Source organism: Equus caballus, chromosome 15, assembly GCF_041296265.1.
Source record: "Equus caballus isolate H_3958 breed thoroughbred chromosome 15, TB-T2T, whole genome shotgun sequence".
Lineage (NCBI taxonomy): Eukaryota > Metazoa > Chordata > Mammalia > Perissodactyla > Equidae > Equus > Equus caballus.
Window position 1 is genome coordinate 65,341,037 of NC_091698.1, and position 144,179 is coordinate 65,485,215.

At 36.5% G+C, this 144,179-nt stretch overlaps 1 long non-coding RNA gene across 1 annotated transcript; it reads left to right on the forward strand.

The window, feature by feature from the left end:
- The first annotated feature begins 52,767 nt into the window (after positions 1–52,767).
- Positions 52,768–96,449, forward strand: LOC111768216 (uncharacterized). The gene is made up of 9 exons (XR_002800396.2): positions 52,768–52,851; positions 60,041–60,166; positions 60,670–60,804; positions 62,901–63,226; positions 66,038–66,296; positions 67,562–67,724; positions 69,529–69,660; positions 92,783–92,864; positions 96,423–96,449. It is a non-coding gene; the product is annotated as an uncharacterized lncRNA (long non-coding RNA).
- The last annotated feature ends 47,730 nt before the right edge of the window (positions 96,450–144,179 follow it).

The following is a 144,179-nucleotide window of genomic DNA, read 5'->3' on the forward strand; positions in this document are numbered from 1 at the left end:
CAAAGGAGGATTCTCATCTTCTATTCTCTTGGAGACTTTAATATAGATTCATTTTTGCATTCTCATCTCCTCCCCATTCCTAAAATATGATAATACCACAACAGTAACAGAAGCAATAGTGAAAGCTTATCCTCTTAGTTCAGCTTTGGCTTAAGCCACAACAGATGGTAAACTTTTTTAAAGCAGGCAGTACTTGAGAAGCAGTAAGTGGAACTGTGCTGCCACAATTGCTTTATACTTGTGAGAGCTAATGCACAGTGGATAGATAAATTCACAGAGTAAAAATGTTGGAATGGGCCTTCATACTCTCAGCAGTACGTGTGTGTATTGGTAAAAAAATGAGGGCATTTTAAGAAATGGTTCAAGGACACCCCAGTGCATTTAGAAGAAATAAAAAATCATCAAACCTCTTTTGCCCATGAAAAAAACCACTTTTTTCCCCTGAGGCAAAAGGAATGACTGTGGTAAAAAGGAAAAAAATACAGACAGATCTTCCTAAATTACCTTGTCTTACAAACTCACCACAAAGAGCTACTTTTCTGGCATTTTGTCATGAGAAATGTGGCTTTAGAGAGCGATAGCTGTGGCCAGCTTTCCAATCACTGATTTTTGCTTTTTCTTTATTCTGTTTTATGTTTCTCTAACTCCAGCCGTAATTAGTTCAATGTAAGAAGCCTTGTCTCATAACCTGAAAATCTCTGGAAATCTGCTGATTATGCAGTTTCCAATTTGAGCTGAGCCAAGAACCTTTCTGAGTTTCACCTGGAACTGTTTCGCCCTTCGCCACCCAAATCATTTATTTATTTGACTTGATCCTTCTGATTTATTAAAAATGTTTCCTTTGGCCTTAGGGCTTCCTGGCAGGGGTACAAAATGTTGATGCAATAATTAAATTAAATCTGGCACAAGGAAAGGGCAAGTATCAGATAAAAGAGAAAATCCTCTCTCAGAAAACGTCAGCAAAAGAGAAAATTTATATCTTGTATTTAGGTTCAACAGTAGGAAGCCATGTCCAAATTATTTCCCAAGCATCACTAGTACTTGTTTGGCTTAAGCCCTGGTAATGTGGAAATGTGTTTCATTAAAATCTGATAAAACAAAACCACAAATAGCAACACAGAAATGAAGCTTAGGTTATTTGCATCCAGGTGAGAGTGTCAGAGCATCACCCATGATGTTGAGAACAGGAATAAAGTAAAAGGTAACCTCAGACAGTGTTTTCATGAATCTCTCTCTCTCTTTCTCTCTCCCCCTCTGTCTCCACTCCCCCCTCCATTTAGTCTGCCTAGTTGCTTTTTCCTGAACATAATGCTCAAGAATGGGGAGAGCATCCAATGGGTTATACTCTGGTTTATCCATTAAGGGTTTACTTCTACAGTGTATTCTCTCTGCCTTTTCATCTCCTTATATTTCTCTCCTCTCTCCATTTACCAACTTCTCTTTTGCCCTTTTTATCTCAGTCCCTCACCTCACTGTACCCTAAGTGGCTGAAGGATGGGATAAAGCTTCCATTTCTTTTTCACTCCCTCCTTCAACTCTTGACTAATGCGTTATTAAGGTAAAACAATGGTTAAAACAGAATTGCAGGTGGATGCAGCTAATAACACATTCATTCAATAAATATTTATTAGGAACCTATTATGGACCAGACCCTTTTCAGGCACTGGTCACAGGGAGGTAAACATGACAGATATATTCCCTCTCCTTGTGAAATTTTCATTCTAGAAAGCAAGAGACTTCTTCAGTGATCCTTGGTTCCTACCAGATTCTTTTGACGCACAAAAAGAATGGGTCAAAGATTAAAATGAGGTCAAGAAAATAAGCAAAGCTCTGCTAGGAAGAGGGCTGGCCAGCTTTGAGCTGTTTTCTGCTGAAGCGTTGCAGGGAGGTAGCTATCGGTCACGGTTCCCCCCTGTCCCGCCCTCTGCTCCTCGCTTCTGAAGATTATGTCACCCTTCAGAAACCTTTTCCTTTAAATCTGTTCTTTCTTTTTCTTCTTACAGAGAGAAATTCAAAGCATTATCTACTTTCAACCAAAGGAAAAAATCCTTTCCTCCATGGGGTTTCCTCATTGACTTGTTGAGTGCTGAGAATTTGTCCTCGGGTTGGTAATTCCCCTTTTAGTGATTGAGGGAAATCTCTGACGACAATACCACACTCCTGGGGGTAACACCTTAAATCAACACAGAATGCTGTCATCCTGTGCCAGTTGTGATCAGCTCGAGTGATTTTGAAGAGGAGAAAACAGAAGCTTCAAAACAACTTGCCTCTTCACGTGCTTAGTGATTTTGAAGTAATCACAGTGCCGATCTCACACCCCGATGATCATGCTGGGTCTGCCCTTCTGCTGGCTGTGGAGTCGGGCAAGGAGCCAAGCCATCAGCCGTGCAGCTGAGATAGTCATGCAGTGTGGGCACAGCAATGTTCTGATCTAACCAAGCAGCAGCAGACACACAGAATCTCTTTGGAAGGCTGATGTCAGCAGTCAGGGCTCATACACTGCTCAGCGGGATATCAGAGTAATATTAGCATCCGGGGCTTGCCTTTGTCTGTGCTTGGTGACAAAATTTTCTTGAGGGCAGGCAGACAAGCCACTGTGGAGAGAAGCGGTGTTCCAACTTCAAGCAAAAAGAACATCACATACCTGTACCAATGCTTGCTTGGTGTGTTTATTATTTCTAAAGCCCGCATACATGAAAACAAAGAAAGAAGAGATTAGAGTGTTCACTGAGCTGTGACATAGTGGTACGTGGCAGGAAGGAGGAAATCAACATGGGAGAATTGAAAATGCCTCACCCTAAATGTGGCTGGAAGATTCAGTGAATAGTACTTCTTGATAATGTAGGCCAAGGAGGCTCAATCCTTTACTAATTCCACTCCAGGGCTCTTCCATGGTTCATTACAAATTGTAAATATGTTCATGTTCTCATATACTTTATGATGGTTATTGTTGGCTGGACATGATTTTATCATTTTATTTGTATTGCTGCACAATACATTTCTTAATAATTTTGTCATATGATTAGATTTTTTCCAATTTTTCACCATTCAGACTGCATTACAATGAATCATTTCAGAAATTTTTTTCTTTTTTGTTGAATTGCTTTGTTAAAATTGTGCATAAGAGTAGAAATGCTCAATCAACAAGATATGAAAATCATCACAGTTATTGATATGCTTTATCATGCTATTAAAAAAGTTTATATCAATTTATTATGTTACAAACAGTGAATGAGTGGACACTCACAATGATCTTGCCAACAGTGAGTACTAAATATATGAAACTTGTAACACTGTATCTCATATCTTCCTTCATAATGTATTTTTAAGCTGCTGGTGTGAATGAACTTTTCTACTGTGCAATTCCCCTTTGATGAGGTCACCCTGCTTTAATTGCTGCCATTGTTTTCTCAATAAAGTCTAATATTGCCCATCTTTTGAAGATGTAATGCACTTGGACATGATCACTTAAGAAGATATTACATTATGTTTAACCTTGAGTCAATTTGAAATAGGACTATTGTAAACATTTACAGTTAATTGATTGACAGTTATGTGCCTATGGGTTCTGAAATTTAAAAAGAAGATTCTACACAATGCATTTCTTCAAAGACCTTGAGACTGACCTAAAACAAAGAAAGAAGAGAGGAAGTCCAAAATGAAACCTAGGAATCATGAGTCAGGCTTTATAAGAAACTAATTTCTTAGTAACTATGAGTTGTCGGGCACAACGCATATTACAACTATATTTATTAATATCTCAGTCATAATAGGCACCTGGGAAACATTATTTTGACGTAAATTGAACTGTAGCCGGGATAATTAAGTAAAACTAAACCCACAGTGCTAAATGAGCGACTAGGGATTCAAAACCCTCAGTCAATTTTGTCCATTAGTTAAAAACTGAGAATTATAATATTCATTATATATATAAAGAATGAAAATGAATATATCTTTATGACGAGACATCTTTATAAGGCTGATGTATATATTGTGCATAATATATGTAGACAGACAGGAAGTGTCCCATTCTCTTTTACGACACGTATCAAGATGAAACGATTAGTTTTAAACCCTATCTTTTTTCTTAGCCATTCAGTAAAATAATCCTTGTCTCTGTGATGTCACCCAAATTTATAAAATGATTTGGACTCCTCAGAAATTCAAAACTTTTTTGAGTTTTATACATTAATGGAAATAAAATGTTGATATTTTTAAATCAAACCCATTCCCAACCATCCTGGAGACGTAACATGCTTCTACAGTTCAGCCAGTTCCTAAATGTGTTTCAGAAATCTATGTTATAACTGAACAAACTGAAATATCATTTTGGAATTAGGAATCCTGTGGTCTTGTCTCAAACTCTGTGCTAATTTTCTAGGCAAGTAGATGACTTTATCTTTAAGTCGTAGCTTCTTCATCCATCAAATGGGGGAAGGGTGCTTTCTTTTTAACTTATCAAAGCTTTTAATGATTTGGAAGATAGCATTACATAAGACAAGAGAGGGATACTTTAAAGTATAGAATGTTTGTCAAATTTATGTTAAAGCTGTCCCATCAAGAAATTTATGTTGCCAGTTTCCTGCATACTGATTAATGGGAGAGGAATTTTAGTCAATTTCCACTTATTGATTCCTCATTTTTTAAATCATTCTGTTTATACATGCCCACTACCCTGAAAGCTACTGGAGGAACTGTAAATGAGTGAGATTCTATGTTGGAAAAACCCAGGAGTCCTCCTCTTGTACGTCTCCTTTACTACTCACACAGAATACATTTCACTTCTGACACTTCTTGTCACCAAATGTTTGGGGGTTTTCCTCACACCAAGCAATTCTGTGTGACACCAGGTGAGTGTCCTACAATATAACTCTCTTCTGACACTGTCTACCTGGAGATAGCATCAGATCCCACAAGTTAAAGGCTCAGTCCCAAAAGACTAGCCCCTACTTCAGAAGCCAATCGGAAGTATAAGGTCCCAGTTACCCATGACTTCTGTCCGACTTGGCTACAAATGAACTGTTCCCGTGACCTCCTTCTCCTTGGATTTGATTGTTTGCTACAGTGGCTCACAGAACTCAGGGAAACACTTACTTACACTTACCAGTTTATTAAAGGATATGATAAAGGATACAAATGAACAGCCATATAAAGAGGGACATAGGGCGAGGTCCAGGAGGGTCCCGAGCGCAGGTGCTTCTGTCCCTGTGGAACTGGGGTGCGTCACTCTCATGGTACATGGATATGTTCACCAACCTGGAAGCTCTCCAAACCCCATACTATTGGGATTTTTAGGGAGGCTTCCTCATGTAGGCGTGATTGATCATTAACTTCATTTTCAACCCTATTCCCTTCTCAAAAGAACGAGTGGCAGGGCTGAAAATTCCAAGCTTCTAATCATAGCTTAGTCTTTCCAGTGACCAACCCTCAGCCAGGGGCCATTCAGGATCCCACTCAGAGTCACCTCATTAGAACAAAAGACGCTCCTAGAACTCAGGAAATTACAAGGGTTTCAGGAGCCCTGTGTCAGAAATGGGGGTCAAAGACCAAATATTAGAACAAAAGATGCTCCTAGTGTTCTTATCACTTAGGAATTTACAAGGGTTTAGCTCTGTGCCAGGAACTGGGGGCAGAGACTAATATATGAATATATATATATATATATATATATATATATATATATATATACACACACACATATATATTTCTATTATCTCACAGATTCTGTCTACCAAGATCTTCCACTCTAGTCCAGGAGATGACACCTACACACAAGAAAAAGTAAATAAAAATATAAGGCTGAATATAATAAAACGTTAAAACTAAATACTGAAAACAATTGCTTAAAGTAATCCTAAGCATTAAAAAAGAGGAATAAAAACAACAAATCTAAATTTTTTGTTTTACTTTTCACCACTCAACATATGCAAATTAAAAACATGTTTCTCTAGTAAGAATTTTCAAGGCTTTTTAGAATCATGAAGAAATAAAGCTATGGAAAATAAAGCAGTACATTAGCCACTAAAATTTAGAAGAGTGAATAAAACTTTGTTGTTCATTTTTTTCCTAATTAAACTTTATAGATTTCTTAGACGTTAATCAGTACACAAAACGTCTGGAATTTTTACTTCCTGAGCAACAGCAAACTGATTTTTGAGTTATCCAGTAGATCTTAGTACAGAAAAATTAAACTGGAAATTTTTTCTTAATTATAAAGTTTTCATGGGGAGAAAAAAAAAAAAAACTTGAGTAAAATTACAATGGCACAAAACTGGAAATCAACCTGGAATTTTTCTTCTTTAATTTGTTTCTCGCTTTTATGGAACTAGGAGATAGTTGATCTTTCAGACAATGATTATTTCATCAGCATCAGGAAACTATTGAACATACTATTGTTAGCACTCATTGATTTGAGAGATTTCTTCATCATCCATTAATTCTTGGACTGAATGAGGTGTGTAACAGGGAGGAGATAAAGAAGAAAGTTAATGGAGCTACCAAATTTTGAACACTTTTTTTGATAAGCATTTCTGTGAGTAAATATTTCATAGTGTGGAGTCTTCTACCCCATCCTTAGCTATGTCCTTCATCTTTCCTCCAATCTTTGGGGATATTAACCCATCTTTCCTGGGCTACTTGTGGAAATATGAATGAACATCTCTTCTTTAGCATCTTTCTCTCTCTCTGTTGAAAAACATAGTGAGTAAAGAGTAGTAGAATACATGACTGTCTGTTCTAATTCTAACCAGCCCATAGATGTTTAATATTGATGTAGTGTACAAGGGGAAGGATTTTCTTGGACATTCCCAAAACAATCTGTCTATCTTAATGAAAGCCATTATCAACAGCTGCAGTGTACAAGACAGAAAGGTGGAAAATTATAGTCATTCAAGATAACTGACACTCTCTTACAATCAAGAGGTTGAAAAGATCTGTCTATTCCACCCTCAGTGTATCTCTAGTATCCAACTCTTCCTTTGTGCTCCCGCCCCATGATTGTTTTAGTTTAATGTCTCATTATTTCTTGATTGATTTCTATAAAAGCCTCCTAATAAGGAGTCTTATTTATCATCATACTCCCACACTTTATACCATCTTTTCTTTGTTATTTTTCTAAAGCAAACATCTGATTATGTCTTACCCCTGCTCACAAATCATTTGTTTCCAGCAACATGTCATATTAGAAACCTATCTGGTTAATAAAAAAAAAATGAATGAAGTTCTTAAAAATCTTTTAAATGTATAGATGAGAGAAAAGAAAGCAATAAAAAATCCTCCAAAACTGGATCAATGAGAAAGCATGACTCTGGGTACATAAGAGAGCACAGAAGAAGGCCTGGAGTCATTTTCTAATCCCCTGTGATCTAGATCTTCAAAGTTTCAGATTAAGGGGCTGCGCAGGCAACAGGGACCCAGTCTAGGGCCTGAGCAAAGTGAGACATCAGATCAGAGAATCCCACATAAACACATAACTTCCCCTCACTTACTATAGGAACGGTGGCAGTGAAAGCGAAGAAGTACAAGACAAACCCAAACCAAAACCAAACACAATTAAAAACAAACAAAACTTTACCCAATAGGAATATGATAAGAAATGTTTATGTTGACCTTGGCTATGTTTGAAAGAAAATAAAATGTTTTCTCTATGAACTTATAATCACAAACCAGCTCTAACAGGGATAGGGGCTATTACTCACATAACTTGTATAGTGTAACACATCCCTCCAACTTAATTTATAGTGATCTCAGGTTAGTAACACCATGGTACACAGAAGAATCAGTGCCACTCCTCTTTAGAAGAGCACACATTAAAAACTCAGTTCTCAAAGAAACTTCACAGATAAGATTTTAGAAAAAACAATTACAAAAAGAAAAAGATGGGCATTATATAATGATAAAATGGATATTCCACCAAGAAGACACAACACATTAATTTATATGTACCTAAAACATGAGTACCAAAGTATATAAAGTAACCATTAACAGACCTAAAGGGAGAAATTGACAGCAACACAATAATAGTAGGGGACCTCAACACCCCACTTATGTCAATGGATAGATCATCTAGACAGAAAGTCAACAAAAACATGTATAGAACATTCCATCCCAAAACAGCAGAATACACATTCTTCTCAAGTGCACAGGGAACATTTCTCAAAGATAGACCATATGTTAAGAGACAAGTGAAGACTCAATATTTAAGAAGACTGAAATCATATCAAGCATCTTTTCTGACCACAATGCTATGAAACTAGAAATCAACTACAAGAAAAAAGCTGGGAAAGTCACAAATATGTGGAGACTAAACAGCATGCTACTGAAAAACCATTGGATCAATGAAGAAATCAAAGAAGAAATAAAAAAAAATACCTGGAGACAAATGAAAATGAAAACACAACACATCAACTCTTATGGGATGCAGCAAAAGTGGCACTAAGAGGGAAATTTATAGCAATACAGGCCTACCTCAACAAACAAGAAAAATAGCAAATAAGTAATCTTAAACCACACCTAGAAGAACTAGAAAAAGAAGAATAAACAAAGCCCAAAGTCAGTAGAAGGAGAGGAATAATAAAAATCAGAGGAGAAATAAAAGAAATAGAGACTAAAAAAACAATAGAAAGGATCAATGAAACTAAAAGTTGGTTCTTTGAGAAGATATACAAAATTGACAAACCCTTAGCCAGACTCAGTGAGAAAAAAGAGGGACACTCAAATAAATTAAACTAGAAATGAAAGAGGAGAAATTACAATGAATACCACAGAAATACAAAGGATTACAAGAGAATTCTATGAAAAGTGACATGCCAACAAATTGGATAAACTAGAAGAAATGGATAACTCCTTACAACCTCATACAACCTCCCAAAACTGAATCAAGAATAACTAGAGAATCTGAATAGACCAATCATAAGTAAAGAGATTGAAACAGTAATCAAAAACCCCCCAAAAACAGAAAGCCAGGACCAGATGGATTCTCTGGAGAATTCTACTAAATATTCAAAGAATATTTAATACCTGTCTTTCTCAAAGTATTCCAAAAAATGAAAGAAAATGGAATGCTTCCTAACTCATTCTATGAGGCCAACATTACCCTGATACCAAAATCAGACAAGGACAGAAAAATGAAAGGAAAATTATAGGCCAATATCACTGATGAACATAGATGCAAAAATCCTCAACAAAAAATTAGCAAATAGAATATAACAATACATTAAAAGGATCATACACCATGATCAAGTGGGCTTTATTTCAGGGATGCAGGGATGGTCCAACATTAGTAAGTCAATCAATGTGACACACCACATTAACAAAATGAGGAATAAAAATCACATGATCACTTCAGTTGATACAGAGAAAACATTTGACAAGATCCAACATCCATTTATGATAAAAACTCTCAATAAAATGGGTATAAAAGGAAAGTACCTCAACATAATAAGGGCCATATATGACAAACCCACAGCCAACATCATACTCAATGGTGAAAAGCTGAAAGCCATTCCTCTGAGAATAGGAACAAGACAAGGCTGCCCACTCTCACCACTCTTATTCAACATAGTACTGAAAGTTTTGGACAGATAAATTAGGCAAGAAAAAGAAATAAAAGGGATCCAAATTAGAAAGGAAGAAGCAAAACTCTCACTGTTTGCATATGATGTGATTCTATATAGAACACCCTAAAAAATCCACCAGAAAACTATTAGAAATAATCAATAACTACAGCAAAGTTACAGAGTACAAAATTAATTTACAAAAAACAGCTGCATTTCTATACACTAATAACAAACTAGCAGAAAGAGAAGTCAAGAATACAATCTCACTTAGAATCACAACAAAAAGAATAAAATACCTAGGAATAAATTTAGCCAAGGAGGTGAAAGATCTATGCACTGAAAACTACAAGACAATAGTAAAAGAAATCAAAGAAGATATAAAGAAATGGAAAGATATTCCATGCTCATGGATTAGAAGAATAAATATAGTTAAAATGTCCATGCTACTTAAAGCAATCTACAGATTCAATGCAATCCCAATCAGAATTCCAATGACATTCTTCATGGAAATAGAACAAGGAATCTTAAAATTTATATGGAACAATAAAAGACCCTGGATATCCAAAACACCCTGAGAAAAAAGAACAAAGCTGGAGGTATCACAATCCCTGTCTTCAAAATATGCTACAAACCTACAGTAATCAAAACAACATGGTATTGGCAGAAAAACAGACACACAGATCAACGGAACAGAATTGAAAGCCCAGAAATAAAACCACACATCTACGGGCAGCCAATCTTTGACAAAAGAGCCAAGAACGTATACTAGAGAAAGGAACGTCTCTTCAATATATGGTGATGAGAAAACTGGACAGACACATGCAAAAGAATGAACGTAGACCATTATCTTACACAATGCAGAAAAATTCACTCAAAATGGATTAAAGGCATAAATATAAGACTTGAACCCATAAAATTCCTAGAAGAAAATATAGGTGTACACTCTGTGACATCAATCTTTTCAAATACCATATCTACTCTGGCAAGGGAAACAAAAGAAAAAATAAACAAATGGGACTATATCAGACTAAAGAGCTTCTGCATGGCAAAGGAAACCATTAACAAAACAAAAAGACAACCCACTAACTGGGAGAAAAATATTTGCAAATGATATATTCAACAAGAATGGCTATAGTTAACAAGACAAGAAATAACAAATGCTGGACAGGACGTGAAGAAAAAGAAACCCTCAAACACTGCTGGTGAGAATGCACGCTGGTGCAGCCACTATGGAAAACAGTATGGAGACTTCTCAAAAAATTAAAAATAAAAATATCATAAGACCCAGCTATCCCACTTCTGGGCATTTAGTCAAAGAACACGAAATCAACAATTCAAAGAGATTTATGCATCTCTATGTTCATTGCAGCATTATTCACAATAGCGCAGATGTGGAAGCAGCCCAAGTGCCCATCGACTGATGAATGGATAAAGAAGATGAGGTATATATACACAATACAATACTACTCAGCCTTAAAAAACACAAAATTGTGACATTTTCAACAACACAGATGGACCTTGAGGGTATTATCCTAAGCAAAATAACCCAGACAGAGAAAGACAAACGCCGTATGATTTCACTCATATATGGAAGATAAACAAACACATGGACAGAGAACAGACTAGTGGTTCCCAGAGCAGAAAGAGGTGGGAGGAGGGTGAAAGGGGTAAAGGAGCATGTATGTATCAGTACAGAAACTGATATATAATGATGTATACCTGAAATTTACACAAAGTTATAAGCCAATATGACCTCAGTAAAATAATTGAATACAAAAAACAAAAACAAACAAACATAAAAAGGAGGAAACAGTCTACGATTAATGTAAATTAGAGGAAAAGCAAACAGTTAAACTCAGACTTACAAAGACTTCAAACTCTCAAATTAAAAATGTACAAAACATTCATCTTTAATCTATTTTGAGTTGATTTTTGTGTATGGTGTGAGATCTTGGCATAGTTTTTCTTTTGCATGTGGCTGCCCAGTTTCCCAACACTACTGAAGAGACTATCCTGTCCCCATTATATATTCTTGGCTCCTTTGTTGTAAAATAATTGAGCATACATGCATAGGTTTATTTCTGGTCTCTCTATTCTGTTCCACTGATCTATGTGTCTGCTTTTATGACAATATCACACTGTTTTGCTTACTATAGCTCTATAATATACTTTGAAAGTAGGAAGTGTGATGCCTCCAGCTTTGTTTTTTCTCAAGATTGCTTTGGTCATTTGGGGTCTTTTATGGTTCAATACAAACTTTAGGATGGTATGCTCTATTTCTGTGAAAAATGCCATTGGCATTTTGATAGGGATCACATTGAAACTGTAGATCACTTTTGGTAGTATGGCCATTTTAACAATATTAATTCTTTCACTCCATGAGAGCAAAGCAGCTTTCCATTTATTTGTGTCTTCTTCAGTTTATTTCATTGGTGTCATAGTTTTCAGTGTTCAGGTCTTTCATGTCTTTGGTTAAATTTGTTCCTAGGCATTTTACTCTTTTTAATGCTGTTGTAAATGGGATTGTTCTCTCAATTTCTCTTTCTGATAGTTTTTTATTAGTGAATAGAAACACAACTGATTTTTGTATATTGATTTTATATCCTACAACTTTGCTGAATTTGTTTATTAGTTCTAACAGTTTTTTTGGTAGAGTCTTTAGGGTTTTCTATATATAACATCCTGTCACCTGCAAATAGAAACAGTTTTATTTCTTTCTTTCTGATTCAGATGCCTTTTCTTTTTCTTGCCTAATTGCTCTGGCTAGGACTTCCGTGACTATGATGAATAAAAGTGGGAGAATGGGCATCCTTGGCTTGTTCCTGATCTTAGGGGAAAAGCTTTCAGTATTTCATGGTTGAGTATGATGTTAAATAAGTTTAAATAGGCACATAGGTTGCTTATATATAGATATGTAATAATACATACGTGTTTTAGGAAATTGGGTAAGGGTTTGAGGTTAATGTGTAAGGACTTACAGATTTTCACATATAAAATAATGGGAAATAGGCTCCAGACAAACTTTCTACCCAGAACATCTCATTTTCAGGAATGGATTTCTGACCTTAAATTGAGAGGTACTGTGGTATATATGACATATTTTGTAATATAATTTTTACAGTATTTTCTGTCTTCTCACAACTTTGAATTCTCTTTAGCTAGACTCACAAGCCTATTATGTTCTGCTGGATGCTCACCACTCCAGCCACATCACTGGCTACTCAGGCCAGGACACCAACAGTCCTGCCAGGCTCTTTCATGCCTCCATGCATTTGTGCATGACAATCTTTCTGTCTGCAATACTTTCCTCCTTAAAACTCAGCTCAAACATAATTTCTTCATGGAGGCCGCTCTGGCTTCCCCAACTTCTATACTCTCATAATATTTTTTGAGTCATACATCATAGAACACAATAGGATATTCAAATTGGCTGTTTACTTCTCTATTTCCTACACTATAGTGCAGATGTATAGTCTAGAGGCTTCCTGACTGAAAGTATTGTCTTTCATGAGGTGATGACACCTAGTAGGTTTTAAAAAAATGTTTGCTAATAAGTGAATAAATTAATCCATAAAAGTAAAAGAATATAGCCAGCCCTGGTGGTCTGGTGGTTAAGATCCTGTGCTCTCACTGCCACAGTCCAGGTTCCTTTTCTGATCAGGGAACCACACCACCGTCTATTGCTGCATGTTGCTTGATGCTGAAAGATATGTTACCAGCACTTCAAATATCAGGAGGGTCACCCCCGGTGGATGGGTTTCAGTGGAGCTTCCAGACTAAGACAGACTAGGAAGAAGGACCTGGCCACCCACTTCTGAAAAAGTTGGCCATGAAAACCGTATGAATAGCAGCAGAGCATTGTCTGATACAGAGCAGGAAGGTGAGAGAATGGCACAAAAAGACCATGCAGGGACCCACTCTGCTGTACACAGGGTCCCTAGGAGTTGGAATTGACTCAAGAACACCAACAACAAAAATAGATCATTATGGGTTAGGGTTTTAAGGAAAGGATTAAGAGGAAATGGATCTTGAAGTTATAAACGTAAAGAGAAGATATAAATAAAGGCTTAGAAACAGGAAAAAAAAATATGGATTTGGAGAACAGAAAGTGGAAATTTCACAAGGGGAATATGGAAGAAAAAATTGTGAAGTAAAAGAGATTGAGAATTGAAAAATCCAATTTTGCTCTTTACATTCTGAGATGCAAAATTGCATAAATCTTTAATATTCAACTCCTAATCTTAATTGTATGCTCTGATGTCTTTACATAGAAAAAGGTTTTGGGGAGATGCATGAGATTCTTCTTGATGCTCTGTATGCATATCAGTTATTGACGAGTTTTTTAGAATTATATGCCTCCCTCCCCTGCTCTGCTCCTGCCTAAGGATAGCCAACTCTTAATCTGCTAATTTAAGATGAACTCTTATCCTGTTATAGTTGATTCATTAAACAAACAATAAGTAAATCTTTGCCTTATTGTACTTGTGGGTTATTTTCCTGAAGAAGACTCATATTGACTTAGAAAATCATGTGAAATAGAGCTGTCTAAATGAACTTTCTGTGATGATGGAAACAATCTAAGACAGAGCCACTATCTACATGTAGCTACTGAGCATTTGAAATGTGACTAGTACTACTGAGAAACTGAATTTTTTATCCTTTTGAAATTTAATTAATTTGTATATGAATAGCCCTTTGTAACTAGTATTTACTGTGTTGGGCGATACTCTTCTGGAATATTCGTGTGAAACCTAAAGTTGAGGCCATTATCCCTACCTCACCAAGTGATCCACCTCCCTTTCTGATACTTTCTCCAGGACAGCTGGTTGAGCAAATAGATGCAAAAGCTGTAGTGCTTAACTTCTAATTTGCTAGAGAATCTCCAATGGCAGTCTTTAATAGGAATTAAGAGCAAGCTAGGCCGTGAAGATATACTCATTCCTGACTGTTACACATGAATGGCCAACAAAATTTCTATATAATCAGTCTATCAAGAGAAGTTATAATTAGAATCTTATTTATTTGCTTCTTGTGGAACGCTAGGTCCCTTTTACCATATTAACACAATCAGTGCTAAGAGGCAATGGGAAATTGGCTTTGGCATGCACATCATTCTTTTTGTACCCATGAGATTTTCAACATAAGTCAAAGTAGCACTCTGGATTAATGTTAAGTATGTTTCTTGTGATCAGACTGTCCTAAATAATACATGAGCCTACACGTACATACACATTTCATGTCAGCTGCTACAGAGAGAGCATTCCTAACTACCCCTGGTAATTCCTCCCAGCCCTCTGGAGGTCCACTTAGACAGGTTGTTAAGTCTGCTCGGAAGAACTCTAACCTGATTTAAAGAGGGAGTATCTCCAAGCAGTGGACGCATGGTTTCATCTTTTGGAAATGGGGTTATAACGCAAATAGCTAGGGTGCGGTCTGGAAATTTGAATTTTAGTAAGTGCGCTGATGATTCTGATGCAGGTGTCCCTCTACCACGTTTGAGAAAAGTGGAACTGGACTGTAGCCCTCATTAGAGGACCAGAACACAGACTACAGGCACGCAGCATGGTAATGTATGTGACTGAACCAGTAAGGCTGTAAGAGATAGACCATTTCAAACAGTTTTTCCAAAGAACATATGACTAAAGAGGTGCCCTGTGCATATTTAAGAGTAGGGGAAGGGGGCAGAATAATATACATTCTAGAAGAAGGTGTTCAGAAGCAGAAAATTTGGGGGAAACTGAAATGGTCCACAGAATTACAGCAGCCTTGGCAAATGAATAGCTGTAGAGCCACAAGCCCCTTTCTCTCAGCAAGATGCCCTGATCACCTAGTGATTAACAAATGGTAACCTCCAGATTCTGTTTCTTTTTCCTTCTTAATAAGGTGGAGGGGAAAGCAAGCACTGACCTGAATCAAAATCCCTTGTCGTCCTGTGGTTGGAAGTATGTGCCTTGTTTTAAAAGCTCTGTGCTCTGAGATGAGGTAAGCAGCTCAGAATAAAGTGATTTCCAGCTGTCTGTGTTCTTTTTCATCACGGTAAAGCCTTGTTAGCTGTGGATTTCTTGGTGGTACATTTTGAGGAACATCACCAGGAACCTGTCCAAGTAAAACCATTTGAAAGTAGCTTGCCTTCCAGTAGTGCAGCCAGTAATAGCAGCGACTACTTCACACCTTCAAGAGTAAAATAAAGAGCCATTCCACCATGGTCTACCCTCAGAGAAAGGCTTGCTGTGACTCTGTGCATGTTGTTGTGCTGAAATGGTCCATGGTTGCTTCCTAAATGGGAGAATAATTCTACTTCCAAGAATACTAAAAGCGTGCTTTGATTTGGTTTGAAAAGGCCAGAGTCTGACAGATATTATAAAAATATCACATATTAAACTCCTAGAAGTGCACATGATGTTTCAGGAAAGGGAATCCTGTTTCTCCACTGGAGTCCCTAAGGTCAACTTCTTCTCCCTTCTCCCTTGCCTCTCCTCCCTCACCTTCTTTGGAAAACAATCATCAAAAGGAATGGAAGAGTGCTCATATTTATACTCTATGTCAGACACTGTCTTAAAAAAACTATTGTGAAGTAGTTCATAATATGCCCACTTTATAGAGCAGCAAACCGAGGTGTAGGCAGTTAATTCACTTGCTTGCAATAAAGCAACTAGTGCATGGCAAAACTCATTGAGACCCAGGCATTTGAGACTTCAAATTATGCATTCTGTTATGCATTTATCTACATTATCTTATTTCAAAGTTGAATTTATATCTATCTCTTTTTTTGAAATTTCATTGGTAGAAAATAAATTTTCTTCTTTCTTGTGCCTACCTAGCTCTTGCAATAGCCCTTTCTCTGGTCTTCATCCTGGGAACGTCCTTTCACTACAGTTGAACCTGCCAATGGCTGCCTCCTTTTCCATCTTAGAGCACGAAACTGCCACTTCACATCCAGAGGTGCCGTGCCATCTATCGTTCCCCCCAGCCCTGTGGGAGAGCGCCCATTTCCACACAGCCTCATCAATAAAGGGTGTTGAAATTTTGCCAATAGAATAGGTGAGAAATAGGGAAACTACACATTTGTAATGAACTCATTGGATTCTTTATGGACAATAATTTCTTTAATACTTACCCTGTATAAGGCCCTGTTTTATGAGATATGATATACTTTCATTTTTATTGAGGTGGTTATTGAATTAAAGAGGGAGCTAGCAATTGGCCCTGAAAAAAAGAATCGTAGTAAAATCTGGACTATGAAATGGTATTTCTGAAATCTAATTTTTTGACACAGATACTCAAACAATAGAAATCCGGAAGATAAGCACTAGAATAACAGAAATTCACTTTCACTGTAACAGACTAATGCCAAATTCAAGCTGAATGAACATACCCTAAGCAAGAGTCACATACTTCCATCCACAGTAGTTTGCTTTTTCTTCTTGTTTTATTACATGAACCGCTAATTTCGATTTTGAGGGAACAGCACAACAGCACAGCTAACAACTTTTCTTCTGCAGTTTTGACAAGGCATCTTCAAGTAGCTATTGCAGGAGACTCAATAATAAGTATACTGTGTGTTGGCGTTATTACACTCAGAAAGAGTTGTCTGCAGCTGCTGTGAAATCTTCAGATTGATTTTTATGCAGGATAATCCTTTAGAGAGTAAGATAAAAATGCCCCAAGTAGTGAGGTGAAGCAGTTGTTTATGAGGAAGTACTGCCAACCTGCCTTTGCAGCCACGCATGCTAAAGACAAATCTTTCGCTGATCTGTTCTTGTCCTCATGATGGGTTGTGACCTGCTCAGTCTAGTTGGAAATTCTCCTGCGCACCTTTTAAAATAATTTTTAAACTATATTCAACAAACCAAAAGTTCTTTTCTCATTGTACTGGGTAAGCAGCAAAAGAGAGAATTCAATCATAGTGGCATATGATATCAAGTATACATTTTTTCCTTCAGAAATTTTTAGAAATTGTTAGTAAAAGATAACTGTGATCTCTACTTTTCCTGGTGGAGCATCTATACAACTCAATGAGCAGCTTATAAACTTAAACTAACAGTAGTCAAGCCTGCTCTGTGACCTCTTAAGGTTCTCTCCTAGACTGTTTTTATCCTTAGTTTAATCTTATTCTTACTGGAAAATCTCATTTACTTTCATGGTTTTAAGGAGCATATGTATGCCAAAGACTTAAATAAGTATATCCAACCTAAACCTGTCAGACCTCTGTGTATCCAACTGCCTATTAAGTGTCTTGGTTCAAACATCCTTTTGACACCTCATCACAGTATGTACAAAACTGGATACACCATCTCTCTCAACCTGTCCCCTTTCTCCATATTCGCAAGCAAAATTCTGCTCCCCTTTCTGTGATCTCCATACCAGTGAGTGCTAACACCATCCACGGACTTTCTCAAGTCAGTCCTACCTACTCTCTCTTTCCCGCATTTCTCTTATACAATCAAATCACCAAGTTCTGTTGATGTTTTTCCAAAACAAATTCGAGAAGCAATCCACTTCTCTCTATCGCAGTGCAGCTATGCTCACCCAGAACATTCTCATCTCCCCACGGGATTACAAAAGCAATCTCATCACAGGCCTTACTTGCCCCCCTCAAATCTAGTCCCCAAACTGCAATGAGTGATCTTTAAAAAGTGCAAATATATTTATAACAAGCTGCTCACTCCCAGATTAAAGTCTTTCACTGCCCTGCCATTACTCCTAGATAAAGACAAAACTTTTACCCTGTGTTATAAGCTGCTTCAGATTCCAATATCTGCTCATCTTTCATCTGTCACCATTTGCCTCTTAGTCTCTCCACTCTTGACAGGCTTGACGTCCAAGATACCACTCCTATTTTTTAACCTCTAGCCTGTCCCAATTAACTGAAGCATTCCTATTTTTTCTTCATGTTTTAATTCTGGGATGTCACATCTTTTGGGTGTGAGTTGAGGGTGAGAAGCAGATGTACTGGGAATGTTAGCCATCAGCTTGTGTATGTGTCTTATACTTCCAGGACCTGCTTGCTCCAGATCTCATGTATACCTTCACAAAAAGGGAAACTCTTACAGGGCACACCTGACTCTATAGACGATGGTCAATCCAATAACATCTAGACCACAATTGGCAACTCAGATTAGAAGACCATTTGGTATGGAATGCTCAGATGATCAGTCTTGACCAGGATCAAGTGGTGTGACAGGACTATTAATCAAAAGTAGAAATGTTATTTGCTTAGCTCGAAAACTCTAAAAGTCTGCATCATGATTCTCCCTTCTGAGTTTTCCATACATTTCATTTAGCATCTAGAGCTTCCACAGACTCTTTGAGTCTTATGGGTCAAGAGGCAGAGCTTCTGGTTCTAGAGCCTAGACAATTTTGTGAGCCGTTTCTTTCTCTAGACTGTATTTTAAGATGGTGATCTTAAGTTATTTGGTAAATTGTTCAGAATGCACCTCCCAAATGAGGTACATATTGCCTCTGATGTTTGAAGTTCTAGGAAGCAAATAAAACTAGTGCAATTATCGGGAATAACAGGGATATTATAGCTTAGATAGTGTGGTCAGGGGAGGTCTCTCTAAGGAGTTCATCTTTAAGCTGAGATTAGAGAATGAAAAGGGATTAGCCAAGTGAACAGGCAGGAAAAGTGCATCTATGAAGAGAGAACAGATGTGAGAAAGAGGGTGGTGTGACTGGAGCGTGGAGAACAAACAGCATATGGCATCCAGTAAGTGTGGAGATGAAGTCAGAGGTCTGATTATTTAGGGCATTACAGCCATAAATACGGATCTGAATTTTATTCTAAGATCCTGGAAGCAATTGGAGTCACTTCCAAGGTCAGAAATAGTGGAGGAAGGCAAAGAAATATAGTGACACTAGAGTCTCAGACTGGAAAGCTTGGACCGATTAGGAAACATTGCTTCTATGTTGCCTTGAGAAGTTATAAGTAATTTCTTTACCAAGTAGATGGAAGTTCCATTGTACATCAATGAAAGGAAATTTAAGAAGCCTAAGGGGTAGGGGTAGACTAAAATAGTTCTAGATTCCACATAATTAAGAAAGCTAAGTGCTGATTTCTCTATTTTATAGTCAATACGTTTTCTGAGAAGCTTAAATTTTTCATTTGGGAAGGTGCTGTCCAAATTATCTGGCTAAACTTTTCACAATATAGGTGCAAAAACTAAGGCCCAGGGTGGGTGTGAATTTCACACAGAGAGTGGCAGAGACCTAGCCCTTCTCATGGGGGTGGGGGGTGGTGCTGGGGGTTGGAGGGGAGGCAGAAGCAGGAAAGGAAAGGAGAAGGAAACATGAAACACTTCAAGTGTGTCTAAGTGTGTCAAGTATATCTAAATTGTAAGAAATTAAGCTTTAAAAGGAAAGTGACTGGGTTATCTTGAGAGAGTCTGTTTTTGTTGTGGTGGTGGTTGTTGCCTTTCCTGGAGAGGGCAAGAAAATTAAATATTTTCTTTTTCTGGAGACAGAGAAAATTAAACTTCTCTACATCTGGGTTGTGTTTTAAATTATATATTGACCACTTAATTATAAACAAAATGCCATGAGAGGACAGGGAAATGAGGAGCTAATTTCATCTGGGAATGAAAGAAAATAATGAACCCAGGCCTTGATGGAAGAGAAAGCTTTCCACAAGGTAGAGATGGAAGGAACGCAGGGCAAAGCACTCTAAGCTGAGGAAAAGGATAAGAAAGGCAAAGACCTGAGGGATTTAAATGTGTTCACATAAAGCAGAACAAGGCTCTCCACCAGAGGCTAAAGGCTTAAGGAAAGATACATCATTTTTTCCGGATCCTACTTATTTCCCTACAGATCATATTTCATTACTTGATTCAACTCAGGGTTATAAGAAAGAGCCTTTTCCATGGGCTGCCTCTTCATTCTTCTCTATGAATTTGAGGCTCTGGGAAATGCATCAGAAGCCCCTTTGTGAGCATCTTGGGCAATTATTTCCAATTTTTTTGTGGCCTCAGATTCTGGGTCTTCCATCCAAACCCATCTGACTTATCTCACCTGAACTTTACATTTATGTGTAAACTTTGATGTGTTTTATACTAAAGGTGATATGTCTTTATTTGATAAGCAACTGTGCTTTGGTAAGAGGAAACAGTGAGCAATGAAGAGGAAGACGGCAGAGCCCAGAAACATCACATCCAATTCGGGATATTGGTGAACAGAAGTCCAGAGTAACAATTATGTGTCAGATACAGAGAGGAGCAGTCCATAGCAGAGTAGCAACACTGAGGGCCGTAGGAGCCAGGACCCCAGGAGTAAAAGTAATTGATAGATTATCTGATGTATGGAGGGTTTGGCAAAAACTATCTATTGCTGTTTGACAGATATACTAGGCTGTTAAGAAAAAATGTTAAGCACATGGAGAATTACGCAACAAATAACAAATATGTTAATTTTTAAGGATTTTTTCATTGTGTATTAAGGTGTAATGCATGTAGAGTAAAACTCGATCATTTTAGTATACAGATCTGCGTGTGTTGAAAATGCATACAGTCCTGTAACCATCACCACAAGATCTAGAATAGTTCCATCATCCCCTAAAATTCCCTTTTTGTCCTCATAGTTAACCCCTCTCCCACTCCCAGCTCCTGGCAACCACTGACTTTGTCTCCACAGTTTTGCCTTTTCCTCAATGTCATATAAATGGAATTACACAGTATTAGCTGCTCAATTCTGGCTATTTTCACTTAGCTTAATGCATTGTGATTCATCAATGTCGTTACACATACAAATAATTTATTCCTTTTTTCCCCTTTTGTTTTTTTTTTATTGCTGAGTAATATTCTCTTTTATGGATTTACCACAGTGTGATTATCTATTATCTATTATCTATTCACCAGATGAGGGATATTTGTTTTCCCCATTTTTGGAGATTACAGATGAAGTTTAATATACCATTAACTTTTAAAAAAGCAAAAACAAAGTATGAGAAACAAAGACATAATCATGATAAGTTACTTGGTGAACAACATATACATAGTTTTGGTAATGCAAATCCTATCACTTAACCAAATATTATTTCTTTAAAGATAATAGGTTAGGGAAAAAGAAGGTATTCAAGAGAGTTAAATCAACTTCCATCAGAAGTTAATGGACGGTGTTTAAAGTTGATAAATAAAGCAATAAGAATAAAAGCATTGATGTTTGTAAGAGTGGAGAACAATGACAGAAAAATCATAGAAGTGATTTGAAAATTGCTTCCTCTGGAGAATTGAGAATGTTGGATAAGGAAACCATAGAGGTTCTTTTAAATTTTTGCTTTTGTTTCCCTAAGAGCCAATTAGTTCCATTTAATTTTTTCCTATGTGCATCTATTAATGTGACAGAAGTAAAATAACAAGTGATCCTTTGGTTTTTCTCAGATACGTCAGGTAACTCCTCATATGACCATGTTCTCAAACTTGCTTTCTGCTCCTTGAATCTACCTGTGTTTCTTTACTTCCCTCCCCTCTTCTTTAGAAACTCTCTTCCTCTTTGTAAAAGAGCCATTGCCCTGTCTGTTCCTCAAAATTACCATCTTATCTTTACCATTATGATGATGATTTTGCTCACCCCTTCAGGAGTTTTCTTATATGTGTGTGACAAAATGAAAGATATTGATAAAACCTAATGACTCACTTGATCACATCCACTTAAGAAGGGACACAGTAAAGATCTTCACTTGACAGCAACTTGCTCAGACACAAATTTATAGTCTCAAATAAAACACACAGATGCTGTAATCCAGCTACCACCAAAAAGTATAGTAACTCCCAGATCAAACTAAATGAAATAGAGAATTACTTATGGGATCAAAGTTTCCCTCTTCTGGAATACAAGAAACTCAAAATAATACTTGCTCCATATCAGCAAAAAACATTAAACAGCCCATTGAGAGGAAGTTTAAGTAATGGCAAGTAAATTGGGACTATGGGAAATATGGAACATTGAAAACAAACAAACTCAGATATGGTACAAAAAACAGCAAGAAATCAGACCCCTTAGGAAGACCAGAAGCTTCAGAAAGAGAGAGAAAGTAATTTACACGACCCTGCTTATTTCCTCAGGGAATAATATATGGCTACATTTAAGAATGCTTTCACTAGATTTCTGTATTTGTGATTTAATAAATTCAGTACACCCTGGGATTTTCCAGGAGAAAAGAAGTCGATACCATGTAGGTTAAGCGAAATTATGTAGAGGGGAGAGTATGTGTCAAACCTATACCTTTTCTTATTTCCCAAGGTTGTTGACATAAAGGAGTCATATGACACAATAGTACTAGGATCAAACCATCTTTGTCTACTTGTAAAGTGTTAGAGCATTTACCACCTTATGGAAGTTCCATAGGTTGCCTATCAAGTGGAATTTTAAGAATTCCCTTACGAAGGATTAGTAAAGTCAAGTCCAAGGTATGAGTTTCTGGTTGAAATACAATTCACATCCATGCCTTCTGGTTAAACAAGCTGCTGTTAAATATTAAATGATAGCTCAAATTCCATCTACTTTTGAGCTAACATATTTTCCTTAATGGCTACCTTGTTAGAATTCACATATTTGGAAAGCTCCACCAGTCTTTATTTTTAGAGAAAATACATACTTGGAAACATTAAATGCTTATGCTTATTTTAGGTTTTTAGCAGAAAGCTGCTAATGCTAAATAACATAAATGATGGACATACAATTTAAGAAGCACAGTCTTAGAACAATCCGTATTTTTAATTACATTGCAATTTAAAAAATATCTCACATGCTTTATCTCATTAATTATCTGTGATATGTAAGACCGGCCCTTCTTAGAGTGGGAGAATTAACAGAAGATTTTTAAAATTTGATTTGTTACTTGGAAAAATTAGATCACTGACTCTTCAGTTCAAGGAGTCAAGAGACTCATGATCAAGCCTTGACTCTGCCACATGGGTATCTCACTTAGCTTATTTTGATTTTCAGATTCTTCATTTGTAAAATTGTTTCAATAATTCCTTAGGCTTCATAGGATTTTTATGAAAACCAATGGGTCCCTCAAGCAAGGTCACGACAGTATATTATTTATTTTTGTTTCCCTAGTCCCTGGATTGCTCCATAAAACAATTTGTAATTAATGTATTTCCAAAGAGGTTGGTAAACTAAAACATAACAGCTGAATATTAATCACATAATATTTTTCTTTTTTCTGCCATCATTGCTTGCTGTAAAGCTTTATCACACTTATTTCCTATCTTTCCTATAATTTTCAATATTGTCTATTTATAGTAGACAATATAGTCTAAAATATCTTTTTCTTTAGAATACTAGGATTGAAAATGGCACTTTTATTAAACAACTTGATAAGTAAAGAGTGATGAGAGTGAAAAAAAATCTGTAGAGACCATGTAATCCGGAGATGGGAAACACATGGAATTCATACCTTTCCATTCTCATTCAGGGCCCACAGCAGTGCTGATTATTGCCCTTTGTTTTATCCTGAGCAGGTTTGCAATTGGAGGGACATCATATATACTATACTATTTCTGATCTAATTCAATGTCCTCATTTTGTTATGAAAGGTTAGGTAATGGGATCGACATGGGGTCAAAAATTGACTAAGAATATTACTTTTATCTATATATTTTAAAATAAGTATTTGCTATCAGCTTGTAAGTAAAATTCTGTTTCAATGTGATTTTGCCCCTATTTTTTTTATATTTTCAGAATATTCCTTTAAGAAACCAGGTGGTTAAATGATCTTAAGTGAATTACAAGCAACAGTGGGTAAATTCAAGTGGAAGAAACAGATTCAGATGAAATATTTCTCACTGGAATTAAGTGGCAGACAGGTGTAAGTTGTTAATTAACACTTAGCATTTAAATAACAACTGAGAACAAACTGAGAAAACAGAACCAGAAACCAGGAACATATCTTGAGGTGATCTAGAAAGAGGAAAGCAAGATAAACCAGCAAAAAGAACCCATTAATAGTACAAATTTAATAATAAAAGGGTAATTCTTATTCAATATAAAAATGCAGACTGGTAGCATCTCTCTATATAAGTGGTTTCCATCATTTATCCTCAGCTTACGTTGCTATATTTAACTTTATGTATCTCTACCTATGGTAGATGGAAACCAAGTTAAAGGCATATGGACTGGTAAGAACTAACAATTCCTCAGGCAACTGATTCTGTAAACTTAGCATTTTCTTGAAACAATCCTACTAGAATATTCTTGTGAACTGCCTCTTCCTTCTAAACAATACATGTGAGTTTACGTTTAGATTCAATTTGATTTTTAGAAAAACCATTGCAGATGTAAATAATGCGTCTAATTTCTAACAGAAACAGGAACTAAGGCACCATTCTAGGCCAAAGAATGATGCTGAACTTTTTAGGGATGAATTTAACCAACACACGCAGCAAAATATTCAAGTACAGTTCTTTAAAGCAAATGATAGTCCACAAGATTAGACAATATGTTAATCAATCACTACAGTTACATTCAGTATAATTTATTGTATAATTCCTATCTCGTTTTACAGAAATAGATAAGCTGTTTATTAGCGTAAAAAAGTCAGAAAATGTTCTCAGGGGAGCTTTTAAGAAGCATATTTTAGGAGATTTGGAGTAAGACTTCAGAGTCAGGTATGGCTACGAATCCAACAAAAAGCTGTAGGTTATGTTCGCATATTCATTTTGTTTCCTCTTGGTAGTTTAGAGAAACGTCAAGCTGTTGCTCTTTGTTATGTTCAAATTTAGGATCCATTTCTTAAAAATGACACGGGAGCTGTACATTCCCTTATGTAATGTTCCTGTAGATAATAAGGTCATTACGAGCAGAAAAGCACATGAAACGTGCAAAGAGTTGTAAGTGAGGAACAAGTCATCCTAAAGAAAAATTGTTGCCATTGAAAGCCCCTGTAAATTATTTCCGTCCCTTTATCTCTGTTAGGGTTCTAGTTCTCAGCCCTTGGGGAGAGTAAGCAGGAATTCTAGGAACTGGTAACTCTTCTAGTCTCTATTCTAGGAACTAATTCTAGGAAACTATGCCAGCACCGGATGCAAACAGGTCTGAGTCTCATCCACAATCTGGTAAGTTGTTCATTAAGGAATCTTGTTCAAAGAGTGACTACTTCCTCTGAGTCTGGCCTGTCTAGCTTGAAGCTCGACTATGGTGACTCAAAGTGAGGGAAAATCATTCCCAACAGAAAATTGCCACTGAGTGTGTGGGCAGAGAGAATTAGAGGAGCAAAGGCACAAATTGAAGAATGCAGATCAGACTCGGAGTGCAGAAGTCGATTAAGCCTCATTAAGTCTCAGCTTACCAGACATGTAGGTGGCTGTGTTACATTTAAGTTGACTGGGGAATAAAATAAATAAAATTTACCAAGTTTGGAGCCAAAAGTTTCTAGGCTCAGTTCTGACACTTCTGATTTATTTGTGAATTCCACGAATACACCATTTTTTCTGTCTCAAACAACACTGACTTGGGAGTTCAGATAGCTCTATGTCAATGAGATATTTCAAAATGGCTTTAAACTTGTGCCTAGAAAACCATCTTTGTCAGCTCTGTGACCTGGCACCAAAATGGCTTCAGTGAAGCAAGTTGTTGCTCCAGCTCCTTCCCACAGCCCCACTGCGAAAGGAAATTCAAATCAAGCCTGAACACACTGCTTTTTTCTTTTTTCCCTTTTCAACCCCAATTAAATTATTTTCATGCTATGGAGCAGTACATAGGACAAGTTATTTACATGGATCTTAAAAGGCTAGAGGGTAGATTGTCATTGTCACATTTTAGGTCTCAGCAGTGAAAGGACTTTTTTTTATTTTTCCTAAATAAAAAGCTTGAAAGAAAGTTAAATGTAAAAGTCTGGCAAGGCAGCAGGGCTTTCAAAAGCAGGCTTGTGAACATTAATGTTTCCATAGCAACATTTTCTTGTCTGCAGAGTTTCTTATTTCTTCCTAATTTATCTACTATAAGATATTACTATTTATTTTGACCTGTAGACCCGAAGTGCTGCTTATTACATGCGCAGTGAAATTATAATTTGAAATACTCTGATTTATTAGTATTATTTCTTATGGCCTATCTTAGAGTTTTGCTATTTGCCTGTGTTATATATACAGCAATAGGGTATGGATCTTATTATATAAAATCTGCATATTAAATAGCTTTTGGTAAACATGGTTTTGATAGACAAGATGAGATAATAAAATAAAATGAGTTCTAAATATACTCCCACATTTCTTCAGCTATTTTAAACTACTCAACTTTAGCTTGGAGCATTTGGTTGAAAAATAACAGTTTCTTGCCTTGGACGTATGCCTTTCATTTTGCAGAGATTTTTGAGGTGAGAACCAAAAGATTTCACTGCATCAGGAACTTATGAAAACATTTTTGCCAGCTTTGATGCGATATCTTTTGCTGATGACTCTTGGCATCAGTCTCTCCCCATCCACGGATAAACATTGAGCACCTGGGAGCAAAGTGCCTCCTAGGTGCTACGGAGAACTCAGAGAAATATCGGCAGAGGTTTGACCTCAGTTAGTGAATGATCTAGTTGGAGAGAGAAGATAGCTGCGGATAAATATGACTAACAATAACAGAGAAGTAGAAAATCATGACGGTAAACAAGCATAGCTAATGTCTGTTGATTGTTTATGTATATCACGTATTGTTCTAAGAACTTTCTGTTCACTTTGCTTATGATTATCATAATTAGTATTCCCATTTTAGAGAAGGGAAATAAACTTTCCAACTCACATCAAGTGACAAAGAAAGGATTTGAATCTATCTCACTGTAAAACTTCTACTCCTAACCCCAATTCTCTCCAGATAAGTGTCATAGATGTTCAAAAGTGAGTGCTATCATTCTGAACCAAAGAAAGAAGACTTGCCAGAGAAGGAGGGTCTGGGGCAAAGATGTGGAGGGTGGCCTGGAGGTCCCTACCTGGAAAGGACAAGAAGAATTTTGAGAGCTGAGAAGAAAGAAGGAATTTTGAATAAAGACATGGAAGCAGAATGCAAAAAATCCCATGTAGAAAAGCAAATGTAGATTGGGATCAGATAGGGAAGAGGCAAGGTTTCTAACCCAAGGAGGATGGAATACATTCTGTGGACCCTGAGACATGGGTAACATTTGCAGTAGGTTGAAGGAGTGTAGGAAAGAGTTCTAAGAAGGCAACAGAACACAGAGAGAATCAGAGTCAAGGTACTAGAGGCAAGAGGACGTGAGGAGCAAGACAAGAGCAGATGCAGCAAGGCACAGACATGAAAAACCATAAAAGGGAAGAATTGGTAGTCACATCCAAAGAGAGCATGTAAAAATAAATAAATAAAGCAAAACCTCACCATAATGCTTTTTCAATGTTTCATTTAATGATCTCAAACTGTAATTAACTTAAAACTAGGAGAATCTTGTTAATTAGCTTGAGTGAAGGGCAGAGGTATATAGGAGGTTATTCTTAAAAATCGTGTAAATCAGAAAGTGATGAACAATGACATGCATTAATTACTATCATATAGATGAAATAAAACTAATCTTTACCTCACCAGGTCCTCAGAACACCTGTTTTAGCAACTAGATAAAACAAGTTTTGTAAATAACATGTTAATTGCAAATAGCTACTTCTCTAATGCATTTAAGGACTTCAAAATGTCTTATTTTCAAATGACTCCTCAGTTTTATTTAAACAACTCACCTTTACTGTGAAGAAATGCTAATGAATTCAAGGAAAACTTTAGCCAAGCTCTATCTCACATCATATTATGCCATTCAATAATTGGCAAGCTTTATATTTTTCAAATGTATGATAGAGACAAGGTCTGAATTATTCCAACTGCAATGTCTGGTGAAACTATTGTTTTAAGAGAATTCAGGAGCTCATTCAACTTCTCAAAGTGGCTTTGCATTGTGGAGAGACTTACCTGGGGATCATTCAGACTCATTTCCTGTTGAAGACAGTACTTTGTATGAATGAAAGGGGTTATTCTTAATGAGATGGAGCTGGATCCACCTTTTCACAAGGTGAAAGGGCTAGTATAGATACAGGCATATTCTTGGCATCTTCACAGGAATTTGAAAGAGTAGATTTACTTTTGCATCAGACCAACAGGCTGATCGAAATTCTTGGTCATGTTGTGTCAGTAAATTCTAGCAGTGGAAGGATAGCCTGAAAAAAGTTTGGCAAATTAATGTGCACAGAGAGGTAATGTGTGAATGACCTTGAACTTCTTCTTTTGGAGGGGGAGTTGGCGGCAGGAAGTTCTTCCCAACGAAGAAAAATAAGCAAACAGCTATTATTATTTAAAGAAGAAAGCTGCGAAGCTAAGGAATAATGTCACTTTTTAGAGAACTGGCCAGTGTAATTTGCTGTTAATTGAAAAGAAGAAATTGCATAGAAAAAAAGAAATTACATAGCTGTCCTTAAAAATAAAAACTCTTGTGTGACGTTTTGGCATTCTTTCTGAAGCCCCTCTGCCTTGTCGAGAAGGCTGCTGAGATATATGATTAGTGCATTATAGGACTCAGCAGAGAGGCATACAAAGCTAAAAGGTGAGCTTGTCAAGTCTGGAAGTCAGGATGAAAATGTGGTTTAATTCTCGGCCACACTAGTTAAACTGAGTGCCTTGGAGGGAAAGGGAGATGGCTCTGACAGGTGGGAAAAGTTGCTTCAACTTAGGGAGTTATATGCCTCAAAGGAAAGCTGGATGCCTTATACAACAGCAAACCCTGGAAACTCAGGCAGGATTCTTGTTATGTCAGCTGACGTGCCGATACTTATTCTACATTCTATACCAGTAAGGAATGTGTTGTAAGCAACAGAAAACTCTACCTACTTATAATAGCTTCAATAAATAAGGACTCCAGCATGTCCTCCTATAACAAATTAAGAGATGAGCATTCCAGGGCTGTTGTAGCTGTCCCTTAAATCTCTCTGCTTTGGCATTCTTAGTTTGTGGATTTCATCTTCATGATCACAAGATGGCTGCTGAATCTCTAGGCATTGCATCTTTGCTCCTGGTAAGAAGAAGGAGAAGGACAAAGGGGTAAAGTGAAGGCTGAGCCTCTCAGCTGTGAAAATCTTTACGGGAAACTCGGTCCAGAAGATTTCCCTTTCATCTAATTAGCCAGAACTGGGTCTCATGGGCATTTCTAGCTACATGAGAGACCAGGAAAGTGAGATTTAAAAAAAAAATATTTAACTTTATAGCTGTTTTAAGGATGTATTGGCACACTGCAAAATCAGGGCCCTGCTTGTAAGGAAGGAGGAGAGAATAGATACTGGCTGTCCAGAACGTGTGCATTGCTATTGCATCATTCCAGATTTTTATAGTTTGGCAGAGTTATTACTCATAAGACTGCTTATCTTCAGAGTCTGGTAATTAGTCTGACTTCAAACAAAAGAAAGATGGGAGAAGCTTTTTTGCTAACATGCATAATAAAAAGAAACACAAGACATGACAGAAACCTAAAAAGAAAGGCAGATGAGAATTTTCTAATAAGAGATCTTCGGAAAAGATTTTATGTAGAGGTAGTTTTTGAGTGGCTATAAGGCTTCATAGAGCCAAGATGTAGGCAGAAACGCGAGTGAAACATGAAAAATGATTCAATTCACAGGTAACAAAAATACTGAGCCACTCCAAAATTTTTAGCCAAAAGCAAGAGGTGAGAGTCACCAACCTCAAAACAAGGGCCACCCAGAAGATTAAAGAAGAGGGACAAGAAGAAGAGCTATAGAAATGGAGTGAAATGCTCAGGAAGAAGAGGTATTTTTTTCTAGAACTCTGCCTCATGGAAGAATAATAAAAAGAATAGGGAAAAATCATTAAATATTAAAACATAGAATATCGGTACATGCCAAAATAGACCTTAAGTCTAAAGTGAAAGTATCTTCATATTTCTTTAGGGATTTGTGGCATTACTTTCCCCTGAAACGACGTCGGGATGTGAGTACTGCTTTTACTTGTAACAAACGCAAGCAATCATAAGCTCCTATGAAAGTCGCCTCAGACTTTCAAGAGGAAATGTGTAGTGTCAGACAGGAGATTTTGAATTTTGTTTTTATCTTGATTTGAAAGTTCTACAAGCATGCTTCTGCTCTCTAGTGTGGATTTGAATCTTAGAGCCCTAATTAATGTTTCCTGGATACTTTGCCACACCTGGAAGACTTCGCCTAAGATTATTTAGAGACGAACTGAGGACATAAATGAAGACCAGTGACTCCTGAAAATGCGTTTTACTGTTTCTTTCTCTCTACCTTTCAGGATATAAACATTAAAAAAAACAGATAGGAAGGAGAAAGGTAAGAGAAAAGGATCTTTCCCAAAGCATTTGGCTTCTTGAGTTTGATGATTGGTGAAAAATGAATTCTCTACCACTTACTCCCATCAGTAACCTTTAAATCAAAAATTTTACTGAGTTCTAGGTAGATGAGTTGGTAAGGTTACTCCTCTCAGAATTCAGAGGTGAAAATGACCCTGTAGGGGAGGAAACCATTTCCTCTTCCCAAATGTGGGTTCGTCTGGCCAGAGAACGAATTAAATTCACATGAGACAGAATAGCAAGAGAAAATTAAACAAAGCTTTATGAGGAACCATGGCCCGGGGCCTTTCTTCCCGAAGGAAGAAAGGGTACTGAAGAAGTGGGGTGCACAGAGTGGTTATATCCCCCCAAACAGGGTGTTTCACATATGATTGAAATGTCCCTTTTACAATAGTCACAAGGCTGCTCTGTCAGCACAGCGATTGATGGAAACGGCAGATAGGTCTGCTGTCTCAGTGAACGCCACGGGGTGGCAGGTGTGTTGCCTTGGCCTGGGGGGTCACAGATGAGCGCTGCAATCGGTTCCCAGCCTAAAGAAAGATGCTTAATCTTTAAGGAGATGCCAACGTTGGGAGGGGGAGGGAAGTCAGTTACAGGAGGTTACCAGAGAAGCACAATAAAATGCAGATTTAAGTCCTTGCCTTTGGTATTGATTAAGAGTTTCCAGAGAGAAGGTCATCTCCTTTCTTCTTCCTGGTACAGAGAGGGAGGCACCTTTTACAGATAGAGATTTACATTACAAATGTAAATGTGTCCTAACAAAGGGCAAGTTCCATTCCTCAGAGCCTCCTTCCCTGTCCCCAGTTTATCAAAAGCAATCAGCCTCAAATAATCCTGATGCCAAAGAGACATATCTTGGGGTGGCCAATTCCAGGTCCCTACAACCCATAAAATTGCCCCATTGAAGATAACTATAATGGAAAATACAATCCCAGGAGTCTAGACTATAGGACTCAGCTGGCAAACTATATCTATTGTAAGGGCTTTATTTCTCCATCTCTCTACGGGGACTTTTCACCCATCTTTTCTCTTCTGGGATCCTTGTCATGATAGATCGTTCTTAATTAATATTAGCAATAGCTTTTTCTTTTTCTGCATCACAGTCTTTATATATGCCTAACAGTTTAACACCTTTTCTATCATCCTATTATATAGGTACAGAGAAAAACATTATATATACACATACGCATACTATATATGCATATTATATATATATACTGATTAATAAAATAATGTTACAATATAAATTTTATAAGCAAAATTCCCTACCTATCAAGATATCTCCATAGCACTTCTGATCTGAGTGAGAGACAGTCATTTCAAAGTAATGACGGTAAAAATAAAGTGGTGTAGACTTCAGGTACTTGAGGATAATCCCCTTAATTTTTATTCTCCACATTTTCTCATCTCTTAAGCTTGTTTTTTTAAAATCTTACTTAAAGCAGTTTTATTTTTCTAATCTCATTTTTCAAAGAGGTTTGGAGGGTGACTGTTTATTAATTACTAGAATAGTCTTCTGTGGTTTAGTATAATGGGAGAGGTTGAAGGAAAAAAGAGCTGGAATCCTGTAGGATTTTTTTTTTGAGGACTTCAATAATAGACTCAACTCTTACTGGACTCAAAGAAATCATAACCAGTAGCATCCACTTCTCTTCTTTTCTCTGGAATGGTGCAGGAAGAGAGACACAGCCCAACTTTAATAATAGACTCAACTCTTGCTGGACTCAAAGAAATCACAACCAATTGCATTTGCTTCTCTTCTTTTCTCTGGAATGGTGCAGGAAGAGAGACACAGCCCACTTAGTCAAGCCAGTAGCAACACAGACTGAGAGAAGAAGGTGGATAAGTCAGGAAGGATGTTAAAGGGATAAAGAATTCATGGCCAAACCCTCCACCACATCTTTGAGCACCACATTAAACAGAGGTTACATTTGGTTTTGTTCCAAGATGACTGTCCTGTCATTAAACAAAGAGAGAGAGAAAAAAGAAAAGAAAAAGAAAGAAATAGGAAGTATCCACCAGCCTTATGGCTACCCAGACTACAGACCAAATTCAGGGACATATTTGTCTTTCAACACACTGTGTTGCCACCAAACATAAGCTAGCACTAAATTGGCAGGCCTGAGGAGATTCACTTGTGATTGCATTGGCTGGCTGCTTGGAAAAAATAACTGATGATGTCCAGGCCTCTAAAACAGTAAAATCTACTTACGCGTAGTCACATTCTCTTTTTAGACCCTTGAAGGACTTCCATCACCATGAGGGGTGGGGTGGGGGAATCAAACAGCATTATCAGCTCATTTGAATTTAAGAAACTAGGTAATGTCTTTTTCTTTTCTTTTCCTTTTTATTCTTTTTATCTAGTAGACAAGCACTCTCAAAAGTAAGAGAAATGGAGTCTGCAAAAGGCTCCAACAGCACAATCTCTACTAAATTACAGATGATTGGCCTCTCAGAAACCAGTGTGATTGAAATTGTACATGTAAGCCAACCCACAGGATAACACAATATCTTTTTACTATCCTGTAAAACTGTATATCAATTTCCCCTAAAATTAGTGACATTCACTAAAGTGTGAAGGGCCATATTTTGACATTAATAAAGAGTTACAAAGCTTTAATAACAAATCAAAGTAATAAAATTAATTCTTAGCTATAATGGTTGTAAAAAAAACTGATATAATTTATGATTAGATTGAAAGTGCTGCATATTGAGCCCATAGCAGGCAGAAAGAAGCACCAACTGAAACAATTCCTCCTCTAAGGGAATTTTTTTTTAATTGTCCAGGAAATTCAGAGAGGTTATGTTGACTAGATATTGACTGGAATTTTCTTTGTGACTGAAAAATATCTGTATTTTTGCCTCTCCTTTTTTATAGTTGTTTTCTGTCTCTTCATTCTTTACGGAATAATTATTGACTCCTTGACTGGTCAATTTAGCTAGTAGCTAATAAAATTTTCATAACTAATTTGATTGTGTTGCTTTATTAGGATAGTTGCAGTTTAGGTTTAAGATGGCTGATGGAGTACGTGTTGGTCTTTCTTCCTCTTGAGAACCAAAACAATAGTAAATTTATAAAGTGTCATCCCAAAACAATGAAGGCAATAACAGTGATGATTGAACAATGAATTTCAGTAGATGAAAGATTTTAACAAATGTCTCAAATATGGAAATTGAATGGAAACTTGTTGAATAATGAAACAGCAATAGAATCTATAGCCTAGATTATGCATGGAGAGAGTGAGCAGACTAGAGGGCCAATCTCCTCTCTTGTCCCAGATCTCAGAGAGCCCTGGACTCAGAGACAGCATGTATTGCAGAAATCCAGACTGAAAAGAGAGGCATCAATTGAAGGTTAGTATGGAGAAGATTTGCCCCGCCCCTCTTTTCAGCTTTAACACATTGTAACTCTTTTTCTACTCAGAAAGGGAAGCAGTCAGGGATGTATTTACTCCTAGGGGGAAAATGGACAGTTCTTCTCAAAAGAAAGTGAAGGAAATATCCAGGGATTTCTATTCCATCTATGTGGATGTCTGTGCTCAATAACAAAGCCTTTCTATTTCGGCACTGGGAATGAAGTAGCGGAAGGACCATATAAAGGCTGGCTCTCCATCTGCTCACACGAAGTACACAGAACTCCAAGTCAGCCTTCCTATTTACCCACTCTTAGATAAGAACAGATAACCAAAGAACATAAAATGTTTGAGGCTAGCCTGCAGAATGAAAGAAAAGATAGAGTGAAAAAGCTGAAAAACTAAACTCAAAGAGAACAAATATATCAGATAACAAAAAGAAATTTAAAAAACAGCAAAACAAAATTCCCTTGAATTGGTATTGCCAGAGACATTTGAGAACATAAGACATTTAACAGAAAAGAATGGTTTGTATAAAAAATTATAATCTAAAAATAACAAAGAACTCAAAACTATGGTTACTGAAATTCAATTCGTAAAAAGTAATCAAAGATAGTGACACATATCCTAACACTTTGGAATTATCCCTGAAAAGCATAGACGTAGGAAATACGAGAATAAAGGTAAGATATATATTCAACTCAGGATATCAAACATCTCTTAAATCAGAGTTCCACAAAGAGAAATCATAGAAACAGCAAAGAGGAAATTATCAAATAAATAAAACAAGAACATCTCCCAGAATTAAAGAGAGATGTAAGTATTTAAGAGAAAAGATCCATTGAATGCTAAGAAGGTTGAGATAAGAAAGGAAATCTCTCTGAATTTCCCAAGCAATAATGAGGACATTGTATAAATATCTAGGGGAGAGAACTGATCCTATGAGCTGTCACAGAAGGAAAAAAGCAAAATATTAGGTTGTCAACCAAGGGAAAAAATCAAACTGGCATCAAATTTTTCATCACCAAAATAAATGCTAGAGACAGAGCACGCATGGCCTTTAAACATTCTGAAGGGAAATTAATTTTGATTGAGAATTTTATATTTAGTAATCATCTTATCAATAGGATTTGAGGGAAAATAAAATAATTTCTAGTTGTGTAAGTATTTTTTCTTCTTACTTCTAATAAATCTTTCTGAGTCTGTTTCTTGAGGATGAACTTCAGCAAAATGAGGATGAAAAATGAAAAAGTAGGAAGATATGGGATATAAGAACCGGCGAGAATAATCTAGGATCTGAGTAATAGGAAATATCAACTGTACAAAACAGCAAAGGAAATCAATGGTTACTAAGAAGTATATCTTCAAAAGGAAGACTAAGGCCAGCCCAGTGGTGTAGCAGTCAGGTTTGTGCCCTCCACTTTGGTGACGCAGGATTCATGGGTTCGGATCCCCAGCGCAAACCTATGTACTGCTCATCGTGTCATGCTGAGGCAGTGTCCCACATACAAAATAGAGGGAGATTGACACAGTTGTTAGTTCAGGGCTAATCTTCCTCATCAAAAAACAAAAAAAGAGAAGATGACTAGACAATAGGCTGAAAGATATTATAAATGGCTTATATTTTTTCACATGCAAAGAGAAAGGCTGTAAGTTATTTCAAGAAATACCAAAGAAAATGTATAAGAAAAAAAATTGTTCCAATATAAAGCGAATTAAAGTGTGATGTGATTTTAAGCAAATGATGGAGTATAATGAAGGAGATTCTATCTGTTATTTTTGTTTGAGTAGGAACCAGCTTCTTACATTGAGCCCATAGAGAAAGAGCGGTAATCCCAGACCTCTACCTACCTTTGCAATAAACAACATTCACAAACTCGTAATAACATTCATACTGCTTTTGGTCTTTTAACTTTAGCCATCAATGTTTAGATAACCCTCAGATGATTTCATTGATGTTGTAGAATACAATGTAAATATTACCACCAGATGTCTAAATAAAGATTAATTTTCTAGTACCAGAGGTGGAGGTTAGAATATGAATTTTTACACAGACTCAGACCCACTGAGTATGATAAAATAAAAACAAGCTTTAATGCCATCTCTCGTTCCTTGAAAGCTATGGCGGGGAAGAGAAAAGGAAGATTCCTGGACAGAAAGAAGCGTTAAAGTCTAGTTTCTTACCAGTCCAGGCAGGGTAATGCACAAGCTGAAGGCAGAGATGGAGTGGGCTTTTTCAGATAGCCATAATTTATCAAAAAGCTGAGTCCTTTTCACAACCCCAGAGGAATTCCATCAGCAATGCTAGTCGTTGCAACAAGCATAGGCCAAGCACTTGACAGTTGCCTCAAGCTCTGCCGAAGAAAGGGTCTTTCTTAGTTGGGTGGAATAAGCAGGCTAAAGTAATTGAGACGGGCCAGGTGCTTATATGCTAATCAGCCTTAAGGTGATCAAAGATGGGTTAGGTTTACATCTGGGTCTCCTGCAGCCTAAAACTGAGTGGCATTTCTAAAGAATGCTGCTAAAAGCCATTCTCATCCTTACATTCCAGGCACTGGTATCTGCATTCAGACTGTGCTATGTCAAGTAATAAATCTGAGTTTCTAAGGCTCCTGGGCCATAGGAGATAGCTTAGTGACCAGAGAAAGAAAGACTTACTAAAACTCCCCTTTTTTCCCCCTTTTTGGGCCCTAAATATTGTAAAAGAGAATTATCCCAAGGAGCCCTACCAACATATCCTAACAATGTAAAGATAAAGATATAAATAACAGAAGTTAGGATGCTTAGGTGGGGTGAACAGTTGAGGCAGAGAGACTGTAGCAATCTGGGAAAATGGCAGTCAAGAAAAACTAGAAAACATCAATGGACCATGAAGCAGAGGTTTGTATATTATTTTGAGTTACACAAATAATTAACAGAGAAACTAAAAATACTGATGTAACTATCAAACCTAGGAAGGGGGTGTACCGGTGGAGGGGGTTTGAGTGCCCTAAAACATCTATCATAGCAGCAACTCAACAGATAATGTCAAAATTAATGAGTCTATTATATGTCTTATAAGCATGTTAGAGACGGGAGGACATTCTTCAGAAGAAATAGTAGTTGGCTTCAGGAGGGACATTGGAGATGGGAGTGGTAGGAGAGGTCTGTTGCTTTTCATTTTAAGCTCATTGTCCTATTTTATTTTTCATCATGAAGATGCATTACTTTAACAAAAACAAGGCATGTATTTTGAAAAGGAGAAAACTAATTGGGCTAGTTGTTTGATTACATTGACTAAAACAACAGTAATTATTTATCTATTTAATTTATTTCCTGAAATTGGCACATAATCTGCCTCATTTTCTTCTTCCTCTCCTATCTTATTCCCAAGCCTTCCCCTGTTCACCTCCCTTGCTCTACTCACAACATACTCAGGAATTCTTTGTGTTACTTCACTAGGCATATAATAATAACCACTGAATTGCCTATTGAATCAATCTTGTATTTAATATACTCTTTTGATGTGCTCCGTACTGCACAAGGTGACTGACAGATTAGCTCAGTTGTTACTGCTATTTTTGGATAAGAAAACTGATATTCCATGTCAAATTTATTTCAAGGGAGAGTCTGAATATTAAGTTATTGCTATCAGCAGTAAGATCATAGTAAAAGAGAAGATTTTTTTTGAGGGAAAGATGGATACTTATTCTTAGAAAACGGGTGATTCAACAAAAGCAATTACTTTCTTATGAAGGCCCAACACCTCAAAAGACAAAGAAGGGATATTTTCAGAAAAGAAAGAATAACCTTGAGATTTGTCAGTAAACTTCTCATGTTTCCAGTTTGCCTCCAGCAAACTATCATTTCATCCTACTTTTGCCTTTTGTTTTTTTAGTATATAGTGGATGTGTCAAACAATTTTTAATAATGCCCCAATTTTCATTGGGGGCAGGTTTCTATAACATCTTCTCATTTATTTAATATTGTTCCCTATTATGTTGCCACTTCTGATCTTTGGTGAATTAGACTTTCTTTATTACACATTAGATCCTGGATCTTCTAGTTCTTTTGTTAGTCTTCCAAGTCATCATGCTTCTGTCAAGAGCCCCAGTATTGAAGTTACTAAGGTGCTGGCTAGCATCCTTAGGGAGAGATTTACCAAATGATGGCTCTTTCACTAAACTCGGCTTCTGCACTTCCCCACATCCAGTTGACCCTATCAACCTCTCTTGCCTTGGCCAATTTCCCTGTTTCCCTACCTGAGGGTGCCACTGACTACACAGACACTATACATTCTCGTGCTCACAAAGCCTGGCTACCATCTCTGATCTTACCACAGCTTCTAACACCTTTGGATGTCTTATAGTAACAAGTACCAGATTTTAGCAAAGGCTCCAATACACTGTCTACAGTGGGAGCCAAAGCAGCATTCTCGTCCAATCAATCAAGCCCAAGGATGCTCTGGCTTTCTCAGCAGCTGCCTGAAGAAGTCAAGTAAAACAACCTGAAAGTTCAGGAAATATAATGCCCTATGAGTAAAATTTGACCAAAGAAAGAGTATTTAGGAGGCAGCTGACAGATAAATTGAGGGACTGAATAACCAGGTTCATTTCCTTGCAAAGCTGTTGCCAGCTTGGTAACACATTCCCTTGTGTTTGCTCTCCTTTCTTTCCTGCTTCATTCCCCTTTCCCTTTCTCTTGGGGGATGCTCTCAATTCCCCAGGATTGTGCTCCCCCAAGAAAATGTTCACATGAAAATTTTATTTCAAGCTCTGTTTTCTGGAAATCTGGGCAAGGCGTTTGGCACCTCTATCTGGAAAATGGACCCTCAGGATAGGAATTTGTAGTTGGATTGCCCACATGACTGAAGGTAACAGGGCCCCCATTGCTGGTGGAAAGTGAGGTGGTGATAACCTATGATATATACAATTATTAAAGCTTTCACCTACGATTAATTGGATTGAGGTGCTGCTGGAGACAGAGAATTGAGAGGAAGTGTTTAATGCACTTGATCAATGTGGGAGCAATGATAATTATATGACTGTGGTTGGGACGGCTGATTTGAACAGCATTTGAGGCCAAACTAAAGTGTACTTTGAAAGCCAGAGGTCTCGAATGCAGCTCTAAAAAAGATTCTTATTCCTTGATGCAAAGGGTATTGTAAACTAAAAAGGAGGCTTAGAGTTTGATCATAATAGTGGCAGAGCTGCAAAATGAAATTGAATGCACAGCCTCTGATTTGGAAAGGATGGAACCCTGACATATGAGATGGGATCATCAGTTAATAAACCTGAGAATCTTGAAACTTCAAATTCCACTGAACCCTTCTGGCTTGTAGAAACACCCAGCTTCCTCTTGCTAAAGGAGAACGGTTTCCCCATATCTGAATCCCATACAGTGTCCTTGCCTGAACAAAGATGATGCTTGTTTTCTTTAAGACTTACCCCCGTTATCCTTCCTAGCCTCCAGACTAGTAAGAAGCATTGTTCTGGGAATAAAGAGCATACCCACCAAAGGAATTGCGTACACTGCTGTACATATATGTACTGCCAGGAACTGAGGAAATAAGTACAGGAGTGTGTTTTGAAGTGTTGATCCAGGAAGATGGAATAGAAGGCTGGAGAGGGGAGAACTCATTGACACTGGGGCACTCACTCACACTAATGGTTCAACGTTCTGGCAAATACACCTGAAGCTGGTCATAATAGTTTGCTCTGATGGCTCTTTGATGATTGGATATAACAATGATCTATGGTAAGTGAGGTGGAGATTTCAGAATACTTGGCACAGCATTGAGGGACTGGTTAAAAGTCACAAGGAGTTGGCAATGTTAGAATGGATTTACATAGTAAATGTCACTGAGAAACTACCACCTGCCTAGGTTCCCAGGAACGACGCAAAAGATTTGCCTTCACTTTGGCAACAAAGAATGCATTTTGAGAAGAACTTCGGTGGCTATCTCTGCAGAAAGACACTGCTATGGAACTTGGATTCCAGATATCAACGGGGAAATAGCATTTTGAAATGGCATGGGCTAGGTAGCAGCATGTAACTCTCAGAGACAAGGTAAATGCAATTGCTGAAATGTACAGCAGAAAGCTAGTTGGTAAGTAATGATAATCCAGAGAGATCCAGAGAAATGACTATCAGCTAACTAAGATGTGCTTAATTTGAATTAATTTGTATAATAATAAAACTAAAGAAATTTGGCTAGCAGAGCAACTGATGTCAACTGTCAAGATGGAAAATCATAGCTCTTCACCCTGGCTCCAGGTCCCTCAGTTCGTTGGGACAGCTCATTGATTGAAGAGGAGGCCAAATGCTCTTGAGGAGGACCCTCAAAGACACTGTAAGTGTATACAGTAAATCCTACAGTCATTCTCCAAACAGACTTGCAGACAATTTCTAGAGTAACTGTGCTTTCTGAGAGCTTTCCAGGCTTTCTAAGATGTGGTCTGACATGATACTGACATCAGGGAACTAAAAAAATGCCTTTATGATCCTCTGAGTAGAGTACAAATAATGATTTGGAGTTTTTGAATTTTGGCCAGATGTTTATATAGTTGGCCCAATGGGTGTTTGGTCCATTATGAGACAATTTTCCTGAGCCTCAAATATTTAATTGTGAACACAGCAACTGGAAAATACTCTACCTTGATTCTCTGACCTGTAGGATAAGTCACGTTATGGTTGGAAGGGAAAATAAAAGTTTCTGAAACTTCCCCTCCACCCCAGCTGACATGGAACTTTAGAAAAAATACAATACCTAGAGAGGAATTGTAGAGATTAGCATCGATATCAAACACTTGAAAGAGGCAGGAGTGATGGTTCTAATCACAGCCCTATTTAATTCACTTGCTTGATGTCTACCAAAACCTGGTTGGGTATGGTGGATACCAATAAACGATCATAAATTTATCCAGGTGGTAGATCCAATTGCAGTTGCTAGGAGATGTGGTATCTTTAGTAGGACAACTCACTTACAACCTGTGGCATTTGGTATGAGGAATTTATCTTTAAGCGGTAAGGGCAGCAATATTCTTTCACTGTCTTTCCTCAGGATTAAGTTGAACCTCCTATTTCCTTATAACATAAATGTAGACATTTTCATTATCTTGATATGCAACAGAACATCATACAGTTCTACTAAGATGAAATCGTGCTAATTAGACTAGAGGAGAAGAAACTGGCAACTATCCTAGAAGCCCTGGTAAGACATGTGTTCCAGAAGGTAGGAAATGCATCCTACAATAATTTGGGAGATTTCAGGGAAGTTTTTATGGGTCCAGTGGTTTGGGCCATGATGGGACATTCCCTTTAAGGCAGATGCCAACTTGTTGCATCCCACATCTCCCACAACTGAGAAAGAGGTGATACAGACCTTTAGGGCACTGAAGCAAGATCTCTGTAGCAGAAACCTACTATCCATTGGAATAACGGCTCTCTGCATATTAATGGGCCTTAATAGATACTGAACACCAAGTCATGGGACACTAAAAATCTATGCAGTTGAACTACTCATGATAAACTGGGAGTTATTAGATCCATGAACTCAAAATCAGGGAAGCACAGCAGCTATCCGTTCTAGGATGAAGATGGATTCGGAACTGGCAGAGGCAAGTCCTGAAGGTACATGTAAATTGCATGAACAAGTAAGTTACCTGTCACCTATTTCCATTGCAGTGATATTTCTGCCTCAACTCACACCCATGGCCTCATGGGATGATTGCCTGTGGGTTTCTTGCATACAACTGAGGGAAAAGTGTAACTGTCAGGCTTTGTTCATTTGAGTTGACTGTCTTATTACATCCCACTCAGAAGTGGCCCTGAAGGGCAAGGGAATGGAAATAATTCTTCTAGTAGGCAGATCTGCAATCGACACACTTTATTGTCTACTTAGTGTGGAGGGAAAAGGGATGTAGGGAAATACATTGACTCCAGGGGAGTGGAATGAATGGCTTAACAGGTTGGTTAAGGGCCTTGAACAAAGAAGGGGAAGAAGAAAGTCTGAAGCAGTGTGAAGTGGATGTGCCTATGGGTTGAGGCTAAAAGCGTGTGGATCTTTGTATTTGTGCTTTTGTCTACAAGAAAGCATCCACTGCAGATAAGGTTCTCAACAATCAGTTGTAAGCACGAACTTTCTGTGATTGTCAGCCAGCCTATCCTCAGCCACAATGGTGCTTGTGTTGTAGATACATAAACAGAGAGCTATGATTATAGGTTACACATAGGCTCAACCATAGGGATTTCATCTCACCAAGGCTGATACAGCTATCACCACTACTAAATGTTCAACTTTTCATTTTCTGGGTCCAAACCTGAAGTCCTTAAAATGTCACCATCCTCAGTGATACAAGAAAACCTCCTGGTCATAAGTTCATTCCAGTGGACTTTGGAGGGTGTAGAAATTCTTCCTAACTCAAACCAATACGGTCACCCAAGGACTTACAGAATATCTGAGCTATCAACATGATGTTTCTCACAATATTGTCTCAGACAAAAGAACCTATTTTAATGCAAAGAAGTTTGGAAACAGAGTGACAAATATGAGGTTCACTGGCCTTACATCACCAAGAAACAGCCATAGGGGAATGGCATTTTGAAGGTTCAGTTGGTTTGTCAGCTCAAGGACAACACCTTGTGGGTTGGGCAGCTGTCCTTCAGCGTGCAGTATATTCACTGAACCAATGGCTGATACACGGTACTGTGTTCCCAACGGCTAGAAGTCTAGGAACCAAAGGAAGTATGATTGGACCTTCACACCATCAGTCTCAGTGGGCCTCTGGCAGAATTCGTGTTTTCTCTCTCTACAAAATTAGTCTCTGCCAAGTTAGGGATCCTGGTTCCCAACACTTCTGCCAGCAGAAACAGAAAAGTTTTCTGCTTAATTGGAAGCTATTATTGCTGTCTGGCCACCACCAGTGGACCAGCAGGAAAAGAAAGGAACTACTGTTTTCACTGAGTTAATAAATAATTGTCATACTAAGCTGGGGTTGATTACACAATTAAGGCAAAGAGGAGTAGATCCGCAAACCAGGGATTTACTGGGGTATCTCTTGGTTTTCAGTGCCCAGGGATAACTGTGAATGGACAATTGCAGCAACTACAGCCCTCCCACCCCCTCCACCCCACTCCACACCATATGGTAAGGTAAGTAAGGGCTTATACACCTTGGGGATAAAGTGCTGGGACACTCCACCAAGCAAGTAACCATGACTAGTCAAAGTCTCTAAGAAAAATCTGAGGTTGGCAGTAGAAGAGGGAGATGATAAGTATCCATTACTGTGCCAGAAACAGCTGTAACATCAAGAGATGTGGTTTGTTTTGCTTATCCTCCTTAAGTCTTTTTAGGACATTGCAAGTGTTCCCTCTTTGAAGAACCAGATTTGTACCACCCCTCTCACGATAGAATTGAAGGCATCATATGCTTATACAAGAGAGGGTGTAAGCAGATCTGAGTAGTGCAAGAAACAAATTCTGCCACATTCAACCTATGCGCCTCTCCCACTATCATCAATTTTACTTAGCCCCTAAACCTTAGTCATTTGTCTTGCTTCTCAGATAGAGTGGTCCTACTCAAAATGCTCTTATAGCTTTCATGCCCTGGCCGGCCTCATCTTCAAGTACTACTGGTTGACTCAGTTTCTCCCTGAGGCAAGTTAGCTATAGTGGGAGCCCTTTAACATCACCAGTGCCTAATTCCAGCCTGACTGGACCCACTGGGATTCTCATTTCCCCGTGGTTACCCAGAAGGGCCTGGTAGAATTCCCGGAAGTGCAGAGAAATGAAATCTTTGTGGGCCGATCCTTAACTAACGAGGAACAGCATACAGGAAGGAGCTGTCAGTTTAAAATGCTCCCCCTTTCACTCTTCGGACAGATTCTCCCAACAAGGGGTGGCTCTATATGGCCTCTCCTTGTCACTAACATGAGTTTTCTTATAAAACTGTGGCCAGCTCTTCAATGCAACATGTATTATTTTCTTATCCTCTTTCCTTGTGTCAAGTCCTTTGTTCCCCTAACTCTTGTCCTGGGATTCTACCTCCCAACAAAGCATTAGTGTATGAGGCTTCTCCAGGTGCCATTTTCCAGAAAACCAGAGGTAAGGCAACTTCTTACATAGGGAAGACATCAAGGTCACCACAGTGAAAATATTTGTAATAGGAGAAACAAACAAATAAAAAAACTCCTTCCACCCAAGTGATTTGGAATGTGTGAGGAGATTAATGGAGTGGAGGTCAGGTAATATTTTAGGAGAAGGAAAAAGACGTTAAGTAATCATTTTCCCTTTCTGCCCTTCTCTGAGAGGTGACATAAAAGTAAGGCTTGGAAAGCTGCATTTGGGAGCTATTAGGACTTGCTGAGTTCTTGGCTAGACAGCTGAAAACGAACAGAGAATAGGAAGCAGAGACTTGCAAAATATTCATTTTGTGATCTCATCTTTAAGGTAGAGATATAAAAAGGAACTTGAGGTTTTATATTTTCCAGTCTAAATGATAGAAATTTAAACAAATATTCAGGGCTGAAGCTTTGTATGTGTCTGTAGACTTCCCTGATTTTTCTTCCTAAACCAGCTATTGTCTAAGTCTTATCAACCTCAGCAAATGGTAACTCTATTTTTCCTGATGCTGAAGCTGAGACCTTGGAATTGTCCTTGACATTTTTCTTTGTCTCAGAGCTTGCACTCAAGCTATCAATAAATCCTGTAAACTTCATCTTGATTTTATATTTAGAATCCAGCCAATTTAAAATGGAAGAGAGATATCACATGGTTCAAAACTTTATGATGGTTTCATATATCTCTTGGCATAAAATTCAAAATTCTTTTGTTTTGTTTTATTCATTAATGTATCCTCTATAAATAAAACAATTCCTGGTTCATATTATGAACTTAACGTACATTTTGTGAATTAATTGATACATGTTGAGCCTGTCTTTTAATCTCCAGAGGAAAAAAAGGAAAATTATGTGAAAGTTTAAATGTGAGTTCACGGATATTTGGACTAATGTTTCTGCTGCTGGAAGATTTAGGAATGTTCCAATTTTGGAAATATTAAATAGCTGACAATGACATGACCTTGGTGGAGAATAGTCTAAGATGAAAGAGATAACTTGGTTTCAAAACTAAAATCTAATTTTTAAGCTGGTGTTAACCGTGATCAGATTGACCCACTAGCTGAACATTTTCAACACATCTAATTACCAAAATCTTCTTAGTGACCAAATTGTCTCTCTGTTTAATGCCAGAAAATGATGAGATTTTGTGGCTAACATGATGATAAAAATCATCTATTTTAGCATCATTAAGAGAAATTGTGAAAGAACACCTCTGTCTCCAAGTGATTAGACAAATTCAGTTCCCTAAAAGGAAGACGTGACCAAAAAAAGACAAAAAAGAAGAAAGTAATGGGACACCTATAAAAGTAGACTATGTTGACATTTAAATAAAAATAGTAAAAATTACCTAAGGTCTGTGGAATATGTTTCCTCTATATTTAAAAATCACCTTTGTTGTGATATGTAGCTCTTCCGTCATTTAAGCTTTAAGAATGGTTATATAACATGCGTGATGTTGTATATTCTTAGATGTTTAAAAATTATGCCATCTTAAAATATTCCACTCATCAGTCCAAAAAAATGAGGTTTTAGGAATCTTTGAAGTTAGGATTCTGTGCCAGCTGGTTTGGCAGGATCACGAGTGGCAAACTCTGATCTGGGTGTTAGCAGACTGGGTCCTCACCCTGGTTCTGCAGTCACCCAGCTGTGGGACAGTGACATATCACTTTTGTTGCAAAAACCTTAAATGAGGGATGTGGATTATGTGATCTGCAAGGTGTCTCCCAGCTCTGATACGCTTTGTTGGTAATAGGAAATTTCTAACGGCTTAAACTTCAACCCCACCCAGATAGTCCACTGCCATTTCAAACTGTCCTCTCTCCAAGCATGTATGATTCTCCCATCTTAAAACTGCCTCTGACTTCTAAACTACTCCATTTTTGTTGTCACTTGCCAGAGTCAAAAACTTGCAGTCATATTTGACTCCTCTTTTACTATCACTCAACTTACTACAAAGTCTGACTGCTTCTTTCTTTGAAATATCTTTCAGATGAATCGTTTTATGTGTGTGTTTTTTACAATTCTTCTCCCTAAAGCCCCCAGTACATAGTTGTATATTCTAGGTGTAGGTCCTTCTGGTTGTGCCATGTGGGACGCTGCCTCATCGTGGCCTGATGAGAGGTGCCATGTCCGCGCCCAGAATCTGAACTGGCGAAACCCGGGCTACCAAAGCGGAGAGGATGAGCCTAACCACTCGGCCACAGGGCCAGCCCCTTTATGTTCTTACATCTATAATTTTACCTCTGCCTTCTTCACCTCCTGGCTGTATTACTCTGGCAGTTGCCTGGCTGGTTTCAACTCTTTAATGCTCTATTTGCTCAGCTCATCCCACATGCCACATCCAAACTAATCTTCCCATGCCAATGCCTTCATTTCACCCACAGCTCTAGAATCTACCCTGCTTACTCTCTATTACCTGCTTTTTCTCAGCACATATCTACTGTCCAGGTGGCTGTGTCTTCTCAGTGTATTTTTCTCTCGCTTGCCTTTGCACCTTCCCCATACCCCACCCTCACTAATGTAAGTTGTGTTTATTACATTACCGATGTTTTTTCTTTTTATTATTCTTAAAAACAGCTTTTGTTCTGATTATAACAGCTATCTATTAGTACAAGATTTGAAGACACATAAAGTATAAAATGTAAACAAGAAAATAAAGGTCAATCCTAGGCTAATGTTCAAAGATAACTATGATAGGCAAGATCTTTTTCTTTGTATGTTGGTATATGAGTATATATAATAACAGCAATAAAATAACCCTTATAATCATTCATTATGAACCAGAAATCATGCTTAGCAGTTTGCATGGATTATCTCACTTAATACAACTCTACGAAGTGGATACATTTATTATCCTTATTTCCAGATAAACTAAATACTGGGGTTAAGTGATGCCCAAATTTATACATTAAACCTTGATCTACTGTTTCTGGAGTCTGAGTATTTAACCACTATGCAATTCTGCCTACAAATTCTTATATAAGCTAAGCATATTTGTTTATCAAATTGTTCAATGCCTAACTTCATATTCCTAAACTGAGATACACAGTTACCGTTATGTTTCAGAGAAAGAAAAATATACCTTTCTCCTATGGAAACGAAAAAGGCTTGGTCATATGCTCAATCCATTTCTGTAATTCTATGGCTAAAAATGCGATCACAAACTTATGGGCTTCAAAAAGTGGACTGTTTTGCACTCATATTTAGAATCACTTTCCCAAACTGTGATCGACGTTTTGGGGGGATTTTTGCTGTAAATTTATACGTCAATTTTTTAGAAAAGAATTTGGCAACCTGAAGCAAACGACAAATCGTTATAAAATCAAGTCATGTGAAACCACGTACTATGTGAATTCTAAAGAGCTGAAGGATAGATCTGCTGTGATGAAACAGGAGTGAATAGTAAGTTATCATATGATGTTTCTATATACATCTTAATTAGTCATGCACTCCAGTAAGCCATAATAGCTGATAAAAAGAGAACTTTAATTTTAAATTTAGCATAACTCCTGCATAGAATAGTATCAGATATCAACTTTTTTTCAATGTATACGGTTTCCATAAGGTGTAGCTCTTTCAGAGGGGAGCCACATCATTTTGTTTACTATAGCTGCATGTATTAGTCAGGGTTACCCAGAGAAATTGAACAAATAGGATATGTGTGTGTGTGTGTATATATATATATATATATATATATATATATGTTTAGAGAGAGAAAGAGATTTAGTTTAAGGAATTGGCTCACATGATTGTGGGGACTGGTGAGTCAGAATTCTGCAGGGCAGGCCAGGAAGCTGGAGACCCAGCGTGGTAAGAGTTGATATCGCAGGTCAAGTTCAAAGTGACTCTGGAGGCAGGATTCTCTCCTCCCTAAAGGACCTCAGTCTATTTTCTCTAAAGCCTTCAGCTGATCAGATGAGGCCTACCCACGTTATGGAGAGTATTCTGCTTCATTCAAAGTTTACCGAGGTAAATATTAATCACATCTAAAAAATACCTTCACAGCAACATCTAGACTAGTGTTTGACCAAAAACCAGGTACTGTGGGTATTGTGGTTTAACCAAGTTGATATATAAAATTAACCATCACATTAGATTATTGAAATTTATCAAATAAGTTTAAAAGATCTGTTTATTAATACACTTACCTGCAATAATTTATGACAAAAGGACAAGCATAAACAAATCAAGTTGTGTTTCGGCATACTGTGCACTGCTTCGAAATTTTCTAATTCAAACAGATAACCTGAAAATTTTTCATACCAAGCACAACCCTGAGGAGTCAAATAGGATTTGGGTCATCATAATGGCAAACAACCTTGCTATCCATGGAAGGGAGTTCCTAGATGAACCTGAGGAAAGCTAATGCTTTAATAATCTTAAATATAATTGAAAGTTGCTATTATTGTTTTTAGCAACGTCAGTTTTACTAACATAAGTTCGTGGCTATTCTCCAAGAGGAAATTTTTCTGCAAGTGGAAAATTCATGTTTATAGAGCAAACTTGCTATGCTAGCTCACTTGATTGATAAATGCCTTTTTCTTTTTTTTTAGGAAGAAGATTAGCCCTGAGCTAACTGCTGCCAATCCTCTTTTCGCTAAGAAAGACTGGCCCTGAGCTAACATCCATGCCCGTCTTCCTCTACTGTGTATGTGTGACGCCTACCATAGCATGGCTTACCAAGCAGTGACATGTCCCCATCCGGGATCCAAACTGGCAAATCCCAGGCCGCCAAAGCAGAACGTGCGCTCTTAAATGCTGCGCCACCAGGCCGGCTTGTAAATACCATTTGTTAATGACCTCCCAGCCTGTGTGCAGAGAAGAGAAGGAAATATAAAATCAAGACTCGTTTTTCATGACAAACTAGCGTGCGTGGGAGTCACTGAGGCACTCAGTACAAGTGCTGTGAGTAGACACGATCCCAGAGATTTTGGTATCGGTCTAGGGTGTAACCCGGGAATTTCCATTCTGAAAAGAGGTTTCAAGATGATATTGAAGCATGTAGTATTCAGATCACACTTTGAATAATACTGATACAGGTAAAGAGATTATGCCCCATTCCTAATTCAATCCTAAGATTTTTAAAAATATGCTTTTTTTTTTTTTCTACCAGCTACGTCCAATTTTTCTAAAATAAATTGATATTATTTAGACAGAAGGACTGTGGTTGTTCCTTTACTTTATTGACATTTTCTAACAAAAGAAAATCACCCAAGACTGAAGCCATGGTCAATAAATTGTCCTTGTTACAGGACTCTACTTCACACTTGGACCTGTTGAAACTGTCTGAGCGTGACTCTGAGGCACACATTTTTTTTTTTAATATGGGCATTGCTAAAATCAGTGCATATCTTACCTTAGATGATGTTTTACCATTACTGTTGCCAAATGGCATTACCTGTCATGGTCTATGCATTTGTGAACTTACATGTAACTCTTCAAGTTGTCATTATTTCAATGGACTTTATTTCATTTTTGCTACTATCTACGTTGAGATTAGCTGCTTTTAAAATATCTTCCAAAATTTTTGTCATGTGATCTGGCATTGAAGCAAAATTTTACTATGTTCACAGAAATACACAAAGCACAACAATGTTGTATAAATTTAATATTAAGCAAAACAAATTCCTTGTCATTAGAGGAAGGACAACAATTTCACATTTTCTGGCAAAGCCACAATCAGGTGCTTTGTAGCAGTACTTTTCCAACTTTATCACGCATAAGAATCACCTGGGAACCTCATTAACATGCAGATTCTGACTCAGTAAATCTGGGTTGGGGCCTGAGATTACAAATTCTCGCAAGCTTCTGAATTTTGTCCATACTGCTAGTCCACAAACCACTGTTGAATGGTCAGGTTACTCAAAGAAGATAGATATAAGTACGTGAAGCTGTGTTACATTTTGTTAAGAGGCATGTAAAAGAATTATCTGTCGCATATCACTCCATGTTTTGGTAACCCCTTAGCCGTTTATTGGACAAATGTGATAAATTTGTGGTAAACACAACATACTTTTCTGTTCTAGATAAATATAAAAGTGATTCATATATTAAAAAGTCTCAAATATAATTTTCAAGTAAGCATAAAAATTCTGTTAAGAAATTGTTTAATTAGGAATAGATATGACCCAAAGAATTGGATCTCAAAGAGATATTTGTCCACTCTTGGTTATAGCAGCATTATTTATGGTAGCAAAAATGATGAAGCAACCCAAGTATCTACTGATGGATGAATAGATAGTAAAATGTGGTGTATACATACAATCGAATATTACTCAGCCTCCAAAAGGAAGGAAACCCTATCATAAGCTACAATGTAGATAAACCTTAGGACATCATGCTAAATGAAATAAGCCAGTCACAAAAAGACAAATATTGCATAATTCCACTTATGTGGGGTTTTAGAATCATCAAAATCATAGAAACAGAAAGTAGAATGGTGGTTGCCAGGGGCTGGGGGAAAGGGCGAGCAGGGGAGTTATTGTTCAATGGGTATAGAGTTTCAGTTTTACAGGAAGGAAAGATTCACAACAATGTGAATGTTCTTAACACTACTGAACTGTACACTTAAAAATAATTAAGGAGGTAGATTTTATGTTATGGGTATTTTACCCCAAAAACAAGTTGAAAAAAAAAAGTATTAGAGATTTAATTATCTGATTTCTCATTTATGAGACGGCCTATGCCTGACTGACTGATAAGTTTCTGGAATGTGCATCTCAGGGATGCTTGAGAAATGTGAGGTCCGGTTACCATTTCTTATCTAGATCATGTTTTTCCCATATCCATATTGTAGCTGTTCTTAACCACTTTGCGGTCGGCTAAAATCCTGCCTAGAGTACCTATGATAGTCATTCTTTTAACTCTTGATATGACATATCTGTCAGCTATTTCATAGGGAAGTGGTCCTATCCTATGGGAACATGTAAGTTATCTCAATTTAGCCCTTGGTCCTAAACAGTTTACCCAATTCCAGTTTGTGCCTCTGTGTGTGTGTGTGTGTGTAATAAGATAGCTTTGCTGCTAAAGGATTTTATAAATATGAGTCCTACTGCTCTGAGATTCACTGTAAAGTCATATTGTAGGTGGAGAAAATATTACTTTCAGAGATAACTGCACAATTTCTCTTAGTGCTAAAATAGTCTTTCTTTAGAGACCTATCTTATTAGGTGTGTTAATTTGTGGAAACGCAGTTCTTTTTTTCAAGAATTGGAAAGCTTTCGCAGACCCTGTCCCTACAGCACCATGTCCCTTCCACCAAAAACACGGGAAACCATCTTAAATGCAGCAAAGCCAAGCTCAGGATACATAGCAGCTGCAACGGAGCAGCTCAATCATCGAGCACCACTTTACATCTCCGACAGCTTTGTGATTCAACCCATCCCTGCTTTGGTTTGCTTTCTGCTTCTTCCTTCTGCTCCTAACTCCCCACAACTGTTGTTTAAGGATCATGTGTATCTCTTTGCTCCTGAATCTCCTTGAAAAGAGATCTAATTGATGTTTGTTTCTATTTATCAAAGAGTGCCCCTGTTGAGCAAAACAGTCCCTTCACGTGACATCCTAGCATGCTGGCTAGGCTATAAATCCTGCTTGTAACCAGTCCCCCATTGCTAGTCCAACTAATTGTGGCAAGGGTGGTGGCATCACTTGGGTCAAAGCACAATAATCTATGCATGAGAAATGCACACAAAAGGGGCTATGGATGTGATAGGTCCTCTGAAGCTCCTCAGAGGGTCGTTGTAAGAGGCAGACATCTGTCCTGGTCTATTGAATATTTATTGCTGAGACCCAACGTGGCCTGGGTTAACTGAATTTTAAGTGGATTGCAGTGAGCTACCAACACTGGAGACTCTCACTCTTTGTAACCAATTCACTCAAAACATTTGTCCCTTAGGACTGTATTCAACTAAATTGACACAAAAAATTTTCCTTCTGCCTCAAAAGAGTTTGCATGAAAAGTGTCTCCATCCCTGCAAATGCGTTAAGATTCATTCTGTCAATAAGAATTTCCAAGGAATTCAAACTGGAATTCCATTCAATTATTCATAAATAATATGTTGGTGTTTGGTAGAATATTTGGGGTGATAAAGCACTGAGACAATCAAAACATCGTCAAGGAAATGATCAGAATTTCAGAGTTCGTGCTAACAGACTACACCACCAGAAAGTTTTAAATAGGCAAACAGCAAATAGTAAAATCCTTACGGCTCATGACTGAGCAAATACTTCCAGTAAACCAAAGTGTCAAATGTTGTTGACTTAAAATAGAGCAGGGACAATTTTGGCAGTCACTTGTAACAGTAAAGAGAGGGTGGGGAAAGAAGATAGGTAGGAAATTCTATTTAAAGAAATGCTCATGCCCTCTACCCAGGACAGGGAATTGTCTCCTAGAGCAGAATAAATGTAAAAGGCTGATGCCCGCACAGAGGTCTGGCAGGGCCAGCAGAGCCATTGTTACATCACTATCAGACCTCAGTCACTCAAAAAGAAAGTCCCTAGAGCAGGAGGGCAGGTCAAGGTTGGTGTCACATCTGGGAGAATTCCTGCTCTTCAGTTCTGTAAGTTTACATTCACTGCAGGCAAAAAACCTACTTAATTGAAGGTACAAAGTCTCGAACAGAAAAGTCACTGTACAATAGCTAAAGAAAAGGCTTCAGCTATGAGAACAATCAAAACTTTAGTGTACCTTCTCAATGCGTGTTCCTGAAACGAACATATATGTGGTCATATTTGAAGAGGAAGCCAGCTAAAAAGATGTACAATTTTCTTACATTCCCCACCTCCCCTCCCATGGATACAAAATCACCATTGTTTGCCTCTCACACCTACTCACTCCAAGTTATTTACACACCTGCCACCAGGCCTTGCTCTTGACAGAAGAAATAAACAGAATAAAAGTTTTAGGGAGACTGTGAATTTTATGATAACTTTTGAATTAGGTGGCAGACATCTTAAGATCCACGACAACTGGAAGCTAACAGGCTCATAGCAAATGATTTCAATAGCATTCTTTTTAAGGGTACTAAAAAGGCAATGTGGTAACCAGACATATACCCATAATATAATCAAATACACCATTGAACATATCATTCTCAGGTTAAAAGTGTGAACATTCAGAGTCACCTGAGAACTTCATTCCAACCCATATAATTATTCTAATGACCCCAGGGTTTGACCCAATACATGATTCATTTTTATACAAGTGAACAGTACAGATTTCCTTGTAGATGTAAAGAAACAGAAGGTCAGAAAATATAACTACAAGATTTCTCCTGGTATTTTACTTTTTTTTAAATTCCCACTTTGGAATGAGTGGGATAAATTTCTTTTCAATCTCCAAGTTGTTTATGGTTTTAATCTGGGGTGGCAGGCTGTTGTTTTAAGAACAGTAACCATTTAATTCAATCTGATTGTTTATATATAAATGTACTGCAAATTCAGATCTAATAGCTGGTTAGACTCTGTCAGCTCTATATGAGAATATTCGCAATAATTCACCCCACTTCCACATTAGTCAACTAAAACATCTTCAGACCTGTCAGCATTATGTTCGGAATACTTAGGCAGCTCAATGACAAATATAGTCACATTATTTGTAGACAAATATCATCTTCATGGTTGACTCAATTGACCCCAAAATTGGCTGCACAGAATTTATTATTTAGAAAAAAGTGTCAAATAATCTAATTCTGGCTTTTCTAAAAGGGTGGGTATGGAAGACTGCTTAACAGCCTGACTTTCTGAAAGAATTCTTCCAAGTCCCTTGATGGGACATGTTATTATCAAGTAAGTCAGTGTAGATGAATAAGATGTACCCCAATATTGTAAATTGTATTTCATTCTTTTGCATTTTAGCATTTCTTAATTTATAGATTCAAGTCAACAGCCACTTTCACTACTATCTAAATATGTAAGGCATTTTCATGATGAAAGGGCAGGTGTTGTACTCAGTAATGGAGGAGTTGAGGAAGACTGGCCAACATTCAGAAGTTTCTGAAAGAAAAGCTTTCCTCCTTTTTTTAAAACATCATTTCAGTGAGATTGTCCTGCAGTGATCAAGACCTACGGGAAACGTGTGTGCACACACATACACACACACACACACAAACCAAGAAAAGTTTTCACCTAAGCTTGAGTCCTCTGTTTTTACTAAACAGCAAGATAGTATTTGATGTATTTAACCTTGCTTTTGACTTCATACCTTAGAAAAAAATGGTGGTGTCCAAATGATATCATTGGAAAGAATTGACTCCAAATATTTGCCCACTTCTGTTTAATGAAATATAAATATTTCATTGGACACAAGTTCAGTGAAATATTTATATGACTGAACCCAGTGCAGTCAGATAAATGAATCCAGTTAAGGGTAACTGAACCCAGTTAAGGCCTCTATATAAACTTTTCTCTTTCTAGAGAGAGAGAGAAAGAAAGCTCTATAAAAATATATAGATATAGTATATAGAGAGTTATATATTTCCAACACATGAAGGTTTTCCTATAAGATATCAAAATGCTGGGGCTGGCCTGGGGGTGTAGTAGTTAAGTTTGCATGCTCCACTTTGGCGGCCCAGGGTTTATGGGTTCAGATCCTGTCTGTGCACCTACACACCACTCATCAAGCCATGCTGTGGTAGCATCCCACATATAAAATAGTGGAAGATTGGCACAGATGTTAGCTCAGGGACAATCAGGGCCCATCTTTCTCACCAAAGAAAAAAAAGTTATCAAAATCTTTTTTCCAGGTAGAACCCTTCAGTATCCATTGATTTGATAAGGACTATAAAGGGTAAGAAAGCAAAAATGGAATAATTCTGAATTTAGGAGACTGGGAGGCTGGAAGCAAGGTTATCTTGTCTTCAAAGAACCAAGAAATTCACAACCATGAAAAAAACATAGTTGTCGGAGGAGGTCGTCAAGAGGTCGTGACCACCAGTTGACCCTCAAGTTGGACTCAGGTGATCAGAGCCTCTTCACCCGCTTCCCAGTCCTTAAAATGGAAGTTCCACCCATCCTTCCCTTAGCCAGAACGGCTTCAAGAATGTAGCCTTGAGAGAGTAATGTGTTGTTGAGAGCATCTGGACTGAATACATGACTGAACCCAGTCAAGGCCTCCATATAAACTGTTAAGACTCTGGGGGGTAAGTATGGAAAGCTACTTGTCTTGAGGCCACCCAAGACAAGCCTCCCGAGTAAGGTCCCTTGCTTATTAACACTGCCACCTACCAATCTGGAGTAATCTCCCTCTTTCTTTGATTTCTCCCTGCCCTCTATGTATGGGGCCAGTTTCCAAAACAACATTAGTGGATGCTGGTAATCAAATTGTCCAACTTAATTATAGTTATATACTAGGCAAATTTCTAAAATATCCTCTACAAGAACTACTGCATTAAAACTCAGTGCCTAGGCCCTGACAGGTGCATAAAAAAGCCTTTGTCCTTATTGACAGCTATTAAAAAAATAATAACTATTTCCATGAAAGAAAATGAGCTATCAGGCCAGGCCAAGTGATTGAAGTGCGGATTCTGTCACTTTGCACAAATATGGAAATGCTACTTAACTTTTCTGATCCCCACCTTTCTGTTTTGTAAAACAAGGTTAATAATAAATACCTTACCTCGTTGTTGTGAGGCACAAACAAGATGGCACATAGCTCAAAACATCGTGCCTAGCATCTTGCAAGTGTTCAATATTTTTTTTCTAACGGAAAGGAGTTGAATCGAATTGTGAAGCGTATGAGGATACAGATGTGGCTTTGGAAGGTCCTTCCAAGATGAAAATTTTCTTGTTTTAAAAAATAAGGTTATCTTCTCTCCTGCTATTTCTATTATTATAGTTGAACAAGTAGATATGTTGTGGTCTCAAGAAAACCATAAATATAACCAAGAGTAACTCTATAGATCAATGGTTAATTCCTCACATTATAACTGGCTAACATCTTTTAAAGTCAGAAGGATACATTTTGAAGATGCCAAGCCAAGAAATTGAGGGAAGAAGCAGGAGAAAATGGGCACAAAAGACAACTTTGGCCCTTCAGTTGAGACTCACATAGCATATGACATGTTTATAGAAGTCCAACACTTATTACTCCAGACCTTTGAGCATATAGAATTAACGTCCTGTTTTTCTTAAACACAAGGTTATAGGTTTTGATTTTTACCTTGTCTAGAAAAACTAGTGATGACTGCTATACATTTTCTGTTGTTTCATAATATTTAATGTACTTAGATATAGATATGAATATGGATATAGACATAGACATAGATATATAATTTGACTTTCATTAGACCTCCTGAAGTAAGTATTGTTGCAAGTATTAGTATTATAGCATTATATATGTGAGAAAACTAAGACATTCATTGATTTATTCTGATTTATACTGAGGGTCTGATTGGTTCATATTTATCATTTAAATATCACAATTTCAGTTCATAACCCAAATACCCTTATAATTATTGACTCACTTAAAAAAATGATTATTTTTTCTTTCTCCTGTTGCACAAGAGAGTAATATTCCGTATTATGAGACCATTAGTATCATTTAGAGAAAAATATATTAAAAATTAGATGCTCAGCATATACTAAATATGAATTTTCTCTTAGCAAGGCAGGACTAGTATAAGTATTCCCTTAACGCAGTATAAAATATTTTTCACATATACTCTCGGTTGTAATACTGCCATAGGGACAGTGAGTAAGGAAAACACACACCTATCTGTAAAGACACACACACACAAACAAGCACAGAAGAATGCTTTGTGAGTCCATGGAAGACAACCTCTGAGAAATTCCAGAAATACCTGTGGGTGTGCAGACTTTGAAGAGGGCTGTGGTTCTGCATTAAGAGGCTGGCACGAGAATCTAATGACAAAGGTTTGAATCCTAAGGAAATAAATGTGAATATGAAAATAAAAACCAAGTCGAAGCACAAAGGTGTTTATGATAGCATTATTTATAATTTTAAACCCCTTGAAAGCAACCCAAATGTCTAAAGATCGAGTAATAGTAACATAGGCTGTGGAATATTACATAGCTATCCAAATGATGTTTATGAACAGTTTGTGATAACACAGAAACATAGTTTTGATTTAAAGTAAAATAAAACACAGGAAACAAAAGCAGAGATAGAAGATAACAGATATGTTTTTGAAAAAAGTCTGTACCTATCTGCAAAAAAATATTGTAGAGAAAAGAAGCAAAATGTTAGCATAAATTTGATGTGGGTGATGGAACAGAGTCATAATGTTTCTTCTTCCTTCATTCATGTATTTCTCAAATTTTTTAAAATAGGAAAAATAGAATTTATTCTCTTTTAAGCTACCATTCTACTTTTTACATATAAAAAGTATGCATTTTATATCAACTAGGAAAACAGAAATACACTAGATATTTCAAAGGCAGGAATTTACATAGGGAATTGGGTACAGGTTTTGGGAATTGGAGGCTGGAATCGACTGCGTCTCCTGGGTGAAGTTCCATAGCTGAATTGATCCTGACAGGAACAGAAGTCAATAAAAATCAAGTTTCTTCTCCCACCCACCTTGCCTGCTAATCCCTCCTTGTTGCCCCCTATTGGCAGAATTTAGGAAGCCACCGGCAACTGAGAAATGTAGTTGACGCAGTCCCAGCCAGAGCCTCATAAAGCAGAGTATAAAAGGGTGGATTTGGAACAAGAACACAATAGCTTAATAACAACCAGAGCTTATTCTAAGTAAATAATAAGAATAATGAGTAAAATGCATTGTTCAAGACTAAAAATCCTAGAGTAACAGTATTGAGATACAGAAACCTTTATTAACGACTTCTGTTAATTTGATTACCAAAGCCAAAACGCTTCTTAATGGGATGAATTGAGTACAAACAACTGATGTTAAACTTTTAACATGTATCATTTGTTTTTATTAAAGTGATTCAGCCATCACCATTCTACTCCAATAGATATTTTATTAAGGAAACTAATTTAAATGTACATGATAAATGAACTGTGTTGAAAATTCTATTTTTCTTCAATTCTAACCTCCTGATCTTAATTAACTTCTCTACGACTGTTTCCATAGAAACCAGCAATGCAATCAATAAGATACTAAGGTAGTAATGTACACACAGAAGCATTCTACAAGTACAGTAACAACATTTATTTTAAATCATGGGACAAATTAGTATTTGCAATTAGATTAGAGGTAATATACTTCAAAATTCAAAATGGAAAATGCAGTCTAATGGTACACAAAGATGATAAACTTCCCCTGAGCTCTTCTGTTTTCTCTATTCCAATGTAAAATAAGCATAATGCCCAGAAAATTGAAGATCATATTTTTGCGTGGCAATTCTTTTGGTTTCTCTGATTTTTTTTATCATGCCATATCCTACCCCCTCACCCTACACATATTTTCGCACAAACAAATGGAAAACAAAACATATAGCAATGTAAAAGCTAAGCTTCTTTGCATGAAGGACCTGTCCCATTCTGGCTCCTTTTTTCACTGTAGATTCACAGGCTGGTGCCTATCACAAAATTATGCATTTGTGGCCCAGACCATGGCAAACTTCTCCTAGAGTTGCCCTTAACTGATTAAACAAACAACAGTTTGGTTTAACTCTACCAGTTAGAGCACAAATCAAATGCCGCGTACAATAGTTAATAGAATCATGACTGTGTTCCAGTTTGAGCAGCCTGGTAGCATTCCACTCCAGCCATTCTGGGCCTGGGTGCTCTGACATGAGTGTGCCTCCATCACACATGAGTGTGTCTGAGGTTTGTTGCTATTAGCTTATTACCAGTAATATTTGACAAAACAAACAAAAGCAAATAATATTTATAAATGTTTTACTTAAAAAAATAAGAGTAGAGTGGGTTCAAGTGTATTTCTATACATTTTAACTCTTTATACCTTGTATTTTGATGTGGTTTTATGAATGCAGAGGCATAGATTAAGAGTTTTTGGTTGAGAAATTTTGATTATGATAACTTTATTCTTCTAGTGCATTTTGGAGAGAAAAATTGTCGGAGCAAATATGATAATCCACGCTTACTTCTTCCCGCTCATCTTTCTTGTCTTGCTCCACTATGCCAAAAAAAGAGAAGCTTATACTTTAATTAGTCTTTACCAGTTCACCAATAAAATGCTAAAACACTTTGACATCAAATTTGTACCATTGGTTTCTCATTTTTCAAATGGGTGTAATGATATTTAATTGATTTACTGCACAGATGGTTATTTCAAGATATTTTCATATTGTGAATTTAGGTATATAAATAGATGGATAGATAATTATAAAATAAATAATTGTCAACCAATTGGGACTTCTGATATATTCTGCTGTATTTTAAGAATAGATTATGGTGTTTACGTTATTTTTTACAATATGACTTCTTTCCTGTCTCCAAATACTGGTCCAGTATGTTAAGGGAATTTAAGAGTTACACAGATCCAGCACATTATCTAAGTTAATATATTGTGTTGTTATTTTTTGTTCTTTTTGATAGTTATAGAGGACAACTATATGCTGTCATTTCAACATGCATACTAATGAACTTCAAAATATGCAGATTTCACAATTAATCAACCCCAGTTATCTTCAGTGCCATGCCATTTCTCTTTAGCTGTCTTAAGCTTACCACTTTGAACCTCTTCTTTATCAAAAACTGCATAATGAAGAATTTTAAGGTTGAAATTCCCTTCTCAGACTACAAATCTTTGTTGTACATTGCAACACTGCTCACCAGTTCTTTGTTTCCCTTCTCTGTAGGGGGTTAATTTAACCCTGTCCTGTTAAATTCAGGAGTGAACATGTGACAGGTATGAGCTGACGAAATCTAAGTGAAATGACGTATGCCACTTCTGGACAGAAGCTTTGAGAACAAGCAGGTATCTTGTAAGTTCACTTTTCTCTTTACTGCAATCAAAATTAGAGTTGCAGGTTTTGGTTCTTTTGTCAGCTTAGGTCCCAGAGTACCAACAGTGACAATGGGATGGGTCATCCATCTAACACGTAATGAACATAAAGTGTGAACATGATATAAATCCTGTTGCTTTAAAATAAGTGGTGAGCAAACTAAGGCCCAATTTGCTTTTGTAAGTAAAGTTTTATTGGAACATAGCCGTGCACATTTGTTTATGTGTTGACTAGGGTGCCATTCGTGCTACAATAGAAGAGTTGAGTAGTTGCAATAGACACTCTGGCCCATGAAGCCTAAAATATTTACCATCTGGTCCTTTACAGAAAAAGGTTCTGACCTTGCTTTAAGTCATTCAGATTCCAGAGATGTTTGTTGTTGCACCTTAATCGAGACCATCGTTTCATCTGGTATACTCCTATCTTTGTATTTGGTCGTAGCATAGGTAGTGGACATAAATCCCCATATTATTTGTTTTCAGGATTACATGATGGAGGAGATGACCTTGCAGTAGAGACTGATCTCGCTCTAGAGGAGCAGCCAAATGAACAAGGCACTGAGTCCACGGGGCAGAGGCAGCTCAGTCACAACTCGGATAAAATCAACACGAGTTTTGGTGAGACAGCCTGTCTTATTCACCTCAGGCTGCCATAACAAAATACCATAGACTGGGTGGCTGAAACCACAGACATTTATTTCTCACTGTTCTAGAGGCAGGAAATCCAAGATAGGGTGGCAGCATGGTTAAGTTCTGGTGGAAGCTCTCTTCCTGGCTTGCAGATGACTGGCTCTTCACTGTGTCCTCACAAGACTGAGAGAGAGAGAGAGAGAGGTGTCTAATGTCTTTCTCTTCTTATAAAGACACTAATCTAATCATAAAGGCCTTGCCATCATAACCTCTTCTAAACCTAATTACCTCCCAAAGGCCCTACCTCCCAATATTATTACATTGGGCTTTAGGGCTTCAAAATATGAATTTTGGGGGGACACAAACATTCAGTCCATAACACAGCCCAATGCTAGGCCATCCAGATGGTGGCCAAGATTAAAGAGACAGAATGATGGGTAGTTTACATGTGTGAGATCAATATAGGAGCCCTTTGCCAGGCCAATAACTGGGGCCAAGTTCTGGTCCTCAGGATGAAGACAGGCATATACAAGGCAAAATAGCAGGCTCCCACAATATGTGGGCAGCATTCTGAGCACGTTTCAGCATTTCAGAGGCAATCTGTTTGGAAAGAAGAGACAGGACCTAAAACAGATAACAAATTCTAAAGATTGAACAGATGGGTGTGGCAGTGGGAGATAAGTATTTGCAGACAAATGTGGAGAGAAAAAAAAGAAAAGGAATGGAAGGCAAACAGAGCACTACAGCTATTTCTATGGATATTGGCTCCTGATTGGCAAAGAGAAAAAACACAAGGGGCCCAAGCTGTCTCTAGTGGGTCTGAGTGGGCAATTTAATTCTCAGCCACTCTGGATGGGGAAGGAGAAGGGATACTGAGGCTGGTGGTCTGACTACTTTCATTCAGATTGTTGCATAAAAGTGGACGGGACTGAGAAGGGCAGAGCAACAGATTCAGCTATAATAATTTAGGGGAAAGTGAACTATCTTCCTAGGTCTTATACTCAACTGCATCTTTACTTTTATCATCGTCTTTAGTAATTTCATCTTTCCGTGTTCTCAAAGGCTGTCCATTCCCTTCCTGGTTTAGTTTATTCCTTAAGCTACCTAAATTCTATGGTGAGTCATTTTATGTACCATTTGTTAGGTCTGAGCTCAAACTCCATTTGGTTTTCTGCCGACAAATCCTTTTCCAACAATAAACTGGTTCAGATCCCTAAGTTCTCCTTTTCTGGTTTCTTAGCCTTGCTTGAGAAACTCACTAAACAGTGATGATCAGTTCCACTACAAATGTGTTCTCCCTAAACTTGGCAAGATCTAAAAAGCAACACAGCAATTCTTTTAGTCTTCTCTAATTGATTCCCAATTACAATTCCTGCATTATAATTCCAACAGCTGTTTCAAACTGTCTTCAAGTCCCAATTACAACCCATTCATTCATTCAATAAATAATATTTTTAGCATTTACTATATGCCAGGCTCTCTGCTAGCTGTTAGGGAAACAGCAGTGGATGAGGCAGGCATGTCCCCTGGCTTCAGGGAGTTAGTAATGAGACAGACAAAAAGCCAAGCAACTAAGACATGCTGTGATTAGGGCAATAAGAGAGAGAGTACAGGCTTGTAGCAGACATTTATCACAATTCGTCCCATCTCATAAGTTTTGCTTTCTCAAGTTAAAAGTTAGAAAAGTGCTTTCCTTGCCTTCCAGTAGTCCAGAGTTTGTGCCTATGACCAGGATCCACCAATCAGATGTACCAACATATCAGTTGGGAAGAGACTGATAGGAAGAAAAAGCTGAATGAATTTAATCTGGCAAGGCTGGGAGAGAGGTGACCAGAATTCAATTACTTGTCACAGAAGACTGCATGGCAGCAGCTCTTGGTGTCCAGGGCTGATGGTGTTTGCTGTGACCCGCAGTAACAGGGATAAAGTCTCTTCAGGAGAAATTCAGGCATTTCTTTTCCTGTTGGCATAGCATCCAAGCCTGATTCTCAAGCCTTCTGCTCTGATATATTGTCTGCTAATTAATAATCTTTAATAAAATCCTCTTCTGCTTAAACCATCTAACGTGTTATTTTGCTTTGCAGCTAAGAACTCCAGCAGATATAAGACTGTTTGGAAATATATAGGAGTGACACATAACTTGGATGAGAGTGGGCTGTGCAATATTGCCTGGAGAAATCAACATTCACGCTGAGACCCAAAGGATACACAAGATTGATTCAAATGAAGCAAGGTGGAAACAAGTTTCCAGGAAGAGGATATAGTTGAGAAGTGAGGGAACATAGCTTACTGATAGAATTCAGTATGAACAAGGAATACAATGAGAGTTATGACATAGGGCATGGAGGCGGTGATGAAAATGAAGCTACAGAAGGAAGCAAGGACCGGATCAGTCTGCCAGAGAAGCTAAGTAAGGAGTTTGAATTGTGCTCTAAGAGCAATGAGGAACCTATGAAATACTTCAGGTGGCAAAAATAATTAGATACATACTTTAGGAAGATCACTTTGTCTTCAGTAGGGAAATCATGTTGGAGTGGGACAAGAACTGAGACAGAGAGATTGCAGTGATTTGAGTCAGAATTGCTGGTGGCCTGAGCAGGATGAGAGAAGGAGGAAAAGGAAGAAATAGACTTATTTGAGAAGGTGCTTTGCAACTTAATTTATAGTGATAACTAAGGTCATCTAAAGTGGGCTTTCTTACCTTTCCTCCTTTCCACTTCAAGATTTGTTAATTTGTTTTCAAATATTTATTGTTTTTGTTTCATTTTGGTTTGTTTTTAATGCGCTAAAGACTATTCCAGGTGTCAAGAGAATAATCAGCGAATGAGTAAATGAGGCATCTGTTCTTATGGAGAATAGAGGAAGTAAAGGATAATCAAAGAAATACTGAGAAAGATGATTTCAGTGAGTAGTCTGTGTTCTTATGGAGAATAGAGGAAGTAAAGGATAATCAAAGAAATACTGAGAAAGATGATTTCAGTGAGTAGTCTGTATCCTATTAATCAAAACAGGGAGATGTGCTTAAAAAGTGACCTGAGTAGAGGCTCCATCACATGGAAAGGTCAGAGAAAGCCTCTTTAAGAACGTCACATTTGAGCTGAGATCTGAGAAAGTTCTGGCAATGAGCATTCCAGGTAGGGGGAAAAATGCAAGTGGGAGAATAAACTTGTATGTTTAAAGAACTGGAAGAAACTTGGCGCGGCTGGAGCAGGGGGAGAGTGGAGTAGAGAAGAAAGACAGTGGATGGAGAGACAAACACAGGACAATTTGTGGGAGGTCTTGAGAGGCCGTTAAGGAGTTTGGATTTTATTCTAAGTACAATATTGCTGTATTTTCATCCTTCCTCTCCTTAGTTTCTGCTTCAGAGCAAAAAACCTATTACCCAAACTCTACCAGAATTTTTTACAAATCATCGTATCATACCTCCAGGCTTTCCCTACTAAATGCCAAACATATTCAAGTCATCTATTCAGTGAATATTTACTGAAAGTCTACCTACTGTGTGTTAGACACTGTGTGCTCTTATTACACAAAAGCCATCCTTGCCTCTTACTAGGCAAGTCCCTTGATGTAAAATGCCATCTCATACCTTCTTTTCCTTTCCATACTACAGGTTCTAATAATCTTCACTAATCACCTTCCAACTACTCAATCCTGTGGTCTTTGCACCATTACCTCACCCTTTTGCACAACCTCCTCCATGAAAGTTTAATCAGTTAAAACCTGCTCCCCAAATCCCAGGGCCTCTCCTTTGTCTCATCCCACTGAGTCTTCTGCATCATTCACCTCTTAGATTATCTTGTGCTAAAATTCTGCTCTCTTAGCTTCTAAGTCTGTGAATACTCTCCATTTGTCTCCTCTCTGACTTTATGTTATCAGTCTCATTTGCTGCCTTCTTTTCTACATTATGCCCCAGAAATGTCCACATTTTAGAATTTTCTGTCCTTGAGATGTTTCTCTTATTAGTTCTGTACATTTTTTTTCTTGAAAATCTCAATCTGCTACATAGTCTTGGGCCACCACTGCAGAAAAGGATTCACTGTCTATTTTCTTTGGAATATCCCATCAGATTACTGAATTCAATCTTTTAAGTAAAACATATCTTTCTTACCCCAAAACCCTGTAATCCTCCTTTTTTTCCTGATCTCATTTTATTCTTACTGCAACTCCTTTTCTGTTTTTTTGTGAATACTTCAAAAGAATTTTTTATTGCGTTCATAATAGTTTACATCATTGTGAAATTTCACTTGTACATTATTTCTTGTCTGTCACACACAAGTGCTCCCCTTCACCCCCTGTGCCGACTTCCCACCCCCCTTTCCCTGGTGCAACTCCCTTTTTTCGAACTTCACTGTCCCTTGTTTAAACTACTGCCATTGTTCTCTATCTCATCTCCCTCTTCTCCAGTTTTTTTCTGAATTCTGTTGGCAAATTAAATTTTCTAAAAGACGGATGCTATTCAGTCATTTCTCCTGCTAAATACACAATGTCCTAATGTGGTATGTAAAGTTCTCCATGATTTCATTACACCTTACTGTTCTAATTTTATCTCTACTGCTGTTCTTTAGAATTCCTCTGCTTCCATCAATCTCAGTTTCTCATTATTCTTAAAGGAAACTTATACTTTCCTAGCTCCAGTACTGTCCAATACTGAAATACCTTTTCTTATTTTCCTCTCTTATTTTTTTCTATTGAAAATCTTTCCAATTTTTCAAGGCCTGCTTCAAATATCTCTGACCTTTTGAAAACGGAAAACTACTCTAAAAAACAGATAATACCCCATTCCTCTACAACCAAAATGAGGAACTCAATCACCTGACAAATACTTTTGAGTTTCAGCTATTGCCAGACACTATTCAAGGTGCTGGAGATGACTAAGCTCTAAGTCACCTTAGATGACTAAGGCAAAGTTCCTGCTCTCAGGATACACTTAGGGGTGTGTGGAGGGGGGAGATAGACAATAAATTAATACTCAAAGGGATATAGAATGTAATAACAGTGTAAGTGCTAGAGAGAAAAGTAAAGCAGAGTAAATGTATAGAAAGTGACAGAAGCTGCCTTTTTAGATAAAGAGGTCCAGAAAAATTTCCCTGAGGAATTGATATTTGAGAGGGGAGAGTTGAGTAAAGTGAATGAGCAAGCCATTTGTGATGGTTAATTTTATATGACAACTTGATTGGGCTCAGGGATGCCCAGATAGCTGATAAAACATTATTTCTAGATATGTCCATGAGGATGTCTCCAGAAGAGAACAACATTTGAATCAGCAGACCTCGTAAAGAAGATCACCCTCACCAATGTGGATGGGCATCATCCAATCCTTTGAAGCCCTGAATAGAACAAAAAGGTGGAGAAGGGCAAATTCACTCTCTTTGCTTGAGCTGAGGCATTCATCTTCTGGATCGAGTTATCTGGAGAAGGAATCTTCCATGGAGAGAGTACAAGAACTGCAAATGCTGAGTATGCATGGTGGACAGGAGGTAAAGCATGGAGACAAGCGAGGCTTGAGTGCAGTGAGCAAGGGAGAGATAACACAGGAGAGGCAGCAAGCAGCCAAGCCACTGAGGACCTTGTAGGCCATAGTAAGGAAGTGTGCTAGAGGCCATTGGGAGGTTTTGAGCAGAATGACATGATCTAACTTAGATTCTAAAGGGGTCCTTCTGGCTGCTGTGTATGCTAGATTGTGGGAGCACGAGAGTGGAAACAGTAAGACAAAGTAAGAGGTTATTATAGCATTCCAGGCAAGAGATAATGGGGGACTAACCAGCATGGTGGAATCAATGTCCTCCTTTACACAAAGCACCTATTATAATACTTAAAACACTCAACATTGCATTTTGAGTATTTGTCTGCAAAGATGTCACCCCATCCTTTGTAGGCACTATGCTTGTCTACTTTTGTATTTTCTAGAGTGCCTAGCCCTGGAATTTACCCAGAGATGGATAGGGTGAGCTGCATTTATCATCCTCTCTCTGTATATTATCCTCTTAGAGACCTTTATTTGGAGTCTACTCAGTTTTTTTTTCTTTTATAGGATACATAACACTAGTTCCTTCAGACTTTTCCCCTGGGTCTTACCTTTCTATCTTTTAGCTATCTTTATGTCCCTTCTCTGAAATGTAGTATAGTTGGCTTCCTTTTAAATTATTAAGTAAAAATCTCCAGTAATGATGTAAATAGTCTTAGATACACCCATATGAAATCCTTGTATAAACAAATTCTCTGGGTTTTCAGTTTTTTTTCTTTTATAGGATACATAACACTAGTTCCTTCAGACTTTTCCCCTGGGTCTTACCTTTCTATCTTTTAGCTATCTTTATGTCCCTTCTCTGAAATGTAGTATAGTTGGCTTCCTTTTAAATTATTAAGTAAAAATCTCCAGTAATGATGTAAATAGTCTTAGATACACCCATATGAAATCCTTGTATAAACAAATTCTCTGGGTTTTCTTATTGTTTTGGGGAGGATTTTCCTGAAATGAATATTCTACTAAATATTAAATTCATAGACTCTAGGAGTTGAAGGCAAATGGTTTAAAACTCCAATGTTAAAGAATTATCTAATGAAAAGAAGTGCTTAAAATCTAATGTAGACAAGTTTCTTTTCAAAATATAGAGGAGATGAGGAGATCTCTTTTTTCTGGTGTTGTGGGTTTAGAAGTAAAGAGAAGCAGCCTTGAGATTAGTGGGCCATGAAAACCCTAACTTCACACCAACTTGCTTTCTTTATTTCTCTATTTACCCAGCAAAAAATACACTAGAGTTAAGAATAAGCTTAAAAAATTCATCTTGAGGAAATCTAAGGCAGTATGGTTATGCATCATTTACCTTCTTCTCTACTTGAGACCCACCTTAGAAGTTTCTGGACCAGATGAGAGGGCTTTTGAGGATGTAGCAAATCTAGCCAAGGTAAGAAATGCAAGAACTTCTGACAGGGAGCCAATGTTGCACCTGATAGCACATTATAAGCTGTGGGTCAGCTGAGATAATTCATAATAATTTCTCTAAGTTTCAGGTTCGTTTTTTTTAGAGAGGAGGAGACAATAATATACCTATAATATAGGATTGTGGGGAGGAATAAAAGAGAAAGATACAAAGTGCTTAGAGGAATATCTGGAAAATACAGGGTGCAACAAATATTAACCCTTGCCTGTGAACAGTTTTTAGTTTTTATTTTATAGGACTCATACTGCTTACAACATTGTGTAAATTTCAGGTGTACACCACTATATTCGGTTTCTGGATAGACTGCATCATGTTCACCACCAACAGTCCAGTTTTTCTCACTGTACTTAAGTTCTGCACAGGTTTTCTTAGCTGTCATGCTGATTATTCTTCATTACCCAGCTTAGACCCATTCTTAGCCGAGAAAGCTGACCCCAGAGACAGCATCATCTGGACTCCTTTGAGAACTGGCTTTCCAATGAGTTCAGCCAGTGGGAGATGCCAGCAGGAGCCGGGCACACAGGAGAATAGAGGAGGCAGGGTATTCCTCTCCTTTCCTGCTTTAATACGGAGCTTCTGGCAGTGACTGGGTCCCTCTTTATTTACTACTTTGCTCATAGTCCTTCCTCCATGTCTTTAGCTCTTACTGAGCTCTTACTATTTTCTCCCTATGTTGCCAATGACTGGGTCATGTAACACTCCTGGTTGGTCCCCTGAACCTGTCGACAGCTCTGAAAGTAGTCCCTTTGATAAGCTCTATTCCCTTGAACTATCAGAGTGAAATTTTGTTTCCTGCTGTGGACCTGGACACTTTTCAAATCCTTCCTTTCAGCAAAAGCTGATTCCCTTAAATCTAGGAAATATCTGAGACTCATGGGGCAGAATTTACATTAATTCAGCAACAGGGAAGTTAACACACATTTCCTGCACTCAATGAGTCCGCCATCTACTGAGGGTAGGAGTGCTGGGGGAGGGCAAAGGAAATATTTACAAAGGTAAATATTTAAGCTCCAAGAGCATAAGAATGTCTAAAAATTTAGGTATAAATACAGAAAATTGCAGGAAAATAAAGTCAAGAATAAACAATCTCATAAAGAGACTCTAGTGATTTTAAGGATGAATAGATATCCATTAGATGGGGATGGTGAGATATATTTTTCCAGGCCACGAAAACAAACAGCTTGTACAAAGACTTAGAGTTATAAAATTGTCTGGAACATTTTAAGAATGTTTTGGAATAATGAATTATTTTGGAATAATCAGGGTTTGGAATAATTAAGATATAGGCAGAAAGCATGAGGGTGGGGCATGGTGATGGTAAGGATTATCGAAGCAGCAGCAGATGAGGATGGAGAGGCAGTCAGAGACTAGATCAGAGAGGTTTTATAAGATGATCTAGGAAGTTTGGACTTTATCCTAACAGGTATATTTCAAGCCACTGACTCCTTTTAATCAATTGAGTTATTCAATCCAATTTATAGTACTAGAAAAAGAACAGAGGAAGGGATATGGATGATGGAGAAAACAAGATGGGAGGTTGGAAAAAAGGAACAAGGGAGACTTGTGATAGTCCAAAAAGGAGAGAATGACACTTAGAGAGCACAATGATGATGGGGAGATAAAGGAATGGAGACTTATTCTAGAAAATTTTATAAATAGTATGGATAAGATTTAGTGACAATCATGTGTCAGAGTAGACAAAGACACCTAGGGTGGCACTGAATTTCTGACTTGTGGTGCACTTTGGCACCATTGACTATTTTCTTAGGTGGTGAGGAGAGCTAGTATAGTCCATTTGAGTGTGCTGAGATGGAAGATTTGTGGCAGAGACAGATCCAGGTTTTTCGGGAACTGAAGAGAATAACATTTGGAAACCTCTTTAAGTAAAAGAATGCAAAAGGTAAATGCTTATTCTACTAATGTGTTACCATCAGTCTTTGGAAAAGTAGCTGTACTACATGTGATGAGAAAATGAAAGTATAGCAGATGTGGTAGTTGAGGGTAAGGTTTGCATGAATAGATCTAAATATACCCAAATTGAGGTATATTCTAAAAAATTAAACAAAGAAATGCCATGGGATCTTCAAAATGTCAATATCATGAAATAAAAAGAAAGACTCAGAAACTGTTCCAGATTCAGGAAAGTAAACAGAGATGACATTGAAGGAAAAACATAATCCTGGATTTTCTTTTAGCATAAAGGATATTGTGATGTACAAAAGAGAATGGGAATGGTCTTTATATTAAGACAATAAACAGTGATGTTTGTAGGATTAAAAGAACACCACGTCTGAAATTTACCTTCAAATGTTTCAAGAGAGAGGGATGGAGAGAGAGAGAGAAAAGGATTAAGCAAATGCAATAAACTGTTAACATTTGGATATTCTGGGTGAAGGATACATGAGAACTCACTGTAGTATTTTTGCAAATTTTCTGTAAGTCTAGGATATTCTAAAATAAAAATGTTATTTTTAAAGAGTAAGATTTTAGAGGCAGACATCTTGATTTGAATCCTAGTTCTGCCACTTGGTAGCTTTATGCTTTGGTGCAAATTGTTTAACTTCTGTCTATCTTATTTGCTTTAGCTATAAATTAGAGATACTAGTATCTATTTCACAGGTTATTATGAGAATTAACTAAAATGAAAAGATGTAATATTTGCAAATTTATTAGCAAGGTTCCTAGACAAAGTTTTCAATAAATGACCACTATTAATAGTGATTTCCATTCCAGAAAGTTGCAAGGCAAGCATGTCTTCAGCGTATAAGCAAATTTCAGGATATCGGTTAGAACAAGGAGATGAAGTGTTTGAGGTTATGGAAGATGAAACGGGTGGTGTGGGTGCAGTAGAGGCATTGAAAAGGGGCATTCAGCCAATCAAAGTTTAGTTTTGGGAGGGGGGTGACAGAAGTTTTAAAGGGAGAGAAACAATAGGTGATGGGTAGAAAGCTGAGTACAGCCAGATAATTCTAGGCATGGGAGGCATGGATGGAATTATCTTGTCTTCAGATGTCCAGGATTGTTATAAAGTTGTGTGGGGCCAAAATTGGCAGAAGGTCCCAGATGTTTTTCTGGGGTTTGGGAAGACCTAGTTTGTAAGATTAGGGTAATAAATACCCTCTCAAAAGAATCTCTATAAATTCTTCCCCACGTGTCCTACAGGTGTGTCTGTATTGAATCTCTGTCGCTCTGTTTCAGGAAGCCAGAGTGTCAGTGTGTTGAGCAAACTCTATATGGAGGGACAGAACATAGACAGAAGCATTGCTGTATTGTTTGTCCAAGAAGGCCAGTTTGATGGATGAAATTTGCCTTGCTGTATTGTTATTAATTTTTAATGTCTATATTCTCTTTCTTTAAAAATCACCTATTAAATATTTTCTGCCTGTTCAGTCTGCTATAACAGAATGCTATAAACTAGGTAGCTTATAAACATCAGCAATGTATTTCTCACAATTCTGGAGGCTGGAAAATCCAAGATCATGGAACGGGCAGATTCAGTGTCTGTGGAGAGCCAGCTTCTTAGACGGCCATCTTTTCACTGTATCTTCACTTGGTGGAAGGGACAAGGGAGCTTTCTTGGGTCTCTTTTATAAGGGCACTAAGCCTATTCGTAAGGTCTCTACCCTCATGATCTAATCACCTCCAAGGGCCTCATCTCTTAAGACCTTCACCTTGGGCGTTGTTTCAACATATGAATTTTGGAGGGACACAGACATTTAGAACATAGCAAATATTAAGATCATATTCTATTCTCTTTTATATTTCTAGAATCTTTCATAATCCCTTCTAGGCATTCAGTAAAGTTATGATGTTGATTATCAAGAAAAATTTGTTGAGTGAATAATTCAACAAGCAAGTGAGTGAATGAAGACATAGGAGTAGTTTTATTATAAAGAGATATTATTTTTAGTGTTGTCTGTTATTGCATTTTACCTGTAAGTCTTTATATTTATGAACTTAATTGTTTCAAGATTTGGCTTGCAATCCTTAAATGGAGAGCAGAAGTAACATGTTCATCTTGATTTTATAAGCATGCAATGTGGAGTAAGTCTTCAGAAAGCTGTGACCGTTTTCCTTTTTTTCATAAGAGCATGTATTCTATGTTAAGAACAAGGTAATAGCATTATTATTAGGTGTAGGACATAGAGAAAGATATTAATATCCATCTTCATAATCCTTATTCTTTTCCCTCCTCTGACTGACTTTAAAAATTAATTTGATTACAGAACTGCCCTATAGAGTTAATCAAGAATGATTCTATCTATTAAAATAGCAAAAGTATAAATAAATGGAATTAAAATGGCTCCTACCCAGAAATTGTGCTTACAGATCTGCAGGATATAGACTCAGTTGTATTACACTACCTCGCTCTGTGAGGGCAGTTTCTTAGAATAATGATATGGAGTGTGTACCTAGTGTTCTAATTAAAACCCATGGTCATTCATCTATCTAATTGCAACAATGCCCTCCAGGATACTTCTGCTCCAAATGTACCATTCTTCTTTTGCCTGAGCAAGTGACTTTAAAACCCCCTGGCTTCTTGCCAAGACCTGAAGTGAAAAATTTACTGACTGTGGTATCACACTAGAAACAGCATTACAGAATGAAAAATTGAAGAGGACAGGCAAAGAAGTGAGATTTTCTATCAGGTTTCTGGAGGTATAGCTTATAAGGTTTTGGCGTTAGCCGTCATAATATCTAATTTTCTCCACAAATTAATAGAAGTCATCTGTTAATAAGTAAAGACTTTGTAAAATACACTAAAACCCCTGAGCTCCCAAGCTAAGAGAAAGATGAAGCTTTAAAGAGGCAGACAGTTACTGAGTATGGTTTTGTTATAGATTTCAACCCTGAAGGCTGAGAAACTGCATCCAGAAGCAGTCAGGGCTAGTACCTAGGCAACCGAAAGATGAATGTACTCCACACCAGAAATATCCAATGCTAGAGCGAAATTCTCTGTGTAACATCCTATGGATAATAAGTACATAAATACTATTTTCTGCTAGCATATATTGTGTTGTTAGTTTCATTTGAATCATCTGTGAGAGTGGATTGAAATAAACATAGGCAGAAAGTACTTGTTGACATGAATAGTAAGACACCATCATTATCAGAATCACGAAAGCTACCATTTATTTAGTTATTAACTATATAGCAGGCACTACCTAAGTGATTCACACATATTAGCTCATTTAATCCTCAGAACTACCATATAGCATAGGTGCTATTTTTATCCCGTTTTAAACTAAAAACCTGAGGTATAGAGAGGTAAAACAACTTGATCAATGTCGTGTATTCAGGGAGTGACAGAGCTGGACTTAAAAATATCTGTATGCTACTGGCAATTTCAATATTTGAATTTATACATTCGGCAATGAGCTCCTAGTCACATTTCCATTTTTATCTCACATATAAGACATTTGGACTAAATATGTAATACATTCTATTAGGCAATGATATTATTAATTTGTCTCAAATTAAGTGGTAGCTGTTGAAAATTGGAACAACCACCCCCATACCTACACAATTGTCACTGTGGGATGTTTGATGACTTACACAACACTTATTTGCTCAAAACTTTGCCTCACTTACACCAATCAATCCAAAGACCTCACACCACTTCTGATATACCTCTCCTGATATCCCCCTTATAGTGACCTCTGAGTCTAAGCTGTAAGCAACAAATACCATGCATTTTCTTCTTCTACTGAGAATCTATTTCAGAATTGTCTTTGTAGTATTTTTCTTTGCTGAAGGAAATCAACAAAACTCACTTTGGTTCTAAGTAACAGGTTTATTTGTTTGTTTGTTTTTTGCTGAGGAAGATTAGCACTGAGCGAACATCTGTTGCGAATCCTCCTCTTTTATTGCTTAACAAAGATTAGCCCTGAGCTAACAACTGTACCACTCTTCCTCTATTTTATATATGGGGTGCTGCCACAGCATTGCTGACAAGTGGTGTAGGTCTGCGCCTGGGATCCAAACCCACAAACCTGGCTGCCGAACCAGAGCATGCAGAAATTAACCACTATGCCACCAGGGTGGCCCCAGAAACAGGTTTTCTTAATTTAAAGAGGGCGCTTTCCACTGTTTGGAGATTCAACAAGATTCAGCTGAGACCCCTCACCCTGGTCTACATAAGCACTTATCTATGAAGGCCTTTGGCACCTGTTGAGCTCAAGGTTCATGGAACTGAATGAAGAGTGAGTCATGTGTTCAGTGTGAGCTCTGATTTTGTTGAAGAAAAAAAGTTTTTAGAACTCTGAGTTTATTTCATTCTGGGAAAATTAGATTTCACCCATTGCAGTCTTTATTATTCTAAACAGAATTGTCTTTGTGTAGGCAGGCTCTAAGTTGGCCACAATGATCCCCACCTCCTGGTATTTGTGGAGTCCTGTTCCATCGAATGTGGGCTGGGCATGGTGGCTTGATTCTAACAGAACATGGCAAAGGGATAGGATGTTACTTCCAAGAATAGGTTACGATAAAATTATGACATCTCAGGAGAGAGAGATCTCTCACTCAATTCCGAGTGAAGCCAGCTGCCACGTTTTGAACTGCCCTGTGGAGAGGCCCAGGTAGCAAGGATCTGATGTCTCCAGCTAAGAGCCAGTGAGGTCTTCAAGCCTGCTAACAGCACCTGAGTGAGCTTGGGAGTGGATCCTTTATCCTGTGAGCTTTGAGACGACTGCAGCCTCAGCAGACAGCTCTGTGGCAACTTTGTGAGAGAATCTGAATCAGACGCACTCAACTAAGCGATACCTGAATTTCTGACTCCAAAAACTGTGAGATAATGTTTGTTGATTTAAGCTGCTGATCTCGGGGAGGGGAAGAACTTGTTACATAATAATGAATTATATAGACTTCGTACCTGAAAGTGGAGTGCTGCCATATAAAAACCTAAAATGTGGGAGTGGTTTTGGAACCTGGCAGGCTTTGAGGAGAGTGTAAGCGAGAGCTAAAGTGCCCTGAACTCACTTTTCGTAGAAATATGGACTTTGAAGATTCCACCAGTGAGGGCTCGAAAGGAAGTGAGGAACATGCTGTTGGCAACTACAGGAAGGGGGAGTCCTTGCTATATAGTAGTGGGAAGCTTGACAGCTCAACTGCCTGTAGGAACACGGAAGGTAGAAGATGTGCTTTATGAACTGGGTGATCTAACTAAGGAGACTTCCAAGCAAAGTGCTGAAGGTGCTACGTGGTTTCTTTTTGCTGCTTATAATAAGATGGGAGAGGAGACAGAGAACTGAGGGAAGGAATGCCAAACAAAAGGAGGCAGGCCTTGATGTATTTGAAAATTCTCAACTTTCTTCCAGACAGCAGGTGATACTAAAATCATGAAATGTATTCTGAGCAAAGAATGAATCGAGGATGCTGCCAGGAAAACATGATTTAGAGATAAAAACAACTGTCTGACTCTAAAATCTTTTGTTAAGGGCTCAGATTAAAGGAGATGCTCTGGAGTACTATTCAGTGATGCAAAAGGCCCTTTTATATATATAGAGAGAGGGAGTATTTAATATAGAGAGATTAAGTGTGTGCCTCACAGGTTCTCTCAATAAAAAACAAAACCCCAAAGAACTCTTGAATAGATTTATGAATGTGACTTTTGTTTAATGCAGTGAACCCCAATGAGATGCATAGGAGGCTCACAAAATTTTTGAATGAATTGTATCAACAGAAAAACTGCCAGCTTGGACTGAGAGGAACAGACACAGTACGAATAAAAAGAAGCAATTGGGTACCCCAAATTTTACTACACTATCCACAAGGTTGGAGACACAGATTCCAGAAACAAATATCAGGCCTATTCTTTTTAGTTCACTGATTTTCTTTATAGATTTCAGCTTCCTTAATAGGAGTTACTAACCCACAGACGGGGTAAATGGCACCTACACCCCAATAGAGTACTACTGTTTTGTGGACATCAAACTTTTACTTGTTTCCTTCACTGTAACTTAAATTATGTCTGAATTATAATTGTCAGAGACTTTAGGAATCCAAGATCCCCTGGGGCCTTTTCGGACAATGTCTCACTGAGGCACATGACCAGGAACTTACAAAATGAAGTCACTGTAGACTGTTCTGGAGAATTACTTAGAGGAAATAGTGATTCACTTTTTATCTATGTCATCTGGGTGATGGTTTCTACAATGGGGATTATACCATTGGAAAAGGTAATCAGATACTTATCATTAATCTTACTTTGCGTTTTAAATGATAATTTCACAGCTCTCAAAGCTCAAAAGCCAAGTCTAAACTATTTGGCCCAAGTGATAGCAGAAAATTTAGTAGCTTTAGACTTTCTATTAACCAGTCAGGGTGGTATCTGTGCCATTACCAACAATTTGTGCTGCATTTGGATAAATACTATTAGTCAAGTGGAACATTCCTCTAAACTGAAGGAGTTAGCCACTTGACTCTCCAGAGTAGATCCTAATAGATTCTGGACATACTTTCTTGTCCTGAGTTCAGCAATTTCTGCACATGGCTTTGAAGCGTTCTACAAAATGCAGTCATCACTGTTCTATTTTGTGTACATCTCCAGTCTTAAATGCTCCCATGCGGCCACTGTTATACCAGATGACTGGATGACTCATCTTCTAACAAAAGAAGCAAAAGATCGGACCCTGCTTTGACTCTAAGCTGTTTTTTTATTAGATTGATGATATCAGAGATCATGACAGTGCTGTAGATTCAGAAAGAGACTGCTTTTGTTACCAACCCTTTGGCCTGGCCAAAAGCTAGTGTGACCATTATCAATTATGTAGTTAGAACCACAGAATATCATATGACTTGCATAACACTTCCATCTTTACTCAGAACCTCACCTATTTGCATAAGTCCTTGTCTTAAGAAATCAACCAATTCAAAGACTCACTCTCCTTCTTGTATGCCAACCTAAGGATTTCCATTCAATCCTTCAATAAAAATTGTGTATTCACTTCCTGTGATGAGATGCCAATTTACAACTGATTCCTTAAATTCTCTCTTGCTGAAGTAAGAGAATAAAACTCAATTTTCTGATATCATATGTATTTATTTAAGGACTAGGCTTCTTACCTTGTGTCACTAGAAATATCTAAAGTTAATTTACTTTGTCATTGTCTAAATTATGCTTTTTAAAGTTTTTACACAACTTTGACTAGCTAGTATTGTAATTTTTCTTGGCGTTTTGTTTATAAAGAACTTTTGAAGGAGTGGTGATATCAAGAATTGTGAATAAACATACTTTTACATTGAAAAATTTAAAAATAAAAACTATTTAAAAAGGCAATCTTTAACCTGTTGTTAATTCTGCCACTAGTATTAAATAATTATTTGTAATAACTTTCCCTCTAATAAGCCTGAATATTTTAATGTCGTGTAGATAAGACGTGTGTATAATAGATTCATCTGTGGTGTAGTTCAAGGATCTAATCCTTGATATTAAAAAATGTCACTATATCACAAAATCTTAAATATGATTTAACCAGTTCACAATTTGTTGGATGACTGGTGTGGGTGTGCACTGCTCTGCAGCCAGTGAGTGGTACAAGAGAAATATAGATAGCTTCTCCTTCAAAAAATTACCATTTTGTTAAGAATCCTAAACAAAGACGTGAGAAACAATGACCAGTTTTGGATTTTCACAGGATCAGAACATATTCAAGGTGGAAGAGCTATTTAAACATGTGAAGATGAATCACCAAAACTGACCCATAATGACACCAGCAGAGTTCATTATTTTTTGATGGTCCCCTTTTCATAAGTTATCTAAGTTATATCTGATTTGGAGGCATAAGGAGTACACACAAATGGTGAAATTTTCAAGGTTTTTAGATTACCTATTAGAATGACTATGTTTCTTTTATGAAAGTTTAACTTGATTCCTTTTGAAGCATTGATCTTCCATTTTATAAATTTTATTCTCCCTGGCCAGCCTCTTTCTTCTTTTAAGTGTCCTGGCATACCATCAGATCAGAAATACTTGCCAAATGGAATTGTTGAAGATTTGCTTCCCTGAGTCTCCATTTCAGATTCACTTTTCATGTCTAATTAATACTAATTTCCTGCCTACTTCATGCTGGGGTTGTTTCTTGACAATATGGTGGTGTTAAAAAAACATTAACATTCCAATATAGGTGTAGATGTAAGAGTTTGAGAATCCTTTCACATAAACACTTTGGCAAGGTAACAAAGAGTTGGAAAAAATAGTAACTGTGAGAAAAGTTAAATATATTGTCAAAGTAGGTCATTTTGTATTCTACTTAAAGTTCAAATAGGGCAGAGAACATTTTTGTGCTGAATTAATCCTGTTCTATCAAATGCATACCAAACCCCCAGGGAAACCTGATTATGTAGCTTGAGAGAATATGCTAAGAGGTCAATTGACTCCTTTCTTAGGTTATGATCATCATTAATGATAATGGACATTCTGTTCTGGGACGGAGGTAAGGGCATACTTTTTTATCATCCATTGATGTTATTGAAAATGTTAGAGACATTTATAATGAGAGAATTTTGGAGCATCTCAGGGAAGGTGGCTAGAGAAGGTCAAGTCAGCATAACAGACACAGCATCCCACCATTCAAAGGTGTTTGGCTGGAGTGTGAGTCAGAGGGAAGATGTATTTGACAGATAAGAGGTTTGCCACTTTCATATTACTCACTTGTGTGCCTTCAATATGCTCGCTTTCCATGGAAATGAGTTTTCTTTCTGTGTTCTTTCATCTGTCCTAGCTAGAAAGGTGAAGTAAATAAGAGTTTTGCAAAACCTTCAATTGCAGGGAAAATTAGGAGCCAAGCTGCAGAACACAAATCCTTTGTCTTGCATACGCACAGTGTGTGTCCAGTTCTGCCTGAGAAGATGCTTGTGGAGCCAGAAGACCCAGAATGAAGTGTGGTCAGACAATAACTGGAACAATATTTGTGGAATCACTGAGTTGAGGAGAAAAAAAATGAAGGCTATAGCTGGACAGAGCACTGAAATCAGAGATCTAGGGAATCCGGTCCACATTTCAAACTGAAGGGGTGAAGCAAAGGCATAAATGGAGAGAGACCGTCAGGATCAATAGCATAAGAGATTGAGAAATTGGGAAAAGGAGCAAGAAATGTAGCAAAAGACCAGGCAGTTTGCTCTCCAAGCATCCAGTAGGTCATTTCTATGGAGCTTATAGGATATAAAATTTGGCTGCTGTGTGAGTGAAAGATCCTCCAAATGACAGTGGCTGCAACAGGTTAGGAGCGTTATCTCTGTTTCATATAAAAGTCTGAGTTGGCACTCCAAGGCTTATATGGTTTAGTACGGGGTGGGGGCATAGGATTCTTCTATCTTGTGTTCTCCTTGGTGAAATGATCATGTCATCTGTGTTCTCGGCAGAGGAAGACATGACAGAAAAGAGCACACGTAAGGTTTCTTAAGGAAGAGTACGAAAATGACTCACAACATTTATGCTTACCTTGTACTGGCCAGAACATAGTCATATACGACCATGGTTAGCAAAAAATGGCTCTGAGAAATGTATTCTTATTCTGGGAAGCTATGTGCCAAACTAAACAGGGGGGAGGGGGAGTTCTTTCACTGAAGAATAAAAGGAGAATAGATATTATGAAAAAATTAATCCTGATACAGGATTAAACTGGACCAAAAGCATTATAATTACATCACATGGCAAGTGGAGCACTGAAAAGAAGCAAAATGATTCATAGTCTACGTAGGTAACAGTAAGTGGAATGCTTCAATTATTAGAGATTCTCTCTATCTTTGAGAAGGAGTTGGAACTTAGAGTACAAATGAGGATGAGAGAATTCAAGTCAAAATCGGAACTGTTGATATCATAGTAAAATTCTCTCTGTCCTTTTAGCAAATGAACCTCCAATGTTCAAGCATCTAGGAGCTTTTTAACTGCTGTGAAACATTCTAGGACTTTGAAACAGAGGTCTAGTCCTCATAATTTATTCTGCATGGAATACAAAGCATACTTGGAGAAAACTTAAACCCATCTCTCCTTATGGTATTCATGCATGTGCAAATCCACTTGAAAAACCTGGTTTCCCTGAGGAGATTGAACTGGAGTAAGAGAAATGAGGCCTCTAAGAGAAAATCACCATGAGTTAAAGAATTTGGCACAATGGACTAGACTGAGCAGCAGAGCCTAGATGTAAAAGAAAGCAATGTTTCCAAACACAGTATGAGACACATCAGACCAGCTCCTTCCTTCCCACCTGTAGTGTGCCAGTTCTTGCTTGCTTTGGTCTAAGGGGAAGATCTCTGCACTAAGGGATGACCATCTCACTTTTGTGAGCTCCTCTAACAGAACTGACCATATGAAGTGAAAATTGCCTGCTCTCTGCAAAGGGAGAAGAGAACTGAAAGTTAACAGTGTGGAGAAGGTCCAAAGCCCTGCCAGTGAAATGAGCAAAACTTCTTTAGAAACAAAATCCCAAGTGTTGAGAGCAGTGGAAATCAGAGTGGAAGAGTATGGAGCTGCATATAACAGGTTTGAGAATCACAACCATTCCTGGAAACCCTAGATTCTGAGAGAGAAAATTTGATAATAGGATGCCTGGAAAATTCTCAACTTCTGGATAATTGTCTTGGATGCAAAGTTTTGGAATTTGAATAGTATTCTAAATGACAAATCTATGTTCGTTGGTGGGACACAACAAAAGTAATACAGATGAAAACAAGAATGAGTAAAAGGCTGATCTGTCAGAATTCAGGTGAGTGCAGAGTCAAGACCTAGGTGGGAAGCCAGAGCATATGAGAATTATAGACTAAACTATTTTGATGCCTTGCCTAGAAGTTTAAATTGAGCATTAGAACTCTCTTCCCTGCCAATGCCATCCTGGTGTTCTGTTTAGTATGCCACGGTATTCATTAAGTGAGAGAGGAAATGGAAGGGCTAAAAAATGCCCAAAATACAGCTCAGCCCTAAATTCCTATAGAACAAAAACCATGTGTACGTGGTTTACTGGGACCACAGAGTGAAAGTTCCTTAGTCAGATACACACTGGGCATTAGGCATATTTGAATGTGGAGGGTCAATGGGTTGGTCACATGGAAATCTCATGGGAAAGGCAAATGACTGAATCTTGAAAATATGCCATGGATTTTAGGATTAAGTTTTCTATGTTGATAAGGAAAAAGATTGACAATAAATGTGATTGATAAAAAATAACCCTCTCACCCAACTACGGAAAAATTAAGTTTAGGTATACAAGCTTGTTTTAAGAGCAAAGGCCATAGTTGGAGGTTAAAGGAGGCCCATTGAATGTGTAGGAGCTTAATAACAATGAGATCGTCTTTCAGTCCACTGAAAATTCTCTCAGGTTAAGTTTTTCTAGAAGAATTTCAATTTTACCCTTTCTTTTGAATATGAGTTTTGCTTTCTAAATTGACTGATATTCCTTGTTTTTGAAAAAATTTTCTTTAGATATATATTCCAGCTCATTAATTCTATCTTTAACTATGTCTTATCTGCTTAACACATCCATTGTTTTCTATTTTTATTTCAACAATTATATTTCTTATTTTTAAGTTTCCAATGTACTGGTTCCTTCTCAGTCCTGTTTCACTGGATGCTGACTATTTTGTTTCCTTGTGTCTCACAGGATTCATACATATCTGGTTGGTGCTCTGTATTGACATTTCCAATGTGCAGTTCTTGGAGGTCTAAATATAATGTTTTTTTCCCCACTGATTTTTATTCATAATGGCTTTTCTCTCATGTGCTTGATAGTCTGTAACTGTGAGCTCATTGTCTTATTTTAATTATTGTGGTCTGTTGGGCCCATATTAGAAAATATTTCTCTCTACAACGTCTTCTCAAAATATAATGTGGATGAGAATCCCTCAAGGAATTTATTAAAATACAGATTATAATTCAATAGATCTGGGTTGGGATCTGAGAGTCTGGGTTTCTAATCTGCTCCCAGATGATGCTAATGCTGCTGGTTCTCAAACCACATTTTGAGGAGCATGGGCTTAGAATTGCTTCCATTTCTGTGTCTGCTGGTGATCAGAAGCTTCTACCTAGAAACTGGGGTCACATTAACTCCCATCCACCTTGACCTGAAACAGTACTAGAAGCTGTGCTACCCCACAATTAGCCCAAAGATCAGTATCCTGATAGTGTCAACGTTGTTAGTGTTTGTTTTTGGTGGAGTCCTGGATCTCTCATCTGTAAATCTGTCCCTAGCTCCATGCCACTCTCTTACACTGCTGAAGATTTTTGTTTTGGAGGGAACATTGAGAGTTATTCCTGTTAGATCAATGATACCATAAAATATGTATCCTATACGACACATAGAGTCCTGTTGCTGAAAGGTCCCTAGAGCACACAGACAGTAGTAAGGCCGGAAACAAAAGTCTGATTTACCTTTTTAAGACATTATAAAAAAAAGTTTGTGATGGAACCCTATCTATTTACTTCTTGTCATGACAATCAGTGGAGATAATAGAGTTGGAAGAGCATTGATAACGATAATTATAGAAATATATAAATGTAAGGTGTAATATTTTTTGCGATCATCTGTCATTCTCTGAAATGGGCAATTCATGCAGTGCTGTTGTAAGACAAAATGGTGCTTGATCCTCTTGTCTCCTATTTATGGTCTTTGAACTGAGACATTTCCTTTGGGTCTTTGCTTCTTCTTTCAACTTTGCTCATATCTAAGCTCTCATTATAGCAACAAACTCATTTTACCATAAATTTTTTTCAAACAGTTTTTCTCCATAGAACTCACACTATTAGTAGGAAGCAAATTATTCACACAGGCAGGATTGTGTTTCTTAATGAAATGTGATCATAGCACTGAGTTGGGATAATTTATATTTAGCAGTACCTCTGGTTCAAAAATTCCTACATGTGCCTGCTTTAAACAATTGGTTAACTGGTAACACTTTTCACTGGCCTGGGGCAAGCAATATCATACCCACTTATAGAACAGGTAAGTTAAGGTGTGTGCAATTCAAATTGGTAGTTCTCCAAAGCTTCAAAGCAGTATTCCATATATAAGAGCTTGTTTTTAGCAGCTAACAAGCAGACCTCATAATGCATGCCAGGTGTGCTACCCTCTGCTCTCCATTCCACTCAGTCATTAAAACATTGCTGAGAGTACATTTCTCTCCAGAAGGATTTTCCTAGGGCTGTATCCAGGTGCATGAAATAGTTAGGAGGACCACACATATATTTGCATTAAAATTAGATTCTGATTTGCATATCATTTACATACACCTACACAGACTGTGCCATCTATTCTTAGGTAGCTTTTAGCAAAACACTATTTATTGCTACCATTAAGGTTGACACCTCTTGATTTTTCTCCTTTACTTTCATCCTCACCCAATCTTTGACCCCAGAGTTTGACATCAAAGAAATCTACAAAGATGGTGATGATAGAGAATGCAAAATCTTCCTGCTGGATTTTGTGTGAAGAACAAACAAGACATATTTCAAGGAAACTTTCAACTATAGATCCAAATTATACATTGCTTTTTTTCTTTCTTTGGAGAGGTAGAATTGAGATTTCCTTTGATGGAGAAAAAAATGTGCCAGAATGTTAGTATTTTAAGTATACAAATTTAAAACACTTCATGAAGTGATTAATTTATTTAACAAATATTTATTGAACACTATAATGTTCAAGGGCTTTACTAGGTATTAGGCATTCTGCAGTGAACAAAACAAATTTTAAAAAAGTCCTATTCTATAGAGTTGACATTCTCGTTGCTGAGAATTGGTTTGGGAAAGGGCAGATAAACCAATAAATGAGTAATATATATAGTGTTTAAGATAGTGATCAATTCTAGAGATAAAAATGATGTAGGGAAGGGGGACAAGGAATGTAGGGTGTTGGGACAGGGAGGCCACAGTTTCAAACAGGGTGGTCAGAGAAGATATCTTTGAGTTTTCATTTCAGTAAAGACTTAAAGGAGATCAGAAAGAAAGCCATGTTGACATCCAAGGAACATTAGTGTCCTTGGAAATTACCCGAAAAACTTATCAAAATGCAAATTCTTGGGCTTCTCTCTCAAAGATCTGATTGAGGAGGTCTCAGGTGGACTCCAGTTATCCAAGTTTTAGTAAGTATCCCAAGAGATTCCTAAGCAAATGTTCCTGATGCAACAAAATTTAGAAGAAGGTAAAGATATTTCCCATATATCCCCTGCCTCCAAACATGTATAGCCTCTCCCATTGTCAACATCCCATACCAGAGTGGTGAAAGTGGTACAGTTGATGAACCTACATTCACATGTCATTATTACTCAAAGACCATAGTTTACATTACAGGTCACTCTTGCTGTTTTATGTTCTATGGGTGTGAACAAATTTATTTATTTTTCTCATTTTTTTCTAGGTTTATTGAGATATAATTGACATATAACATTGTGTAAGTGTAAGCTGTACAATATGATGATTTGACACACATATAAATTGCAAAATGATCATCACAATAAGGTTAGTTAACACACCCATCACCTCACATAATTACCATTTCATTTTTGTGGTGAGAACATTTAAGATCTACTCTCTTAGCAAGTTTCAAGTATATAATACAGTATTAGTAACTATAGTTACCATGCTGACCATTAGATCCCCAGAAGTTATTCATCTTGTAACTGGAAGTTTGTACCGTTTGACCAACATCTCCCCATCCCCCGCCCACCCCCAGTAACCACCTGTTGTCTTGGGCCCAGCTTATCAATCAGGATGCTGTCAGCTAGAAAGGCCTAAGGCACTCACTTGGGCCCATATTACTTGTGGAAACCCCACTGACGTTTCCTTGACTAGAGCCAATGTTGTGGCTGGACTGGATCTTGCGGTTGTTCCTATGATTGCAGGATTCACCTCAGCAACAATCATCAGGGAACTTTGAAGAACAAGATTTATTACTCACAAGTCCTGAAGGGGACATGGCACACCCAAGGGCCACACAGCAAGTGTGCAGATAGAAAGAGAAGGAAGAAGCTCAAACCTGGGGCTCTGCTTTTATTAGGGTCTAGGCTGGGGTGTCTAGGGTTTCATGGGTTCACTCTCTATTAGAGAATTTAAAACATAAGAGCAGGAATTAGGGCACAGGAAGGGAATGGTGGGGTCACTCAAGTGGTCAGTTATCTAGGTGACCCAGGGCTTTCTAAAAGGAGAAATTCATGGGTAGGGGGAGCCTGGTTTCTCAAAATGGCTCTCCTTGGTTTTGGATTCCACCAGAGTTTCACAATCTCCTACTTGGATCCCAAAGCTCCCTCAAAAGTGCGTTTGTCCATAGATGGATGACAAATTATTGTTGAGGGGGTGCTATGAATGAGGGATGTCTTATTTGGCCATCTTTCTGACCTGGGCAAATTTATAATGACATATATCCACCATTATAGTGTTATAGAGAGTATTTTTACTGCCCTAAAAATCCTCTGAGCTCTGCCTGTTCTTCCCTCCCTACACCTAACCACTGGCAACTACACATCTTTTTATTGTCTCCGTAGTTTTACCTTTTCTACAATCTCAGATAGGTAGAATCATATAGGATGTAATATTTTCAGATTGGCTTCTTTCACTTAGTAATGTGCATTTAAGCTTCCTCCTTGTCTTTTCATGGCTTGATAATTCATTTCTTTTTAGTACTGAATAATATTTCATTGTTTGGATGTACCAGAGTTTATTTATTCACTTACTGAAGGACATCTTGGTTGCTTTCAAGTTTGGGCAATTAGGAATAAAGCTGCTATAAACAGCCATGTGCAGATTTTTGTGTGGACATAAGCTTTCAACTCCTTTAGGTAAATATCAAGGAGCATGATTGCTGGATCTTATAAGTATGTTTACTTTTGTAAAAAACTGCCAAACTGCCTTCCAAAGCAGCTGTACCATTTTGTGTTCCCACCAGCAATAAATGAGAGTTCCTGTTGCTCACCAGCATTTGGTTAGTGTTAGTGTTCTGAATTTTGACTATTGTAATAGATGTGTAGTGGTATCTCATTGTTTTAACTTGCGTTTCCCTGATGACATATGATGTGGAACGTCTTTTCATATGCTTGTTTGCTATCTGTGTATCTTCTTTGGTGAAGTGGCTGTTAAAGCCTTTGACCTATTTTTTAATTGGATTGTTTGTTTTCCTATTGTTGAGTTTAAAGAGTTCTTCTAAAATTTTGTTTAGCAGTCCTTTATCAGACGCATTTTTGGCAAATACTTTCTTCCAGTCTGTGGCTTATCTTCTAATACTCTCGACATTGTCTTTCATGGAGCAGTAGTTTTTATTTTTAATGAAGTCCAGCTCATCAATTTTTTCTTTCATGAATTGTGACTTTGGTGTTGTATCCAAAAAGTAATTGTCATACCCAAAGTAATCTAGATTTTCTCCTTTGTTATCTTCTGGGAGTTTTCTAGTTGCACTTTTTATTTAGGTCTGTGATTCATTTTGAGCTGATTATAGTGAAGCGTGTAAGGTCTGTGTCTAGACTAATTTCTTTTTTTGCATGTGGATGTTCAGTTCTTCATCACCGTTTGTTGAAAAGACTATCTTTGTTCCATTGTATTGCCTTTTCTTCTTTGTCAAAGATTAGTTGACTATATTTACGTAAATCTATTTCTGGGCTCTCTATTCTGCTCCATTGATCTATTTGTCTATTCCTTCATCAATACCACACTGTTTTGATTACTGTAGCTGACTTTTGAAGTCAGGTAGCATCAGTTTTCCAACTTTGTTCTTCATATTCAATATTGAGTTGGTTATCCTGCATCTTTTGCCTCTCCATATAAACTTTAGAATCAGTTTGTCAATATCCACAGAATAATTTGCTGGGATTTTGATTGAGAATGCATTGAATCTGTAACCAATTTGAAAATGACTGACATTTTGACAACATTGAGTCTTTCTATTGATGAACATGGAATATCTCTCCATTTATTTAGTTCTTCTTTGATACGTTTCACATAGATCTTACATATATTTCACTAAATTTATACCTACGTATTTCACTTTTGGGGTACTAATGTAAATGGTAATGTGTTTTTAATTTCAAATTCCATTTGCTAGTTGCTGGTATATAGAAAAATAATTGACTTTTGTATGCTAACAGTGTATAATCCAACCTTGCTTTAATTGTTTATTAGTTGCCGGAGATGTTTTGTTGATTCTTTCAGATCTTCTACGTAGATGATCATTTCATCTGTAAACACTGACAGTTTTATTTTTCCTTCTCAGTATGTATATCTTTTATTTCTTTTTCTTGTCTATTGCATCAGCTAGCACATTCAGAACAATGTTGAAAAGCAGTAATGAGCAACATCCTTACCTTTTTCCTGATCACAGTGGATAAGCTTCCTATTTCTCACCATTAAGTATGATATTAGCTGTAGGTTTTTTCATAGATGTCCTTTATCAAGTTAGGAAGTCCTCCTCTCTTCCTAGTTTGCTGAGAGTTTTTATCATGATTGGGTGTTGGATTTTGTCTAATGCTTTTTCTGCATCTATTGATGATAATATATGATTTTTCTTCCTTAGCCTGTTGATGTGATGGGTTACATTAACTGATTTTTGAATGTTGAGCCAGCCTTGCCTGCCTGGGCTAAATGTCACTGGGTCATGGTGTATAATTCTTTTTACGCATTGTTGAATTGGATTTGCTATCATTTTGTTGAGGATTTTTGCATCTATATTTATGAGAGATATTGGTTTGTTGTTTTCTTTTCTTGTAATGCCTTTAACTGATTTTGGAATTAGGGTAATTCAGGCCTCATAGAATGAATTAGGAGGGATTATATCTGTTTCTATTTTCTGAAAGAGATTGTGGAGAATTGGTATGATGTGTTCCTTCAGTGTTGCATAGAATTCACCAGTGAACTCATGTGGGCCTGCTGATTTCTTTTTTTTGAAGGTTATTAATTATTGATTTCATTTATTTAATAGATATAGGCCTTTCAGATTTTCTATTTCTTTTTGTGTGAGTTTTAACAGATTTAGTCTTTCAAGGAATTGATCCATTTCATCTAGGTTACCAAATTTGTGGGCATAGAGTATTCATACTATTCCTTTATTAACCTTTTAATGTTGATGGTATCTATACTGATGTCCCCTTTTTGATTTTTGGTAATAGTAATTTATTTCCTATTTTTTTCAGAATTAACTTGGCTGGAGGATTCTCAATTTTATTCTTTTCAGAAAAACAGCTTTTGGTTTTATTGATATTCTCTATTTGTTTTAAAATTCATTGATTCCTGCTTTAGTTTTCATTGTTTCTTTGCTTACTTTGGATTTTATTTGCTCTTCCTTTTCTATCTTTCTAAGGAAGAAGCTTAAATGATTTTTAGATCTTCTTTACAATAATATGCATTCAATAGTATAAATTTAATTCAGATTTAATTCTTATCATTGCTATTCTATACGTAAGGTGCTTTTTTCCTAAGGCTTCTTTTGAGATTTTTTCTTTATTTTGAGTTTCCGAAGTTTGAATATAATATGCTTAGAATTAATTGTACTTGGTGTTCTCTAAGATTCCTGAATCTGTGGTTTTGTGTCTGACATTAACTTGGGGGAAATTCTCAATCATTATTGCTTTTCAAATATTACTACTTTCCCTTTTTCTCTTTCTTCTCCTTCTGATATACCCATTATGAATATGTCATGCCTTTTATAGTTGATGCCCGGTTCTTGGAAATTCTGTACTTTTTCTCTTTTTTAGTCTTTTTGCTCTTTCCTTTTCTAATTTTGAAAGTTTCTATTTTCATATTTTTAAACTCAGAGATTCTTTCCTCAGCTATGTCCAGACTACTAATGAGCCCATCAAAGGCATTGTTCATATCTCTTACAGTGTTTTTAATCTATATCATTTCTTTTTGATCCTTTCTTATAATTTCCTCCTCTCTTTTACAGTATCCATGTATTCTTGCATGTTGTCTATTTGTTCCATTAAAACCCTTAGCATATTAATCATTTAAAAAAAATTCATGATCTGATAATTCCAGCATCCCTGCTGTTATGTGACTCTAGTGCTTTTTCAGTCTTCAAACTGTGTTTTTTCCTTTTAGTATATCTCGTAATTTTTTTTGCTCAAAGACAGACATGATGTATTGGGTAAAAGGAACTGCCCTAAATGGGCCTTTAGTAATGGAGTGGTAATGCGGGGGTGGGGGTGCTCTATAATGCTATTACTAGGTCTCAGTGGTTTGGTGAGTCTGTGTCCCTGAACTGTGAACTTCACCAGTGTTTTCAGTTTCCTTTTTTCCCACTTAGGTGGAACAGGATGGCTAGAGGAGGCTGGAATTCGGCATTTCCCTTACCCTAGGTAGTTTAGGCTCTGATAAAACCCCAGCAGATGAGGCTCTGGTTAACAAGTTTCTCCTAAGAGCTGGTCTTGTTAAGAATAGCATGTTCTGGTATATTTCAAAATGGTTACTTTTTCCCTCCTCCTGCTGGAAGCAGGAGGAGATTTTTTTCCAATATTCATTGTGAAAATCTGATAGAGTTCCCAGAGGGAAAATTCACAAAAGTGTGTGTATAAAGGGGGCTCCCGTATCACTAGGTCACCCTAGAGATTTTAACTATAAGACTTGTCCACACTACACCTCCTGCAATGATAGTTCAGGTTTTCCTGCCCCAGCACTGGTTCCCTGAGGTTTCTGCTCCAGTAAATTGTGATTCTCTGTATCCACCTGCCTATCTCCCTAATTTTTGTGTCAGTGGTTTGTTCTGTGACCTCACTTATCTGACAGATCTAGGAAGAATTGTTGATTTTTCAGTTTCTCCAGCTTTTTACTTGTTGTTAGGATGGAATAGCACGTTCTAAGCTCCTTACGTGCTAGACTGGAAATCATAAGCTATACTTTCATTGAAAAGTCTCTTCAGTACTTCCAGATAACACTTCTTGACTAAGGGAAAGAAAGAATTTGTGGATCTCTTGTAGCCCTAGATTTCAATCCTCTCCTGGTAGAATATGCAAGGAATATTACAAACTCTGAGAGGGCTGGACACCTATCCTCATCCCTAATGGACCCTGGATGTAGAAATTTTGGTGAATTTCCTAGGACTATTTGACCATGGTAGGCTTTTTAATTGCAAATGTTATGCATTGGACTGATGGAGGGAAGCATGTCTTAGGACAAAGATGGTAGAAAAATAAATGTAGCAAGAGTGTCTCAAATTTCAGCTAATTGCGCCATCTATTTCTTGCTAGGATCCTGATGCATTTCACCATAATATCATATCCCATAAATTATAACTCAAGATACATACGGTTTAGATAAAGAATCAAATCTTCCGTATAGGACAACTCTGGATGATGGATTGAAGAGAGTGTTTAGCACCCTGGCCAATCTCGGATTAAGACAGCCTCACTGTTGCTACTTTTTCCTCTTCATAATCTCACCTCTACATTTACTTACAGAACGCTGATAAACACATGTGTTCTCCTGGAGCAAAAAATAATTTGATTTCAACCACAATTACAAGCATCTAGAAAGTTCTGATGAAATGTAGGGGGAAAGAAAGGTGGAATTTATTAAACTTTATTAATTTCATAGCCAATTTATCTTAGGCTCAGAACTCATCATAATATTCATGATTTTACTGGCAAATCATTACATCCCCAAGTCTCATCCTTAACATCATATTGAACCATCTAACAATTATTCATGGTGTCATCTTGGGAGACAGCTCATTTCTTTCAGCAGTGGTGTCTTAAGTACATGCTACATTCAAATTGCATGGTGGTTAAGTTACTTGAGATGCCTCGTCCCACATGCACCTTCCCTCCGAGTTATTCCATCTTTCAGGGCCCAGTTAAAGTCTTTTCTTTTCCCTGAAGATTGCCTAAACTACTTCTGTGCATATTGATTTCTCTCTTCTCTAAGCTCTCAGTGAATAATTTACCACGTTGTTGATATACTATCTCTCATTGTCTACCTTTTGTCAAATAAAATAAAAATCAACATGTATTTATTGAACAAAATATTATTCTAGTTCTTGTAGGGAATAAAATTAATATCAGAAATTATCCCAGCTCTTAAGGAGTTTATGATCACCTTGGAAAGGGGAGATAAAATCAACATAAGAAATTTAAAGATTTAAAGCATTGTCAAGAAAAGGGAATTGGTATCACAGTGAAGAGATATTAAGCGCCAAATGAATGATCCAGACAAATGCTATCCAGACAGGTTTGGGTGGTGGAGGGCAAAGAGCAGAGTAATAAGGAACATCTTTACAAAGGAGACAGAATTTGAGCTAGATCTCGAAAGGTGGGTAAGATAATGGATAAAAAATGTGGGGAGGCTACACTCGTTAGGAAGTATTTGTCCATATGTTCAAGCTTCATTTGGCCCTGTCTGTAGAGTTTTCACCAAGACTACAGGGTGCCGATTTATTCTCTTCTAAAGGCAACAACAAAGTTTCAGTAATATAGATGTAGATCTATGAGGTATCAATAGTTGATTGTACTTCCTCCTCTTCTCCTCCGATGCTATCTGCATCTGACAGCTTGCTAGGCACATAGTGTCCAATGCAAAAGTTATTCTACTAACAAGGATTATATTATATGAATCATAATTGCATTTCTAAGTCATTTAGTTTGTTAAATTTTTAAAAAATTGAATTTTCTTATTAAAATGTGATATAAATGAATTTACTAACTAGAACATTACCACCCCCAGAAAACTTGTCCTCCAACAGAATTTTCTGTTAATTACCAGGAGAAAGTTCTTTCTCTACTGAATATAAGGGATATGTCCATATCAAATAAAGGCTACTTATGAGCATGAAAGTTAAAAAAATATATGTTCTTCCTTATCCACCTTACTTGCCTATCACAGTTCTTGAAATAACACAATTAAAGTCTCTTTCCTTGGGTTCTGAAATAATATAATCTAGAAATTTTAAACTCTCCTTTTCTATAATTTTCAGTTTTCTTGTCTACCAAAGTACAGTAAACCTCTTTCGAGGCATAGTGGTTTTTTCTTAATGAGTAGCTGATTCTTTTCTCTCTCTTTCCTTCTCTTCTCTGTCTTATCAGTAAAGGGCAAAGGCAAGATGATTTTTCTCTAGAAGCAACTCCTTATAGATACCTCAAGCATTAATGTACCTTCCTACCTTTTCCTATCCTTACTTTCTTTAGGCCAAGTCTCAAATCTCATAATTCTGTGATAATTAGAGAAGAGTATGGGAAAATTACATGATAGTTTTCCCTGCTCACCATTTCTTAAATAATATCCCTATTTGACTCCTGCCTGAAGAGACAGAGACATCTATGTTTTATTCTTTTTGATTGAATTTATCACATAGCAGCTGGCATAGGCATAAGAAAAGAAGCAGGCCTTCACTGCATGGTTGATCTGATAGCTTTCCCTGAAGGTCCCATCATGAGTGAAACAAAGGAGAGTAAAATGAAGGCTAGGCAGAGAAGCTGGTCTAAACGCACGCTAAGTTTAGGCTGAAGAGAGAGGTCCTTTCCTTTTACATGCTGCCCTGAAGCTGGCAGTGGCATCTCTTACAGTTCTTGTGACTTCCTGTCCATGGTTGTGAAGAGACTAGCTGAGTCTGAAATTTCCCTGCAGTTATGAGACAGGGTCATTTCTCCGCTAACCTTCTCTATGATTTATCATTTGAATCTCTTTCCATTCTATGCTTTTAGTCTTTCCATTTCCACACACACACACATCTGTTGAAAGCCTTCCTCCTTTCAAGCTGAAGACTAGGAAAATTATCCCCAAGATGCGAAGTTTAATCGTTGAACAAAAGTGTAGATTAATATAAAAACTTGCATCCCAGAAGTCAAAAAACTATATTTCAGTTTCATATTAACCGCTAACTAAAAATCTTGGCAGAGTCTCCAACTTCTTCATTTATGAGTTGGAGTTAAAAATACTTGTCCTACTTTCTGAGGTTATTTTGAGGGTAGATTCAAGGATAAGTATATTTGAGTATTTAGAAATGTTAAAAACACATAATCAAGGTGTTAATTATTACAGACACACTCAAATATCTTTATTTAAAAGCAGCAAGTTAGATAATATTCTAAAATCCTTAATCTTCCTATTTTGCATCATGGAAAAGATCACTGCCTGAAGTAGTGAATAAGCAAACACTGCAGCTGAGGACATAAATGACGGTACTTGCGGAGCTATAATGGGAAAATGTGAGTATTCTCTCTGATTCACAAAACCTGTTGTTATTTGTTACTCTCCCTTTTAGTCTCATCCATTTAACCAAAAAGCATCAAACATTCCAAGTGCCCTTTTTTGAGGGCCAAATGACAGAAAGTAAAGTAAGACATCCTATGTGCCATTGAGGGGTCCACATATTGACAAGATGACACATCTGCAAAGAACCAGAGCTCTCAGCAGGCAGGCGGTATTTCCCAAACTGTGAGTGAGACAATGCTGGTATGCCACACAATACCTGATGCTGTAGAGGAGGCAAAATTTTACCTCTACCTTCTTAGTTTTCCACTGGGGCTGAGAATTAAATTGACGTAAGGCAAGTGAACAGGAGAAAAGCATACAAATTTATTCTGTTTTACATGGCCTGGGAGCCCTAATAAGGAAATGAAGACGCAAAGAAGTGGTAAAATCTAAATGTTTTTATACTGGGTTGAAGAGAGAGGCAATTGTGGAAAAGTAACTAAAACATATGGGGAGGCTAAAGGAAGATAAGAATGATTTTAACAAGGTCTGTTTGTACAGAATTCTCTCAGCTTCAACTTCCTGTCCGTGGTTATAAGAATATCACTTCCCTCCTGCTGTAGAAGGACATCTATGTGAGAGTTTATCACTTCTTTCAGTAAGGAAAAGGGGGAGGGTCAGAGCACCCTTCTTGCACCTGCTGTTTTTTTAAGTACCTTTAGCTCAAAATAATCCCTAGGCTAAAGGGGCATGTTTTAATCCTATTTCAACGCTATCAATCTTTTGTCTCTTAAAATCGATGTATTGTCACCTGTTTTTAAGAAGAAATGTAAATAAGGAGCTTCGATTTCAAGTTTGTGGCGGGAGCCCAACTATTTGTCTCCCCTCTCTTGTAAGACCCCAATAAAATGAGATAATATAAATCTATAATAATAAATATAACAGGGAGGTCACCATTAAAAGAAAGGAGATTTTAATATATCTTTGGAAGATATGAAGAAAATATTGAGCCTGTTACCAGATTAAATAAAGTGATAAAGTTGCAGTCCAGAATAGAATAGAACCAGGAAGAATCCCAGAGTCTTAAATTCAGAGTGAACAGGTGTCATTGAAAGTAGAAGGGGAAAAGGTATTGAAGAGTGGAATATGAGGGGGATAATTCAATGTCTGTCTATAGAAGAGCTACACCACTTGCCCTCCATTCCTGTACTTTCCTTCTCTGTCCCTCCCATCTTTGCAAATGGAAAATGAACAGCCTACACCACTCAAAACCTATTAACCTGCTACTCTATGCAGTTTGCCTGTTTGCTGACGTTGGAAGGCTTACGGTAAGTTTCATAGACTTGCACTACATTTGAAACTCTTGAAAGAGGCAGCCATGAGGAACTCAAAAAGGAAAGGATCCAGAAAAAAACATTATAGTAGTGTAGTGTGAAAATAGAAACATCTCAGATATAGTAGTTCCTAACAGTGTAACTGAAAGTTTTTGCAATGCTTTACTATGCCTTCTTACTCAATTCTCAGGATATCTTTATTTTCTGAGTAAGAAACCTGAGATTCAGAAAAAAACAAGGGAAATTTTAAAGGTCAAGTGATTGGTACGCAGAGCATCCTGTGCTAGAATGCATGCTTTATGGACTGTACACTCATCCTCAGCTCCATCACTTACTACTCCTGTGTCCTTGGGCAAGTTACTTCACCTCTCTAAGCCTCATTTCCTTAATGATAAAATTGGAGTAATTACGTCACTTACCTCATGGAGTTGTCAGAAGATTTAAATAATACATATGAAACATTTAGAACAATAGCTGACACTTAGAAAGCTCTCAATATGTTGGTCATATTAGCTGACTTCACATGGTGATCTCTATACCAAAGGCGGAATTAGAGCCAACTCTAGGATAGAATAACGGATATATTTTTCTTACAAAACTATACAATAAGGTTTTTTTTAGATCTCCAAAAATGTTTCCCCTCAATTTATCAAAATATGTAACAGAATATTTTGAATGTTAAACTTCCTGTGTGTACTTATTTATTTGTGAGTGTGCATGTGTGTATATACACACATACATACATATATATCCAATTTACTCAACTCCAAACAATGTACATATGTATATATAATTTATGTATGTATGTTGTTTAGCTACTGTGTAGATTGGTGTTAAGCAAACTGGATGAACAAATCCTAAAAAGAGGAAAAAAATGTTATTCAGGGATACAATTGTACCCCAGTCACTGAAGAAACAGTGATTTAATATACTCTCAGTGGCTTTTCTCCTTCATGGAGGCTGCAGGAAGAAAGTCATCACAAAGCTTGCACAGACAATGGACATATGTTAAAGTAACAATGGAACTATTTGGAGCAAAGTTTTAGGAATACTATATATTACCCCAAAACACTTCTGCCCTTTTATCTCTTGTATGGAATGTAAAAATAACAAAAGGAGTTTTATTTCAAAATAATCAATTTCATTCAGAGGCAAACACTTTATTCTTTTAGGATGTTTACACATTACCAGCCCCTACATGACAATACCGGAAATTGCTTCCGTCTTGGGCATAAAGTTTCGAGTATAAACTCAGGGGAAAACAGATGATCAAAGCTGCTAGCAGTATTTTGGGAAAAATACAGAGAGAATGGCTGGGTCTCTGCTGGAATGGAGATAATATCTGGCTAAGAACCCAGATCCTGTGCGAGCAGATTGTGTCTTCCTAAATAGTTTGAATACCTTTTAGAGCAGTGGGCAGAGCCAAAGGCAAGACCAGCGCAAACCCTTTGCTCTTTCTGACGTTATGCTTGGATCCCAAACCCTGTGCAGTCCTTGGGTTAGGGTGCTTGGCTTCATTTCACACCCTAGAGGCAGGTGTAAGAAACTTGTTCCTCAAACTCTAGAAAGGGGCTCATTCAAGGCAGACAACCCCAGAATTTTTATGGGCCAAGATAGCCTCTAGGTAGGATCAAACCTACAGCAGCCAGCAGAGTAAGCCTAAAAGACAGAAAAACCACCTAAATATAGAGATTGCAATGCTTAGCCTAACAAAGTAATGTCTTTGCACTTGGTCTTTCCTACCCTTGATTCTCAATACCTCCCTTATTTGGATTGCAGAGGACAGAATAGGGAGCAGAGAACAACATGAACATGTTTACTCTGAATGGGACGAGGTTTAGGAGCTGTTTCTTTCCTTGTGATACTTCTCTTGTTCTCAACATCACCTGCTCCACATGTTGGCATATGGACCCAATGCAGAAGTTTAAGTTAGCGAGATCTTAGGTGTGGTTTTATGACTAAACTATGGTCTTATTGCCCAGCCCCTCTGTCTCTCAAAACGTTAATGTTTATCTCTCAATCCTTTTAGTTTCCCTTTATCAAATTCCTATCATTTTAAGAAACTCAAGCAAAATTTCACTATTTATTTATTAAAGATTCTTTTGCCTCTTAAGAATAGCCAATAAAATACAGTAAAATAAAGATTACTATGAAACAAATAAAAAGCAACACATACGTATATTTTTGCCTGAATAAAATATTCACAAATGGTCTTTTGCATGATTTTTTTCCCCTTAGCAAATAAAGAAGTTCTGCCTTTATCCTTAACCTTGGATATTCCTCAAGATTGCTGTTCAGAACTGTGTCTCTTCCAGTCTGCTCTAAAGCTGGCATGGTAAGCTGCTTCTACATAAACTGGATCAGTCATATTCATTTCCAGTTAGGGTTTTTAGATCCACTTCTTTTAATTTCAGTTGATAAAGTATCAGAAGAAATGTCTTCTTGACCACTGGAAAACACAGAAGGCAGAGATTTTACTCGTACTTACCATTTTCTCTGGGTGCTAGAGGAAGTTACTTATCTGGCTTCAACACAAGAATCATGATCAGGGAGATTATTTGTGAACTGCATTAAGCATATTGATATATCATGTGTGCTTTTCATTTACAGGAAATATATGTAAGAGTTATTAGTTGGATATAACTTTGGTTATGAAACCAGTTAAAAATTTCAAGCATATTTAAATATGTAAGCCCACAAACTTAGATGCACAGTAAGACCAGAGGGCCATGTTCTCTCTGGTGGGAATGAAGTAAACGCAAAAGTGGATGGATTGTGTAAGTGCCTTCACTCTCTACCTCACCTGTCAAATCAAAAATCAAGTCAATAAGCATTTATCAGTTGCCTGCTGTGTCCCATTTATTATCTAGGAGCTCTGTATTTTGCAGTCACATGATTTTTATGTTCATCGCACATTGTCTCCACGTTTGTGCAGTATGTACATTGAAACCTCGTTAGTTTAGACCCTCCCACACTAATTTGGAATTGAAATATAAGCTAAATAACATATAACATAAATTATAAAAAAAATTTAGGAAGTTTAGCATATTTTTAGCACAGTGAAAAAACCCCCAAAACTGTTTATAATCAATGGACTGGTTGAATGAGTCTTTCATTTAACAACTATTCACTCACTAAATGGCAGGCACTGGGGTAGGCGCTATGGTTAGTAGAAAGACAAGGTCCTGCCCTTATAAGAAAACTAAAATTTACTTCTGGCTAATCGACAGAGGTGGTGAGCACAAAGTTTCTAACCGATGACAGCTGTTTTGTGCAATCTTCCTTGACAACACATCAATAACAACAAGAAAACTATTCTTAAAGTGAAACTTTTAGCCAACTGACGAATATCCTTTTTTACATTAATCTGAGTGGAGGAATTTTGTGTTAATAAGAACTCTTAACTTTGGTAGACAATAGGGTCTATAATCTTTTTTATAGATTGAGGCCCTAATGTGCAAATGGATTAAATGACCAACCCCTCAGTTATTACTGTATAAATGAAGTTTGTCTGAGCTCAGTTAGGATGACTTCCTAGGCAGCCTTTAATACAGTGACTTTAAAACTTTACTAGCTCTGACTCACACCAAAGAAATTAATTTTGCATTGCAACCAGGTACACGTGTGCCTGAAGTAAAAGATTTATGAATAACATTTACATTTAGCACATACCATATGATATAGTATTTTCTATCCTGTTCTAATCAATTTCATTTTTTAAACAATGCTGGTTGCAACACTAAATATGTCACGATTCACTAATGGTATTAATTTGATAAAATTGATTTGATTAATTTGAGATAAAAAGAGAAATATATTTAAGTCTATGGTAATGGGAAAATAAGTATGGCAGTTTCTGTGTGTATATTTTATGATTTTTATTAAAAAACAAATTACCATTTCCTTGGAATATGTGTAATGTTTCACAAGTGATTGTAAATAATCCTAGTTATTTCCTATGACAAGTCTCTTGAGACATGCAAAATTTATTCTTGTTTTGAATTACTTGAGTACCTGTTTGAGTGTTTCTCACCAACTCTTACAAATTATTTTCATGGTATATTCTCTTCATTTTCTTCACAGTTATTTTCTTTCTTTTTTTTTTTTAAAGATTGGCACCTGAGCTAACATCTGTTGCCAATCTTCTTTTCTGTTTTCCTTCTTCTTCTTCTTCTCACCAAAGCCCCCCAGTACATAGTTGTATATTCTAGTTGTAGGTCCTTCTGGTTATGCTATGTGGGATGCTGCCTCAGCATGGCTTGACAAGCAGTGCCATGGCGGTGCCCAGGATCTTAACTCTTGAAACACTGGGCAGCTGAAGCAGAGACCGCAAACTTAACCACCTGGCCAAAGGGGCTGGCCCCTCAGAGTTATTTTCTTAGAGTCTGGCACATTGCCTGGTGTTAACAGGTGTGTGTCGAATAAAGGAATGGATGAATGAATGAGTAGATTCTGAGTTCTGCTTTTCAATGTTTTTTTGAGTAAATTGACTTTGAAGGAAAATGGGACTGGGCTAAATAGAGAGACCCCTTCCAGGTGGGAGGGAAAGCCTGAGGAAAGATGTGGAGATAGGAAGGAGCTTCTGCTATACACACACACAGAGCAGTGAGGTGGGTCCCAAGACTGAAATCAAGGTTAGAGAGTGGGTGAAGGAGTAGAGCACAATAAAAATGATACTTTGGAAGGGAGGAAAATAAAGTAATGATGAGGAAAACAGAAGAAGCAAGGGTAGAGAGAGAAAATTAAACCTAGACATGTTGCTCATTACTGAAATGCTTCACTCTGACCTAACCACATTTAAGTCCAGCCTGCCTAGAGGCATTTGGTGGCCATGTGATGAAGCTGCCCCAAGCTTATAATGGAGTTATTAAGCTATTGTCATCAGGGCTGGCAGAGTAATGTCCACTGATATGGAAAAGATTTGGAGAAAATTGGCTTCAGGTCTTCAGGATCAGTACTTAGAAAGCTGTGCTTTAATCATCTTATTAAAAATAGGTCCAACAGGCACATGAAAAGATGTTCAGCATCACTATTTATTAGGGAAGTGCAAACAAAAACTACAATGAGATACCATCTTACACTCATCAGAATGGCTATAATTACCAAGATAAAAAATAACAAATGTTGGAGAGAAGGTGGAGAAAAGGGAACCCTCATACATTGCTCGTGGGAATGCAAAATGATGCAGCCTCTATGGAAACAGTATGGAGATTTCTCAAAAAATTAAAAATAGAAATACCATATAATCCAGCTATCCCACTACTGGGGTGTTTATCCAAAGAACATGAAATCAACAATGCAAAGAGATTTATGCACCCCTATATTCGGTGCAGCATCATTCACAGCAGCCAAGACATGGAAGTAACCCAAGTGCCCATCAACTGATGAATGGATAAAGAAGGTGTGGTATATATATACAATGGAATACTACTCAGCCATAAAAAGACAAAATCATCCCATTTGTAACAACATGGATGGACCTTGAGGGTATTATGTAAAATGAAATAAGCCAGACAGAGAAAGACAAACACCATATGATTTCACTCATGTATGGAAGATAAACACATGGATAAGAAAGATAGATTAGTGGTTATCAGAGGGGAAAGACATGAGGGGAGGGTGAAAGGACACATAAGTATGGTGATGGATAAAAACTAGACTATTGGAGGTGAGCAAGATGCAGTCTATATAGAAACCCTTATATAACGTACGCCTGAAATTACACAATGTTATAAACCCATCTGACCTCAATAAAATAATTTTTTAAAAAATTGGTCAACCCCAAATAAGGTCAGCACCTTGTTTCTTTTATAACAATCAAATTTAATTATTTCTTTCACTTCTTAATTTTTTCCCTTTCACTACATGAGATGAGAACTATTTTTTCATATTTACTCTAATATCCTCAGGAATAAATACAATGCTTAGCAGATAGATGTTGCACAATATTGAAGAAATGGATGGATGAATGGAATGGACACACGTACACTTAGGACAGAGCTGGGAGGCTAAGTGTATATAGGATTGCATGAAAGCCTTTTGTTTTGACTCTAGTTTGAAAGCAAACATTGTCACACTGAGCAAGCACAACAAAAATTTTCATAAGTGATTAAAGCAAGCCAGAACACACATTGTCTATTGTAGCATTCACTGAATAGCTTAAGGGGCTGCCAGCAAATCCATTAGAAACCTTGTTTATAGAGCATTATAATTCTGACATAGCAAAGAGGAAAAAATTGTCTCAGGATGAATTATTTCTTATGAAATATCTGGAAAATGATTTTTCCATTTAACAACCGTACAGCAATTTTGGAAGATTTTCTATATTCAACATATTCTATACATAATCCATGCTTCTTTTTATTCCATATTTCTACTTCCAATAAAGAACTTTGCATTGTTTTATATAGACGTCCTTATTCCATGAGCCTTACTTGATGTAGTAACTTTCTGGCTATTTAATATAGCAATTAATATTAGAAAATTGCAGATGAGAAGCAAAAAACAATTCTTCGGAGTAAAATATATTAGATTTGAATCCCAGCTGCGTGATTTCATGCAAATTATTATCCTTTCTGAATTTTTAGTCTCTTCTTCTGATAAATGGAAGTAATAAAGCAGTTTGCTAGCATCCATATGAAGATGAACTAATAACGTCTATAGAATCCTGGGCACAAACTATGAAACCAGTCTGTGGGAGCACGTATAAAAATAGTCTTAAATTTTAATTTAGTTTGTCTTTAATTAGAAAGCAAGAAATAGTGGGGAAGAGGCACAGGGAATTGCCATTTTTTTGAGCACTTCTAGTAATAGGCACATTGTTGAGGTTATTTCATTTAATCCTTCAAATATTGCCTTTCCCTCATTCTCTGTTCTTTCCTTCAGCAAAATCTGTTGGACTTCATTTTTTCATTCTATCTTCTACATCTCTCAACTTCCACGTCTATTAATCTTTCTTTAAATATTTTAAAATCTCTTCATTTTACATGCTCTATTCTGCTTAAAAAAGTTTTTTTTTTTTTTCAAATCCATCTCTGGTTCACAAATTAGCTCTTCAGCCATTGTTAATTTGCTACTAATTCCTCTAGTGAATTTCAAAGCTCAATTACTGCATCATTTATCTCTACAAGTTTCCTTTAATTTTCAAATTTGCCTTATATTTAGACCCATCTTTTAGAACAAGTCATTAAAATATACTTATTTTTTAACCTTTTTAAAATTAGTTCCTGTCTTATTTGAATTTGTGTGTTAATTTTCCCCTTTTATGTTTGTTTGCTGCTTTTGGTCAGCTGCCTCTGTTTATGCTTTGTATTATTTGAGTTCAAATTTGTTTTCATCCAGGTTTTTTCCTGAAGGAATCGCATGTGACTTGGGATGTGTGAATAGCCCTCTATGTGCATTTCTGTTTGTATTTGACATGTGTCCAAGGGCTATTTTTATATTAGTTTCTTGGCTTTGTATTCCTGACACCAAGAGGTTAGCATAAATTTGAAGTTTTAAGTTTTCCCAAGGTATGATCAATTTTCTTTTCCTGTGAGACACTTTTTTTTTTTAATCTGGATTCCAGGAAACTACAAATACCTTCTATCCTCCTGGTGGGTGGATCCCTTGCATTTTGAGAGTGTGGCCTTAAAACGATTAAATGTCCAAAGCCTCATCTCTCATCCTTGTGTTAACACTCTAATGCTGGCCATAAATTTGTCCCATTATAATAAACATTCTCTCATACTTAGTCATTCAACAAATGTTTATTGATAAGCTGTTTTGTGTGAGGCATTGTGAACTCTCCTATCTATTACTTTCCTCTATGCTGAAACACTCCCTGCCCCCGGACAAAATGGAAGTATAAGAACTTTCAGATACTTAAAGTTTTTGAGATTAATTAACTCAGAAATTCAAGAATTCTTTTATCTCAATTCTTATAGCAAATTGTCCTCATGTCAAGAACCATAGCATGAATGAATTTAAATGACCCAATTTGTAATCATTCTTAAAAAGACTTTCATTATTCAAGATACGATGGCAATTTTGGAGCAAAAAGTTACCCCCCAAAAAGAATAGCTGAGCAGTATTTCTGAGTCTCCAACTTGTTCTTTTATTCTTTTTTAAATTTGACCCATTTTTTTTCCCAGCCCCTTACCTCAGTATTTGAATTATGAATTATAAAATCTTAACTCCAACGATCAATCAAAATTAAAGGGACAGTCTTTGATACTGTCCTGCAAAATAACTTTTTTTATGGGAATCTTAAATGTAAGAACATGTTTTTCCAGACAGGAGGGCAATTTTGATGTACATGCACCTAAAAAAATAAAAGCCATTGTCCAGAGAACACAAACATTCCCAAGACAAATGCTACCCTAACAAACCAGAAATCTCAGACTTCAGCTACATTACTGTTACTTTCTGAAGAATAAAAAATTGGGATCTTTTGCATTATTTGCTTATATTTAATTATAAATCACAAAGTTGAATTCTTTCTTCCTATAAACAAAGGCTTTTATCATGATTAAAGGCATCAGGACTTATACATGTTGGTATTTCCCTAAATCTTACCTGACACTGGGGAATTTAGCACCACATACATATTTTCACATGCTAATGACCATAATCAAAACAGGAACACTAGCTTAAAAGAACATTGCACTATAAGAGAAGCACAATTTATAAACTTCAAAAGTAGAAATTAACAGAAGTTTGAAGTTAACTATTGCAGATGCAGTTGAGCAAAGCATGAAAGTCTGGTCTGAGGATAGTGAATGAAGAAAATAAAACCCAAGAATTTCTTGCCTATTCAGGTCCACATTCATATTAAAATTTCCAGTTTCGATATCAAAATTAATTTCTTTACATTGAAATAATGACAATAATGTGCAATTGCAATGCTGTTATAAATAGATAATTACTAATACTAACATGCCATCAGAGCTGATGTGAATATAATTGGTAGGATCATTTTGGAGTACTTGGCAGTACTTAATGAAACTAAGTATGTGTGTTCCCTGGAACCCAGAAATTCCCCTCCTGGGATTTCATACTTCAGGGAATCTCTCACATAGGAGCACAAAGAAGCATAAAGAACATTTATCACCAAGATTGGGAGCCAACTTGGTAGCTATTCTAAGGAAAAGGATAAGTAGAATGTGGTGGATACATTAGATGGAATACTGTACAGAAATCAGAAAAAAATTAACTAGATTTATTTATAGCAATATAGATGGGCCCTTAAAAAATATGGCTACATGCAAGAAAGTGAGAAACAGAATGGATGTAAGTAAATAAGAAATGTAAAACAAACACGTAAGTCAATCCCATATCTTATCTATTTATACACATGCATACAAATAAGCACATAAAACTTAAAGATAAACACACTGAAGGATAAAAACTCATGTTACGATAGAAACAGGATTTGGAATGGGAAGAGAAGACAAAATGGTATGAAGAAATAGATAGAAAGACTAATAAGTAGTCAACAAAGGGCCTTAAACAGACTGACAATAATAGCATGTAATGAATGAATAGAGACAAATAAGACAATTCTACACAACATATTAATAAATATGAGGTTAAGATATGGAGGGGGATGAGGAGACATTCCATATATACAAGCCATCAAAAATACAGGATTCTATTTTCATTTCTAGAATGATCATCAAGTAAATGTGAAATAAGTTAAAAATAAGTGCTAATGTATGTTGTACCTATTTTTCATTTTTCTGTGTCATTCTAAATTTTATGCAAAGCACTTTTATTACTTCTATAATCATGGAAGTGACAAGAGGGAAACATACCCGAGCCACTCTTTTTAAGGGACAGCAAGACTTTAATAAGAGACAAAACCCATTAAAAAGCCAAATATATTTTACACTAAAAACAAAAGGAACAACAGCAAAAAGATTTTCCTAAACTTTAAGTACTACTTTTTACCACAAAAATAACCTAATGAAAATCTATATACTTAATGGTGTAACGTCAGTGAAAGCTCACAGATCTGCTGCTCTGTGGTGAGCACTGTGTCCCTGGAGAGCATCAACATAAAAAGGATCAGAGGTGCTTTAAGTACGTGAGTTCTCCAAAATGAACTGAAAGTCCTGGTGGTTCAAAGTCTTTTTAATCATCAGTTTCCTGGTTCTTAGTTCTTTAGCTCTTGATGATTTTTGGTAAAAACAGTGTATTTTTTTTCCCTGAGGATCAGAAGCTTTTAATTGATTAGGATGCTTAATTTAAATTTTTAGCCTTTGAAACAAAGGCCAGAAAAATACTAGAGTAAGGTCTTAGAACAAAGTTTCAGAGTCAGATAATCTCAAAAATCATTGTCCTCTTCAAAAAGAAAAAGTGAAAGTAAAGTAAAGGTAGAGAGAACATGAATTAAAAGCTTCTAGGATGCTTCAGAAATGTCAAGTGACTTTGATTTTAATTTTGAGGGCAAATTACTTCAAGGAATTTCCTTAGAAATTGTCATCATCTTAGAGAACCAAGGGAAGATAGAGGAAACATAGTGAACGAATCTCTTCCTCCTTTGGCCAGGCTGGAATTAGAACAGAAGAATTAAGGTTTTTTTCATTTTGGAATTTGGGAAGCATTCAATGTCCTCCATGGTCATTTCATTTAGAAGAACACTTCTCTTTGGGATGTATATTAATTTTAAAATTTAATGAGCTGAGTGATATTGGTTACAGGAAAATAGTTATGTCAAAGATATGTTAAAGGAAAGGATTCTCTTTACAATCATTCCTCCTCATGCTGCATGGCTCCTGGCAGGACAACCACTCTCTCCTGGGCTGCTCTCCCCAGTCTTTGTCTCACAGGAAAGTACCGAAGACCAGTCACCTATTAAATAGTATTTGATTGAACTGATTATCTACCTCCTTCCAAGAGATTATCAGGACTATTTCCTTTGTTCCCTTCAGTTCTATTTACCTCCCTCAACTTCAAAAGCACAGGATTTAATGTTCTTCATTACCTGGGCTCTCAACTCCCTAAGCTTTGTACAACCCCTGCGCTGACATGATTGCACATCAAAGCTTGAAACTCCAAATTCTGTCTTCGTAATGCGGAGTCTGTCATTAATAAAGCCCTTTGAATCCTCAATTTCTTATCTTAAGGTTCAGTTTAACTTCTTGCTATAATTAAAATTTAGCTCTTCCTTGAAGGCACTGCTTGCCCTTATCGTGTTCTCAAATGGTGACTGTATTGTCTCTCTCACCTCCTTCATGTGCCACTGGACACAAATGTTGACTAGGTATCGTCCTTGTTCTTCACTGCTCCTTTCAGATAATTTTTCTTCCTACTTCCCTTATAGGCCGGCTCCATTGGAGTGCATACAATCAGATAACACTTGCACTAACCTTCCCTGCTTCAGTCATCTGCTGGCCTTTTGGCAAGTGCTCCGACTCCCTTCAGTGAAGATTTTAGTACCCCTTAACCCTCCTCCACTACCATTCCTGTCTTTATAATTTATGATTTCAATATCCACAAAATGACCTTTCCTGTATCCTGAGTCTCCTTACCTCCAATTATCTTGTCTTCTAACCCATATCAGCTACCCACGTCTATGATCAGACCGAAGATATTGTCATTTGCGATGGTTGCATTCTTTTTTTAATCTCAATTTCAAGCATCGCTCACACTACCACTTTTACAGCTTATTCCTCCATTTTTGACCCTACAATCAATTGACACTACCACATTAGCTCTTTGCATTACTCATTTCCTAACATTTTTTTCTTGACTGGCTTTACCTCAGCAGACCAATCACAGTCACCACTCTCAGCTTTGTTTCTCTCCCTCTCTTCACTCATACCAACTTTACAAGACCTCAACACTGATTAAATTCGACTTCCCACCTACTTAGTACCTATAACATGGCTGGAGAAAAACAAAAACCCCGTTTGGCTGATCTCACTTTTGATTCATGACCACAACTTCAAGTGGGTCATCAGGGTCGTCTAGAAATCCTCTCATATTTCCCAAGCTAATTCACTCTCTCACTTTCTGAGACATCTATTTCATATGTTCTCATGCCTCAAAATTTTAACAATCTCCCCTCCATTCTGAGCTGATGTCTTTGCTTCATATTTTACTACTCATAAGGAAACAATAACGAGGGAATGCCTACATAGGCCTAGCATTAAAACTACTTTCTTTCATCCGAACCCATCTACCTTGCCTTACTCCAGTTAGAATGAATGACTCTCCATGCTCCTATTCAATGTCCATCTCTCTATTTGTTCAGTGAATGACATTTCCTCTGACACACTCAAGAACATTGCTCCTGCAATTATTCCTTTTTCCTCCTGAAGAATTTAATTTCCCCTCCCTACTTGATCATTCTTATCAGTATACAAGCATGCTTCAATGTCTCCTATTTTAAAAAAAATTGCCATGTGTCCATATTTTTATCCAGGTACCACCTCATTTTTCTGCTTCCCTTTAGAGAAAATGTCCTCAAAACTTTTGTCTATACTCACCATCTCTATTTTCTCCCCTTTTGTTCTCTCTTTAACCTACTTCAATAAGGATCTGTTCCCACTAATTCACTGAATCTTCTCTTGTTATTGTTACCAATAAACTTCACATTGCCAATTCCATTGACTTATTTCTAATCCTCATTTTATTTGATGTCATGGTAGCAAAGGCCATGCTCGATTATTCCTTCCTGAATACTTTCTTCACTCAGCCTCCAGGACAATATTTCTTGTTTCTTCTCTTATGCTCTTCATTGTTTCTAGTCAGTCCCCTTTGGTAAATCTTCTCAATATCATACGTTCCTAAGGCTCAATTATCAGATTTTTCTCTTTTCTCTTTCCCTTGTGCTCATTGAATCCAGTTGTTTTTGAATATTATCTTTAGCCCTGATCTTTCCGATGAAATTCAGATTCCTTCAATCACTACATTATTTTTATGATAGATGTCTCAAATTCAACCTGCCAAAACCTGAAGGCTGTCTTTTATCAGAGCTGTCTCCACTTTAGTAAAAGGAAATTCCATTCACCCAGTAGCTCAAGGCCAAAAATCTTAGAATCATCTTTGATTCCTCTCCTTCTCTCACAATTCCAATCCAGTTTAGTGGCAAAATGTGTCTGTTCTTTGAAATATGACTAGAATCTAATTATTTTTCATATCTGCCCTGATATCAAGATGCTATCTCAATTGAACTATTGCAATAGCTTTCTAACTGGTCTCTAACCTTTTGCTTTTCTCCACCTGCAATCTAATCTCTCCAAAGAAGCCAGAGTAGTTCTTTAAAAATGAAATTCTAGTCAAGTGACTCATCTGTTCAAAATCCTCCAAAACCTCACCAGCTCACTCAGAATAAGATGCAAACTTCCTAATTCAACCTCAAGGTCATATATGATTTATTTATCCAGACTTCAAGTTCTCCTCTCTTACCTTATTCCTAACACTCACCCCTGAGTTCACCATACCAGCCATACCAGCTTCCTTTCCATTTTTTACATGGTAAGCCATTTTCCTGTCAGGCCTTGGCATTTGCTGGAAACACTTCTCTGATCCTGTGAGCTCTCCCTTATCTATATGACTTACTACCTCGTTTTATTTGGGTCTCTATTCTAAAGTCGCCTTTTCAACGAGGGCTTTTCTGACCACCTTATCTAGAGGAAGATCCCAACTCTTTCATCTGTTCCTTTATCCTGGTTTTACTTTTCTTTATGGAATTTAACTCCACTGATTTTTATTTATTTTTATCATATGTCTCCGCCAATTAAAATATAATCAGAACATTGGCATGACTCTGGTCTGTTTTATTCACTGTTATCCCTTGTTATCTAGAAAAGAACCTGGCATACAAAAGGAGCTCAACAAATATTCATTGCATGAATGAATGAATAAATCCAGGAAAATTATTTGGCAGTACACGAAATAAAAACAATAATGGTTGTTTTTTAAAAAATAAGCATTTTTACTATTACTTCTTATGGTGGCAATAAATAACAATTTATTGAAGTCTTGTTCATTATTTTTCAGTAAGCATTTTTGAAAATGAAAGAGTATCATAATCTTGGACTGTTACATATGGAAAATGAGACTTTGAGAGGCTAACCAGACGAGGGAAAGGGAACCTTGTAGTTAGTCGTTAAGTTAGAAAACTTCAGAAAGACTATTTGAAAGGGGCACTGCTGATATACATTTGAAACAAACTATAGATATGTCTTATAAAATCTCTAGGATATGTAAAGTGGTTAAAGTAATTGTTCAGGGGAATAAATATAAAGGATATCTTTGTTATTTGAGATTTTAAACTTATATAATTCATGGCTGAAGTTTTAGTGGTTATGGAAATGATGATTTCCTTATGAACTCTTAATTCTTTATAATGCTAAGTATTCTGTACTCTTGATCAAATCTCACACTTCCACTCTGACCTATCAAATGCTTTCACTGTGACTCAGAGTATTCCCAGAGTCATGACACAAAGAATGACATTAGTAAGACTACTCCAAGCCATTCATGAGTCAATTTCCACTCTCATGCTGACATCTTTATTCAATCCATTGATACCACATCCTCTATCCATCAGCCCTCCATTTCCTTCTATTCTCCCTTAGCTGTTCTAGCTATAACAGTTTCAGTATCATAACTCCCTTTCACAACACCATCTCTGTCTCTTCTTGTTCCTCTCCTCTTTCAGTTCTTCTCTTCTGGAAAAATGGCACCACTACGTAAAGACAACTCTTCATTTACTCATTGGCTACATTTGGAAAGCTGAATTTAATGTAAAATATGCATCCACACTGACTGATATTGCTTTATATTCATGACCAGCAACTTCAAGTGGGCCTTCAGAAATGCCTTTGCTGGTTTTCTGGATTGCATTTTTTTCATATTTCTTTGATTTCTACTCTTATCTTTATTCCCTTTAGGTTCTGTTTGCTATTCCTTTTCTATATTCTTGTGATGTCTTCTTTGATCATTGGTTTTCAGCATTTATTCATTTTTAATATATGCTTTTAAGGCTATAACCTCTTCCCATAAATGAGTTGAAGTGTATCTCACAGGTTTCCATATACCATATTTTTATGATCATTTTGTCAAAATATTTCCTAATTTTCATTGTGGTTTCCTTGATCTATCAATTTTTTGAAAGAGCATTTATTGTATTACAAACAGTTAAGGTTGTTTTCTAGTCATATTTATTTCTAGATTAATTCTACCATGTTCAGAGAATATACTCTACATAATTTAGATCCTTTGAATTTTGCTGGGACTTTCTTTAAGGCCAACCATACAAAGAATTTTTAAAAATATTTCAGGTCCGCTTGAAATGATTGTGTAGTCTGTAGTTATTTGGTGTCCATGTTACATGTGTGTCACTTACATCAAATTTGTTAACTGGATTGTTCAAATAGTCTACATCTTTTTATCTGTTGATTCCATTAGTTACCAAAAGAGGTTTGTTAAAACCTCTGGCTATGATTTATATGTTGTCTCCTGTTGTTCTGTTTCACTTACTTTACGTATTATGAAGCTCTGGGACTGGAAGCATGCAAGTTTAGAATTGTTATATCCTTCAGTAGACTGAAACTCTTACCATTATGAAATAGTCTTTTTTTCGCTGGTGATTCTTCTTGCCTTAAATTCTACTTTATCTTATATTAATATAGCTATATAGCTACACCAGCTTCCTTTTTGTTACCGTTGCTCTGAGAAACGTTCTTTTCAACCTTTGCTCTCAACCATTTTGCATCCTAAAAGTTAAGATGGTTCTCTCGTAGTTGGTGTAGCAGATGCTGTACATGCTGCATCCATGTTCCCTTGGACCACTTCACCAGTTCTGTGCATACTGGCCTACCTTCCAACTGCTAGCAATTGCATCTTTTTTGAATGGCTATCCTCAGGCAGCAGTACCCACTTTGTCCATAGACACAGGTGTCAGGAAGTATCTGGAAATTAACAGTGTAACTCCTTTGAGATTCAGCCAAGTTTCTGCATGGATCCATAGTCCATTACTTTTAACATTTAACTGATATTCTGTGGTGTGAATGTATCGTAGTTTTATTAATTCACCCATTGAAGGACATTTGGATTGTTTCCAGCATGGAGCATTTAGAAATAGAGTAGCTGTAAACATTTGTATACAGGTTTTAGTGAGAACCCACACTTTCATTACTCGAGGGTAAAGATCTAGGATAGAGATTAATGCATCACATGGTAAGTGTACATTTAGCTTTGTAAGACACTGTCAACTGTTCTCCAGAGTGGATGTACCATTTTTGCATTTGCACTAGCAATGCATACGGTTCTAAAGTTGCTCTGCATCCTTGCTAGCCTTTGGTGTTGTCAATGTTTTTAATTTTAGGCATTCCCTTAGGTACGTAATGGTATTTTCATTTCTCTAATGACTAATTATGTTGAACATAATTTTGTGTGCTTATCTGCAGTAAGTATATTCTCATTGGTGAGATATCTGTTCACATCTTTTGCCCATTATTTAAATGAGTTGTTCATTTTCTTACTGTTGAATTTTAAAAGTTATTTGCATATAGATACAAGTCCATTGTCAGATATGTGATATGTAAATATTCTCTCCCAGTCTGTAGTTTGATTTTTATTCTCTTCTCAGAAAACATTATAGAGCAAAAGTTTTAAATTTGGATGAGGCTCTATTTATTTATTTACTTATTTTTCCATTATGGATTATGTTTTTGGTGTAATGTCTAAGAATTCCTTGACTAACCCAGTCACAAAGATTTTTCTCCTTTGTTTTCTTCTAAAAGTTTAATAATTTTATAATTTACATTTAGATCTATGACACATTCTGTCTCAATTATTCTATAAGGTGTGAAATTTACGTCAAGTTTCATTTTTAATTTTTGCATATGGATGTCCAATTTTTCCAGCACCATTTTTTAAAAAGGTTACCATTTCTTCATTGAAATGCTTTTACACCAGTGTCAAAAATCGACTGACCATTAAACAACACACTTCTAAATAACACATGGGTCAAAGAAGAAATCTCAAGAGAAAAATTAAAAATATTTTGAACTAAAGGAAAATGAAAATATAACATCAAAATTTGTGGGTTGCAGTGAAAGCAATGCTTAATGGGAAATTATAGCACTGAATGAACATATTAGACAAGAAGGAAGATCTAAAATCACTAATCTAAGTTTTCACTGTGGGAAACTAGAAGAAGAAGAACAAATGAAATGCAGAATGAAAAATGAAAGTAAGTAATAAGGATTAGAGCAGAAATCCATGAAATTGAAAATAGGAAATCAATAAAGAAAATCAACAAAACTAAAAGCTGGTTCTTTGAAAAGATCAACAAAATTGATAAACAGCTAGCCAGGCTAATTAAGAAAAAAAGAGAGAGGACAGAAATCACTAATATCATAAATAAAGGGAGACAACTATAGATCTCATGGACATTAAAGAGATAAGAAAGGAATACCATGAACAACACTACACCCGCAAATTAGATAACCTGGATAAGATAAATCATTCCTTCAAAGACGCAGTTTTCTAAAACTCATATTAAAAGAAATTGACTATCAGCACAGGCTTATATCCATTAAAGAAATTTAGTAAATAATTAATAACCTTCCAAAACAGAAAGCACCGGGCCCAGATGTTTTCAATGTTGAATTCTACCAAACATTTAAGGAAGAAATTATACCAATTTGATACAGTCCCTTCCAGAAGGCAGAAGCAAAGAGAATAATACCTAATTCATTCTATGAGGCCAAAATTACCCTAATTCCAAAACCAGACTCACATGTTGTCATAATATTTCATATGAACTGTAAGATATATTAATGTGGACACTAAAGAATACGAAACTTAAGAAATAAATGAGAATATTTTTTCCTTTACTTGTCAAAATGTACTTTTGATGCACCAGTATGGGAGTCCAGCCATCAGTAAAGCACTGATGGACAGTCTCACAAATATTTTTATTTCATGTTTCTTTGTCATTCCTCTGTGCTTCTAATCTTAGAAAGTAACTTAGTTGGGCGTTTTAACAGTTGAAGAAAAGTGACAATTTTAAAGTTTGTTTAAAGATACAATGGCTGATTGCATAAATTAGGTTAATTTACTGTGTAAACTCGACATCCGAGATGACACTTTTTTTTTTTTCGCTGAGTGAGTTTGGCCCTGAGCAAACATCTGTTGCCAATCTTCCTCTTTTTTTGCTTGAGGAAGATTAGCCCTGAGCTAATATCTGTGCCAATATTCCTCTATTTTATATGTGGGTCACTGCCACAGCGTGGCTAATGAGTGGTGTAGGTCCAAGCCTAGGATCCAAACCCATGAACCCGGGCCACCAAAGTGGAGTGTGCCACCTAGGCCAGGAGACTGGCCCCCAAGATGACATTTTTAACCTACTTACGAATTGCGTTAAGTGGACTGGAAAAAATAGAAAATATTTTTTCCACAGGATAGCTAAGATAGGTCAGTCAAGATAGTGACGCCTGTCCATTAACTATTTATGCATTATTAATAAAATTACAAGAATAAAATTAAAAAAGACCATAAAAAAGCTGAAGACTAATATATATCACAAATATAGATGTAAAAATCCTCAACAAAATAGTAGCAAATTAAATCCAATAATGTATAAAATGAATTATACACATGACCAAGTGCAATTTATCCCAGGTCTTCAAGGTTCGTTCAACATTCAAAAATCAATTAATGTAATCCATCACATCAGAAGGCTAAAAAAAGAAAAATGGCATGATTATATCAATAGATATAGAAAAAGCACTAGACAAAATCGAACACCAATTCATGGTAAAAACTCTTAGTCAACTAGAAATAGAGGGGAAATTCTTCAACTTGACAAAGAATAACTACAAAAAACCTACAGCTAACATCATACTTACTTAGAAATTAAAAGCTTTCTCATTGTGATCAGAAACTAAAGGCAAGGATGTTCCCTCTCAACATGGCTTTTCAACACCATACTGGAAATCCTAGCTAATGCATTGACAAAATAAATAAGTAAAAAAATAAAAAGTATACTTGCTGGGAAGGAAGAAATAAAACAATATTTGTTCACAGATGACATAATTGTTTATGCAGAAAATCTGAAAAGAGCTGACAAAAAAAATTTCTGCAATTAATAAGCAATTATAGCAAGTTTGCAGATATAAGGTTAATATACAAAATTAAATTCTTTCCTATATACCAGCAATGAATAAGTAGAATTTGAAATTAAAAACACAATACTATTGACATTAGTAGCCAAAAACATGAAATACTTAAGTGTAAGTCTAACAAAATATATAAAAGACCTATTTGAGAAAAACTACAATTTAATTTTTGGAGGTATTGTAGTCTTTTTTTTTGAAATTTTAGTTTACAAACATTCATTGCTAGTACATAGTAACACAATTTGTTTTCCTTGCATAGTGCAGCTATGCTAAACTCATTAATTTTAGAAATATTTTTGTGGATTTTGTGAGATTTCTATGTCAAAAATCATGTCATCTGTGAATAGGGACAGTTTTATTTCTTCCTTTCCAATCTGCATGCCTTTTATTTCCTTTTCTCACCTAATTGCACTCTTTAGAACTTATAGATAAGTGTTGACTAACTGTGTGAACATCCACGCCTTGCTCCTGATCTTAAGAGGAAAACATTCAGTCTTTGACTATTAAGAATGATGACAGATTTACGTTTTTTGTAGATCAGATTGAGGAAGTTTCTCTTTATTCCTAACTTGCTGAGAGACTTTATCATAAATAGATATTTATGCATCAATAGATATGATTATATGGCTTATCTTCTTTGGGCTGTTAATCTGGTAGATTACATTGACTGATTTCTGAGTATTGAACCAGCTTCACATTCCCAGGATAAACCCCAATTGGTCATGGTTAATTACGTCTTTATTTGAGTTGCTGATATTGTTTGAAGAGCTTATTAAAGAGTTTTCCTATATTGTGAACTAATATATTGTAGAATTTTTTTTTGTACTATCTTTGTCTAGTTTTAGAATCAGAGTAATGCAAATCTCTTATAGTGTTCCCTCTTCTATTTTATGAAAGAGACTGTGTAGAATTAATTGGCGTTAATTCTTTAAATGTTTGGCAGAATTCACCAATAAGACCAAGCAGGTGCACAGATTTCTTTTCCAGAAGGTTCTTAAACTATACCTTCAATCTCTAATAGGGACTATTTATGCTTTCTATTTCATATTGTATGAGTTTTGAAATTTGTAGCTCTGGATAAATTGGTCTATTCTACCTAAGTTATGAATTTATGTACATAGACTTGATAATAGCATTCCCTGTTAACTATTTAACATCTGCAGATCTGTGGTGATATCCTGTCTTTCATTTCTGATGCTGGCAATTTGTATCCTTTTTTTTCCTTTGTCAATATTGCTATAGATTTATCAACTTTATCGATCTTTTCAAATAACCAGATTTTGGGTTCATTGATTTTCTTTATTGTTTATTGATTTTTGGTTGTCTTTATTTTCTTTCTTTTTCTTGCTTGGGTATATTTTGCTGTTCTTTTAAACATGGACTCTTAGATTATTGATTTGAGACTTTCTTTTCTAATATAAGCATTTAATATGTATTTTCTCTTAGTACTGCTTTAGCTGCAGCCCACAAATTTGATAAGTTGCAGTTTGACTTTTGTTCAGTTCAAAATATGTTATCACTTCCCTTGAGATTTCTTATTTGACCCATGGATTATTTAGAAGTGTGTTGTTTAATTTTCATGTTTTTGTATATTTCCCTTTTATCTTTGTGTTTTTATTTCCAGTCTAATTCCATTATGGTCAGAGAGCATGCTTTCTATGATTAAATTATTATAATTTGAGTAAGATTGTTTTTTGACCAAGATTATTATCTATCTTGGTGAATTTTCTATGCTCCCATTAAAAGAACATGTATTCTGCCTTTGTGCAGAATGTTATAAAAATATCAATTAGATCCAACTAATTCATAGTATTATTCAGCTCTTCAGTATCCATACTGATTTTTTCTTATTATTTCTATTGATTACTGGGAGAGGAGTATCGATGTCTTCAACAATAATTGTGAATTGATCATTCCTCCTTTCAGTTCTGTCAGTTTTTGCTGGAGGCATTTTGAAACTTTGCTGTTCTTTGCACGCACATTTACAATTGATTTGTCTCTTTTGTGAACTGACCCGTTCATCACTGTATAGTGTCCATTTCTATCCCTGGTAATGTTCTTTGCTTTGAAGTCTGCTTTGTCTAACTTTCCTATAGTCACTATAGTTTTTTTTTTATTTGGTTTGGAAAGTTTTGGTTTTTTGACTTTTATTTACCTATATCATTGTATTTAAGTGAGTTTCTTGCATATGCCATATATTTTGGTCATTTTACAATCAGTTCTGACAATCTCTATATTTAATGACTCAAAATTATTTTTATATTTAATCTAATTTTTAACACATTTAGATTTGTCTTCCATTTTTTAAATTGTTTCATTTGTTTAATCTGTTATCAATTCTCAATTCCTCTTTTTCTGCTTCTTTTTTAGTTATTTGGATACATTCTAATATTCAATTTTAGTTTATATATTATGGTTTTTTTTACTATTTCTTGCATTTTTTAGTAGTTTTTCCAGAGATTAAAACATACTTATTAAATTTTCAGTCTTTTTGATCAATGTTTTGTTATTTCATATATCATTTAGAAAATTACCACTATAATTATAATATAATTATTTCTATTTCCTTTTAGTTCCATAATTTCCTATGAGAAATCCAAAGCCATTTGAATCATTATGCCCCTCTAGGTAACACATCATTTTTCTTTGTCTTCAATATTTTTTTCTTTGTCTTTAGCTTTCAGCAGTTTTAAATGTGTTTGGACATGGATTACTTTGAGTTTATCCAGTTTGAGGCTCACTAAACTTAAGTCAATAGTTTCATGTCTTTTACCCAATTGTGAAGTTTTCACTCATTATTTACGCAAATTTTTTTTTTTCTGTACTGCAGTTTTTTTTTCCTCTCTATCTTAGGCTACAAAGACATGAATAGTAGGCTTTTTATTATTGTTTCACAGGTTCATTTTTTAAAATCTCTTTTCTCTTTCTCCACTCTGAGTGAATAATTTTGACTGACAAGTTTTCAAGCTCACTGACTCTTTCCTCTGTCATCTCTAATTTGATATTGAACTTGACCATTAAAAAAAATCAGTAATTGGTTTTTAGTTCTTAAAATTCTGTTTGGTTCTTCTAAATATCTTCTCTTTCTTTGCTGAGATTTTGTATCTTTCCATTTGTCTTAAGAAGCTTCTCTCTAAAATATTGAAACATATTTATAAAAGCTGATTTAAAAGTCTTTTTCAGATAATTCCAAGATCTGTGTCTTCTTAGAATTGACATCCACTGTTTCTTTGTTTGTCAAGTAATTTTAGATTGTCTCTTGAACATTTTGAGTACCATATTATGAGACTCTTGGTCTTGTTTAAATCCTATGGAGAATACTAATTTAATATTTTTTTTTGCTGAGCAAGATTCACCCTGAGCTAACATCCAGGCCAATCTTCCTCTATTTTCTATTATGTGGGCCACGAGCACAGCATGGCTGCTAACAGAGTGGTATAGCTCAGCGCCTGGGAACCAAACCTGGGCCACCAAAGCGGAACATGCTGAACTTAACCCTAGGCCACCAGGGCTGGCCCAATATTAATTTATTTTTCATTTTAGTTTTTTAGCAGCCACTTGACCTGGGGAGGTTCAGGCCACAAGTTTTGATCAGTCTCGTGTGGGGTGTATATCAATGTCAGTTTTTGCAAGGTTAAATATATCTGTTCCATGGGTGGACCACCCAGTGGCCAGTGTGGGATCTGGGTGGTGATGTAGCCCATTGTTTAGTTCTCAAATACTATATGGAATGCTTTCATGGTCAGATCCATGCATGTGCAGCTTGCAAATAATGCTGAAAATTCATAAATAACTTTATGGAGTCACTTTTATGAATTCTTTCCTCTTTTATCTCCTCAATAATTCATGGTTCTTTGAGCTTCCCCTTTTCTGTACTGTAGCCAGAAAGCTGAAATTTTATTTCCCCTGGTTTACTATACATTTCTCATGGTTGTGTCTGCATCTAGGACTATAAAATAGAAGGATATATAGAGAAAAAAAGCAATGGAGTTTTGTCCCATCCTCTTGTGACCACAGTTTTTCTTATCATAAAGGAGGATCATGCTTGCTCAGAATTTTAGCTTCCTGTAGGCTCCTCTTCCTGCCACTTTTGGTGTCACCATTGCCAGGGGATTGCTTTGGGGCTGGAATGTGAGAAGATGGAGAAAAAGAAAAGAAAAGAAAAATGGAGGCATTTCATCTATTTTCTTTGACCGTTAGGAGTCTCTTTGCCTCTCTTTGAGCCAGAACTACAGAACTTCTGGAACTCCCTTTGTCTTTTTCGGATGGTGTTGAGTTGAGATCATAGATGATAAAGGATATAAAGGATATACTAGCCAATAGTACTTCAAATTCTGGTTTTCTTCCCAATGTTCCAACTATTATTTACTTTTGCTTTCGTTAAATAGCTGCTCCATGCATTCTGTCCAGTATTCATAACTGCATTTGGAGGGGGGGATAGGATGAAACGTGCTTATTCCTTCTCATCCAGAAAGAAACTCCCATGAGAAAACTTTTCTGAAATTTTAAGTGTTTCAGTACTATGAGTATCTTACTTTTATATGCTTTATAAATATTTTTAAAGCAGCTGATGGAAAAAAACGCATGAAAAACTTCATTTTGGTATTGATTAGTTTTTCTCTGCTGCTCTGAACTTTTGCTATAAAATCAGCAAAAACAAATTGATTATTTGAGGGGCAATTATGCCAATATTAGGCTTCTCTCAGAGTTAGCTCATCACTCTGACTAAAAAGCCCAGCTCTAGCTACTGTTTTTGTGTGTTTGAAGTTATTCCTGTTGAAATGGGTTAGAAACGGTCACAGAAACTTCAAGACGAATGCCAATTGAAAAGCATCTAACTCTTTAGAGCTTATATTCAGTTTTAGATTGTAACCTACATTTGTTTTATGTATGACAATTAGCCCAGTTCATGGCATAGTGCAAGACATACAACAGATATGCAAAATACATTTGCTCAACTTGTTGAAAGATTAAACCAATGCATGCAATTCTTCAAGCACACATTGAATGTCTCTTGTGCATAAGATACTACAGTGAATGGCGATAAAAAAATGACCAAGATATGTCTCTGACATCCAGAAACTCTCACAGTGAGAAAGACAGACTTGTAAACAACTCTTATAGGGCAGAATGAAACAAATAAAAAGATATGCTGGGGAAATTTATCAGAAGGAAAAATAAAATCTGAGTAGAGGTAAAATATTTTTGTTGGATCTAAGTAAAATGCCACACAAAATCTTGCTGAATAAAGTCAATGTAATTTCATGGAAAGAACACTCAAATTGGAGTCAGGAAACATGAATTTTTTTTAGTTCTGCTGTTATCTACCTCTCTGATCTTGCAGTGTATACGCCATCTTGATTTTCTTCCCCAATCTGAAAAACAAGGGACTTAGCTGATCCTTATGGTCACTTATAGCACAAATTTATTTTATTATTTTACGTAAAAATTCTCTATCAAGATTTAATAAATATTGATATTTTGTCATATTCACTTCAGATTTTTTTAGATATAAAACATCGCAGATAAGTTAGATCCTTCAATGCCTCATTCTTGGCCTCCCTCCTCAATAGCAGTCATTACTTTGAAGTTGGTTTATGTCTTTGTGGTCCAGTTTTTAACGTTTTGACTACATGTTTATGAGGCCACATTATTGTGCCATATATTTTATATTTTACATTTTTTTATTATACTGTAAATATCCTTCAGTAGCTTGCTTTATGGAGGAATGGAACTTAACTTTTTCACTTAAATGTATATATGAGAGATTAATTCTTGTAGGTAAATATAATCTAATTCATTCATTGAATAGTAATACATAATAAAAATATTCCAAATATACATGTCTAACACCTACAGATTAATTTTACCCCAATATTTCTTTATTAAAAATCATGCATATATCCTTTATATCTTGGGCCCATATGATGTATTCTCTAAGACATATGTAGAATTGAAATATCTGGGTCCTGGTGCATGTGTATCTTGAAGTTTATTAGACATTGATAAACTGTTTTCCAAAGTGATTTTACTGTCAGCATTTGAGAATTCTGAGTTCTCCACATGCTTTCTGATACTTATTTTCTGACTTCTATAATTTTCTGGGCATGAAATAGTATTTCATCTGCTGGAGGTTTTGGGTAAACATCTTTTATAATGCTAGGTAAGTTACCTACCTTTCTGGTTTCCTAAGAATTATTTTTTGTATATTAGGTTTTTGTTTATATAGTTCATAATAATGCTTTTGTCATAAGTGACTTTTTATTTTATCAAATCCCTTTTCTAAAACTATTGATATGATCATAAATTCTTTTATCCTCCATGAATGTGATTAAACAGTGGATTGCATCATTGAATACTCTGAAACTAAACACTTCTTATATTCCTGAAATAATCCTGTGTATACCCACATATATATCAGACTTTGATTGTAGGATTGCTAATACTTTCTTTAGAATTTTTGCATCTATATTCATCAGTGAGATTTATTTATAATATTATCCTTGTCTATTACCTAAATTTTGGTGATCTCATTAAAAAAAATTGGGAATTTTGCTTCTTTCTATTTTCAGGAAAGTTTGGAGATTGCAATTTATCTGTTCTTTTCTAAATTGAAGATAGATTATAACTTTCCAATAAATTTCGATAGCTGTAGTAATGAGTAGTCTAAAAACAGATTGTAAATATTTTACTTAACCTCTCTTAACCTCAATTTCTTCATTTATGGTGATACTAACCATACTTGCTTTATATGTTTCCCGTGAGGACCAAAATATACATAATATATGAAAAGCACACGTTTGACTTAAATGTTAATCATAAGTTAAAAACTTAGAATGGAAACAGATTATTGAGGATTTTGACTGAATAGCTATGGGATAATGACATTAAGGCATAGGAGTTTGGACGTACAAAATCAGTGGAAATAATTCAGAAATTAAGATGAACACTAGAAGCTCTGTTGTTTAAGTAGTGTCCAAGCAGCCTCTAACATCCAGAGGCTTTTATGAAGGGGCATGGGTGTGGGTTTTGTGTTTGTATGCAGGCATGAGTTTGCATGCCCAAAGTCAATCTAACTATAACTCTGATTGATTTTAGATAAAGCACTATTTATTCCAGTCATGAGTCTCTCTATGCCATAGTTGCTAGAGGCAAAAAACTTTGGACTTTGGATTTGATGTGAAGCCAAATGGCTTTTCATTTGTTAACATTTTGAAGCAGCAACTATAGTTTTGACTGAGAAACAAAATGCCCTCAGGAGACACAGCAACTATATTAAATAAATTTTATATGACCACTCAGGATATATCTGGACCATCTTATCCTCTCCCAGTTGGTGTGTGCTAAGAAAATACCAAGTGGAAAATATTTTCCTGAACAAAGAGGTATTGTAGTACCTAAGTCACACATTATGTTCAAGATTATTGGAAATTTAGGCATAGCTATTGTTAATAGCCCTGGATTCCAAATCAAGAGCATCCTCTTGATTGTAATCCTCTTGTAATCCTCTGCCATTACCAATTTGGCAAGCGACTTTACTCTCTCTGCGCCTTACTTTACACATATGTGAAAGGGTACATACCAGATAACTACTTTTCTTCGTAAAATTATTAGGAAGATCAAATATCTTTTTTTATTGTAAAATGAAGGGATTGAACGAGTACACGAGTTATTACTAACAGAGAATATGACAGATAAGCCTCAAATTTTCAGTGACTTAATACAAGAAATTTTTTATGTTTTTATCTTGTGAGAGTGACTTTCATTCAAATCAAGACACTTCTGTGAGTGAAAGGGGGCACTATTAATTAGACTAGGAAATTGGACACAAAGACTGTCTTGAGCAAACCTGGGACCCTGTTTCTCACTGACAAGTCTAATATAGGTGTTCCTGGTCAGGTGGCTTTTTTCCTAGTAAGTAATCAGAGACTCAATTCCTTCTAGATTTTGGCTCTGTCATCTTCCATATGTGAATTAGAAAACCATTCTAGTGTCAGTAGAATACTAGTAAACCATCTGTCCAAAAAAGAAAAAAAGAAGTAGAGCTCTAATGTGTAGCATTTGCTGATTACTCCAGTGTGAACGCTTCCACCATGTTCAGTTTCAAGCTACCAACTAACAGCAGGCTGAAAAAACTCCTGAACATATAAGAATTGGCTCTTGCTTGCTGGTGGGATCTGGCTCCAGAATGCCATTCATAAGGCGTTTTCTCCTTTCTAATCCAGCTATAATGGGAAGAAACCATAGAAGATTATGTATGGGAGATTTTTTAATGGACTAGACCTTGAAATAGATCTTATCACCTTCATTTCCAATCCACTGGTTAGAATTCAGTCACAGGCAACCACTGCAAGGAACCTGTGACATATAGTCCGTGTGTACCCAGGAAGAAATGGAATTGGGTTACGTAAACAGAAAGCCTGCCTCTGCCACAACTAGATCATGTCCAAGATTACCTCTTGTAAAATACTATAAAAAACATAATTACGAACCTGCAATTATCTGTTCCCTAATAACATAAACACTTAACCTTATATGTACTTGGTGGGGGTGGGGGGTTGGCTGATCATCTGTAATTGAAAATATAGAGTGTGGACTAAATACGTTGCTGGGTAGAAATTTTCTAAATATATTTCTTTAGTTAGAACTTGACAAAATAACTCTATGTATTCCTTATAAAGCAACTCTTTAAGAGTTTCTATTAAATATTGAAACACTGTCTCCAAATCTAGAAATCAAACTATTTAAATTGCACTTTTCAGCTTTGAAATTTATTCAAATGTAATGTGTCCTACTTGAATCACTTCTTGGTAAGGATTGAGTTGACATATCTAAAGTAAAAAAGTTTCATTGGTATCTCTACTGAAATGGCAATAGTGACGTGGAGCAAGATAAAGCCACCTCTCCTTCTGAGAAAGTTTCCCTGTGTCAGCTTCAAAAAGGAACTTGTTAATTTTGTAGCTAGATCTCCACTGATTTTGTCGTAAGATACATGACAGTGTGCTTAATAATTTGCATAAAAATTCTACTTTGTTCAACTTGAATCTCAATCAACATGGAACTTGAGATTATCTGAAAATACTTTGAGTGGGGGAGTATTGAATTGATGAAGTAAGACAATTCAATATCAAATCTTACTATAATAGTATCATTATATTTTCTACTGAACTCATTTTCAGGGCATACTTTTTCTCACATTTACAGTGAAGTTCATTTTGTAAATTTTTTCTGATAGCTGGTTTATTTGGTAGACAGTGTTATGATATTAAATGGTAAAATACAAAGAAGATATTTTGGGCTTATGAGTCTATCTGAAATTTGTCACTCGTGTAGCATCTACATTATTTAACACGAGTCTACATTCCATGGAGCCATTTACTTCCTTAATATTCATGGTATACACGACGTAAAAGTAGTTTTCTGACAATAGAGAATTTCTGACTAATCTAAAGCCAAAATGTCTGAGCTTGAATACTGACTGCCACTTAGTAGCTCTGTAATTTGGAGCAAGTCACTTTAACCTCTTAATGGCTCAGTTTCTTTTCTGTGAAATGGAGGCTGTACAATTTGAGTTTATGCCTCAAAGTTTTGTTATGAAGATTAAATTAGTCAATATATAAAAAAAAATCTTAGAATAATAACAGTACATGGTGAGTGTTTTACAAACATTATTATTATAATTGTATTTATTAGCTTTGGGTGGTAAGATTACAGTCAATTTTGTATCTTCAAGTATCTGCATTTTCTTTGTTTTTTCCTAAAATAGACATTTCCTCACTTAAAAACAAAAGTAAAAGCAAAAACAAATTACTTCTTCATTGTCTCTATAATGTGCTCTTTCATCCAAAGGGTCAAGATGATTTTACTAATTCTAATTGCCAAAGAGATGAAGGCCACATTTAATCTAAATAATTATTTTAATATTCTATAATAGTTCTTCAAAGTTCAAACTGCATGATAAAAAATCAACTGAAAAATTATTTTCTGATCTGAATTCTAATAAAAGATTATAATCAACCCTTCTCACACCTTCAGCTAAGTCACATGAATTATTTTTTCCATGTTCTCTTTATATTTCTTCTGATAAAAAATTTTCTTTCTCCTGTGAATTTTAAGTCATTTTACAAGAAAGCAGTTTTCAGTTATTATCAGAGAAAATAATCAATTGGATGTTAGTTGAGTTTAGCTTTTTGCTAGGTAGAAAAAGCCTTAAATTTTGAATCTGTCACTATGACCTATCACTTTCTTGCTATTCAGTTCCCTGGGGCCTCAACTGTGAAATAGACTAACAATGCTGAACTTAAAAAAAAAATAAATGTAAGTCATTTACTTTCCATTTATAGGAAAACTCTAAACATTGAATGGACACAAAGGCTTTTGATGCTTCTTGTATTCCTCTCAGATGTGAATTGCATTGTCCAGAATATCACAGCCTTGCTTAGAAACCTGGGTTTCTGGCCTCAATGCTGGGAGCTATAAACATCTAATTTTTCTCAGTGAGAAAATGGTGGTGAAATTTATAGTTTAAGCACTTATAGCTTTATTATCCACATTATATTTAATGTTAGCTTATTTGTCTCATTAATATTGTCACTGACCACTTTTACATTTATATGTCATATCTTTGAAAATTTAAGCTTTAGTCCCAGTTAGCCGCTCATTAGCTTTATAAGCTTGGTTATCTCTTTAAATGCTCCAACAAATTAGAATATTAGAGTAGAGGGATTTGTTCCCTACTTTCGGTAACAATCTATAGCTTATGAAATGTAACAACTCTGCAGGATTATTTTTGAAATCCAGATAAGCAAGCCCTTTGGACCAGATGAGGGACCAAGAAGTCAAGTCTGTGGCGGTGGCTGCCATGTCAAGCAGATCTAGTATAACAGCAATGTTAGAATCAAAGCTTATAAAAGTGTCCTGAGGAACACGTAATACATATGACAACATTTTGGAAATGTAGACTAGCAGGCAGATGGCAGATGATGGCATTATTGCTGCATGACATAGTATTATGGAGTGTGGTGGGGCTGAGGGGAACTTAGGGATTTGCTACTGAAAGGCAGTTAGTATTTTAGAAAGAACGTGAACTCTGGAGCTAGACTGCTTGGGTTTGAATCCTGGATCTACCATTTACTAGCCATGTGGTTTGTGCAAGTTACTTTCTATTCCTACAATTCAGATGCTCCATCTCCATAAATAGTACAGTCGTCCCTCAGTATCTGTAGGGGGATTACTCCCAGGACTTCTGCAGATACCAAAATCCATGGATGCTCAAGTCCCTTATATAAAATGGCATCGTATTTGCGTATAACTTATACACATCCTCCATCGGGCTCTATTCTATCCATTCAGTGTCTATACTAGGGACACTGAATCTTGTAATTGATTTCTCTCTTTGTTTTGATCTCTGATGAGAGCTGAATTTGTGACCCAGCTTCCACAATTACACAATACTCCTTTGCGTAGTAAATTTACAGGGACTTTCTTTTACTACTCTTATTTTTCACTTTGTCTTGATTTCTTTACTTCGTCTCTCTGACTCTCCATGGCTTCGGCAAGTTGTTTTGGAAACTACATAGGGGATTACTTATTGGGTTAAGTTTCCAGAAGTGGAATTGCCATGTGAATATATATAAATGTTCTTGTAGCCTTTGATATCGACTGCAGCCTTTGATTTGATGAAAGAAATAGTCTCTACCTTGCCTCAAAGCTACTTTTATTATTATTTATGAATTAAATTCATAAAAACGAACCCAGCATATCCAAGATGAACAATGCCTACTTCAAATGACTAATGTAAAATTAAACAAGAGGATAGATGTTCAGTATATCTAATAGCTTTTGATAAATACTGATACATTAATAAATATTAACCATTGTTAGAGTATGTTCTAACCAACCACATTACTGGTGTCTTTAGTTTCCATTTAATAAAGGAGATTAAAGGTTATATTGCAGAAAATGTCTCAGCAATACAAAACCTTTTTCTTTTCCTTTTTTTTGTTTTGGCGAGGAAGATTGGCCCTGAGCTAACATCTGATGCCAATCTTCCCACTTTTTTTTCCCTCCCCAAAGCCCCAGTACATAGTTGTATATACTATTTGTAAGTCATTCTAGCTGTTCTATGTGGGATGCCACCACAACGTGGCTTGATGAGCAGTATGTAGGTCTGCACCCAGGATCCAAACCAGGTAACTCTGGGCAGCCGAAGCAGAACGCATGAACTTAACCACTCGGCCACAGGTCAGCCCCATTATTTTTCTTTACTAACTGTTTCACCAATGTCTTAGAGCCCTTGGGCAAATAATAGTGTCCTTTGGTGCACATTTTAGCCAAATGGATTTCTTCATACCAATGTTCCTGTGCCTATGCTGTAATTTTCCTTGTAAAATGCTCAAGAGATATGGTTGAAAAACATTAATGTCCATTAACCAAAGACAACAGGTTTTCAAATGTATGAGCTTCATAGGGCTTTGTTTGCTGCACATAATGAATGAAATTACCACACTGTTTATCTTCTTTTTCTTTCTTTATTTTTGGGGGGGTGAGGAAGATTGGTCTTGAGCTAACATCTGTAGCCAATCATCCTCTTTTTGCCTAAAGAAAATTGGCCCTAAGCTAACATCTGTGCCATTCCTCCTTTATTTTGTACATGGGTCATTGCCACAGTGTGGCTTGATGAGTGGTGTGTGGGTCTGCACCCTGGATCCGAACCTGTGAAGTGGAGCATGTGAACTTAACCACTCTGCCACCGGGCCATCCCACACACTGTTTATTTTCAACCAATAATTAGTTTTCAATTGTAAAAGCTAGGATTTACTGCCAGGGCCTTTATTTATTGAGTTGACACCATCATTCTCCTTGGGGATAATGCGATGTTTACCGTGGAGTACATGTTGTTTACTGTGAGGATTATTTTTACACTCGCATAGTTCTAAACGGCAAATTAACTCAGGCAGAGGCTCTCTATTAACATGTTCAGCCAAACTAACTGTCCACAAACTGCAAAAGCAGGTTTCATTTTTTTAGTGCCAGATTGAGCAATAAAGATGTGTCGATGTTGCCTGAAAATATGGACTCCAGGGTGTGTGAAATACGTTCTTTCCTGTTTTCTTTGTAAGAAAGGGAAAAGAAAGTAAGAGTCCACTGGTTATGCATCCCAGCTTTAGAAAATGAATGTGTCTGTGACTGACTATCCTTTAGTTTTTAATTGCCTGTTTGACAGTAAATCTATTTCCATAGTGCAGAGTCTACATTTCATGTTTTATTTGAAGTATGTGCTCCTAATTCAGGATAACAGCATTTAGCTCGTTTTGTTTATATAGTTTATTTTGTGTCATGGCATTGTTTGTCTCTTAACAAAAGTCACTGTTCATGAGAATTTTTCGGATCCTTACAGCCTCCTAAAACATTTGCATCCTTTGGCCATTATGTTTGAAGAAAGTTCAACTGAAAAATAAAAATGTGGTCAGTACATTTCGTTAAAAAAAAAAAGAAAAAACATCTAGTTTATGTATTTGCTCTACATGTTGCTCCCTCCCTAAAACGCCCAACAAGCTTACCAGAAAATGCTTTGCACCAAAGGTCATTCATTTTCTTTTTTTCTCACTGGACGTTTCAGTTTGATGTCATGAAATCATAAAAATAATCCAGATCTATTAAACATAAGAATAATACATCAATATGTAAGACACATTAAAAAGAAGTGGCGGGTTAATCACTTTGGGGCTAATATTGTACACCCAGAGCTTTGAACCGTCTTTCCCAGAATCATATGGTTACACAGAGGCGCACTAGGAGCCACTGCGGGGAAGACCAGCAGGCCTAAATAGGCTGTGTGCTGAAGCCCCCCCACTTCAGCTAGCCATATACGTTTACTTCCACTTTGGACCTCTTCACCTAGCCTGGTGCAGTCACCCTAGATGTACATTTGCTTAATTACTGACAAGAAGCTGTGTTCTGTAGGAGATAGTGATGGGTACCCTCTCTGACTTTCCCTTGAAATGTATGGATTTTCCATCAACAACTTATATCTATTTTTAATTGAGGTAAAATTCGCATACAATAAAATTTGTCTTAAGTGTATATTTGAGTTTTGACAAGGGTATACACCCAGGTAACCAACATCCATGTCATAATACAGAGTATTTCTCTCATGTTTTCTTGTCTCTCTTCTCCCTAACTCTGTTGGAAGCAACCACTTCTGGTTTTCATCATTACAGTCTGTCTTCGCCTGTTCTATAATTTCATACATATGCAGTATACAGCACCTACTGTTTTGTGTCTGGATTCTTTTGCTCAACATAGAGTTTTTGAGATTCATCCATATCATTGCATATATCAGTAACTGTTATTTTTTATTATTATTGTTGCAGAGTAGTTTTCTGTTGTTTGAGTATACTATGATTTGCTTATCCATTCTTTGGTTGATGGACATTGGGGTTTTTACCAGTTATTTATTTGTACGAATAAAGCTGCTAAGAAGATTTTTGTGCAAGTCTTTTTATGGACGTGTGTTCATTTAACTTGGGAAAATACTTAGAAATGGATTGCTGGGTTGTAATTATGGAGTATGTTTAACTTTATAAGAAATTGTCAAATACGTCTTTAAACCGGGTATTCCATTGTATACTCCCACCAGCGATGTATGAGAGTACCAGGTGCTTCATATCCCCCCAACATTATCAATCTTTTAAATTTGAGCCATTTTTGTGGCTAAGAGACACTATCGTATTAAAGTATCAATTTGCATTTTCCTTCTGACTGGTGATGTTGAGCATTTTTCATATGCTTACTGGTCAATTTTATATTTTCTTTCTGGAAAAATTTATTCAAGTCTCATGGCCATTTTTTAATTCGGTTGTTTTCTTTATGTTATTGATTCATAGGAGTTCATTGTACATTCTGAATATAAATCTGTTGTAAAATACATTTTGAAGATATTTTCTCCAAGCCTGTGCTTTGACTTTATTTTATTAAAGGTAGCTTTTAGTGAACAGAAGTTCTTAATTTTGATAAAACTCAACTCCTCCTGTATTTATTTTTTCTTTTTTCATTAGTGCTTTCATACCCCGGACATTTTTGCATACTTCAGAATATGAAGTTATTCTTTTATGATTCACTCTAAAAGCTTTATATTTTTAGCTTTTATGTGTAGGTCTATGAATCATCTTCAATAAATTATGGTGTGTGATGTGCTTGGTATTGAGGCTCATTTTCTTCCTCTAGACTCTTAACCAGCACCATTTGTTGAAGTGACTTTCTTTCTCCATTTAGCCACATTGATGTCTTTGTTGACAATCAGTTGACCATGTTCGTGCTAATCCATTTCTGGATTTCCTATTTTATTTCATTGATTTGTACATCTATTGTTATGCCGATCCCACACAGCCTGGATTAATGTAGCTTTACAGCACATCTTGAAACAAGGTGTGTAAGTTCTCCAGCTTCATCTTTTTCAAGATACTTAGGCTATTCCAGGTCCCATTTCCACATATATTTTAGATTCAGCTTACCAATTTCTACAAAATGGTAGCTGAGATTTTTATTGTATTGCATTCAATATATAAATTAAATGGGGGAGAACTGAATCTTAATAGTATTATCTTCAAATTAATGAATATTGTATACTTCTTGAGTTACTGAGATTTTTAAAAATGTTCTCTAAGCTATGGTTTGTTTTCAGTATAGAGATCTTGCAGTTCTTACCTGAAATTTATTTCTAAGTATATTATGGGTTACAAGTATAAATGGCATTATTATTTCATTTTCCAATTGTTTCATGCTACTCTTAGAAACACAATTGATTTATATACATTGGCTTTGTATCCTATGATCTTGCTAAATTCACTTATTAATTATATTAGTTTTAAATAAATTCCTTAGGATTTCTTCCTTTCCTTTATTTGAAGTATGCTTTTTGGTGAGGAAGATTGGCCCTGAGCTAACATCTGCTGCCAATCTTCCTTTTTTAATTTTTCTCCCCAAAGCCCCAGTGCATAGTTGTATATCCTAGCTTGAGGTCATTCTAGTTCTTCTATGTGGTATGCCACCACAGCATGGCTTGATGAGTGATGTGTAGGTCTGCGCCCAGGATCTGAACCAGCAAACACTGGGCTGGTGAAGCAGAGCACTCGAACTTAACCACTTGGCCATGGGGCTAGCCCTTCCTTAAGATTTCTATGTAAATGATATATTCTTTCTAAATAAAGGCAATTTGCTTCTTAATTAATTGACTATAAGCCTTTGCTTTTTTTCTCTTGCTTTATTGCACTTGCTGAAACCTCCAGTACAATGTTGATAGAACTGGTAAGAACATGTCTTTGCCTTGTTCCTGATGTAAAGAGGAAAACGTTCCATAGTTTACCCCTAAGTAAGATGCTAGTTGTGGAGCTTTCATAGATACTCTTTTTTTCAGGTTGAGGATGTTTCCTTCTATCCCTAATTTACTGAGAATTTTTTAAAAATCAAGTAGATGTATAAATTTTTTCAGATACTGTTTCTATGTCTTTCATGATTTTTCTCTTTTCTTCTGTGACTGTGGAAATTACACTGATGAAATTTCAAATATTAAAACAGTCTGGCATACCTGAAATAAACTCCATTGGGTCATGATGTATTACCTTGTTTTGTATATTTTTGGGCTTGACTTGTGACTATTGTTCTGAAATATTTGCATCTACATTCTGGAGGAAAGTTGGTTTGTAATTTTCTTTTCTAATAATACCTGTGTTCAGTTTTTGTATCAGGATATGCTGGCTTCACAATGTAATATTCCCTCCTCTTATACATTCTGAGTTTGTCTAAGATTCGTATTCCTTTCTTAAATGTTTGATAGCATTACCAACAAAGATAAATTTAGGTTTTGATCTGTAGTAGCGTTCTCATTAATGAGTTTCTTATGTTCATTTAATGATTTTTTCCCTGTGACCTCTAATAGAAATTATTAGCAGAATAATTCAGTTGACAAATTATAATGTATTTAATTATGAGACATCTACTGTGGCTGTCTTCAACTGTTGTTTATTTTTCTATTGCTGTTTAATTTTTCACATAATTTTCTGAGCCTTCTATGTGTAAATTTCTTTATGGTAAGGGCCTGCCTGCTATGCCTGATATTATCACAATTCCAAGCACATTGCCATGGTGTTTTGAGTACTTAGTAAATTCTTACTCATTTGATTTTCTGTCAAAACTCTAAAGGAAAATGTCCTTTATTTGCCTTTAATTAATTCTTTCAAGTGTCAAGGGAGTCCCTTAGTTCCAGTATTATTAAATTTGCTGATTATCAAATCTCTGCTCTTCATTAAAATAGATTTTATCATATCCACTTCTCATTCCACAATAAAATTTAAAGTATCACCAGCTTCTATAAGCAGATACCTTAACTTCTGCAAATTTACAATCCTTGAACTTAATTTGTCATTGGTTCATTTACTTCTAAAACAGAGACCCATCCCTGTAAATGAGCTCTTTTTTTCCTTATTGGATTATTAGAAAATTGTATTTGAGATAATTTTCAGAAAAATGGTGGAAAGTGATATAAATATTAAAATCACCCAGAGGAAATAAAAATTACAGAGTGAAAACATAAACTTTAAAAATTATAAACCCAAATATACTTAGGTGATAATAACAAGAGAAGCAAAATTCTATCCCCTTACTTGGAATGATTCAGAAATGGTCATGTGGCCTAATGATGGCCAATGAGATGCTAGAAGATGTTGGCAGAAGTTTAGTAAAGAGTCATTTTTACTATGAAGGGATAGTTTTCAGGGGGCATATCCCTCTATCCCTATGAATATAAAGAAGAAAACATGCAGATCTTACTCTTCCTCCTAGCTACTTTAAGACCATGAGATGAAACAGTCTCACATTGAAATGGCTACTGTGCCGAGCAGAAGGAAGAAATAACTAGAGCCTGGACACTTGATGACAGTATTGAATTTCTCGATCAACTAATCCTGAAAACTGCCCTATCTTTGGACTTTATCATTTGGATTAATTAATTATATTATCATTCAAGCCAGATCTTTCTTACTTGCAGCTAACAATATCTGCAATGTTATGAGTTCATAGTCCAGAAAATAGGATGAAAAATGCATAAGGTGTGTGTGTGTGTGTGTTTATATCTTTTGGATTAGGGGAATTCACCTTTTGAAGTGGTAACACTTAGGCAGTGATAGAGTGGAAACCACTGGAAAAATACACATGATATAGGGAAAGATTTTAGAGAAATTATGGAAGACCTCTAAAGACCTCAGAAACTGTGGTTTGAGTATCTTATTTAGGGAGGAAGCCAGACTGAAAAAGATGAAGGAGAAAGCTGGCTAAGAGGAAGTGGGTAGATAACATCACACTCATTTTGATATGGATATGAGTTGCAGATTAATTGCTTTAAGTGCAAACTTGAGAATTTTGTTTCCATGGTTTATAAAATTTCCTATGTGGCCAAAGCCAAAACAAAAAAAATAATTACTAAGTGGATGTGGTATTATATCAATAATTGCTATTTACCTAAATATAACAGACATAGTTGAGCACAATTCAAGTCATCAATAATTGTTATTTGGTTCTTATTTTTAGCTTCATTTTTTTTCCTAAGTGTCAAGTGGCTCTGAATCTTGTAGAATTTTGACGAGCAGTAAAACCAGATTTTAACCAGTTTGACAACAAGGAAAGCCTTTCTATTAACCTTCCTGTAATAAATATTTGGGAGGTATGCAGAACAAAAAAAAATATGTATATCATATTATTGGCCTATTTAATCAACTTTTAAAATGTTCACAATTTTCAAAAATAAAAACATCCTGTTATCAAGGCCTGCTAGGATTTTGAAGAACAGAATCTGGAATATATTCTACCTACTTCACGTCCACTGCATCTAATCCACAGCAGCTAGCATATTTTCAGTTTGATCTAACTGAATTTCTCAAGTGTGATATCCATAACCATACTCTGCTCTTCTCTGTAATAGCATTTTCCTTTGTCCTATTTTTCTTAGTGCTTATTTCCATGAGAAAATTTGGAAAGAAATTTAGGTGGCCATTTCTATTGCTGCTTTTTCTTTAAAGGAAGAAAATCATGACAATGGTTCTTTAACAAAACCTGGGCATATAATTGGTGCATAATATATACCCATTGTTAATTTGTTTTCCAGGAATGACATAACACAGACAAACCATCTTATTTGTGAGAATTCTGGAAGTCCAGACATTCCCATTCCTGGTTCTTTCCATGGTTCCCCTAACCTAGTAGAATCTAGCCTGCGGAGGTATGGCAAACTGTTTCTTCTTCCAATTTCCCCTGTCATCTGCCATCTCTCTTTGTGTGTGGTTGAATGGAATTAATGGAAGAGAGAAAAATGGTACAGTTTAGGGTAGTTTATCCTAAGCTTCCCAGTATTTATCACTGAAGGTAAAAGAAAACCTGCAGGCTTTTATATGTTATATTTTGAAGGTAAATGATATTTGATGAATTTTCGTAAATATTCAATTTATAAAAAATAATTAGGTTCCCATTTCCAAAATGAATGGAGGGATAATATCAACAAAACAAACCACCATCAAATCTAAAATGGGGTCAGAGCCGACAGCTTAATATACAACAAAGCAGAGTTTGTGTTTTCTGGGTCAGGAAAACAGAAGAACCATGCAGAGAGAATTCATCTACAATTTAAAAATACTTCACTGCAAATGTGCCTTCAAATCTACGCTGGTTGTTCTTCGATAATCAAAGTCATCCTGTAGTTATTTTTCTGAAGGAAGGAAAAGAGCTTGCTTGTCGAAAAGGAATATGAGCAGATTCAATTAATTAGGGGAGATGTGGAGCAGGTACAAATGGTTAAATATTAGAATTCGTGATTAGGATTTTTGTATCATTATTTTGTACCTCTGTTTACTCCACTGTTTCAGGCTAACGGACGTCAAACAAATGTAGCATGCCTCAGAGAGGACCTGTGGAAGATTAAGCAGTGAATGGGGCACCAGGCTGGAATAAGGATACGTAGACTCAGTTTCCCTCACTCCCACATGGCTCTCAACCTCTGTGACTTCCAAGTGCTTAGTGTCCAGGTGAGGTCAATAACTGTGAGATGCAGGGAGAGTTTATAGAAGTTCTTTGAGACCTATGATAGAAGACATAAAAACATGTCCGGATTATAGCTCTATAAAGTAGAGTTTGCAGAATGTTATTAAAGCAGAAAGAATTCATGAACCTCAGAAATAATTTAACATTGACCCATAGTTTATGACGTAATTGCAAAATTCCTGCTACTGTAGAGACTGAGGGCTACTAGGTAGAGATTAGCTTCCACTTCTCAAGGCTTCTCACCAACTGGATCCTGAACATAAGGAGACTAGAAAGATACGAGATAAACAAATAACGTACAATTTCAATTAAATGAAAGATTCTGCACTAGGCTCCCTAGAGCCCATAGAGCTGATGGAGACTGATAGAAAGCCTCAAAGAGCAAGGGTACATATCCTGGTAAAATGATGCACCCTTGGCTAGGTGAAGTGTACTCCGTATACAATATTTAACAAATACTAAGGAGAAGCTTCAGAGTTTATGTATGATGACAATGATAATATGATGATTACATTCTAACATAGCACTCGAAATGCACCAAGTGAACTTGTAAGCCTTTTGTTTTATTGTCTTACTTGATCCTTATTAATTTTATCTCTCTTTACAAATGAGGAAATTGAGGTACAGAAAAATTAAATAATTTATCCATGATCACACTGCTAGCAAGTGGTAGAATCAGCTGTTGATGCTGAAGCTTGTCTCCCTGCCTCTAAGATGGCACACTGCCTCAGATGTGCCCACTTACGTGCACATGTTCCAGTCCTCAGGCTTCAGAATGGACGGATAGAACACAAAACCCTGCTTAGAGAGGAAATCAGAGGTCTATGAAGGGAGCAACTGAGACATCTCCCACAGAGTGTGACAGCCAACATAAGCCTGAACAGAGCTGTGAAGCATGAGCAAAATGAAGAAAAATGGCATGAAATTATGCAGAGATGTGACCAGAAAGGAAAGAGAGAAATAAGGAGACAGATAGGGTGGAAGGAACGGAGGAAGATTATCAGTTAAGATTAGTTTCAGTTGCAAATGAAACAAACTCCAAGATAAGTGGCTTACACAAGATTTTTATTAATTACTTATTTCTCTCTCATGTTAAAAGAATCTGTGGATGGATTTTCAGACTTTTTAGGGCCACTAACAGTGTAATCAGAGGTCCAGCTTTCAACATGTGGATGCAGCGACAAAATGAACATTCAAGTTCCAGCCTTGTATCCATATTTTAGGCATCAGGAAAAGGAAAGGAGAAAAAATGGCATATCCCACCACTTAAAGGATATTTCACATAAGTTAAAGACATTTCTAATTTGTCAAGGTGGCCAGAACATAACCTCGTAGCCATACATAACTCCAAAGGAGGCTGGAAAAGTAACCTTTAATCATTGCAGTCATGTGCTTTAAATTAGGCTTTTATATCTTAGGAAGAAGGAGAAAATTAATATTGAGAGGCAGCTGGTAGTTTCTGCATGAGCAAAAAGGAAGAAACATAGTAAACACAATCAAGGAAAAGAGCAATATTTGAAATAGCACACACCCAAGACATGCAAAATATTACTCCACATGTGATCCATGCTATTGAACAAGTTAATAGAAATATTAACTTACTAAAATGAGATATTCACTTCAGAATGAGATTACAAAGGAAAGTACAGAGCTAAGAAAGCAAATTGAAAAATCAAACTACTAAATAAACTGAAAACAAATAACAGAATAGATAGATCTGAAATAGCATTAATAGCATATTTGAAATATTTCAGATAATCACAAAGAATGCTGAGGAAAATAACCAACAAATAAACAAACTGGAGAGAACGTAACAGATATGAAAGACAGCCAGTAAGTTTCCAACATGAGGAGAGCTTGTGTCTCTGGAGTAGAAAATGCAATAGATAGAACAAAATAGTACTTTAAAAATATGAGATTTCCCTAAAATGAAACATGATGAGAATTTAATATTGAGAAGATGCAGTCTAATACAGGAAAAAATGATACAAAATAATTGATATTAAAATATATTCTCATTAAGTTATCATGAATGAGTCTTTCAGTCTTCTAGATAGAAGCACTAAAAAAAAAGCAAGGACAGATTATGTTGACTTCAGATGAATCCACCACAACCTTCCATGGTAGAATATAATGGAGAAGCATCTATTTAGTTTATGGAAAATAAGACATGATCCAAAAAAGACTATACTCAGCAAAGATAAAATTCAAATACAAAGTCAACAGAAAAACAGCCTCAAAAATAAAAGAATCCCAGTGAATGTAGCACCCATGGTTCTTTCTTGAAACAAAACAAGAAAAGGAAATCCAACCCATTAAAAGATGAAGAGAAGTTTAAAAATAATGAAAAGCTGGGTAGCGGATAGTGAGCATTAAATCTATTTAAACACTAAAACTAAAGAGGGGGTGACATCAGCAACATGGAGGAGTGAGCTGTTCCCTTTGTCTCTCCCCCTTTGAACTACAACTAAATGGACATTCATTGATCCACAGAGGATACCCACACACCCACACAGCACATCAGGATCCTGAGAGACCCATGCTGCTATGCATCTGAAGGTGGATGGACTATGCTTGGGGCGGGGGAGGGTGGAGATAGGTGAGCACTCTCTGGCCCCCCAGCAGCCCAGTACATACATGTGACTGCTTTCCTGGCTAAAGTGCTCATAGCACTGCTGCAGCCCTGGGGGTGGGAACACACCTTGGCATGACGGTGGAAACAGGTGATGGCCGCCCTGAGACCCTGAATGATTACTTCCCTCTCTGATGGGAAAGTCCTCAGGGCCGTGTAGTCCACAGGGAATGACTCAGGACTGAACCCAGTGAGGAGGCCCTGCCCACCAAGCACAAAGGCTGCTGTGACCTAGGAGCAGACAGCAGCAAATCTGTGAGCCCAGGCAAGCAAGCTCCCAGCTGCCTTGAACTCCCATAGTACTGATGTGGCCTCAAAGCTGGGAGAATGTTTTGTTGGGACCGTGGGAGCAGGTGACAGAGCAATGAGCCCATGCATGATTGCTTTCCCATTTGGTGGGAGACCCCACAGGGCTACTGTGATTCCAGGGAGTGGCCCAGGCTAGGACAGGCACAGCTGACAGGGATCTCAGTAGGCTCAAACTACACAGCCCCTGCTCCCCACCCTAGTGGTGGCAGGTGGAACCTGAAACCAGATACTATCACTATGAGATGGCACAAATCCACTCCATCAAATGGTATGAAGAAATATATTAATATTCCAGATCTGAAAGAAAAAGATAAACACCCAGAAATCAATCCTGAAGGCACAGAAATATACAATTGAAATGACAGAGAATTCAAAAGAACCATCATAAAAAACTCAATGAGTTACAAGAGAATTCAGAAAGACACTTCAATGAAATCAGGAGCAAAGCTAATGAACAGAGGGAATTCTTCACGAAAGCGATCAAAACTATAAAGAAAAACCAATCAGAAATGTTGGAGATGAAAAACACAATAGATGATATACCAAAAAATCTGGAGTCCTTAAACAACAAAGCTGATATTATGGAGGATAGAATTAGCAATCTAGAGGATGGGAACACAGAAATGCTTCAGATGGAGGAGGAGAGAGAAATAAGACTAAAAAGAAATGAAGAAATTCTCCAAAAAATATCCAACTCTATTAGGAAATGCAACATAAGGATTATAGATATTCCAGAATCAAAAGAGAGGGAGAAAGGAGCAGAGAGAGATTGTTCAAAGAAATAATAGCTGGCAAACCTGGGTAAAAAGCTGGAATTACATGTAAATGAAGCCAATAGAATTCTTAATTACATCAATGCTAAAAGACCTTCTCCAAGGCATATATTAGTAAAGCTGGCAAAAGTCAATGACAAAGAAAAAATATTAAGGGCAGGAAGGCAGAAGAAAATAACCTACAAAGGAACCCCTATCAGGATTTCAGCAGATTTCTCAGCAGAAACCTTACAGGCTAGGAGAGAATGGAATGGCAAATTCTGAAAGACAAATAATGTCAGTCAAGAATACTATATCCAGCAAAAATATCCTTCAGATAGGATGGAGAAATAAAAACTTTCCAAGATAAACAAAAGCTGGGGGGGGGGGTGGTGTTCACTGCCACAAGACCCCCCGTCCCCCACAAGATTTGATCAGAAGAGACTCACACCTGAAAAAAAAGAAAGAAGAGTTTACAAAACCTTGAGCAAGGAGATAAATAGGCAGACAAAATCAGAAAACTTTAACTCTCTATCACAACAGATTAGCAAGTACTTAATTATAACTCTAAAGATAAAGGGAAGGAAAACATGAAAAATGAGTATAACCATTTCATTTTAACCACAAATTCTCAACACATAACAAAATAAGCTGTGACAACAAGGACTTAGAAGGGGAAGAGGTAAGGGATGAAACCTGCTTAGACTAAGAATAAGAGGCTATCAGAGAATGGACTATCTCATCTATGAGATCTTTTATACAAACCTCATGATAACCTCTAAAAAAAAGTCAGAACAGGGACATAAGTGATAAATAAAGAGAAAACTGTCAGAAAGCCACCAAACTGAATTGGCAGTCCAAAATACATAGGACGAGAAACAAGGGAAATACAAAACAACCAGAAAACAAGTGATAAAATGGCAGCATTAGGCCGTCATATATCCACAATCACTCAAAGTGTCATGGGTTGAATTCTCCAATCAAAAGCCATGGAGTGGCTAGATGGATTAAAAAACGAGACCCAACAATTTGCTGCCTCCATGAAACACATATCAGCTCTAAAGACAAACACAGGCTTAGAATGAGGGATGGAAGATGATATTCCAAGCTAATGGAAGACAAAAGAAATCAGGTGCCCCATACTTATATCAGACAAAGTAGACTTAAAGATAAAAAAGGCAAAGAGAGACAAAGAGTGGCAGTATATAACAATAAAAGGAACACACAACCAAGAGGACATAACACTTATAAATAAATATGCACCTAACACAGGAGCCCAAAGTACATAAAGCAACTATTAATTGGCCTAAAATGGGACATTAACAGCAACACAATAATAGTAGGGGACCTTAACAAACCACTGTCCTCAATGGATAGATCAACCAGACAGAAAATCAACACAGTGATAGTTGAACTAAATGAAAACCTAGACCAGATGGACATAATAGACACATTTAGAACATTCCATCCAAAATCAGCAGAACACACATTCTTCTCAAGTGCACATGGAACATTGTCAAAGATAGACCATATGTTGGGAAATAAGGCAAGTCTCAACAAATTTAAGATTAAAATCATATCAAGCATCTTTTCTGACCATAATGCTGTGAAACTAGAAATCAACTACAAGAAAAAAGCTGGAAAAGTGACAAACATGTGGAGACTAAACAACATGCTACTGAACAACCAATGGATCATTGAAGAAATTAAAGGAGAAATCAAAGAATATCTGGAGACAAATGAAAATGAAAATACACTGTATCCATTCATATGAGATGCAGCAAAAGCAGTCCTAAGAGGGAAATCCATAGCAATATAGGCCCACCTCAGTAAACAAGAAAAATCTCAAATAAGAAATCCTAAACTATACCTACCAGAACTAGAAAAAGAAGAAAAAATAAAGTCCAAAGTCAGTAGAAGGAAGAGGAAATAATAAAAATTAGAACAGAAATTAATGAAACTGAAACCAAAAAAAGAAAAAAAACAGTAGAAAGGATCAATAAAACTAAGACCTGGGTCTTTGAGAAGATAAACAAAATTGACAAACCCTTAGCCGGACTGACTGAGAAAAAAACAGAGGAGTCTCAAACAAATAAATTAGAAATGAAAGAAGAGAAATTACAGCAGATACTACAGAAATACAAAAGATTATAAGAGAATACTATGAAAAACTATACGCCAACAAATTGGACAATCTAGAAGAAATGAATAAATTCTTAGATTCATACAACCTCCCAAAACTGAACCAAGAAGAAATACAGGATCGAAATAGACCAACTACAAGTAAAGAGATTGAAACGGTAATCAAAAACCTCCCATAAAATAAAAATTCAGGATCAGATGGCTTCTCTGGAGAATTCTACTAAAAAATTCAAAGAAGATTTAGTACCTATTCTCCTCAAACTATTCAAAATATGGGAGAAGACAGAACACTTCCTAACACACTTTATGAGACCAATATCACCCTGACCCCAAAGCCAGACAAGGACAACACAAAGAAGGAAAACTCCAGGCCAGTATCATTGATGAATGTAGATGCAAAAATCCTCAACAAAATATTGGCAAACCAAAAACAGCAATACATCAGAAGGATCAATGCCTAGATCAAGTGGGATTTATACCAGGAACACAGGAATGGTTCAACATCCGTGAATCAATCAATATGATACATCACATTAACAAAATGAGGAATAAAAACCACATGATCATCTCAATAGATGCTGAGAAAGCATTTGACAAGATCCAACATCAATTTATGATTAAAACTCTCAATAAAATAGGTATAGAAGGAAAGTACCTAAACATAATAAAGGCCATATATGACAAACCCACAGCCAAAATCTTTTTCAATGGGGAAAAAGTGAGAGACTTCCCTCTGAGAGCAAGAATAAGACAAGGGTGCCCCCTCTCACCACTCTTATTCAACATAGTACCAGAGGTTTTGGCCAGTCATTAGTCAAGAAAAAGAAATAAAAGAGATCCAAATTGGAAAGGAGGAAATGAAATCTCACTGTCTGCAGACGATATGATTTTATATCTAGAAAACCCTAAAGAATCCACTGGAAAACTATTAGAAATAATCAACAACTACAGCAAAGTTTCAGGGTACAAAGTCAACTGACAAAAATCAGTTGCATCTCTATATTCTAATTACAAACTAACAGAAAGAGAACTCAAGCATACAATCCCATTTACAATCACAACAAAAAGAATAAAATATCTAGGAATAAATTTAACCAAGGAGGTGGAAGACCTATACTATGAAAACTATAAGACATTATTGAGAGAAATAGATGATGACACAAAGAAATGGTAAAGTTTGCCATGCACATGGATTTGAAGAATACACATAGTTAAAATGTCCATACTATCTAAAGCAATCTACAGATTTAATGCAATCCCAATCAGAATCCCAATGACATTTTTCATGGAAATAAAACAAAGAATCCTAAAATTCATATGGGGCATCAAAGACCCCAAATAGCTAAAGCAATTCTGAGAAAAAAGAACAAAACTGGATGCATCACAATCCCTGACTTCAAGAATACAACAAAGCTGTAGTAATCAAAACACCATGGTACTGACACAAAAACAGACACAAAGATCAATGGAACAGAACTGAAAGCCCAGAAATAAAACCACACATATATGGACAGCTAATTTTTGACAAAGGAGCTAAGAACATACAGTGGAGAAAGTAAAGTCTCTTCAATAAATGATGTTGGGAAACTGGACAGGCACATGCAAAACAGTGTAGACCATTATCTTTATCCATACACAAAAATTAACTCTAAATGGATTAAAGACTTGAAGGTAAGATGTGAAACCATAAAACTCCTAGAGGAAAATATAGGCAGTATACTCTTTGACACTGGTCTTAGAATGATCTTTTTGAATACCATATTTACTCAGACAATGAAAACAAAAGAAAAAATAAATGGGACTTCAGCAGACTAAAGAACTTCCACAAGGCAAAGGAAACCATGAAAAAAACGAAAAGACAACCCATCGACTGGGAGAAAATACTTGCAAATCATATATGCAACAAGGGGTTAATCTCCAAAATATATAAAGAACTCATACAGCTCAACAACAAAAAAACAAAAAACCCAACCTAAAGATGAGCAGAGGATATGAACAGACATTTTTCCAAAGAAGATATAAGGATAGCCAACAGGCATATGAAAAGATGTTTAACATCACTAACCATCAGGGAAATGCAAATTAAAATTACAATGAAATATCACCTTACACCTGTTAGAATGGCTATAATTACCAAGACAAAAAACAGCAAATGTTGGAGAAGACGTGGAGAAGAGGGAACTTTTTTACATTGCTGGTGGGAATGCAAACTGGGACAGCCACTATGGAAAACAGTATGGAGATTTCTCAGAAAATTAAAAATCAAAATACTATATGACACAGCTATTCCACTACTGGGTATTTATCCAAAGAACTTGAAATCAACAATTCAGAGACTTATGCACCCCTACATTCATTGCAACATTATTCACAATAACCAAGACGTGGAAGTAACTCAAGTGCCCATCAACTGATGAGTTGATAAAGATGATGTGGTATGTATATACAATGGAATACTACTCAAGGATAAAAAAGACAAAATTGTCCCATTTGCAACAACATAAATGGAACTTGAGAGTATTATGTTAAGTGAGATAAGCCAGACAGAGAAAGACAAACACCATGCGATTTCATTCATATGTGGAAGATAAGCAAATATATGGACAAAGAGAACAGATTAGTGATTACCAGAGGGAAGGGCTTGGGGAATGGGCATAAGGGGTATAAAGGTACATATATATGGTGACTGACAAATAATAATGTACAACTGAAATTTCACAATGTTATAAACTATTATGACATTACTTAAAAAATTTTAAAAACAAAACTAAAGAGCCCTGAGAACTATGGTTGTAGAATGGAATCTAAATATTAAACACTCTGATAATATAACATCAGTAATATAAAACTTGGAAGGAAAGACAAAATATGAGTGCTAATTATATTATCCAAACAAGTACCCCATTGAGACCTCTAAATTTGAAACAACTATCAATAAAAGGCTTCATCTTCATAATGACTTTCATAATCTCTTTTTAATCATTATGGTTCTTTGAAAAATAGTAACTATCATGTGAAAGGAACATTTATCCCATGTTCAACAATTTGTTGAGTTTCAATTCAACTTTCCTATTATTTTCTTAAAGTAAAATAAAATTTAATAATTTTCATCAGAAATAGCATTCACCCTAAATATATCTATCTTTATTTGCAAAGTACAGGACAGTAGAAAGTGAGATTATGTGGTGTCTTGTAAATCCTTGTAAGGCCATTGGCATTTATTCTTAATGAGGTGGGAATCAATAGGAGATTTTTTAACATAGGAATTGCATGATCAGGCTTCCATTTTAAAAGGTTCTCTAGATTTCTTTGTAGAGGAAATACTGTAGAGTGACAAGACTAGTAGGAATGAGGCAAGACAAGAGGCTATTGCAATAACCCAGGTGAGAGAGATTGTAGCTTGAATGGTTAGATTCCGAACATATTCTTAAGGGAGGTCTAATAAATGCCAATGGATTGGATCTTGTTAGAAAAAATGGGTAAAATAACAGCAAGAATTTTGGCAGAAGTAACTAGAAGAATGCTATTGCCATTTAGTGAGATAGAGAAGCCTGGAGAAGGAACAAATTTGAGGGTTGAACATTGTAAATTCAGTTTTAGAACTTATAAGTTTGAAATTTCTCTTAGATATCTAGGTTGGGAGGTTGAATAGCTAATTAGATATGGGAGGATATAATTTATGGGAGAGTTCTGGATTAAAGCTGCACATTTGTAAATCATCAGTATAGGGATGGTCTTTAAAGCCACGGGATTGAACAGTGCAATCAAAGAAGCGTCAATGGAGAAAAGAAGAGGTTCAAGAAGCAACCCACGTGTGGTCCTGAGAGTACAGCATGAGCAAAACTGATGAAGGTGGAATCCCTATGTAAGGTTTTAGAAGAACCTAGAGAGTGGTTTCCTGGATGTCAAATAATCAAAGGATTTTAGGAGAGAGGGAATAAGCAACTGTGTCAAATGATGCAGAGGTACAGGAAGATGAGGACTGAGAACTGAACACACAATATAGCAACTTGGACGTGATGGGCGACTTTGACAAGAGCTACTTTGGTGGAAGGGTAGGAAATGAAGCCTGATTGGAATGTGCATACAAGAGAATCAAAGGACAAAATTCAATTCTGAAATATATGCTATATTTGTAATTAGGTCTTTGACCATTTATTCCCCTCCATTTTCTCATTTCTCTCTGTCTTGAATTCCTACTTTTCAGATGATTTATATTTTCTATTCTATCTTCTATTTCTTTTTAGTTTTATCTATTTACTTGTAATTTTACTCAATTTTATTGTCCAATACTTCTGTGGCAAATTTTATCTATCCTGTCATGTATTTTGTTTCCAAAGCTCTGTCAATTTCACTCTTTCTTCTTTCATTTAAAAAAAACCCCATCCTATTCTTATCTAATTGTCGTGATATCTTCTTTTTATCTTTAGAGAGATATCTTATCTTTCACTCCCTCCACAGTCTATATTTCTTCAACTTGCTTTTTTCCTTTTTCTATGCTTTGATTCCTGTTTTTTCATGTAGAAGTCTTTTCTGTATGGTTGTTCATTGCTATTGGCTCATATTTAAGAGTAAGGCCCTTAAAAGTTGACTATAACTTGCCTGCCTGTGAATGGAGTCAACTGAGGACTTTGCTGTAGGATGATCTGGCTGCACAATTTTGCTTGGGCATCCTGCATATCTTTACATCTCTTCTCTAGAATAGTTGGATTTCTCACACACAACAAAAAATCTTTTGTGTTCTTGCTTAAAGTTTTAAAAATATTGTTGTCAGAACTCTGCAACCAAATTTGGGAAGAAAGATGGGGATATCATTTAATATGTAAATTTACTTTAACTTAATTTCCCTATCTTTTTTTTTGAGGAAGATTGGCCCTGAGTTGACTACTGCCAGTCCTCCTCTTTTTGCTGAGGAAGACTGGCCCTGAGCTAACATCCTTGCCCTTCTTCC